Source organism: Phodopus roborovskii, unplaced genomic scaffold (genome assembly GCF_943737965.1).
Source record: "Phodopus roborovskii unplaced genomic scaffold, PHOROB, whole genome shotgun sequence".
In the NCBI taxonomy this organism is placed as follows: Eukaryota; Metazoa; Chordata; class Mammalia; order Rodentia; family Cricetidae; genus Phodopus; species Phodopus roborovskii.
Window position 1 is genome coordinate 5,497,105 of NW_026126563.1, and position 143,804 is coordinate 5,640,908.

At 49.6% G+C, this 143,804-nt stretch overlaps 3 protein-coding genes across 6 annotated transcripts in view; 1 reads left to right on the plus strand and 2 right to left on the minus strand.

Moving 5' to 3' along the window:
• Positions 1 to 8,369: 8,369 nt before the first annotated feature.
• Positions 8,370 to 82,486, minus strand: Mbp (myelin basic protein). 4 transcript variants are annotated; one of them, XM_051202014.1, is made up of 9 exons: positions 82,421 to 82,486; positions 66,027 to 66,114; positions 40,381 to 40,811; positions 33,419 to 33,487; positions 19,567 to 19,671; positions 17,537 to 17,572; positions 17,127 to 17,159; positions 13,812 to 13,934; positions 8,370 to 9,889 (listed from the first exon to the last, which is right to left on the minus strand). In XM_051202014.1, the coding sequence occupies exons 1-9, from the start codon at positions 82,469 to 82,471 to the stop codon at positions 9,845 to 9,847; spliced, it is 981 nt and encodes a 326-aa protein (XP_051057971.1). In that variant the 5' UTR covers positions 82,472 to 82,486; the 3' UTR covers positions 8,370 to 9,844. The 4 variants fall into 4 exon arrangements, with proteins under 4 accessions (XP_051057971.1, XP_051057972.1, XP_051057973.1 ...); XM_051202015.1 differs by lacking the exon at positions 33,419 to 33,487; XM_051202016.1 differs by lacking the exon at positions 13,812 to 13,934.
• A 23,514-nt stretch (positions 82,487 to 106,000) lies between these two features.
• Positions 106,001 to 106,516, minus strand: LOC127234952 (sterile alpha motif domain-containing protein 1-like). Its single transcript, XM_051202044.1, has one exon. It carries the CDS (start codon positions 106,514 to 106,516, stop codon positions 106,001 to 106,003), a length of 516 nt encoding a protein of 171 aa, XP_051058001.1.
• Positions 106,517 to 140,405: 33,889 nt separating this feature from the next.
• Positions 140,406 to 143,804, plus strand: part of Galr1 (galanin receptor 1) — a 12,336-nt gene continuing 8,937 nt past the window's right edge. The window contains exon 1 of the mRNA XM_051202034.1: positions 140,406 to 141,249. Coding sequence (XP_051057991.1) covers positions 140,578 to 141,249 — 672 coding nt within the window. The 5' untranslated portion in view covers positions 140,406 to 140,577. The remainder of the gene's footprint in view (positions 141,250 to 143,804) is intronic.

Consider the following 143,804-nt stretch of genomic DNA (forward strand, 5'->3'; position numbering starts at 1 on the left):
TAAGAAGAAATGAGGGAGAGAAGCAGCATGCTTTAGGAGGACAGAGAGGCTCCCCAGAAATTGCTTCCATAGTGAGGTGCCAATACGGCGGGCAGCCTGCACTTGTTTGTAAGCCCTCCATACATACCATTTTTAAAAGGATTCTCATCAGCACCAGCACCGGATAGGCTCACACCTGTGCAGCCCAGATGCTGGAGAGTAGACTTCGTACTTGCTGTGCGCTCTTGTCTTGAGAGGTGTGATTTACTGTCTGAGACTCACGTTCCAACCTAAAGGGCACCACACAGATGCCTGGCTGTGAGTAGTGACGCATATGGAAGTGTGTATCTGTAGGGTTACTCTTGGGTTCTGTGTCAAGGGGTATCTATCTCATGCCTCCTTGCATAAGGGTTTTCTCCATAGCCTGCATTGCCCTTCCCCCAGTCCCTACCAACAGTGGCCCCAGGGCCTGGTGCTGCTGAGTAGTGAACCATAGCCAATCTGCACTTGGTTATATTCATGTAATATGGGTAAAACTCGTGTAATGTAGAGGAAAGTCTCAAATGATCTCAACACTTGAGAAATGGTGGCAGGAAGATCAGAGCCTCAAAATTAGTCACTATTACATAGCAAGTCCCAGGCCAGCCTGGGCTACTTGAGACCGTGTCTCGATAAAACAAAACCAAAAGCCAAGTAAAGTAAAATTTCAAAACAGCTACCCACAATAGCCCAATGTAGTTTCAAGTAATTTGTTGGGTTTTGTTTTTCGCCCTATTCTAGTGAAACAACTTGAAATCTGTTGTTTGCTGTCTAAACAGGGATTGTCTGCCCTCTTTGCTGTCTAAAAATTAGAGTGAGCTGTGTAATTTGTGGGAAGGCGGGTGCCTGCACTGCACCCCGACAGTGATGGTCAGCCGCCTCTGGCTGTCCTCTTCCCAGGAACCCTCACGGTTAGGCGAGCATGTGTTCCATTTCACACCCTACCTGCACAGGCGCTGTGGTGTCTTTTGTAGGGACTAAACGGTATAGATTTGTTAGTGTGTCAGGGGCAATAGGCAGTGATCAAAACAAACAAAAAAAAAATCGTGCTATTTAATCTTTTTTATGTGTGACGCCTACAGCATGATTTTTGTATTGAATCAAGATTTGTATATTTGACAAGTTCTAAAATGCCACAGTGATTGTTCTTCAGCCGCCACTAAGAAATTCAAAGTTAAATTTTTTAATTTACAGAAAAGTTCTCTTTTTATCTCCAGAATTGTCTCATGGTCTATTTATACATTGGATGATATTTATTTAATCCAGTTTTGTATTAGAAATGGATAGTTATGCCGAAAGCCACTGTGCTGGCTTTTAAAAACAATAAAAATAGTTTTTGTATTATTTTAAAACTCCTGTGTGTTTTCTTTAGCCTGTGGTGAGTGCTGAACACATGCCCAGTGTGTTCTAGGGGCACATTCTGCTCCCCTGTCCTGTAAGCCCTGTTTAAACGTGTCGTGGCTGTGATGAAAGTGACGAAGACCTGCGTGTTCACGTGACTTTGTGGGACTGGCCCGCAGTGTCGATGACTAGCCCTTTAGTGCGCATGCTGTATTTTATTGGTGCTTTTCCAGGCTGCGTAGAGCCTAGAGTCCTTACTCCTGCTTAAGTAAGGGAAGAGTGGCTGTTTGAGGCCACCGTTGCTCTGGGTTAGGTCAGCTCTGGGATGAGGGATGATGAGAAGCAGCTGTTTATCTTCGTGCTAGTTCTTGGCAGAAGGTTTAGCTCTGGGTGCTGTAGGCCTCTGACAGCTCCTATTGCAAGGGAGTGCAGCTGTTTCAAGTGCCTTTCCACATATAAGGTGAGTCCGAGGCTGCTTGTCTTGACGCCTGCCATGGAGTGGCACAAAAACCTCACCTATGGGCTTAACTGCTCACATACATTCTGCCCAGCCCTGCCTGTGTCTCTGTCCTTGGGTGAAAAAGGACTTGAGGTTTCCCCAGGCTTCCATGGCTACCAGTCTGGGAGGGAAAGCATTGTTCCTGGCTCTGGGCCACCTTCTCCAGGTTGGGTGGGTTGGACCTAGGAAGGCAGACGCAGTGAAAGGCTGGTTTCCTGACCGTGAGGATAGAACTAGGGATCGCCTAGGGCTTCACAGCCAGGTTTCTCTGTGAGCAGCCTCTCTGGCTCACACTTGCCCTGTGGGAATTACAGTGCTGAAGCTCAAACTAAACATCCCCTGTCCCAATCCTGGGGAGTCTCTTGGCTATCTTGGGCTGGGAGGTAGAGCTGTAGCTGCTGGAAGGGTATTGTCTGAATGTAGGCAATGTCTGAGGCTTGGAGACACCTCTGGCTCAACCCACAATGAATTTTTCCACAAATGTCCCCTAGGAAAGGCTCCAGCAAGGTCCTTCCTGCTACTTCCTGCCTGCCCTATGCCACTCTGGATTGATAAAGAGAGGGCTAACCCATGTAGTCTTTGGATCCTTGGCAACAAAGCTCAATAGAGGGCTGAGAGATCTCACACTCTAGTCCCAGGTACACAATGGCCAGCGTTTCTATACCGCCTTTGTTTCTGAAGCAGCTTCGGAAACAATCGGACAGAGGTTCTCCGCACAAAGATCTCGGCGGCGAGAGGCTGCAGTCCTCGGATTCCATCAACCGTAGAAGAACATGGGCTTTGAAAGGCGGCTCTGCACTGAACATCTAGAGGCGTTTCTCACCTGTTGCCTAAACGCTGCCGCACTGTGGCAGCCATGTATGCAGTGCTCCTGTGCTGTGTGTGCTGCAACAGATAACCCGGAGGCGAGTCTGGATGCGCCAGAGGGCGTGCGTGTGTTATGTGCAAGGGAGCTGCTCTCTGTAGCTGCAGTGTTCTCAGATTTGGGCATCTAGGTGGGCATCCGGGGCTACAGACAGCAGCTCCCAGTGTCCTCCTGCCCTGACAGGTAGGTCTACCGTAGGAAAGTGTTCCTTCCCAGCCTTGCTTATTCCTGTCCATGTGGCTTGAGCTCCTTCCTGCTTTGTTTCATTTAGCTGGCTATAGCTGGCTGCCTTTAGTGAGATGTTCAAATAACCCCAGATTTCGCCACCAGGACCTCTCTCTAGGAGCTTCTCTTCCTTGGGCTCTTTTCCCCTAGCCCTGGGCTCAGGCATTTCTCCTAGAAGGCAGGCATTTAGAAATAAGGACTGACTAGTAGGTATGCTCACTTTTGTCTACAAGGCCAGCAGAGATGGGGGAGATTGGTGTGTGTGTGTGTGTGTGTGTGTGTGTGTGTGTGTGTGTGTGTGTGTACACTCACACATCCACCTTCCTCTCTGTTTACATTTCTCATTTCCCATGTAAATGCAACTACGCCCCATCTAGGCATCCCTAATTGTAGTCAGCACCACATAGCTCCCTTAGTATCCCATCTCTCCATATCCGCCTCCCCTCTGTCACACAGAAGTATCTGGCCAACCTATCACCTGCAGTCCCTCTAGCTGTCCCCAGTCACCAGCCTGGGTCACCACCCTGGTCCAAGCCGTCCTCCTCCAGGCATATCTGGCCATCATAGCTCTCTAGGAAAGGGTTACCCTTTTAATAACCATGTTCACCAGTGTCTCTTCAGGGTCCTACATCTTCTTAAGTGGCATGCAGCCTTTATTGCTTGTCACTCACACCTTTGTTTGGTGAGTTATAGTTGAAAGTGCCTCCAAGGAGACTGGAAAGCTCATGCCCACCAGCTCATGCTGGTGTCAGGAGCATTGTCCGAAGGGCAGCAAGTGTCTGTTAGAAAGCAACAGTGTCCCCTGTGTTCCTAACCCCACTCGCATTTGACACCAGAAGGTAGAAGGGCCCAGCACTGAGCAAGTCTGATGGGAGCAAATGGAGCTATGAACAAATTCTGCACAGACTTTAGGTCTGAACTGAATTCCGGGAGTTTGTAAGACACTGTAGGTGGGGTGTTAAGGCTCAGTGTGGTCATTTGGGAGCCGCAGCCTGGACACAGGAACTTACCTACAGTTGGCAATGCTGGAGAGTCCAGTGGATAAAAGCTAGGAGAGGAGAGGAGTGTGCCTCCCTGGTTCCCAGAGACCTGACAGCATGCAAAGCCCTCTGACTTGGCAACTGACCTCTCTTAGGTTGTAAAAGCTGCAGTGTTTGCCTTGGAGCAAACTGTACAGCTAACAAGCCGTGTGTCCTTGACTGCGCATACTGTTTGGTCAGTCCTATCTTAATATCACTTCATTTAGAATTTCAGTGACGCTCCATGTCTCCAGCAGAGAAATCCCAGTTAACAAGACGAGACATTGCCACTGCAGAGCCTTGGACTTTAATTATTGTGTCTGGCCAAGTGTGGGGTTGAGAAGAGTAGGAAATAATCGTGTTAAAAAAAAAAAAACAAAATCAATAACAAACCATGCGCGCATTATGGCTGTACTGTGTCCCTTCCTGAAAACAGTAACTCCGCCTGCTGCTGTATCCACGAGACAGGTAAGAGGGCCTGGACTGAGCAGGTGTCAACCATGCAAACAGTTATTAGTTGGACATTCCCTCCCTGCCCTGGCAGCTTTGGATAATGGGACTGTCAGTTAAATGGCCAGCAGGACTACCTTTATGCTAGCACCTGTCTGTCATACAGGACATTCCATGCCCACCTTGACGGGACTACATGATGACTACAGCTAATATCCTCAACTCCTAGAGCTGTGGCCTCAGCCGCACCGCACGAAACAGTTCATACCAGACAAGCCCAGTCTAGAGGTCACAGCACTCAGGGCCACCTTGGCCAGAGGAGGGACTCTGCCCTCGGGGTCCTGCAGAGGGATAGCTTGATTGACACTGTTCTTGGTCAAAGCAAAAACCCCAATGGCAGTGACTGGTGCTAAGCAGGACAGCGATGCTGGCTGCTGTTAAGGGCAAAGGAACCCTGACCCTCACACAAGAGCTGTAACCTTTGCAGGGGTCCGGGTTCAGATACCCGAGACCGGAGAGAATGCCAGCTGCTTGCGCCTGCCCTCCCTTCCTGTGGCTACCCAGGACCAATGTTTGCAGAGCTTCTCCTGGCTCACAACTCTGTTTTCTTTCATTCGTGCGTGTGTGTGTGTGTGTGTGTGTGTGTGTGTGTGTGTGTGTGTGTGTGCTTTCACAAACGTGTGCCTCCTTGTGTGGAGGTCAGAGGACGACTTGCAGGAGTCAGTTCTGTGCTCCCATGCGGGTCCCAGGGTTTGAACTCAGATCCTCTGGCTAGGCAGCAAGCACTTCACACATTGAGCTGTCTTGCTAGCCCATAATCTCCACATAGAAAGAACAAAGGAACCCATCCACCCAACTGACTGGTAAGGCTTAGACAGAGAACTAAAAAGGACGTACACAAGATCAGATGAGCGGAGAGACCCTGTCCAGCAGGTCTGGGCATCTTTACCTGAGGATATTTCGAGACATTGCTCTCCTCTACAGAGAAGAGCCTGGCCAGAGTTCAATTCCTTGGCCTTGGGCTTCCAGCTCCCAGGACTGTGAGGAGGTAACCTCCTTCGGTCTCAGCCCCTCAGTCTACATTGCATTTGGCATTTCCACAAGACTGACTCGTACCTAAGACGAATGTGCTACTTAGCTCTTTTTTTTTTTTTTTTTTTTTTTTTTTGTAAGTTGCTAAGCGACAACTTTCCATTCACTGTGTTAGTGCGGCTCAGTTAACCTCCAGCCCTGTCTCCTGGCTCTTCCAGTGTGTTGTACTTGCTCTACTGTCCGTACAGTGCAGGGGTCAATCACAGGGTCCCCTCTGCTCGCCTCCAGCCCTGCCAACCTGACCTCCAAGCTCAGGGCTCTGCAGCCCACACCCTTGGAGTGTGTGTGGTGTGTCGCCCCCGAGGCACAGGGAGAGCCACCCTCTCGGTCCGCACACAGAACTGCGTGCAGGTGCATTGGGTTCTCCGAGTTCTCCTCCACGGCCCCTAACCACTGCCTTCAGAGCCAGCAGCGTCAGGCACAGGAGCTTGAGTGTCTGTGACATGGCTTCCATCAGCCCCTCGTGTGAGCTCAACCTGGAGATGACTTACCCTGTAACAGGGGACGTGTGAGAACACGGAGCTGAATGCTGCACTGTTGTGGGAAATGTGCTTTTGGGTCAGCACTCAATGGACTGCCTACATAGGTGACATTAAAATGGTCTTGCCAGCCTAAGCAGTGCAGTTTTTTTTTTTTTAAATTTGGGTCTTTGAGAATTTCAAACGATGTGTTTTAATCATACACATCCCTCTCTCCCATGTGCGCATGCATCTCCACATCCCGTTCAGGAGATCTACCCATGCGAATCTGTGTGCGAATTTCACATATTCTTGGGTATGTGGCCTCTCACTGGAGCATGGTCAACTTAGCAGGAGCCACTCCTGAAGGAAACAGACTCTCCCTGCCCTAGCAGCTGTCAGTGGCCAAAGCTTCCTAGACTAGGGATGAACTTCTCCATGTTGGGAAATTGTCAGGCTTGAGTTTGCACAGGTCTTCAGTTTATACCCAATATTAATGCATATGTTAACGCATATGTTAATGCATATGTTAAGCTTCCATTTGCAGTAGGCGGTACCCTCATCGAGGTTTCTCTTGCTATGATAAAACACTATGACAAAACCCACACAAATGAAGACTTGGGGAGGAAAGGGTTTATTTCACCATGTAACTTGTAAGCCCCTCAGTGAGGGAAGTCAGAGCAGGAACCTGGAGGCAGGAACGGAAGCCACAGAGGCTTGCTCGCCATGACTTGTTCAGCCTGTTTGCTTACATCATCAAGGATCACCTGTCCACACTAAGATGAATTCTCCCACATCAAACATTAATCAAGAAAGTATCCTACAGACTTGCCTACAGGTCCGTCTTAGGGAGATTATTTGCTCAAGATTCTCTTTTCCCAGAAGTGTCTAGGTCTGTGTCAAGTTGACAAAACCCGGCCAGCACTGGGTGGTTAATACAGAGACCCACAACTGGCCGAGGTACAGACGAAGAGACTGGAGAACGCCCAGCCGTAAATGTACAGATGAAGAGACAGACTGGAGAACGCCCAGCCATAAATGTAGGCAGATCTCACATCCCTTGCTCCCACATTTCAAGGGTCATTGCAGAAACGGTGTGGTGCTGGTGAGATCTGAAGAGCCAGAGGTGGTGAGTGAGTACAGCAGGGTCGCTGCACCTACCAATTCCCAGCGATTGTGGCAGCGACACAATTTTAAACAGTGTAGTCACCTTCACTTTCCGAATCCCTTATTTGGGAGGGTTTTGTTGGGAAAATGGACAGGGGGAGAGTGAATGTCAGCCTTTCATTTTCTTCTGCTTTTTAACATTTGAAATTTTATGTGTATGAGCAATTGCCTGCATGTATGTATGTGCACCTTGTACGTGCCCATTGCCTGTGGAGGGCATAAGAGGTATCAGAGTCTGTGAAACTGAAGATGAACACTGTGGTGACCTTCTGTGTGGTTGCTAGGAAACCACAGCCAGATCTTCTGCAAGAGCACCAGTGACCAACTCTCCAGCCCTCGGTGTTTGGGTTTTTGAAACAGCATCTCACTCTAGCTTAGAACTCACTATGTAACCCTTGATGGCCTCAAACTCATTGTAATCTTCCTGCCTCTACCTTCCAAGTTCCAGGATTATAGACATGAGCCTCTATACCCAACCTGGATGTAAGGTTTTGAGTCAGTGGACTCCTGCTTGCCCAACCCCAGGACCTGGTACATCCATCATCTCCAAGTTCCCTATACTTGGGTCCTTATGCTGGACAACATGCCCCAAGAAACACTGCAGTACCGTGGTGCTTGGCCCAGAGCAAATGTTCCTTCCTATAGCTCACAAATGTGATGGTATTCCATAGCCTGTCATGGAAAACTCAGAAATGAGCTCTCTCAAAAGCAACATAAGTAGGATTTGGGGTAATCCTTCCGAAAAAGAATTCTCGTAACCCAAAGCATCTGCAAGGGAAAGCACACACACACACACACACACACACACACACACACACACACACACACACACCAAAAAGGAGAAGGAAAGAGAGAGAGAGAACAGAGGAGGATGGGCAGGGTCAATCACTTCGTGTTGTATCTGTCAGGGGTAATGTACGTGATCTACCCTTCTGCAGGGTATTTCCTAGCACAGAGGCGTTGGAGATGGTCCTCACAGTGAGTGAAAATCCTTTCCCTCGTGTGCCATGGATCACTGTCCCTCCCGGGTTGCCTCTACTCATCCACTTGGCTTATCAAAGCACGGCCTCCTCAACATGGCCCTTGAGCTCCCCTGAGGTCAGTTCGAGGAAACCCTGTGCCCCTCCTGACCAAAGGGAGATACTCCATCCTGTGATGAGGTCGCCCTCTACCTGGGCTCGTTTCTACGAGCCAGGATGCCAGGATGCGAAATGAGACATCTATGCAAAGATCACTGCAAGTTTATTATTTTATTTCAATATTCAGGAACAGTGGGTGCTCCTGTCCAGCCATTCTGCAGCGTGTGCAGTCTGGATGAAGCCATGAGCAAGGACGTTCGGTCACATTGGAGGCTAAGTGCTCCCGTGGAACAATCTGGAGGGTTTGCTTCTAGAATTTTCTTCCCTGCTTTTCACTTACCCTCACGCTATTGAGGCTATGTATTAATGGATGTTATCTTAAACCCACACGTACTCAGAATTAGAACAGATTAAACAAGATACATGTTGGCCTACATCAAAGGTCACCTTCCTTCCAGGGGTGACAGGCCAGGGTGGGGCTCTTTGGAAGGTCTATAAAAGACACGCTAAATCAAAAGGCATAGTCAGTAGGTTAGAGGGATCGGAAGGTGCCCATGACATTAGAGTGGGAGTCTGAGCTCCTCATCCCCAAAGGGTCTCCCAGGCCGCCCTGCATCCAGGGTGAGGGCTCAGTGACAGGCACACTCCTAAGTCAGCTATGAATGAGTCGTTTCTAGGAGGCAGGGGAAGGTTATTTTTTTTCCACTGAGGTTAGTGTGTACCAATGGGCACTGCCATGGTGAGCTACTGCTGGCCATCCCGATGGGGGTGGTGGCCAGAGGGACACCGCGAGGCCACCAGAGAATTCCTGCATTCCCACTTCGAGATGCTCCATGTCCTTGGACTCTCCCTGGGCTCTGAGAGGAAATGGGATTTTTTTAAAAGCACCTGCCCCGAGGAGCCGCTGAGGAGAGGCGGTGACATTCGGCGGCCACACGCGACATCTCCAGCATGTTTCACTAAATCCCCATTTCCTTTTGGGGCCATTGCCCAGCCCGCTCGCCTCTTTCCTTCCCTCTGCCACGCTCGAAATCAGCTGGTGGGGTACAGGGAACAGCTGACCTGGAAGTGTCCCCAGGGTCGCCCCACTCTGGATTCTCACAGCTGCCCAGCCTACGCTCACATACCACAAGCCCCCGGTGCATAAGCCACTCCAAGACTGTCTGATCCTGTTAGGAAAAACAAAGCTCTTTAGGGGAAAGAAAACAAAGGAAGCCTGGACCACACAGTCCCCTGCGCCACGCTCTCTGGCTCCTCGGCAGCGATGTGCATGTCTATCCGCAGTGCCCACGGAAGCTGGAAGGGTGCGCCTCACCGTGAAAAGAAAGTCTGAGGATGGAGTAGGGGTGGACTTGGAAGGGTTTCCGTGCACTTGGACCTCCGGAGTCGACCAAGGTACACGGGGAAAAAGGCGGGGCAGAGGACTCTCAATCTTCAAATGAAAAGGGACAGTTTTAACCAGCCGCGGTGCTGTGGGCCTGGCGCGCGTGTGCGCGCGCACACGGCTCCGCGGGATTAGCAGCGGGTCTGCTCTATCTAGCTCATTGGTGCAGGTAGAATTAAAAGTTTAAGGCAGTTATATTAGGAAGCCGAGGGCAGGATTCGGGAAGGTTGAGCAGGCTGAGGAGCTTTCAGCGTCTGGCCATGGGAGATCCGGAGCGGCTGTCTCTTCCTCCCTGGGAAAAGGAAAAGACAGGAGTTAGGCAAGAGTCTATGTGGCCTTCAGGTGTCGCATCCCCTCCACAGCGCTGGTTCTGTGGTCGTCCAATCACAAGCCGTCCAGCCAGGTCTCAGGTGACTTGTGTGAAACTCGGTCTGCAGAGCAGAGGTCCTTCCGGCTGATCTCCTTCGTGGATTTGGAGCCGACCCTGAGCACACACTCTTTTATATGTGAGTCAAAAGATCAGGGAAGTAGGGTCATTTGCCCAAGGCCAGCCAGCTAGCAGAGCGGAGTGAGGGCCAGAGCCAGCAAGGGGGTACCTTTGCCTCCACGCTCTCTGTTATGTTGTTTGTTCTGCATCACTGGATCTGGCTTTGGTGGGCTCTAGGCCCATAATTGACACATCTGTGCTCACCAGCTAACGGCTGACTTGTCCCTGAAGACAAGTGGGCGTCATCTGCTGAGACCATGGCTACTTTTGTCCCCACGAGCCCCTCAATGTCACCGGAGCACCGCAGAGGCAAAGGCGCAGGCGCCCTTTGTGCACCTGGGAATAAGGCATGGGTCCCAAAGGCACGAACGGAAACGCACTGATTCAACCCAGCCTGGCACTGACTGCCACACCGAAAGGCAAATCTGAGCCCCTCCCTCAGAGTCAGCTGTAAGAGTGGGGGTGGGGAAGACAAGCAGGAAGCCGTGATGTTAAGAGCTGGGGACCCCTTCGAGCCTGCTTCCAGCCTGGTCACACAGCCTGTCAGCCCACCGTGAGCTGTCTCTGCAATACATTTTGATTATATCCCCATGCACTGGAAATCGTCAGTCTTCCCTGATCTACACCGATATTGAGTCTCACACACTCATGCTGCCAGCACAGGCACACGAGTGAGCTATGGGGACAGAGACCCACTTCATCTTTTAGGAATCGGCCATGGCCATGGATCTCGCCTCAGAGCAGGGCCAGGTCTCCTGGATGGAGCCGCTGGTCAGGCCAGCCCTCCCACAGCAAGTCCATTCTGCCACATTCCACGTGTGTGCCTCACACTCTCGGAACCCAGGTTGACAGGACTAACTGTGCAGAGGGTGAGTCTGTGCTTCCCAGGTGAATGCCATCATCAGGGCGGATGCATCTGGAGCACGAAGTCTAGGGAACCTAACTCCAGGCTTTAGAGTGGGTTTTCATCTATTGATACGGATTTAAGGTCAATTTTGTGATACGTATATTTCTCCTCTTGTTTTGGTATTGTGGTGTTTACATAGCTCATTTAAAAATCTAAGTACAGATTGTAGATAGTTACCTATGGTAGTCAAAACTTATAGTTAGGTGAGTAAGGTTTTCTAGATATACAGAGATGTATCTGAGATGGATAGACATTCTTCAAACCTTTCAAAGACCTACAGAATATGGCATTTCAAATGGTTTAGGGTTTTTCTTAACAGTGAGGCCCAACTGCTCCTGGCAACACCACCTGCGCCAGAAGGGAAGATGGGTGGTCATCTGATTGCTCTCTGCTCACATCACAGGTGTGGAACTTTCTTGCTGACTAACTTTCCTTAGGCACGTGGGCCCCACTGCACATTGCAATGCATAGTCCATACGCCTTGGAGTCTGGGCTCAGATACTCACGCACCTGCTTAATGAAGACTCAGAAGCCTGTGCCTGCCCTGTGTGTGCTGACCGACTGTAGATGCACCCTACTAGTAAATACGTGCAATGGATGATTTGGAAATTAAGTCAACGAGCTGGTGTCACAGGACCCAAGCGGTCACAAACTGCGCAGCCTTGCAATGGTGCTTCTCTTCGGAAACACAAACCTCAGATCAGCGCCTTTGCACACCACACTGTCAGCCATGGGTTGACAGATGGCCTGAGGATGGAGGGCTGGTCCCTGTTTTTATCAGAAGAAGGACACCGGGGCCTGAAGTATGAGACTCTTTCTCCCATATATGCAGCCTCCTCAGTCACAAAACATGAGAGGCAGAATGAAATACAGGAGGACATCTCCAGCCCACCATCGAAAAGCCAGCCTGTGGGACGGCACAGCTGGTGTGGACGCTGCGGTCCAGCTGGCTCACGCTGCAGTGTAGGAGTCAGCACAGCTACACTTTTTCCTTGGACCATCAGCCGCCCCTGCCTGAGGACTGTCCTACAGGAGCATTAGTCTTTCACCCAAGAAAGAAGCTGGTATGGTGGCACCATGGGGGACACCTGAGGTTTACACCGGCAGTGGGGCTCTGGTTCACAGGCCTCTGTGTCCCCACTGTGATCAGAGAATAACTGTGACGGAGCGTGTTTGCTATCTGCCCCCGTGCATCAGAGCACAGGGACAAGCAAGAGAATGGTAGCTTCGCACTGAGAACCCAGGGGACTTCTTAGACAGTGGCTCTTAGTGCCAGGACTGCCAGGGGCCACAGAGAACGAATCCTCTGAGCCTAAGTTAGCACGGGAAGACACCTCTAACAGCTGCTAGGAAAGACATCTATGTGTCCCACCCTGCCCCCCCCCCCCCAGCCTAGAGGCCCCGAGATCCGGACTTGCTGCTGGAGACTCAGCTGTGCCACCAGATCCCTGGACCTTTATTAAGACCGCTTTCTCCTCTGTCGCCCAGGCCACTTATGCTCTGCTGCGGTGTGCCACCATCACCTTGACGCCTGAATGCAGGCCTCATCTGCCATCAGGTCCCTTCTAAAGGTTCCCGCTGTGCTCTGGCCCCGCTTGTCAAAGGCGGCTTTGTTGTCCCAGAGCCCCTTGAGGCCTCTCCACAAGGTCGTCTACCTTTGGGCTTCTCCTATGTGTGTGTTGACTCTTCTGTAACGTAGCCAAGTGCCGCTCCACACCCCAGAGCCATAACACCCCTACGCATACTTCCCCTGGCACCTCCGCCTCTGTCTTGTACAGAATGTCTTCCCTTGAACCACGGAGCTCCAGGGCACCTGGGTTGGCTTCTCAGCTCTGAGAGGTCTTGACCCTGCTTGCTAGCTCTCCAGGCCTCCTCCTCCCAGGAAGGCAGCCCTGACCCACACTATCCAGGCTATCCTGATGGTGGTCGCCTTGACCACTGGGGATGCAGAGTGGCAGAGAATTGTTGAAGGGTAGCTTTCATTAGGGGAGACTTGGGACTTACTTCAGAGTCAGGGCCTTAGTTCAGGGCCTGGGCACCCATGTCCCTCCAGGATAGACCTCACCAGGAGGACACCCATGAGCTCTAGTCTCCACCCTGAGGTTTTCTGTACCGGGCCAGCACCGCTTTGTACTGTGGCTACTGCTTGGCTTGTGGCGGAACCACACTCCACGCTTGCTAGGACCTTCACCACCAGCTCAGCAGACATAAGTTGGCACATCGCCCCCTACACTATGGATGAGGAGACTGTGTCTCAGAGAAGTCATGAGCCGAAGCCACAGACTAAGGAGCAGCGGTCCTGGCGCCTATCTCCCGGTCTGTACGATTCTGGAACCTATGCAGCTCATAGCAGGCCCCTTCCTGGCCCCTCCCCTTGAGTGGTTCTAGAGAACCTCCCTTAGGGGGCTGCTGTCAGCCACTCCCACATACAGGGGCTACAATTCACACCTAGGCCCTCGGTGGGGCACCCAGGTCAGCGGCCCAGGTGACTTCTACCTTTAGGGGGAGAAGAGGCACAGTATGAATTGCACAGTGGCCTCCTTTGAAAGGCTAACCCTAACCCTCCTCCTAGGAAACAGAGGAGGAAGGCAGAGCTATGTCGGCCAAGAGCAAGGGAGGGCAAGACTGAACCTTTGGCTAGGATTAGCTGGGGATTCTGGAATTTGCCTTTCATTAACCCTCTTCCTGACCCCTGGCATCACTCTGGGGTCAGGGTTCTGCCTGGAGGAGTGGGGCACAGAGCCCACAGCATGGCTCCAGGCCCCCACACTTCCCACAGAGGTGCCCAGGTGTGTCCCCATGGTAGAAAGGTTACATTACCAGCTTAAAGATTTTGGAAAGCGTGCCCTGGGCGTCGTGGACCCCCTTGAGTCCCTTGTGAGCCGATTTATAGTCGGAAGCTCTGCCTCCATAGCCAAATCCTGGCTTCTGCCCCTCGGCCCCCTGCAAGAAAAGACCAGAGCTCAGTGTCCAGCTCACAGCTGCCACCAGGGGGACATGAGCCACCAGGTGGCATCGGTGAGTCATTCAGGAGTCAGAGCAGCACAGAGCTCTGATGGGGAGGGGCTGGAGAAGTTCCTGTCCCCAAGTCCATCAGGGGCTGTTGCTGGAGAACAAAGGGCTCTGGCCTGGGCCAGGTGGTGCTGTGTGTTCTGAGGCACAGGCACCCAATTTTACAGGCAGTTGCAGAGCTCCGTCCAGGGCATCTTTGTGAGGAAAAGACAAGCATCTCTCAAATTTCCATCAAGGGCCTCCCATCCTCATCAGTGGAAGGAGTATACCTCCAGGAGGCCCAAGGGTGCTGGAGCCCAGGGGCCAGCAGGCTCACCCTGTGCCCGGCCCTCAAGTTCTTGTCTGCTGGTCTTACATAGTTCAGATTCTGCTTACCCACACTCTGCTGCCTCTGTGGCCCGGGAGAAGTCTCTGGACTCTGTGAGACTTACCTTTCCTAAAGTAAAAGACTGATTTCAGTCTCTGGTCCAGGGCAGCCTTTCTATGGTGGCCATGGTGACACCTAGACTCAGGTTCCTACTTGGTGCCATGGGCAGCTGAAACTGTGCAGGAAGCAAGCTGCACCTATTAGCAGCTGCTCCCGCATTCGAGGTGGGTAACTCGGGGCAGGTGTGGGCTCTGTGAACCTCAGTTTCAGGCCACAGCCCCCTCACGCTGCTGAGAGGGTCACTCCATATGTGTTGCAGCGATGGTCAGTGAGAACTGGGCCCCAACACTGGCTCATTCACAAAGAAGAGCGCCTGAGGCAAGCTCCAGTGAAGATACCAGCTTTCTGGGTAAGGGCTTCACCAAGCCCCAGTGTGCAGTCCCAGAGGTTGATCAGAAAGACTCTCTACCTCACAGAATTCTGCCCCAAGGTTTTGCCTTGGGTTTTGACAAGAGGAAGCTAGAAATCGATGGTTGCTAACTGCTAACCGCTCCAGCATGAGAAGCAGCCCCCAGCCTCAGCAGACTAGCCTTGCCGAGTCACAGAAGTACTTTAGGTAAGAAGGATCTCGAGATGCAATCCAGCTACCCGCCATCTTGGATCCCAGGCACTTCCAGGTAGGCTAACTCGGGGCAGGGTGGAAGCCAGGACCCAGGCCACGTGACCTAACATTGTCCCTTCCTCCAGCTACTTGTAAATTCCCTGCTCTTTAGCCTGTGTTTGGGACAGATGGGGGCCTCTGGCTGCCAGGGGTCTGTTCTGGTTCCAGGTGGTTGGATGAAGTCAGGGATGGAGACAAGCAGAAGGGGAGGTCTAAGCTTGGGGCCAGCCAGAGCCACTCATGCATCCTGGAATCGTCTTGGACATATGGACACCTGCAGGCCACATAGAGAGGTTGTGGCAGTTGGGGAGCTAAGTGGCAGAAGCATGGGCTTCTTTGGGTGAATGCTGGGTCCCTTTGTCCTAGGGCTGCTCTCCCAAACCAAGAGCTTCTGAGACCTGAATTCAGCTGAACTTCCAGCCCAACACTGTGGGACTTCCCCAGTGGCTTTCATCTTGCAAAGCCTAGCCATCATCCGGATACACACAGAAGAGACCTCAGAAAGGAAGAGGGGAGTTTCCAAAACACCAGACAAGAAGGCCATCCTGAGAACAGACCACAAAAACCTGGAGGAACTTAGAGAGACCCAGGGGCCCTTGGGAGACCAAAACTAGGGAACACAGAGGTGGTTGCTGGTGGGTCAAAGTCACCCAGGACCAGGGGGGAGGGCTTTCCTCCTGCCCCTCACATCCAGTCTTTGCAGGATGCCCTGACAACCCACACCTAGGAAATTAAGACATTAACAGCGGGAGCTAAAGAACTCTGGCTAAAAACAGGTGTCATTCTTCATCATCATCATTCTTGTCCCCAGAGGGCACACAAAGTCAAAACTAAAGGAGGCTTCCAGTGGGGTCTAGGTAGACGCCTCCTTACTGTCATTAGTTCTGAAGATTTGCCACGTGAGGAAAAGAATCAGGTCCAATGTGAGTTTACATAAAACGTTCCAGCAAACGGTCCACGGTTCAGTGTGAGGAGGAGCCGGGATGATGCAGGGGTCCCACGGGATCCCATATCTTTCGATTAATCCTTCCTCTTGTGCCTCCCCTTTATCTTATTTTTATTTTTTTGAGGCAGGGCAGCTCTGTGACCTCCACTCTGTAGGCTCACTGTGATCTTTCATCAATCCCCCTGCCTCTGCGTTCTGGCACTACAGGTGTGTGCCCCGCACTCCACTGCCCATTCTCTTCCTACTGCCCTGTCTTCTGGTCCCTCCCTCTTCTTCCCTCTCCCGTCTCTCCCCTCGCCATTCTCCTGTGTGTTGCTTGGCGGGCACAGGTGGCCTCTGCACCGACTGTTCACAGACACACAGCCCCCTCACCCCGCCCCCATCTCTGGCTAACAGGCTGGTGTTTGTGCATCTATGTAGCCCTGAGAATTACAGCTATTTACAAAGAAAAGAGCCATGGCTAGTATCGGCTAGCAGCTGGGGTCAATATATTTGGTTAGGATTTATCAGTGAGCATTTTAAATTGGCATAGACATCAAAAGTAGCTAATGCTTAGAAGCCAAGCCATTCAATCCAATTAAAATCTTCACCAGAACTTTGCTTTTGTGTCTAAAAATCTAAAACCCTTAAGGGATCTTTCTTGGTGGTTTATTTCCACAGTGTTTGGCACTATTAACACACAAACAAAACCCCAAATCTCCTGACCTAACAGGGAGAAGGGGTATTAGAAACAAAACAACAGCGTTTCGCATCTCTTCCTTCAGATCTGCAGTACTGTTTTAAGGGGTGGCCAGCATCGTACTGTGTTTGGTCTGTTGGGACCAGCTTTCCCCATCACAGCAACTGGAGAGGAATTAGGGATTCTCTCCAGTGTGATACGGTCCTTCCCCGGGAAGGTGCTCAGAACCCTTATGGGGAAGAGGCGCAGGACTTGGCAGTGCCTGGGTCTCATCTCAGCCTGGCAGCAATCCACGCTGAGAGGCTTCGTCCCTGCCCTGCAACAAAGACAGCCTGTCAGCTTTGTGGCTGGTGAGCTGAGCTGGGCAGGAAAGAAAAGGCAAGTGTTAGGCAGCTGAAAGAACTTAGAAGTCAGTGGGCTGTGCAGGCTGCAGGGGAAGAGGAAGCAGAGGGGATGTAGTTGTCACCTACCCAGCTAAATCTGCTGAGGGACAGGCCTCTCCCCTGTGAGGAAGAGAAAGAAACAGTGACGACGTGGTGATGATCACCCAGGGCAAAGTTCTGAAACCAACAGGAGCAACCAACATGGCATGCCTCACCCCAGTAGGAGCAGGCCCCCTCAGGTGTCCCAGATGCAGAGGTTAGCGGGGCCACCTGAGGCTCCAAAGCCGGGATATGGATCCTGGCTCAGGGGAGCAGGGCAGAGATGCTCTGTCTGTCTGGCCTTGCATGCACAGCTGGAGACCTGCTTGCTGCTGCATTTCGCTCAGGGAGCAAGACTGGGAGGGCTCAGGGAGCCCTGGGCCCACTTCCATTCCGAAGCAAGTTGGGCTTTGAGGGTTATCATATGTATTGATCAACAATTGACCAAAATATCTTACCTTTCCTTGGGATGGAGGTGGCGTGCGAGGTGTTACCTGGAAGACAGAGGGGTGGGCTGCAATTACTCAGCCTTCTGTAGGCAGGTCCCACTCTCCGAGGGTCCCACTGGTTTATGTCTGCAGATGTGGCTGGCATCGGAAGCTAACACATGCCTCTATATCATGCCCTTCCTGGGCAGGAAGTGGTGTATTCAACAGGATGCCTCATTCCAATGTGTCTGTGCTATGGGTCCCGCTGTGGGTTTGTCTATGTGGGTGCAGGTGCCCATGGAGGCCAGAGAGCGTATTGGGGCTGGAGATAGTTATAGGCAGTCATCAGCCATCCAGCATGAATGACAGGAATTGAACTTAGATCCTTCACAAGAGCAGTGTGCTGGCTAGTTTTGTGTCAACTTGACACAAGATAGAGTCATTCGGGAAGAGGGAGTCTTAGCTGAGAAAATTCCTCCATGAGACTTGCCTCTAGGCAAATGTAAAGTGTACTTTCTTAATTAATGATTGATGTGGGAAGGCCCAGGCAATTGTGATTGATGCCATCCCCGAGGAGGCGGTCCTGGGGTGCGTAAGAAAGCAGGCTGAGCAGGCTAGTGAGCAGCAGCACCCTTTCATGGCTTCTGCTTCAGTCCCTGCCTCCAGGGTCCTGCTCTGACCGCCTTCCTGATGGACTGTGATGTAGAACTGTGAGTGAAATGAACCCTTTCCTCCCCAAGTTTCCATTGGTCATGGCATTTTATCACAGCAATGGAAAATACAACTAAGACAGGTAATATGTATGGTCTATTAATTTCTAATCCAGCTCCTTGTCATTTCATAACTTTACTGTGGTGGTTTGAATGTGAATGACCCCCACAGGTTCATATATGTGAGTGCTTGGTCTCCAGTTGGTGGAACGGTTTAGGAAGGGTTAGGAATGTGGCCTTGTTGGAAGAGGTGTGTCACTGGATTGGGTCATTCCCACTTATTGCTCCATGTATCTATCTACCTACCTATCTATCATCTACCTACCTACCTATCTATCATCCATCCATCATCCACCCATCCACCCATCCATCCATCATCCATCCATCCATCATCCACCCATCCATCCATCCATCCACCCACCCATCCATCCATCATCCATCCAGCCATCATCCACCTACCCATCCATCCATCATCCATTCAGCCATCATTCATCCGCTGTCTATCCTATCCATCCATCCATCCATCCATCAGCTATCATCTATTTCTGTCTCCCCATCCACACCTCTCTGTCTCATGGTTATGTCTTAAGATGTGACCCCTCAGCTATTCTGCACTATGCCTGCCTGCCTGACACCATGTTCCCCACCATGAAGGTTACCCTCTAACCTGTAAGCCCAAAATAAACTCTTTCTTCTACAAGTTACCTTGATCATAGTGTCTTCTCAAATGGAAAGGTAACTAAGACGTTTGTTTCGTGGGAGACTTTATATTCACACACAAACTGTAATGAAATCACACATTTCTCCCTTACACCCATAGGGCATCCCCACCTGTCTGCTTAGTTTTTGCTACTTAACATCAGTAGTCATATGATTTGTTACAGCTGACAAATCTGCAGTGTAGTAATACTGCAGTTGGATCAGTTGGATCCATCAGGGTTCACCCTATATGGTGTGCATCCCATGTGTACAGATAAATGTCCTGTGTCCTATATTACAATGCCACGCAGAACAGTTTTGCTAGCCTACAACACCCTGCATTTCTCTGCTCACCCTTCAGTCCTCCTGGGCAATGCTTACTCCCATCATTATCCCTTCTCAGGGTTACAAAGCCTATATTTTTTACTTAAGCATCAACTAACTGTCTGGTTTCAGGAAAATTGAATTCTTACATGGCAGATGGAGCTAAGAGTGCCCTGTGGGACTCGGAACCCTTGTGACTATTGAAAGTGGTGTCCCTCAGGTCAGCTGCACCCTGAGAAGGATCCCAGGATGCCACAGGTGAGCTAAGGACTCTCTTGGACCCCGCAACCCTCCCTGTGATGATTTCTTGGCCCCCTGGTCACTTACAATGTTCTTGAAGAAGTGAACTACTGGGTTTTCATCCTGGGTCCGGCCGTGCTGCGACTTCTGGGGCAGGGAGCCATAGTGGGTAGTTCTTGATGTGTGTGAGTCCTGAAAGAGAGACACATGCAGCTTAGGATGAAGAGGACATGGCTGAGCCACGTCTGTCTTCCTGAGGAAGGTGGGTCTCTACTCTGTGCGTCCTGGTGATTGGGAAGTTGCTGCTATGTCACCAGACACCTGAGATAGGCATGGGGCTCAGAGGGCCGTGCTTGGTGGTGCAGCCACAGCTTGACAGGCGGCTGCTCGCTATTTCTGAAGCCATCACTGGCAGAGGTAGTCTTTTCATTAGCTGTGGAGTGGTGGCAGCATGAGCTAGCCTCTGCCTCATGTCACCAGGGTTCTGACTCTGCCGATGTGTGGCTATCACTTTCCCATTCTGAGTAAGATGGAAGTGAGGAGTGAGATACCGGGGGGGGGGGGGGGGGTGAGTGTCAGTCTGGTCTGAGCATTCATAGTCCACACAACCAGAAGGTTCTAGGTCAGTGGATACAGCCAAGACACTCTAGCAAGCACAGAGGCAGTGATTTATCCCAAGTGAGCATATGCTTGGAGGGGAGGCTGAACAGGCTCTGCTTTCGCCTGATGCTGCCCTCCTGGATGCCGCTCAGAATCTGTGCTCAACTCGGTGAACACACACATACAGTGACATAGAAAGAGTCTACACCCAACCTTGGGAAGAAGCCTGCAAAGACTCTTCACAACACCACAGTGCTCAGAAAATAACTGGAGTTCAGGAGGAGGCTGCACAATTCCCTCCTCAGCTCTCCCTCGGCTGCTCCCGGCACACATGCAGAGTCACCAGTGTGCCTGGAGCAGCCCCATCCAGCAGCGTGCATGACAGCAGGATGGAGTGCATACCCTGTCTGCAGGGTCACAGCTACAGCATCTGACAGTAGTCCGGTCCCCTGCAGCATCCTGTCTGTCTGTCTGTGGGCTGGGAGAGCCTCCTTGAAAAGCTTGTCACTAGAAAGCCAGGAGCCGCTTCTCTGGAGCTTATGAGAGTGTATGTAATAGGTACGACTCCTATTACATACTCCTAGTGGGTTATAACTAGAGTCGCATCGGAAGCCATTTGCCAAACACTCGGCTTTTCTCTGGGTCTGTTACGTCACGGTCCTCTTTGTGATGACCTGAATGGTTAGCATAGTTTCTCCTTCTGTGCTGAACACCCGAGGGCATGGACAAACGTCTGTTCCACACCCTTCATTATAGATAGCAGCAGACAGAGCACTTGTTAGTAGTTATGTGATCCTAGCTATGGGTTTCCGCACATCAAGGTTTGATCCCAGTCACCCATTCCTGGCATCCACAGACCTTTGACATAGTTCGTGCCCTTCCTCTCCATTCCCATTCTTCCCACCCTGACAGTCAGCTCACACCCTGCAACAATCGAGGGTCCGTCCCTCTTCACGTCATCTGTGAGCGAATCCCATTCGCTCTAACTTTGCTGCTGTGAGGAGTGTGAGCTTCCCAGACTACCACACATGTCCTCTACCTTCCCCTTATCAGCTGGCTCTCGGCGATGTCACAGCAGTAAATCATCAGCTTGGAGAAGCCTCTGCCTAATGTCGGTACCAGGTGACATTAATTCTAGGCACATCTTGTCAGCTTGCGGCAATTAAGCACCACCCCTAACCCAGCCTTTATCCAGGTACTTGCTTTATGCTGGTTTTCAAGCCACAGAAAAGATTCTGTCTTAAATGGGAAGAAATGCTTAAATGTGTGTTCAGGTTTTGAAGGTGCCGCTGCATACTCTCGCCCCAGACCTCATGCTGGGGAAGCATGGTTGCACTGAGAGATTTGGAAAAAAGCTGGTGGAAATAAGATGCTTCTGCTCTGGATGTTAGAGAAAGGTTGCAGTTTGTTACTTGTTTCTATAGTGAGTACATTGTTTCCTAGTGTGGTGGTTTGAATGTAATTGGCCCCCATAAACTCACAGGGAGTGGTACCATTTGGAGGCGTGGCTCTGTTTGAGCAGGCTGGTCTTAGTGGTGGAAGTGTGTCACTGTGGAGGTGGGCTCTGAGGTCTCGTATATGCGCAAGCCACGCCCAGTGTTTCAGTTCACTTCCTGTCTCCTGGACATCATAATGTAGCTCTTCCTCCACTCTCTGCTCCTTCTCCAGCACCATGTCTGCCGGCATGCAACCATGTCCCGCCATGATGACAATGGACTGAACCTCTGAAACTGTAAGCCACCCCCAATGAAATGTTCTCTTTATGAGTGTTGCTGTGGTCATGGTGTTTCTTCACAGCAATAGAAACCCTTTGGTTTCTGGGGCCATACTAATAATCTTCTTTGTATCATTCCAATTTTAGTGCTGCCAAAGCAAACACACAGGCATCAAACTTTTTGGGGAAAAGTAATTGAAATATTTTAAGGAGCTCAAAGTTTTGTAGGTGGTGTTAGAACTCTCAGAACTGTGGAATCTCGGGTCAGGATTGTCCATGAGTCAGGGAGTGGCCTGTGCAACAAGCATCTGCTATGGGCGACTATTGTGTGGCCTGCACAGATCTCTTAATATAGGACCTAAGCAAGAAGCAGTCTACATGTAAGGGTCACGCTAAGGATCATGCACATGGCTGGCAGATACACAGAGGAGGGACATTGACTAGGATACTGACTTGGGCTTTTGGGTCTACACTGTTTCTCAGATAATTTGAGGTAGCAATGTAATTCTATCTGCTTTGCAATATTATATCTGAATACTTTTTGAATCAAAAGGTATTTAGGCAATCATATTTCTATATAATAGCAACAAACAGCTAAACACAAACACAAAATTTAAATGCCACTAGACCCAGGGGCAGAAAGAACCTGGCAAAGCACTAATAACATTTGGCCTGAGTTGTATCACAGCTGTAGACCACTTGCCTATCATGTGGAAGGCCCTGGGATCAGCCTCTGGTACCCCAGAATAAAACACAATAATGCCATATAGGGACTGTTTAGCCTGGAAACTAGAAAAGAGACCAATGAAGAGTTAAGTGGACAGACATTCTATATTCATGGATCGGAAGACCCAAATAGTAGAGATTTCAAAAGTATCTACCCATTTAATGCAGTTGCCAGTAGGATTTTGATTAGGTACTGACAAACTAATCTTGACCTAACTGGGAATGCAAAAGAATCAAAATAGCTAAACCACTGTAACAATAGAGATGTTACCCAAATCACATGGATTTGTTTTCACATTTTTATTAATACCTATAGTAACCAAGCATGTCCTAGACAGACATGACACTAAGAGCTGGCTCATCAAGAAAATAGTTAAACCAGACCCCATCAAAGCTCAACGCTGTTTACACGAAACACTCTTAGGAACGTGAACAGACAAATGACAGGCTGTGAGAAAAATATTCACAGATAACATAGGAGAATAAAAAGAATTAAACACAAAATTGTTCTCTCTTTCTCTTCCCCCCCCACCCCCAAAACATAAAACATTCAAAACTCAGCATTAAGAAAATAAAGTGGTTAAAAACTGGACCAAACGCTTCAACAAACATTTCACCAAAGATGTGTGAGAAACAAATCCACAGAGGAGCAACAGCTGCTCAACACCAGCAGCCACCCAGAGCATGCAAACGGGAGCCGTGGGATGCTGAGACCCACCTGCTCAAAGGGCTAGCTGGCTAAGAAGGGATGCCGGCAGCACCAAGTGTTGGCTAGCACAGGGAGCAAGTGGAGCTCCTGATCATTGCCCTGGGAATACAAAACAGCTCAGGCACTGGAAAACGCTCACCAGTTTCTCACAGCGTTCATTGCTGTTGACTGGATGGCCCTGCAATCCTATTTCATCGAAGGATGAAAGGGAACGCTGTATTGATCACTAATCATTTGAAGGAACATAAATTAGATCTTAGATAAGGAATTTATATCAACTCAAAGCCTGCACATGAAGGTTTGTAGAACTTTTCAATCCCTATAGACTATCTTCTTCATCAAGAGAATCAACACACTGTGGTATGCTTACTCAGTGGGATGCTAGCTAGCAATAGAACAATGTTCTGGAACACAGAGTAACAGCAAGACATCTCTAAGCCATGCTGAATGGCAGAAGCCATTTGGAAAGATTCTGCAGGTATCATCTTTTTATGTGACATTCTTGAGAAGCCTGTCCTGTAGAAGAGGGACTAGAGCAGGCTTGGCTGCAGTTAGGGGATGAGAGAAAGGGGAGTTTTGAGGGCACAAGGAAGTGTCTTAGGTTGATATGTCTTTATGGTAGTAGCAACACAAGCTTATATATCTGTTAAAACATGTAGAACTCTATACAAGGCAAATCCAATTTACTATGTTAGTTTAGAAAATACAATAAGGCCATTTAACGTGGGCTATGATCACACAGCGTGCATGGGACCATCACACTTTCCTGTGAGTTTTCCCACCAGACCCTTCATAGGAAGGCAGCCTGGGCCTCGGCTTCCAACTGGAGCATTTCTAACACATCATTCTTGCTTAGTTAGAATGGCTCACCCTCCCACACATACCACCGCCTCCTGACCCAGGCAGCACCTTTCAGCTGCAGCCTACTGCCATGATGGATTGCCCTTCCTAGTTTCCCAGAGCACCTCATGCCTCACCCAGGGTTTACTATTCCACAGGAAAAGAAGACGGGCCTGTGTGGGCCACCGAGTGCTAACTGTTGGACTCGCGTGGTGGCAGCTAGAGAGAGGATGAAGGACTGCAAAAGCAAAACCCTCCTTCTACCACAGCAACAGGAGGACACTCACCAGGACCCTAGCCGCCCCTGGCAAGCTGCTGGGTGGACCAGGCCTTAGCTTCCTCAAGTGCAGCATGGGCCTACTGGGTGCCGCATGGGCCTGAAGTGCAGTTGGGAGCAAACACGTAGAGTGGCAATTCTCTGGTGACAGTCACGCCTTGGGACACACCCCAATTCTAGACCTAGCTTTGTGGTGACTATAGCAAAAGCCAAGATGCCATCCCAGTTGCCATAGTAGCAACATCCTGGGCTAGGGCAAGAGGCTACGTGAGCCAGACCAGGTCTGCATTTGAGCTCTTAAAATGCACAGGCCACAGGGTCACATTGTAATCAATTCTGAGGGTACAGTTGAGTAGCAACTGTGTATCCACCAGCACCTGGTCCCAACCCTTCCTTCTTTAGCAGAGTCCGTCCTACTTAAGCCCTGACCCCACCCCTTTCTCTCTCCAGCCTCCAGGACCACCACTGTACTTTCAGACTCCAGGAAAATGCAAATATTTTCTCTCCCGGCCTGTGGCTCGTCTGTTCACACCCCTAAGGGTGTTTCATGCAACGTTGAGTTTGGATGGGGTCCAGTTTACCTACTTTCTTCATGAATCAGCTTTTAATGTCAGGTCTGGGAAAGCCTTGTCTCCCACCTGGTCGAGAAGATTGTCTCCAATATTTTAGTCTAACATTTTAGAAGTTTTCAGTGTCGGTAGAGACTTATTGATATAAGAGACTTTGGTATTAAGGTGAGGGTTGAGTTTAGGAACATTTTGTTGTTGGTGGTGTTTGGCAGGTGGGTGCCTAGTCGTCCCAAGGCCACTTGTTACAAAGGCCATCTTTTTTTTTTTTTTTTTCTGTTGAGATGTCTCTATCTCTTTGTCAAAATGTAATTCATCATTGATACAACTGCTATGGGACTCACTCCACATTCCATTTAGGAATATTCCAGATTTTCTGAGCATCTGCCCAAAGGCACGGCGATGGCCAAAGTCAATTTGGTAAGCTGGCATCTTTGGGAGAAGGGACTTTGGTCTCTTAGTTCATCGTGAGCTATTGTAGGTTACTAATGGCCATTGTAACAAGGTTGGTTCACCATCAGCAAGAAAGACCATGGGGCCAAGGCCAGTGCTGGCTGCCAGCGACTCCTGGGACTGAGTGGGTTGGGGGTCTTGCCACCTGGTACACCCAAACCCCATGTTTGTGTTTGGAGTTGAACATTTGGAACAAGTGAGGGCAGGCAAAACTAGTTTTGTTCTTAAAAAAAAAAAATTAAAATAAATTCCATTGTTTGGACAACGGTGCACACTTACAGGAAGGTGGTAAGTAAGGGACATGTCTACTGTATGACAGCTCAGGCTCTGGCTGCAAATGGCTTTAAATGGGACCCTGCTACACACCATCTTCTTAGTCTTTTTTTTTTTTTTTTTTTTTTTTTTTTTGATATTACACCAGGAACCTCATTTTGTGTCTGTTTAGCTTTGCATTATATTAACAATCAAAGATGACAACAAACTTTTTGAGGTTACATAAAGAAAAACCATAAGAAATGTTCTGGAACCGTGGAAGGGATTCGCCAACCAACCAGGCCATTTACCTTTGAGCTGTTGTTGGTACTGAAAAGTTACAATTTCCCTCTACTGGAAATAGTGCCCATCACCAGCAGGGGGCGCTCAGACGCGCTCTCTGCAGAGGTCGGGAAAGGCTTTTTCAAGTTTTTCCAGTTTCCTGTAGAGTTTGGATGCTCTGTCAGGGGTCAGTGGCCATCAGACCAGCGCCTGCTTGTTTCCCTGAGGAGACGTGGCTCATTACAGGTCATGAGTGACTGACTCCCTGTCGTGCAGCCAATTCACAACGAAGTGGGTTTTATTGTCGGGAAAGTAAAGATTCCAATTTCTGGCCTGAGAAATGCGCTTCTCCACGCCCCTTGCCTGGGGCCAGCATCAGCCAGGGCCTGGGGTCCCACTATCTTCCTTCTCCTGTGTGCACACGGATTCATGTAACCACTGAAGAACATCCACACTTACACAGGACATGCTATGTCCCTCACTGACCCGAGTCCAAACTGTCACCCGCACCACGGCCCTGCCCTGTTTCATCTGTAGGGTGAAACTGAGATGCAAAGGGTCCAAGGATCTTCCGGCTGAGGTCCCTCAGTGGTCCAGGCCCAGTGCTGGAGACGACTGCAGTCAACCGGGCAGAGTAAGTCTAGGGAGCGCCCGAGGATCACGCTACAGGCTGCAGGTACCAGAGGCCGATGGCTTGTCATGAGGCAAAACGGTTAGATGCGGGAAGAGAACGGAGTTTGGAATCACGAGTTTTACTTGTCTTTCAAACTTTGCATATTGATGTCCAGTTCTGTGAGCCAGAAAGAAATTGTTTCTATCTGAGGAGGAAAAAGACTGAGCCTTACGGACGGATGGAGTCCACTGCGTCCCGGAAATCAGTTCCTGATTAAGTTGGATTTGCAAATGTGCTCTCAGTTAAGGTTAATGACGGAGCATTTCCCATGTCATTATCATCAAGATGGTTTCATTTCCACGTAATTAAAATGTAAGACCCTGTTAGTTTCTGTCAAAGGAAAAACTAGGCTCAACATCAGCACTTAGGAACATTCTATTCTGCCCATGGGAGACAAAAATCAAACCAAGTTATCCTCTGATACATGTTCCTTTCTTTCCTTTAAATTTAATTTTAAGCCACGGACACACACACACACACACACGCACGCACACACGCACGCACGCACGCACACGCGCGCGCGCGCACACACACACACACACACACACACACATGCTCTGCTACCCAACTTCATAGGCTGCTGCAAACAACTTGGCCACATGGTGGCACCAGGGCACCACAGTCCACAGAGCTCTCATTAGTGCATCCCGGAGGAGGCAATGAGGAAATTAATTTGCATTGAACTGTCTTTAATTGAGCCCAGAGGTCAGGGCATCAGAGGCTGCTTTGTGGGGCCTGGTGGGCAGCTCAGGCTTTGAGAAAATGTTTTCTCCCCTATGCAGGTGAAAGTGAGTCAAACTGTTTCCTCCCATCTGCGTCTGACGCCCACAGAGCCTTCTCCAGCCTCTGCAGCCTCTCCTGCCTTAAAGCTGTCATGCTGGCTCACACTCTTCCTGGGGCGTCTTCAAGGCTCTCCTCTTTAACGCTGTCTCCAGAGGAAGAAGGCCATGGCTGGCTTCCTTCTTTCATGGTCGGATTGTCACACTTGTTTTTCACTTGGGAGACAGTGGCAGGGTCAACAGCTAACCTATCTGCGAACCATTTAAAGGTTCGGGTCATGTACGAAGTGAGTGCCGTAGGCAACCAACGTTTTTGACGATGTCTCGGGCTGGAGATCTGTGTGGAGGGTGCTGTCTACAGTGGAAGACAGTCTCTCACTGTTTCCCACACCCCACTACCCCAGCTGCCCAGGTGCTATGGTTGTTTAGGACATTCCAGCATGTGTGTCCCTGTCACTGCTGGCTGGCCCCAGTTCTAGCCTTGTTTACATTCACAGAAGAAGCTAGGACACCATTCGTGATCAAACTGCCTCTAATGTATCTCAGGAGAGAGTGTTCTTTCTGTCTCTTTTTTCCCCTAGCAAAACCATGCACTTTAAATTCTGGTGCCTGGGGTGGGGGGGTGATGGGCAGTCTTCCCATCTGGGTCTTTTCGAGGTGTCAGAACGTGTGTTTCGTGTCACCGATGCCGTGAGCCGTGACTGTGATGAAAGAGAGCCCTTTTCTTCTCGGAAAGCCAGGCAGCATACACGTGGCTTTTCTCACTTTGTGGACAGGTATGAACAGACTTCCTGTTTGGCTAGAAACTTCAGGATGTCTCCTGACATCATTGTATTGCATTTCCCTCCAAGTCACTGCAAGACAGGCATGCCATCTGCTTTGGAGATAACTGGGGACACGTGTGTCCAGCCTTATGTCCCCGGTGAAGGACGACGCTTTGCCACACATCCCAGAGTCTGGGTCCTAAGCGGAACCAGGGTTTGACTTTTAGATATTTTGATGCTGATGCAAACTTGTGGGGCACCGGTTCCCTCCTGTTGCTCCAGGACATGGAGGACAAAGATACCTTGGCTTTTCTGGCAGCTTCTCCCCTTTCTTTTTGGTAGCGGAAGGGTTAGCTTCAGAGCCCTGCAGGGTTCTCACCTCCTGGGATGTGCACTTGAGATTCAGCCTTGACCAGAAGGACAGACAGAAAGCCCAGGCGATCCCTAGCACTCCTGGGGTAAAGTGGGTGCTCTCCAGGCCAGGGTTTTCCAGGCTCCAGAGGGTCCAGCTCTGATGTCTGTTTTCTGACCTCTCCCTGCCTGTGGCTCCCCAGAAGAGGAGTGACAGAGGTGGACAAAGGGCCCTGTGGGAGCTTCAGGTTGTTAGACTCAGGCAGAAGTCACAGGCCTGACCTCGCTGCCTCTCCCCTTTGAGTAGGTCAGCAGCGTGGTGGTACCCTGTCCCAGCATCATTTATCCTTTAGTTCCGGAGGCTTCATACCTGCTTCCTTGTAAACACAGTGGGGAGCAGAATGGACATTGGTCTTAATACTCCCATCTTTCCACTGCTTCCAAGAATCCATTGTTTTTAAGAGACCAATGTGGTAAGATTGTACCATTTAATATACACATCAAACAGAAATCACACAGACATATAAACCAAGCGCTGATGACAAGAGGCCTTTTCCTTTGGAGACAAGGGCATGCTGTGTGACCCTTCACTTCCCTAGTGCTGGTTTTGCAGCTTTGGAACTTTGGATCCATTTGTACAACATGCGGGCAGCGCACAGGATCGGGGTCTGGGAGGTTTCTTTGGAAGGATAAAGGAAACCACGACAGCAAGCCAAGGCCTTGAGCTCAAAGCAGGTACCGGGCGCTGCACTAACTCCCCTGTGCTAGAAGAGGCTATGGCTACTTCAGAGGGTGGTTGACCCCGTGTCCTGGCCAGCACTTGATCCAAAGACAAAAAGTAAGAACTCATGCCCACGTGCAGCCACAAAAAAACCATCCACATCTACCCAGAGCCATGTGTGTAGCAACTGAGAGACCGTCACATCCATCAAACAGCAAGGTGGGCTCTCGGTGCGTATGGGTCTGAGGGCTACGCTTCCTGGGCGGGGAAAGACCTAAGGAGCCTGGCACCTGCTCAGGCTTTGCCTCCTCCTCACCTGATGTGAACCTCTCCTGAAGACAGGTGACCAGTGGCCAAGAGTCTTCACACAGTGTCTATGGTACGTTCCTTCCACTTAACTCACACTCTTCATCTATCAACTGAGGAAATAGACTCAAGAGCAGAAACAAACCGCCCGAACACTGTGTCAGCATAGGGTGGGCGGGGCCTCTGGAGCCTTCGGGTCCAATATGTCCTCTCAGGGTGACCTTGGTTCTTTCTAGAACAGGTTGGGAATGGAGTTTACAAAGGTGACATTGTCCACATCGCACCAGGAAGTCTGCTCTGAGCACGCACAACTTTCTCACTTGATTAGCACCGAGTGCTTTCTTCACAGATAAGAGGCCTCTCTCCACAACCACTTCCCAAGAGGGCAAGCCAAGCTCTGAGAAGTCCACAGCCCAGGGACATTCCTCTGCAGACTGGTAGACGGAGACCTAACCCTCAGCTCTGATTACTACTTTATGACAGAATCCCAGAGCTGGTGGTTACGTTGCAGTGCGGGCCTTTTGGGAATGGCTGGCGAGGAGAGGCTGAAAGACTTCCAGATGAAGCAGAGACAAACCCCCCGGTGATGAGGATAGTGGAGATGGCCCTTCCTCTCCACTGCCCCCCGGGGCTCTTGTCAAGCCACACACAGAGGCAGTGAGAAACCATCCTCATGGATAGGGACTCCTTAGCTCCTGCCTAATTTTGTTCACGCCTGGTACCAGTGCATGCCAAGCATAAGCCCTGCAATCCACAATGCAGGAAAGGAGACGGCTACCCAGATGGGACACACAAGTCTGGTTTGAGAATTTCTGGGGAGCAGCTCATCACCCTGAGCTCCACACATTTCCCCCCTCTCTGGAATTTTTGCTTTTCGTCCTCAAATGCTCTTCTGTCTGTCTCTTTCTTCCTACTTGCCCCCCCCCCCCAGGTGCCAAAGAATGAGCATGGCCAGCCCCAAGAAAATGACTGAGTGTCTTGGAACCGAAAAATGCCTAGTGGGGAGTCTGGTGCTTGAGGAGGCCACCAGCAGTCCTGGAACCAACTCTGTGGCCTCCTTCACAGAAGGCTGGTTTTGGTAGGGGGCCTGCAGGTGTGTTAGCAGACAGAGATGGAGGTGGGAAATAGAACATACAAAATAGTGGCATGTACTCGTGTACCTGTCTCTCCATGGACGACATCGATAGAGAGGTGCCTTGCTAGCATGGTAAGCAGGATGTCCCACACTACAAAGCAAGGAAGAAGCATTTGCAACTTCTCAGAGTGCAGGCTACCAGCTCAGCAGCACTCACCAGTGTCCTCTGAGCTTTTGACTTTTGGCGAGAGAGTTTGCAGCTCCTACTTACTGCCTTACCTTGCTGTCCAGCCTGCGTTTTCCACCTAGTGCCTTTATCTCCTTGGCAAGCTCATTTCAAGTCACTGAATCCTGAAGGGCATGAGTCTTTCTGAAACTATTAGTGGGACCAGCCCTGGCTGGGCTTTGCCTGTGGCTGATGCTGAGTGATCCATGCCCTATGACTCATCACCACTTTCTTAATGAAGATAGCCACAGTGCTGGAGGAAGACATCGCCCACGTCAAGAGAGGAGACTTGGGACAGTCATCAGGAAAGTCCCTTGGGCTGGCAACCGTGAGAGGGAAACTCCCAGGCTGTCAGGACAGACACTTGTCTCTGTGGTTACCTGCAATGGGGACAGCCCCAGAATCATGACCACACCTTCCCTGATGGATCTGGAAGGCCTGGGTAGCTTCAGCATATGGGCCCTGGAAGAGTTCTCTGCCACCTGGTAGGACACACCAGTCTCTTGCCTTTAGATTTGCCTTACACCTTTTCCCCCTCACAGCAGATGCAGAAATATACACAGCACCTCATAAACCCCTGTCTGTTTTACTTTGATCTTAATGTATGTTCAAGCCAGTAGGTTCAAACCTTGTTTGAATGAAAAATGGGAACTCACAGATAACAGATGCAAAGAACCTCACACTAGGAACCTACGCTATGTTTTAGCATCCTAAACACATGTCCACAAGAGTCTGGCCATGTGAGGATGTCATTTGTAGCTGGCCTGAGGTTTGGTCACCCTTTAAAATATATGCACAGAAGGTTTAAAACCTATACAATTGGGATGAAGAGAATAGGAGGAGAGGAAGGCTTATCTCTACTAAGTAATTGTTAAAGAAGAAAAAGCAAATATTCTCTTGATAGTTCCTTGCTGTGGGCCACGGTGGAGAACCCTGGGGTTCCAGTCAGGATCTCCACTCCACTCAGGGTCTGCCTTCAGGAGCAGAGTGTCTCAAGTCTCAAGAGGACAGCATCATTCAAGATGAGCCAAGTGCCCTAAGGTTTGTTCAGTCTTCTAGCCCTGGGCACCAGGTGCCTCTTGTGGCCCTTAGGTGAATGCACCCAAGGCACTGGCTGCATGCTAAACCTTGAGTAGGTAGGCCGGGCAGGGGCTGTCACCCCACACCTTTGCCAAGTGGGTGAAGGCCCCAGCAGGCTCCAGAAAGATGAATTGTGGAGAAACAGTGGTCCCTCACAGACCACTCTAGGAAATAGTTAAGAGTTGAAACAGCCCCTGAAGCTAGGCACAGCTTAAACTGGGCAGGAGTCTGCTCACCAGACCCTGCACAAGGGCCTCCTTCCAGCCACCCAAGAGGCACCATAGCGCCCCCCAGGAATCCCAGCACTGCCCATGTCTAGAATCCCATCCAAGACCCTGGGGTAGCCTGACCTTGTATTCCCTGCCGCCTTCTCAGCCCTGGCCCCTGACTGGCCATCTTAGATGCCATCGGGAATGTTCTTCATTCTTCACATCTCTGTGGCAAGGCACGGGGCAGTGCCCGTCCCCAGCACTTGCTGCTTGCTCCCCCCGGGCGTCTACCCCGGGGGGGATTTACAATCAAGCTTCTATAGTCTCATTGAGAAGCATCTGTCCCAGGGAGTCCAAGGCCCACGCGTTGTGGACACCCTTCCCGCTGCCCGTCTCTATCATGGTGAGCCCTCTCTCTGGCTTATGTTTAATACGTGGCAGAATTGTATGGTCACCAAATCCCTTCCTCGGTGGAGCAGAGAGAGGGAGAATCTTCTAGTTGTTAGGTCTCTGAGCGGCAGTTCTCAACCTTTCACCCTCTCTGTGTGTGACAGGTGACAAGGTTCAGATGGCGTGTGCTTCTATGTGAAATGGTCACCGAGAGACACGCGGTTTGTGTGGGTGGTGACCCTCAGCTTGCATGAGGAGCAGTCCCAACCGTGGTTGACTAAAGGATCCCCTCTTGTCTCTGCCTGCCCCCAGCTTTATCCACAGTACGTTAGCGTGGCAGTTCTGACACTGGGTGGTGAGGGCAGGTCTCAGCCACACTGACTGGGATACACTCAGAGAGACGGATACCAAGGGACAGGGCCTAAGGAGGACATTTGAGTTTAACTCTGCCGATATGCGGGGGATGCTTGATATCTGACTGGAGCTTGCTTTCAGAGAGGTTAGGGAATATAGGCAGGTAATGATCTGGTCCAGGCTGGTCCTTCTAGAACAGTCCACTTGATGGCTTTTCAACCCGTGTGGTATTACAGAAGGCCACAACACAGGTCTACAGTTTGTTCCCATGGCCTTCTCCATTTTGACGACCTGACAGCTGTACCATGTCTTGGTTGGTCCTTTGAGATTTTCGCACCACAGACTCAAAGACAGACTCTACCTCCTGCATGTGTTCTGTTTTGTTTGGTTTTGGTTTTCTAATTTCTTCCTTGCTGTGACCCTCCAGGGCCTCACGGATGCCCTGAAGACTTGTTGGACCCCTGGGACACAGTGAAACCCTGAAGGAGCTGGCTGTCCTAACCTATGTGACTCTCTCACAGGCTTGCCCATTGATCGGAGACTATTTACATACCGGTGCCCCTTGGCTGGAGGGACAGTGAGCGCAGCTTACCTTGTACAGGTTGCACAGCCCAGGACGGCTGTGGGCCAGAGGGCTCCGGCTCGGCTTTAGCCAGGGTACCTGCCGAGGAGGACAGAGTGGGCCGGGTGAGTCCAGTCTGGACACTCTCTGCAGAGCCCCACAGTCCTCCGCAAATCTCTAGGATGGGCGGAGCCAACCTCCAGCAGGCAAAGGAATGCTTTCTCATCTGGAGTTGTGAAGGATTTTGGAAACCTACTGTGGAATTGCACTGGAATGACCTCATAATATGTTCAATTTTATTTCCAGGCCTTTATTCTCTACCGGCAAATACGGTAGGCTTTCTGCTGGATTTCCAAGTAGGAATCAGCCATGGGTGGTGCTCTCTCACATTTTCAAGGCTTCTAGATGACTTCAGGACCTGCAGTGCTCAGGGTCAATTTGAGGTTACAGGGCGTGACATTTTCTGCCCACATTCTCTGTTGGTGAAGCTCAGGGGCTCGGCACACATACACCCTCTTCCCCTGGCACGCGCCACACCACACTCCCAGCTCTATTGCCGTGTGAGGTGGGGTTTATCCCTGATTCGGAGTATTCTAACTTAGAGTGTCCATTATGAAACAGTAGGTTGGCATCGAGGAAGTTCAGTCGGGCTTCAAAGAACAGAGTCAGAGTGGCCGAGTGAACAGCCTGAAGGAGGCATCTCGGCCTTTGTGACTGTTCACAGTAAAATAACTGGGGTGGGGGGGTGGGGGGGTAAGGGTGGGAGAGGGATGATGGGAAGTGGGGGAAATGGAGGGGGAGAGAAAGGGGAAGAGGAAGGGAAGGAGGGAGGAATGGGGAGGGCTCTTCATAGTGCTCAGCCAAGAGAGAACACCGATCCAGTGGGTTCCAGGCTCTTGCTCTGCTGAAGATGGTCTGGTGGGCAATAGTGTCGTGCAAGAACACGACTATTAGTGTGAGCTGCTAGTCCCTCCAGAAGTGCCACTGAAATGTCAACCACCAGGGTTCGAAGAGGAGACTCTGAGGTGACCTGTGCTCGGTGACATAGCTCATGAACGAGAGGCACCTTCTATCCTAGCAAGAGATCCTGGTGACTTAAATTCCCTACATGGGGAGCTGAAGGGCGAGAAACTCCAGTTTTCATGCCGGGAGTGAGCCTCCTTGGGGAAGACTTGGCTGTCCCCGGAGTGATTCCTCAACTGCGCAAGGGTGGGTGGCTGAGCAAACCCAGGCTGCACATGTGGACAAAGGGTGAGGGAGGAGCCTGATGGTGTCTCCTTTGTAGAGCTCGACAACTTTCTCCATGAAAGTCACCATGAGCTCCCTGCACCCCTAAAGGTCTGACCTCCACACACAGGGTGTGCAGATGGCTCCGAGTGAAACCCTGGCCCTGAGAGAGGATGGCCTGCTGATGCTTACATCACGGCTCCCAGTCAGGGCTAGACAAGCCTCCTTGCTCTGCAGGGTTTGCGTTTCATCCCAGGTGGCCACAGTCTGACAAGAAGCAAAATGTCTTCAATTGACTAAGTGGGAAGCCAAGTGCTTCCGAGTCTCAGGTGTACCTGGCAGGTTGAGGTAGGAAGGGGTGTGTGTGGTGTGTGTGTGTGGTGTGTGTGTGATGTGTATGCGTGTGTATATATGTATGCATGTGTGTGTGGTATGTGTGCGTGTATGGTGTATGGTGTGTGTATGTGTGTTTTGTGTGTGTGTGATGTGTGTGCGTGTGTATATGTGTGTGTGTGTGATGTGTGTGGTGTGTGTGTATGGTGTATGGTGTGCGTGTATGTGTGTTTTGTGTGTGTGTGTGTATGTGTGTGTGTGGTGTGTGTGTGTATGGTGTATGGTGTGCGTGTATGTGTGTTTTGTGTGTGTGTGTATGTGTGTGTGGTGTGTGTGCATGGTGTATGGTGTGTGTGTATGTGTGTGGTGTGTGTGCATGGTGTATGGTGTGTGTGTATGTGTGTGTGTGGTGTGTGTGTGGTGTGTGTGTGTATGGTGTATGGTGTGTGTGTATGTGTGTGGTGTGTGTGTGTATGGTGTATGGTGTGCGTGTATGTGTGTTTTGTGTGTGTGTGTGTATGTGATGTGTGTGGTGTGTGTGTGTATGGTGTATGGTGTGTGTGTATGTGTGTGGTGTGTGTGTGTATGGTGTATGGTGTGTGTATATGTGTGTGATGTATGTATGTGTGTGTGTATGGTGTATGGTGTATGCGTGTGTATATGTGTGTGTGTGTGATGTGTGTGGTGTGTGTGTGTATGGTGTATGGTGTGCATGTATGTGTGTTTTGTGTGTGTGTGTGTATGTGTGTGTGTGGTGTGTGTGCATGGTGTATGGTGTGTGTGTATGTGTGTGGTGTGTGTGTGTATGGTGTATGGTGTGTGTATGTGTATGTGTGTGTGATGTGTATGCGTGTGTATATGTGTGTGATGTATGTATGTGTGTGTATGGTGTATGGTGTATGGTGTATGCGTGTGTATATGTTGTGTGTGGGGGGTCTCCTCCCCCACGACACTTCATTTTCCCTGAGCTACTGCTCTCTGCTTTTTCTACTCATAAAGAAACAAGCAGAACAGAATGGTTTTAGCCCATTTGAGACTGTGACAATGGTCAACAGAGAAACAACAACACAACATAACGTCAGGCTCCGCCGCCGTGGTGTGTCAAAGCACGGGCTGAAACAGGCCCTTCCGTTAGTAAGTTGCTTTGTCAGGGGACTTTTCCCCAGTGACAGAAAAGTTAGATACTTTCCTGGGTCAGTCCCTTTGTTCCCACGCATCTCTTAACATCCACAGGACACTGTTACGTTCTGCAAGTGGGAGCAGTAGCCACGGGAAGGTGAAGAGTTAGACACCACATTGCCATGGCGAGGCCACGCTGTGTCTGTCGTAGAGACAAGGGTACAGGGGGCTGTGCCATTGTCACAGGTGGCGAGAGCTCACCTGTGGGTGTTTCCCAAGACCACCACGGAAATGCCAGTCACATGGTGCCATTAGTAACATAAAAATAAAACTTAAAAAGTCCACATGCAATCAGTACACCGTCTTTGGTCTGTTAAAATGTTTAATGAGCGCATACAGAGGCGGAGATATACATTACTGGGACGTTTACAGCAAAATCAAATTGTAATACGATAACCTAAGGGTATCACCATTAAATACAAACACGTTTTGCAAACATCCCACTTTTACAGAGGGTGAAATGCCCATCAAATTCCAGTATGACTGCCACCCATCTAAGTAGCAGCAGATGGCTGTGGAGACCAAGTTAGCAGAAAGGCAGAGTTAGACACCAGGGACCAGTAATTGACCAAGGTGAGGCTACTCCGAAAAGCAACTCATACAAGAAATGTCCAGAGTATGAACTTGGGTGTAGATGCTACAATGTCCATCACAGGCAGACTTTTCCCAGATAGCCTCTGAGAAACTATTGGCAAGTGGACGGGAGGCAGTGTATGGTGCGGCGGTCCCTCGTGGCTTACGGGGAAGTTCTCTCTGCTTCTGCCTGGACCTCTGAGTGCTCTATTAGCCGATGGCAATGACGAACACTCCCTCTCTGTCAGTGACTCTACTGGAACCTTGGGAGTGAGTACCACACGGGCACATCTACTCTGTCCTTCATGTCACCACCCCACAGCCTGGCAAGTGTATCTGCAAACTCCGGATGCTAACAGTGAAGACTGGAGAATGGAGATATGCTTAATAAAAATTTACAAAGGTGACCATGGCCAGCAGTACTTGGCAGTGGGAGTGGTCTTAATCCCATCATGTCAAAATTAGAGGCAGAGAAGCCATCTGAAGACGAAATGATGAAATGCCTGTCCTAGCCGGTTAGATATGGAGATCTCATGTTGAGTGGAGAACGCAAATACATAGGCAAAGCCACCAGCAGGGTGGCTTAAGCTTAGCCCATCCCTCCCTGTGCTGGAAGAATGGAAGATGGGTGCTCCCTTCTTGTGGCATCTGTGTGTGTGTGTGTGTGTGTGCACGCGCGCGCGCGCACTTGCGCTATCTGGATGTGACATTGCACAGTCAGCTTAGGTCCCCTGTGAGACGCTTGCTTTGAATGGGAAGGAATCTCTCTATGATTTGTGTTCTGAAATGATGGCAGGTGGGCCACCGGGGTACTGCCCTGGGACTGGGGGCTGGCTGGTGGGCGTGGCAGTATGTGAGAAGTAAGGCATCAGAGCAGGTGCCTAGGTTCTTTTCCTCAAAGCCACCTAACTCCTCACCCTCTCATAAGGCCTGGGCATCCTATGGGCTGGGAAACCTGTTTCTGAGAGGTCACAGCACAGCCTCCCTTTCTTCCCAGGACAAAAGAGAATGTTCTCTGTGAATGGACTTTTGACCACAGACCTCAGAAGAATATGCCTTCTCAGGGCATTCTTCACGTGCCCTGTTTGAATGTCAGCCCAGCAAACACACAAAGGCTGGGTGTTGTCCCTGCACTCTGTGAGCCGGGGGTGGTGGCTCTGCATGGCACGGAGGCACCACATGCCTGGGGAGGGAGGATGCAGGAGGCCATAGGACCAGAAGCCCTTTGGCAGGGTCAAGGAGGGTGCCCGGAGTCTCCCTGGCTCTATATAGACAGGCCACATAGCTGCATCCCCAGGGGCAGGTAGCCCTCCCTGAGCACCCTGCATGTGTGTTCGATGCCTATCTTAGAATGACAGCGAGGATGCTGGCTTTTGTCACAGTGACAGCTAGCCAGCCTTTGGGCTCTCTTCTTTGCAACTTCCTTAGGGAACTTTGCAGCATAGGAAAACAAGCCCCTGACCCCTATCTGGAAGCATTGAAATACAAATAGATACAAACCCTGTACTAGCTGTCCCTGGCTTCTAGGGTGACTGTGGATTTACAGCCAGGTGTAGAGTGAGCTGAGTTTGCATCTCCAATGCTATAAACAACCATGAATCACAACCAAATAGGCTCTGGACACCATGACCAGACCCCTGCTGTGTGTGCCTGGGCAGGAGCTTTCTGCAGAGGCAGGTGCCTCTGGCTATGCTTGGGACTAGTTGCAGGAGGTAGAGGGGAAGGCCAACACAAAGAAACTCTGTGTGGAAGTGCCATAACCCTAATTTTGTATGTAAGTTAAAAAAAAACACACCTAATTAATGATCACACACACAAGCACAAGAGACTTTTTTTTTTGTATGAAGGTAATTTGTTTAAAAAAATCTTTCATATTCAAAATGCACAGCAATGGTGCAATGAATTAACACCTCAAGTTCAGAAATATATATATTAATCCTGTGAAAATATTCCTCACCCCCAGGATCCCTGATGATCTAAGACACAGTGTCTGCGAATGTTAGGATTGCCTCTGAGCTTTGAATTTATTATTTGAAAAGAGGCTGAAGAGTATGCGATTTTAAGACAGTGTGTGGAGAGACACGTCTGAGCATTCTGGGAGAGCCTTGGCACTATTCATGAACGTGCTATGGTGTTTCAACTTGAACCATGACCACAAAGCTGGTTCTAGAATCTGTGCCTTCCAGCTGCTTCCCTTTCCTGCACAAAGCAAAGGCATGTTCTCTGTCCTTCAGCAGCTCAGACTGGGTTAAGGATTCTAGGCTAGTGAGACTGCGCACGTGGGAGCCTCAGCCGGCAGTCGGGAGCCTCCAAATACCTGATGTGCCTTGAGAAGAGTGATTGAAAAGCCACAATCGTGTAGTTAGCTTTACAGGAGTGTGCAGAGACTGGCGCTTCAGGCGAGTGAGGAAGATCAATGCCTAGCACAGGCCCTGTAGGAGCCAGGTGCACCCGGATTCAGTTAGCGGCTGAGACACAGCCAGTGTTAGCGACAAGCAAGTTATGGTGGCATCCTAAGGGAGACCTAACTGCCCTTGAGACACCAAGGGCTCTGGTGGCCACAGAGCAGGAGACTTGCTATTGAGTTCACTTTCAGCCGCTCTCAGACATTCTCACTCTCAAAAGTGTGGCTGGAGCCCACAGCATTCCAGAAGATCTGCACTGCCAATGGCCGGCCCTCCCCTCCCTAGATCCATGAAGAGACCTCTGTCCCACACTAAGCCGCTTGAGTTCTGCAAGGCTTTGAGAACAGTCACAGCTCACGGGCCATAGGGGGCGCTCCAAAACCAGGTCCTCATAGGACTCAAGGACATTAAAAAACCAAGGCTCCATTTGAATATTCCCACTCTCTCCTCTCCAAAGTGGCCCAACGATCCAACAGATCATGGACAATGCCATACTCTTGCAGGGTGACAGCCGCCTGTCAGTAGCCACTAGACAAACCTGAACCACAGCCTAATGCTTAACCCACGCCATATGTTGCTTTTGGAAACTGGACTACCTGCTTTTATCTTCTGATACATTTCCTTCCTTCCTTCCTTCCTTCCTTCCTTCCTTCCTTCCTTCCTTTCTTATCCACAGAGCATTTGCTTTTAAAACATCATCAAACACAATTTATATTTAAATTGATGGAATCACAAAATAATAAAGTTCTGACTCATGAACATTCATTAACCTCATCCACCCTCCCCCAACAAATTACTTAAGTCAAAGGGGAAAGTTGCCTGCAGACGGAGGGTTCTGCAGACCTCCTTCATCTCAATTGGAACATTGTTTCACGGCGCGGCAAGAAGTTAGCAGCCTGAACCCAGCAGAGAATGAGCACAAATCAGGGTTAAAACCAGAAGCACTGGGCAGAGGCACTGGCAGCTGGAGCCCCAGGCAGAGGGCACATACACCTAAGGACGGGTGCGCTCAATACCATGTCCAGGGTGCCCCAAAATCCAGGATGCGAAGGCCCTCTCATTCCTGAGGGGCACCCCAACCACTGTCCCTTGTGAGGAGGACAAAGGGTTTAGCAAAACAAGTAGAAACAGGCTACCAAGTTCACTCCCGGGGCCATCGCCATCATCGGACCAGGGCCAGTGTCTCAGACACAGGGACATGTGCCCAGTTCACTTGCCCACCTCACCTTCCTTTCTGCAGTTAGCCCCATAGCGCCTCTACTCCTCGGAGCTCACCTTGCCAGAGCCCCGCTTGGGCGCACCCCGGTCGCCGCTAAAGAAGCGCCCAATGGAGTCAAGGATGCCCGTGTCTCTGTGCCTTGGGAGGAAGCCATGCCTGGCATGGTCCATGGTACTTGCTGTGGCCAGGTACTTGGATCGCTGTGACGGTCTCTTCTGTGATGCCATCACATCCAGGCCTTCGGAAGCTGCTGTGGGGTCTTCTTGGATGGTCTGGAGCTCGTCGGACTCTGAGGACCTGTCTTTGAAGGTGTTGTCCTCCCGTCCCGGGGCATCTCGGGAAAAGAGGCGGACCAAGTGGGGGCGGCTCCCTGGGTCAGCTGGGTGGGCGCCCTGCCAGTTATTCTTTGGGTCTGCTGTGTGCTTGGAGTCTGTCACCGCCGTGTCCTCAGCCGAGGTCCCATTGTTCTGGATCGCATCTGCCTCCCCTACGACAACAATGGGTTATGAATGTGGGCCCTGTGCACGGACTAGCGGGGGGACAAAGCTGCTTTCTTCCTGGGGTCTTGAGCTAGCTGTCTCCTATAAAACCCAAGATAAGCGCAGGACCCAAGGAGCCTCGCAGCACCTTGGATTGCCTTGACAGGAGGGAGCTAACCTGCATTGAGCTTGCTCGGTGTAGGAGGCTCAGGGGAGCCATCTTCATGACCACATTGAAAGAAATCCCTCTGTGGGGAGAGGGATGGCCTGAGTACCCAAAACATTTCCTGAGTTATTCACTGCACCACAGAGCTCCCTGTGTAGGTATCTTGTGGCTACTGTCTAAGAGGCCATGTATGAGCCCCAATTATTGAAGCCATTGTTTGACAAAAGGTGGTCTTAGTGTTCTCAGTGGAGAATAGAACTCCACACATTCTTCACGTTCTTCTGTAGCTCACACCCTAGGGAAGCAGGGTACTGGAACATTCCTCCCTCCCAGATTCCACAGGAGGCCTCTGGCTCCGGGAACTGCTTACTCAGGGCAAGAAGTCCATTCTTTTTCCCAGGTTACAGTGTCAGGCTTAAATGACTGTCACTTCCTCCCCCAAGTCCGTTACTTACCTGTAGAAATTTGGCTTAGTCACACATTCCTACAGTAACACCCATCCATGTACTTATAGCCATCCTTTATCAACCCTCCCTCTAGTCTATCCATCATCTACGCATACCCATCCTTTATCAACCCTCCCTCTAGTCTATCCATCATCTACTCATACCCATCCCTTATCAATCCTCCCTCTATCCATCATCTACTCATACCCATTCTTTATCAACCCTCCCTCTATCCATCATCTACTCATACCCATCCTTTATCAATCCTCCCTCTATCCATCATCTACTCATACCCATCCTTTATCAACCCTCCATCTAACCATCATCTACTCATACCCATCCTTTATCAACCTTCCCTCTATCCATCATCTACACATACCCATCCTTTATCAACCCTCTGTCTAGTCTATCAACCATCCATCTACTTTATCAAGAGTTCAGAATCTAGAGACCCTCAGCACAGTGATGGTACCTAGGCCATGCTGATGGGTTAGGCAGTGCCAAGGACTGTCCAGGTTTATACTCCAGAGAGACAGAGAGAAGGAAGAGGCTGGGATGGATGAAACAAGGTGGCGTGGGTGGGGGCAGTTCTGTCATAGGTGTTTTCTGGTGACTGAGTCAGGGGTATCATGACCACCAGGCTTCCCTGACTCATCAGATCCACCCTGGTATATCATATGGATGATGGAGCCCAGCCCACTAAGAAACAGGTGTGACTCCAGGGGGTCACAGCCCATCCTACAGTGGTTTGTCCTTGGGGTACTGGGAAGGTAGTCCCTGAGAGCCCCTGGTGAGGACAGAGAATCCTGGCTCCCAGGAAGAAGTGTGTTCACCCCAGCCACACTGTGTATTCATAGTTAGCTTTGGAGAACCAACTACCATTCTCAAGGAGGGGATGCTGTACATGAGCACCCCAGATGGGCCATCTCCCAGTCAGTCCACCTCCCAGGGCCCAGCTGGCCAGCAGGACTTCCAGAGATAGATGGCTTCAGGCCAGCTGAAGGACCAACAGCCTTGACGCACAACTTCTGTAGTGTGAACAATGATACACATACCAGTGAGACAAAGATCAATAAGGCTTCACACTGATAAGTCCCTTGTGAGGGTCTTTGCTGGCATTGAGATGTGATGGCTAATAAGCAATATCAACTTGACAGAATCACCAGAGATAACGACACTCACCCAGGAGACCACTGCACTCACCCAGGAGTCAACTACACTCACCCAGGAGTCAACTACACTCACCCAGGACACAACTACACTCACCCAGGACACAACTACACTCACCCAGGACACAACTACACTCACCCAGGAGTCAACTACACTCACCCAGGAGTCAACTACACTCACCCAGGAGACCACTACACTCACCCAAGTAACAACCTCACTCACCCAGGACACAACTACACTCACCCAGGACACAACTACACTCACCCAGGACACAACTACACTCACCCAGGACACAACTACACTCACCCAGGAGTCAACTACACTCACCCAGGAGTCAACTACACTCACCCAGGAGTCAACTACACTCACCCAGGACACAACTACACTCACCCAAGTAACAACTACACTCACCCAACTAACAACTACACTCACCCAGGACACAACTACACTCACCCAGGAGTCAACCAGAGTTACTTAGGAGACAACTAGAGCCACCCTGGAGACCACTACACTCACCTAGGAGACACTAGAGTCACCTAGGAGATGGGCCCCTCTAGGCACATGTACACAAGTTTCTAAAGTAGTTTCATTGCAGCAGGAAGACCCACTCTAGATGTGGGTGGCATCATTCTACCAGCAAGGGGCCTGGAATGAGTTATACAGGAGAAAGTAAGTCATGCAGCTGAATGTGTCTCTCTCCCTCCTGATTGTGTACAGAAGGCGACCAGTTGACTCACACACTCTTACTGCCTCCCATGATGGACTATACCTTCAAAGTGTGGGCCAGAATAAACCTTCCCTTCCTTCAGTTGTCTTGGCCTGGAGTTTTGTCCCTACAACAAGAAAATTAACCAGCGCAGAAGGTAATCCTGAACACAGCGGAGTTTTAAATGAATTGTGGGAGAGTTGCGCTTCCTAAGAAAATACTCTGCATTCGCTCTCATTAAAATCTGGGTGCTGGTACCCGAGGCAAGCCTGCAGCAGTCTCTCCTGGGTGGGCTAGCCCATTGCCTCTGAGCAGCTGCTCTTTGGGGCCAGCATAGCTTATGTGTGATTCACACCAGTCACGTATAGACCTGGGAGGGTGAAGCTCATGTGCACACACCTACACATACTTCCTCACAGAGGTGGAGAGAACACCATCAGAAGCACCCAGGCCTTCTGCGCTCACAGAAGGAACTGCCCAGAACTGCTAGAGCTGCTCCAAAGGGCCAGGATGACATGATGCTCCTGGTTCCAATGTCCCAGATGATGGAGGAAGAAAATGGAACATACATAAATGTCTCCTGGTTGGAAACATCACAAGACTTCTGACCTCAGTGTGGCTCTCTTTTCTTCCTTCATTCCTTCCTTCATTCCTTCCTTCCTTCCTTTTTTGAGACAGGGTTTCTCTGAGGCTTTAGAGGCTGTCCTGGAACTAGCTCTTGTAGACCAGGCTGGTCTAGAACTCACAGAGATCTGCCTGACTCAGCTTCTCGAGTGCTGGGATCAAAGGCATGTGCCACCAAAATCGGGCCGGCTCTTTTATTTCTTCGTGTATTCTAGGGTGAACTAAAACGACCAAGCATTCTGCAGCTCATGAAGGCTCCTCTGATCAGATGTGGGTTGTGGCCACATGGATAACAGGTCGGTGGGTTCTTGGACAGTTGATAGGAGGTCTGGCGCAGGTGATGCCCTTGGCTGCATATAGTACCATGAGTTTGCATATACCCATACCCCAAAGTCTTCCAAACTCATAAAATCACATGGGTCTAGAAACTGGCCCTCAAACAACATTGATCCCCATCATAAAGCTGCTAACTGGGGCCTTATTCCAAAGTTGGGCCACAGTCCCATCTTGCGGTCTAAATATTTGCTGGTGACAAAGGGTGAGACGAACTCTGGCCACCAGGATGGCTACACTCTCATTCAGGCGTCTTGGTTGATGCAGTGCCATCACGGTGGGCGCTGTGGAAATAGGCCACTCAGTTTAGGGTGACTGGGAAAAGGGCAAGACCCAGTGGGTGGAGATGCTCGACGGCACAGATGGTACCTTTCTTTCATGACCACTGGCTCGCCACGAGTGACAAGGAACATGGCTATTTCTAACAGTACTTAAACTCCGTCACTGAACAGTGTCTGATAGGTACACACAGCACCCGGTGTGTGTGTGTGTGTGTGTGTGTGTGTGTGTGTGTGTGTGTGTGTGTGAGTGTGTGTGCTTTCAAGGGGTGGAGTTTGCAGGGGTGCAGCAGTTGACTTCCAGGTGGAGCCAGGCTCTGGAGCTGTGCTATAAATTCTGTAGCTGACAGGAACAACAGCTATACTGTGAGGAATTAAACGCATTAACAAAACACAAGAGCATCTGAATGCTAATATTTTACAACAGTTGGGCTTTGTGTCCTTGAATACAGTTATTTGTGAGATGCAGAAAGGCCTCTGTGTCCCCAGAGTGGCCCCTCCCTTCCTGAAAGGAGTGTGGTGGATTCTAAACCTGTGGCACACAGCTCCGCGGGTGGGCCGAGTACAGTTCAGTGCGCTCAGGAACACTGCCTTGGCCAAACCGAAGCCAGAGAGGCTTTTTGGATTCCACTTACAGAACGGATGTGGGTCACACTTAGTGACGCGCCCGGATCTGATCTTAACAAAATGGGCATGGAGAGTATTTTTTAAAACTCTCCAGTCTTATGGCTTAGGTGGGAAGACAGCCTTCAGAGAGGTGCACACGTCTGAGCAGTCCAGGGGTGCCAGAAACTTACAGGCCCTGACTTTTGGGGTGACATTTACTATTTAAAGATCCCTGAAGTCACGATTCTAGCAGGCTCACCTTCTGCTGTTAGGGCCAGCCAAAGGTCACAGTGGCCCATGCTCTGCGTGTCCCTAGCTTTCCGTCCAGTTATCTCCTCCCCCATAGCTTTCCTGTGCCCGTTCATTCTTCCTTGAGAATCCTTTCCAGGTGACCACAGCCACCGGTCCCCTCCTCTCTCCCTCCCCCTCCCCTTCCTCCCCCCCCACCCCGCCTCTTCTGCCCCCATGCCCCTGTGTTGGGGCCTTTGCTCTATTGCTGTTAGATATGTATCCTTTAGTTTCCTGCCACAGGCGTCCGTCACACACTTGATTGTTGAGTGACCCACAGCAGGAGTGTGGCAACACTAGGCTGCTAGCTCACGCATCCTTTCGTCTCCTCTGCACCCTTCACACACCTGCTTTTCCTCTTGTCCTCCAACAGGGCCAGGCTGTTGTAGTGCTGTCTCAGAATCCCCGCACCGAGGCCCACTGTGGAAGGCCTCTCCGGGACACGTTCAAACTGGCCATGCCATCTGGATGCAACTCCTCCTTGTGGTCACGGAGCACCTCAGCACCCACCTTTTCCTTTGCTTGGCTTCTCACTGGTTCTCTATTTTATTGTTATTATTCCTATGTCCTTCATTATAATTAAAAAACTTTGGGTAGGTGTTCATGTGTGCGGGCAGGGGTGTTTGCCTGCCACACCATGTGTGTGGGCATGGTGCGTTTGTGCCACAGCATGTGTGTGTGTGTGTGTGTGTGAACACGTGTGCTGCAGCACGCGTCTGGAGATCAGGAGATAATCTTGGATGTTGGTTCTCACGCTCCACCTCCAGACAGGGCCTTTTGTTCACCGCTGTCTATGCCAGGCTAGCTTGCTTGTGGGAATTCTCCTGTCTTCACCCCCTCCCCTCCCCCTTCCCGCCCCAGGGCTCTCACATGCTGCTACAGGGTATGATGATTCTGCTAGATGGTTCCATGTATGAGCACACCTGGAGGAAATCTGGGACAGAGGCAATACTGGCGTGGCATACCACACCGAAGGCCGTGGACGGGATCAGATGCCTTCAGAGCTCAAAGCCTGCGGAGCTCAGTTGGTTATGTTCACCACAGCATCTCATTCAATAGCTGGATTCCACTGGATGGGTGTTCTTGACAGTTTCTCCCTCGAAGTGCTTTTGGCATCTAGCCAATGGTGGCTTCTGGAAATATTGCTCCAAATAGACCCATCTATCTATTGAAACATGACAGAGCAGGCCACTTTCGTAACTGTTGAGACAACCCCGAGTTAGCAACTCGGGGTTGGACAGACTGCTATCGTGGAATCTGTGACAAGGATAAAGTGTCATTGCTGATAGAGATTTGGTGCTACAGACTCATGCTTTAAAGCATGTGGCCTCCTCTCATATTTTTGGTCAGGGGACAGGCTAAAGATTCCTACGGTATCCTGCACATTAGCATACAGGCCTGTTTCTCGCTTTCTCTTACCCAGTGTGCAGGGTACGGGACACCATGTGGAGGGCACGGGACACTGATGTTGTGAAAGAATTCAGGACATCTTCCTCCAGGACCCTTCTAAAGCTCAATTGTTTGCTCCATCCAATCTGTGGGAATTTTAGCTACAGCAGCTGCACAGATAAGCGGATATGTTTGGAGCCTGCCAGTCTGGACGGCTTGGGGAAGGCTGCGCAGAGCCCTGTAGCCAAGAAGATATGGCTAAGAGACTCCCTATTCAGTGACCATGGGTAGGTGAGTGAGTATTGCTTACAAAGGGGCCTGGAGGTGATTCCCTGGAGTGCTGACCTGCAGGTTCCGGCCTGTCTGGATATGGGTCCAGCTGGCCTGGGCAGCAGGGCTTACTGTTCCGCTCTCGAATACTGTCAGTAGTTGAAGAAGGGCGGTTTGAGGCCAGGGCAAAGTTAAGCCCCCAATCATTGTCACATAAATATGAGATTTGGGGCAAGCTGCAAGAACACAGCTGTGTGTAGCCCTGCTCCTACCTGGGGAAGAGGGCAGTAGAGGTACAGGCAGGGCTCTAACCACTTGGCCTTCTTGAGAGGCAGCCTAGGCCTGCAGAGGAGCTGTGGAATCTGGAAGTGTGGGCCAGGCTGGAGAGGACCTCCCTTGTTTATGGAATAATTCTGCCACTGGCAGGCCGTGCTCAGGGTCACCTGGGAGGTCATAGGAAACAAAAAGGCCCATGGTGTGGCCTGTGGATGTGCTATGACAGAAATTTTGCGTGTATGAAAGGCATGTGGCTGCCCGCCAGGCTGCCTGAGGGGATGGCTTAAACACTTCCACAAACGAATCTTGTCAACCCACCCATTACACGCCAATGCCTCTTTTGTGTGCCCAGAACATATAGTTTTTATGTACTCTAAATAGCTCACTCAGGGACCCTCCCACATCAAGAAAGGGGCCACAGTAACTGGAGAGCCTCAGGCAAGGGCTGGACTATGCTCCTTGGGGCCTACCCACGTACTTGGCCAGGCTAAGTCTTGCTGAGTGAGAGTTTCCTGTCCACAATGAGGGCAGTAGCCCACCATCCAGCTGCCCCAAGACAGCCTGTGTAGACATGAGAGATAAAAAGGAGTCCCATGTTCAGTTTCCTGTCCCAATACCAGCCCCGTGGATGCAATAGCTCGATAATAACAAGAGAACCAGAGTAGTGCCCACCCCAGACACAGCATCCCAGGTAGCCTGCAGCTGAAAGTGATTCCTGGATTCCCACCCCAGACACAGCATCCCAGGTAGCCCGCAGCTGAAAGTGATTCCTGGATCCCCACCCCAGAAACAGCATCCCAGGTAGCCCGCAGCTCAAGGTGAGTCCTGGATCTTGTCAGCATTACAGAGCCAGCCCCAGCTGAGTTCAACTGAACGAGCACATGGGCCAGAAGTCTGGAATAAGACAGACTGCTCTTGGTCCTGCTGCCTGCCTTCATCCTGTGATTTCATGGCTTTGAGGCTTGCCTACCTTGTCGGCAAAATCATCTGAGCACCCAGGGCTCCCTCACAGTGTGGTCTTGATCAGTCATTACAGCATTCGGGTCTTAAGACATTCTTAGTCCTGGAGAAGATAAATGCTCAACCCACCTAATATTCTAATATGTATCTACCCCATCTACATTTGTCCATTCTACCTATATGTTCATTTATCTGCCCATCCATTCATTCACTTCACATCTATCTATCTATCTATCTATCTATCTATCTATCTATCTATCTATCTATCATCTGTCATCTATCTATCATCACCTATCACACATTCACTATCTGCCCCTCACCCACCCACCCACCCATCCATCCATCCATCCATCCACTATCTATCCATCCATCCATCAACCCACCCATCCATCCACTATCTATCCCATCCATCCATCCATCCATCCATCCAGTCTATCTATCCATTTATCCACTATCTATCCTCCCCGTTCATCCGTTTACTTGCTCACCACCTATCTACACGCCTTCCACCTTTGCCCACTGACTTTAAGCCTCCATTCCCTTTGCCTCTTCACGTGTCATTAATCTTCATCCCCAGATCTACCCAAGATGCTGGTTTCTAGTCCCACAGAAAAACTGAGCCCTGGGTTGTGTGACCCCAGGATAGCATTCAGTCTTAGATGGTACAACCCCCACCCCCAGCGTCCCTAGGCTCCAAAGACCCCTTTGTCTTCAGTGTCCTACTCAAGATCCATCACCGCTATTCCTGACGCTGCTGTCACCATTAATAAAAGTACAATCCAAGTCCACATGCTTCCTTTACTGCCTTCCATGCTGAACTGGAGACTTCTTTTGTCAGGCTTCATGGACCCGCCCTGTGACTGTGCATCGTTTGGTTTCCTTAGGGCAACAGATCAATGCAAACCTCTGCACCCACTTTGCTTGAGGCATAAAGTGCTTTCCCGATGACAGTACCCCCCCCCAGACGCCATGTTTATCCACTGGTCAATGTGACTTTGGAAATAGGGTCTGTGAAGATGTGTAATCAAGTCAAGAGGAACCTTCGCTGCATTAGGGTGGACCCCAACCTAACAGAGGTGTCCTTGTGAGAAGAAAGAGGCTCGTACCACCGTGAACCTTAGGTGACATCAACTGTAGCCATTTGCCTCAGGTTCAGGGATGCATGTGTTGTTGGCAACACCAGAAGCTGCAGGTAGTGCGGATGCAGAGCACTCCACCTCCAGACTCCCGGGGAGTTACGGCCTTTGGTCATGTCTACTTTGGGACCGCACATGCTCTTTATTCTTAGCTGCTCCAGGTGAGCTCCAGGCTAGGTGCCTTTGCTCACTGGATGCAGAAGGCAGAGCACCAGCCAGTTCCCATCACTGTTCTCCTCCTCCTCTTTTTTCTCAGATTCCTGGGAATTGATAATAGGAATCCAGATCTGTGCCTATGTCTGTTGTTCTTCTAGAGCCTGCCTGGGGCGAGGCACAAAGCACTTGCTATTTATGTCGGAGCGTGTGCACAGCTTTGCGTTTGTCTGTTAACGTGTGGATGAACACACGCACACAGATACCTGTGTGCGCGAGCTCATGCATCACATGCTTAGCAAAGAACCTGCCCTATCAGCTGATTACACGGTGCCGCCGCCAGACTTCTGTGCCGCATTTCTGGAGCATAAGAAGCTGCATGACTTAAGTCCTCTCTTTTGCATGTCACCCCGAGCAGACCAGCAGAGATTCCCAGGGACAGGTGCACACACAGCTCTGCACAACACCTGGCCCTCACTTGAGTTTGCTCGGAAGCCAAGAGCAAGTGACAACTTCTTACATGACTGAGAGAAAGGGTATTTTGTGACGCATGAAAAGCATGTGGCATACAGTTTTTAGCTCTTATAGACAAAAGAGTATAGGGCCAGTCACAACTGTTTGGTGACAGAATTGTCTGCTGTCCTTGCGCCCCAGTGGCAGAGCGGAGGGAGAGTGATGATTGGGTGCCCTCACTGTTCCCTGTCTCCAGGCAGGGGGTGGTGGCCTTTCTGTCTATAGATAATGTGAAACTCAGGGGCAGCAGAAGCTGCAGGACAGCTCAGCCCCAGGGTATGTGTGATGTGTAGGGATGGGAAGCCAAGAGGAGAAGCCATTCACACTTTGTAGCTTTGGGGTGTAGCTTAGCTGGTGTAGTTTGCGTAGCCTGCGTGATCTCCCATACCACACTGTCCAGACCTGGTGGCACACTCCTACAGTCCCAATCCTAGCACTTGGAGCTGGAGGCAAGAGGTTTGGAAGTTCAGAGATACCCCTGACTACATAAGGAGTCCTAGGTCAGACCGAGCAATATGAGATAGTCTCAAAAAATAAAATAAAATAAAATAAAATAAAATAAAAAAGGAAGGAAGACACTTGGTGTCTTGGAAAGTAAGGGAGTTTTAAAGATATATTTGACTTTAATTTTATGAGTTAAATTAATGACAATTATTTGCAAATCAGAAGATGAATGTGTGATCACACTTGATTCCTACCCCCAGGGAGGGCCACTGGAGAACCTTAGAAGGACCCAGGGGTGCTGGGTGGTGGACGCTATCCCTCGCCTGGGGGGGGGGTGAGGTGAGAGGGTGGGTGTGAGAAGGGAGGCGGCAGTCAGAGCCTGACCAAGCTGTGAGACACACAGAGCCATCGGGGTCCTTCTCAGAAAGTCTGTGATGATTTTACGGCACCTTTTCTCTAACGTTTCCTCCAAGTGAAGTACGAATAGCCATCAGGGAAATGCAAATCAAAAGTGCTTCGCCAGACTAGCCAGCATCAAGACTACAAACGACAGAAAACCCTGATGCTGATGAGGGAGAGAGGACTCTGTGCATTGTTGAGTTGAGGGAATCGAAAACCAGCGGGCCGCTATGGAAGTTTGGGTGGAGGGTCCTTACAAACCCAAGACATGTGATCCAGGTATGCCGCTCCTGGGTGTACACGCTTGGAGGCAGTGAACCACACACGAACTTGTCTGTTCATACTTACTGCCTCACTATTCCCAGCAGCCAGACAAGGAAGACAGATCCTGAATGACTTTCCCATTAGTAGACCCTCCATCATAGTACATGTTTATGAACGTGCATATGTAATATGAATTCCATGAAAGCACAAAGGAGACCAGTGGGAGGGAGGGAGGGAGGCAAGGGGGGGAGGAAGGGGAGGGCACGGGGGGGGGGGATACAGCTAAAGTGGACAGCACTCTTGAAAAGGAAGTGTCTTTATGAAACCCAGAGTCATTTACACGGAATACACACACACACACACACACACACACACAGAGAGAGAGAGAGAGAGAGAGAGAGAGAGATGAGGAGAGAGGGGAAAGGAGTCAGACAGGAGTAATCCAATGTAGAGAGAGGGAGCACCAGAGAGAGAGGGGGAGGGAGGGAGAGAGAGAGGGAGGGAGGGAGAGAGAGAGAGAGCCAGAGAGAGCATGAGAGAGAGGGGGAAGGAATCCAATGTAAAGAGAAAGAGACGCCTAGAGAGAGAGAGGAAAGAGAGGAGAGGGAGGAGAGAGAGGAGAGAGAGAGAAACAGAGAGAGAGAGAGAGAGAGAGAGAGGAAGGAAGGCAGGAGAGGAGTAATCCAACGTAAAGAGAAAGAGACGCCTATCGTCCACCAGAGAGCCCAGAGAGCGGACATGCTGGCCACTTTGTAGGCTTCTCTGAAGCTTTCTGATTATGTGCTTCTCTAGTATTTCCCATCATAGTCAGGCAGGAGCAGGATGCTGACGATCTTTCCCGCCTTCCAGCCAAGGGTCCGCTTCCAAAGGCTTGGGTACTGACGGCTGGGTACCTCGCCTTCGCTGAACTTCCCTACTTGCTACTAGAACAGAAGAGAGCTCCGCCATCTGCCTTCTTAAGGCAGCCATGCTATTTTGTACATGGCCAGCGAGTATTTTGTTTTAACCATCTAAATATGACAACAAACAGAAAGGATCTGCACCCTACACGGAGTGTGGGCTCATAACAAAAAAAGAACAGAGGCCTCCAGGGTTACTGGGTATTTCTGAGTTATTTTTAGGTCGTTCTGGGGACAGTAGCAGATCTGTGTGCAGCACTTACTGTGCCTGGGTACCACAGGGACAATGGTGTCAAATGTCTGGCACAGCACAGCGACCGGGCCCTGTACAATGCCTTCCTTTCAGGGTTCACCATCCACCATCCAGGGAGTGCCCTGGTATCATCTCTGTGCCAGCTGGTGTCAGCCCCTGCTGGACTTTAAGGATAAAAATAGCTCCTTCAAGTGAGAGGATAGGATGGGGGTGAAAGTTTTGAAAAACCTTTGGGCGATGGAACAGGCCCTTTCCAGGTTAGGGAGCCAGACAATTAGTGGGACAGAGAGCAGTCAGCAAAATGGCCCCAGGCAAAGGCCGGTCCAGTTCTAGCCTATTGAAATCCCAGGAATAGACTGTATTCATACAAAAAGGTGTGTGTGTGTGTGTGTGTGTGTGTGTGTGTGTGTGTGTGTGATATGTATGGTTTATGTGTGTGTGGAATGTATGTATATGTGTGTGATAAATGTGTGTATGGTGTGTGTGTTTTGTATGTGGAGATGTGAGGATATGTGTGTATGTTTGTTGTATGTGTGTATGGTATACATGTGTACGTGGTGTGTGTATAGTGTATGTGTGTATGTGGTGTGTGTGTGGTGTGTGTGTGGTGGATGTTTGTGGGGGATCCATGTGTGTGTGCATGCTGTATGTGTGTATGTGTAATATATGTGTGTATGGTGTGTGTGTGTGGGGGGGATGTATGTGTATGGTGTATGCGTGTGTGTGTGGTATATGTGTGTATGGTGTGTGTCTGTGGTATATGTGTGTATGATGAATGTGTGTGTGGAATGCATGCGTGCATGTGTGTGTATGCTGTATGTGTGTATGTGTGATATATGTGTGTATGGTGTGTGTGTGTGTGATAAATGTGTGTATGGTGTATGTGTGTGTGGAATGCTTGCATGTGTGTGTATGGTGTATGTGTGTGTGTGCACCTATGTGTGAAGGTGCTTTTCCTGTGCATGCCTCTACATCACCCTACAAGCACTTGTTATTTTTTAAGCTAGGGTCTGCCAGTGGACCTGGTGCTTGTGAACCCTGCTAGGTTGTCTGGGCAGCAGGGATCAGCCAGTTTCCACTCTTCAGTGCTAGAGGTATGGGCGTGAGCCTCCATGCCTGGCTTTTTATGTGGTGCTGGGAATCTACAATCTGGCCACCTATCAGTCCTGGGACGCATCCTAACAGAAGGCTTTTGTTTGCTCTTTTGTTAGACACTCTTAGGCAACTTCCCCATCATTCCCATTTGGCTACCATGGATACCAACATGGACACTATCGTCCGTCTCTAGCAAATACAGGCAAAGGCACTTTAAATTACTTGTGGGCATTCTGATCACATGGCAGTGATGCCTGTAAGGGGCCATTGTCAACACGAGTGAGCCTCTAATAAGTTGACAGTCACAGGAAGTGAGCACAGGTAGAAATCCAATGTCTCTAGGTTGTGAGAATGAATTTCCAAGAGCTCTCCGCCATGGAGGTCGAAACAGCTGCCGCCACTCTTCCTGTGTCGCTTTCTGGGCTCGCCAGAGACATCTAATGCCAGCTTCTGCATGCCTATGTCTCTTCCCAGGGGTCTGCTCACTGTGGCAGCCGATGATGTGACTGGGAGTGTTCATGTCTTCTGCTTGCTTTGGCAACACCTAGGCTGTGTTTCTCGCTGGGCCCAGGCTGGGGCTGTGTTGTGTGCCACCACCTGGGTGTTACTATTTCAATGCAGAGCTTCGAATGGCCAGAAAATCCTTCTTGAGTCTGCACATGCCCAAATGTGACAAGGAGCCGCTAGGAGGTTGCTTCCTGGGGATAAGGCTCTCATCTGGTGGATGGATGCTCTATGAACTGGAATGGATCACGTTACTGCCCTGTGCTTTGTAGCATTGCTCATGTTCATCAGCCTGGCACGGATCTCTGTAGTATCCAACTTCTCAGGAGGGTCCAGAACAGACTGAGAACAGTGTGTAGAACAGCCGGGAGCCTGTGCACACCCACGGATTTGATCACAGTCTAACGCAGGCACGCTGCTTACCACCTACACTCAGGCAGGGACGTCACACTCGGGCTCTGCTTGGCCCCATTAGATCTTGTCCGGGCACCTCTCCCTGATTAGTTTCCCGACCGGCTCCATCAGCGGGGGCCTCTGCCCACCTGTGAGCCTGCGTGGCACGTGCTCGGTTCTGCCGCTCGTCTTTCCTGCCTCTAGAATTGCAATGCTGTTTTCTCCATGATGTGAGTTCCTTCTGCTGCCACCCGCCACACCGTCTGCACGCCATGCCCTGGGCAGCCACCCAATTCCGAGACAGTGTCTGATCGCTTGCTGAGAGCCCCCGGAGGAAGTCTGTTTCACAAGTCCCTGAGAAGTGGCAGTGCCCACCTTTGAACACATGGAGAACAGGGCAGGCAGCAAGGGGTACGGTGGGCCAGGGGCAGCCCAGGGTCCCAGCTTAATCTATGTCTTGGAAATGGACTTACTTGACTACAGCCACAGGGACCTGGCAACTGAAGCAGGGTTGCATGCCTACAGCTGTGGCCCCACCCAGGCTTCCTACTCAGTCTTTGCCTGGCTCTTGGAACCTCTTCTTGGCTGGCAGCTGCCTTGATTCCTCACGCAGGGGTCGTTGGTCTGAGTTTCTGCCAGGACAGTGGCTGATCTGGCTTATGGGGTCATTCTGCACATCAGGTTCCTAAAACGGTGTTCCAGAGACTTGAACCATCAGCCTGGTCCCCCCTGGCAGCCTGGAGCTCACCTAAGTAAGCCGACACGGTCTGCGTGCAGAAACCACTCATCTTCTGTGGACCAGGCTGCTGTGTCTGAAGCTGTCATTTTTTTCCCCCTCTCCTCAGCATCCATATGGGCGGAAGCCTGTGCAGACTTTCAGAGCTAGAGTACAACTGTGGAAGGAGCTCTCGGGACCTGTCACGTGGTTCCCCGTCATCTCCCATCTCCCGCTGCACACCCCCTTAGGACTGTTTCAGCTGGCAGCTGTGGGGTCAGGGCAGGTCAGAACCTTCCCGCTGTGCTGGGATGCGGGGACTCAGCCCCTGAAATTTTAAGTGTTGTTTCATAGTCTCTGAAACCCAGGCCCACCCTTACTGTGGACCCCTCTTCCTTCCCCACGAGGAGAGTGATGCAGAATTGCTTGATCTAGCACAGGCTACTGGCCGTGAAGTCCATACATAGACAGATAAGTGGAATCCCCTGACCACTGGGAGACAGGAGACCCCTGACCTTAGGAGGCACCATGGGGCTCTCAGCTGTCTGCCACAGCCTCACTCCGTTTTGAGGACCTTTGGAGAATGGGGTTTAACAGCCTCCTCCTGGTTGCAAAGGACAGACATGCAAAGAAAAAGTAGGGATGAATCATCCCTGTCCCTCGAACATAGCATGACAGGGTAGCCTCGCTGTCAGAGTTCAGAAACCGAAGCCCTAAAACCATGACTTACTGCAGCCAAGCCGGAAGTACTGCCAATGTCCCTGCACTCATGGGTGTCTAGCTGCACAGCAGGACACTATTCAGCCCAGAAAAGGAACAGTATGGATGGCCCCCAGGTCATCGTGCCGTCTGAAGGCCATAGTCACTTAAGACCACACATGCACACACCATTTGCACAAGTGTGCAGAACTCACAAATTCTCCAAAGCAGACGGCAGCTCTGTGGTTTAGTGGCTGAAGCTGGGTTGGGGAGATGGACAGGGACTCTAAATGGTCCAAGTACTCATGCTGGGGAGACACAGTACTCCAAAAATAAGAGCAACTAAGTTTCCATTTCATTGCTTTGTTGCTTCAGTTACCATTACAATAAACAGGAAATAAATCAGAGCATAAAAGAGGATGTGTGTAAACAGGGTCTGTGGCGACTGGAGGAACACGCAGGCATACTTAATGCTCTAAACACGCCAGAGACTGCACCCTTTGGACATCCAGTGACCCATGCACATGCCACACGTAAAGAGATCAGACCTCCGCGTTTTCAAAGGAGAGGTCTGTCCCCAAATTACACCTCATCAACAGCCATTAACCAAAAAGTTAGAGATCAATGTTCTGGATCACACCCCCCCACCCCCCCCCACCAACCAATCCTGGGAAGAGCAGGGTAGCTGGGCAGCTTCCGGGGGAAGCAAAGGCCCTTTGACTCTGGTCCCTGATGCACCTCTACCTTCTAGTTTCTGCTGGTACCCGGGAGGGGGGGTTGCTCAGAGACTTAAAAACAGGAACGCTGTTACAGGAAGTGGTTAGATTCATGATCGAGGAGGCAGAGGTTGGGGAAACCGTCTCCTGGAAGGAGAGGGGGAGAGGAAGAGTTCTGAGATCCGGCTAACAGATGGTTCCTGTCCTGTGGACACCATCGACTCCATTTTCCTGCTATGAAGCCGGAGGCTCCTGGGGTCAGTAGTAAAACACACAGTTTGCGTTTATTTGGTGGAGCCAGAATCTGAACCCAGGAGAACCTCTGTGTTGTTGGGGAGAGTAATGGCTGGTGCAAACAAGCCATTCTAGAAGTATGTGTAGGAGGAGGAAAACACCTTATTTCAAAACAGTAGAAGGAAATATTTTCTCAACGTGTAATGAAGATGGAGGCTGAGTGAGCATCTCAGTGGCTGCAATCTTTTTTTTTTTTCCTGCAGCCCACATACTTCAGGAGAAAAGCCATTTGTGCTGTGTGTTCACCTGTGTGTGTGTGTGTGTGTGTGTGTGTGTGTGTGTGTGCATTCATATGGAAAGCAGTGGAAGAATAAGGACCCCCCTAGAGGACGCTGGAGCCCCCAAGTCCAGTGACAAATTCAGACAAAGGCAAAACAGAATGTGAAGCAGTCGCTTTACTGGGGAAGACCAAATGGAGGAGCTTTGGAGTTGTGGTCTGACCCAGTATGCTGAAAATACTCAAAGGGATCGTGGTGGGTGCAAGATGGCTCCGATGGGCCCTTGGCCGTGGAAGAGCCTCAGCATTCCTGGGCCTCAGGCAACCACACTGCCCCAACTGGCCCAAGCCCATCACATCTGCTGCTTGTGCCTTGGGAGACCATGCTTCCTCTGTTCCCACTATCGGCTTGCTGTCCGACTGTGGCTCTGCCGACCCTAAGTAACTCTGAGACATTCCCAAGGTGGGGCTTTCCATGGGCAGGCCATTTGAGCCTTGTGGGCACAGGTAGCCACGGCTGTTCTGTGGGAGTCAGCCTGCACAACCGTGGCACCCAGAAATTGTTACTCACTGCTCTCCTCCTGGTCCTCCTGCCTGGAAGAGCATTGCTAGGCTAAAGCCACAGCGCTGTCCTGGGGAAAGGTTTCAGCTCCCTGTGAGAAGGGCCTTACCAATGGGAAAGGGCAGTGTGTTCTTGTCCTACATGTGACCTTCCAATACAGAGGCAGTTCAGCCTTGGTGGAAGGGCTCCTACACACACACACACACACACACACACACACACACACACACACAAGCGCACACATGCACGTACATCACACCTACGTACACATCCACACGTGTGTGTGTGTGCAGACACACACACACACACCTGTATGCACATACCCTTATGCACATGTACATGCCAAACACACATACACACTGGTATGCACTCATCATATCTGTACACACCACACTTGTACACACAATAGCCCAGGCCCTAAGAAGTAGAGAATGAGGAATTTGGTGGACTTCACACAAACCCAAAGCAGAAAACAAACAAACAAAAACAAAACCCAAACAAACCAAAACAACAGCAAAAACCAACCAAATAACAACAGAAAGAAAAAGCTGCCTCTAAGATCCATACCCTTTTGAGAGTTAGTAGTGGACAGACTGACAAATGTTCCCGATCTCCCATGGACTCACCGCCTATCAGGCAGGGACCAAGCAACAACTAAGTAAATCAGAGGCAGTGAGCACTGGCGGGGGGGGGGGGGGGAGTGCCTGCTCCTTGGTGCCTTGTGTGGAGGAGGGGCTGTCTGTCGCTTGGTCAGAGGACACTAGAGTCCAGCTGGAATGCCATCCTTCCTCTCTCTCCCTGGGCACGCTCTTCTGCCCTCTGAGCTGAAACACAAAAGCAGCTGGGGGTTTGGACCTCTAAGATTTAGGAGTTCATATGACAGGTTGGTGTGGCTCAGCTGTCTCTGTCCAAGCCAGGTCACTGAGGAGAGGACACTGAGCAGAGGGGCCCCTCATGGGTGCCAGAGAGTTAGCCTGCTAGCACAGTGCCCTCTAGGGGTGCGCTTACACACCTTCAGGCACACTCATGCCTCGGTCAAAGGTAAGCCTGGCTACTGCTTGAACTGGAGACAGACATTGGCAGCATCCGCATTGTGCGGTTTTGCAGCCACGCAGAATGTAAGAACTATAGGGCTATGGGGGCTTTTCAAAGGAAGGCCTAGGAGGTGTGGCAGGGTCGGGCTCTCCACAGGAAAGTGTGAGGGTGAGCTGAAAGATAAAACGGAGACCCAACAAGTTAGAGTTGCCAAGAATGATGGTGCAGTCTCCTGAGAAAGGGCACAGGCAATAAGCCCAGGAGAGCGTCCAGGTCGGCTGCCAATGGCAAGGATGTGGGGTGTGTGTGCCCTCGCCAACTGGCCAAGTGGCTGTTGGGCATAGCGCACTTGTTTTTGTTGTGATTGCACTTGAGGGACACACGCCATGGATACCGGTAGGGGAATGCTGGCCCTTGCCCCACGGATATCCGAAGCCATTTTCAGGAGGAGCCATGTTCATTCACCACTGCTGGGTTCCCATGTGGCTTCAGCCTGACCCTTCCTTGCCATTTCCTAGTGCCTCCTTTTGTAATGGAGGGTGTGGAGGGATTTGGCCAAGCTTTTCAAGGACAGAAGAAATGTTATCATCGAAGGGATTAAGTTGTAGAAGAGCCTTACATCAGCTGAAGTCAATGGATGGTAAAGGCCAAGGGAATCTCTTAAAAGATTGAAGTCCGGGTCAGAAACTCAAAGACCTACAGAGCTGATCAGGCCGCTCGGATGAGACCCTGGAGACCATGGTACTGGACCCCAGGCCAGTGCAGCGACGTCAGAAACAGGCTATTTCCCGTCTTTAACGTTCCCAGAGAGGCTGGAATTGTAAGATCTCAAACCTGACCACATAGGAGAGCAAGTGGTTTTCAAAGGGTTACTAATCAGGTCCACTGGAGCAACATAAAGACTCAGATAAAACAGATCAGAACACAAAACTGAACAAGGGATAGTTCTGTCAGATAGCTGGGGTATCCTCTAACCCATCAATTAATTTATATTCCTTAATTTTAACTTATGAATTAAGTATATATGTAAAAGGATAAAAAAAATACAGTAGTATTTTATTTCAGCATGCGCGGGGGAAACAGAGAATGAAATCCTAGACACAGAGTGCACACTGGGACCCTGGGAAATTCTGGGAAAGTCCACACAGACACCAAGGCTCCACATATCAGTCATTTAAAACAGCACAGCTAAGAGCTCAGTGTAGGGCAGGGGGCCAAGGTCGATCAGTTGGTCCTCACTAAGCAAGCAAATCAAGTAGCTGAGTGAGGGAAGCTGGCGTGGGGGTGGGGCTGTTCTGGGGGAACACGTAGGGACTCCATCTCAGAAATGGAGGTTATGTGTGAAAGAATGGCCGGGCTAGAGAGAGGAGACATCTCCTCCTCATCACCTGTCCCGTCCTTTCTACTAGAGCTCTGGATGAGGCATGGTCCCTTTCTTCCCAGCTGGCTTTGCAAGGCCTCCCCGGCTTCTTTGCATCCTCTCGCTGAGGTGGCCTCTCTACAACAGAACGCCGCCGATCTGGTACTTGGAAAGCAACAATAATAGCAAAACCGACCTTTGCTTTTCATGTGTCAGCCTGGTTAAGATGTCCCCTTCCACCCCTCCATTGTTTCCATTCACCCCTGACCCCTTCGGCCTCAAGCTAGAATATTGCAGGCACGGTGGGTGGGAATCCTCAAGCTGGACTTAATGGCCGGTGTGGAGAGAGCCGATGGATCTGGACTCACGTCACACTGAGACAAGCCTACAACATTGCCACAGTCACAGCATTCTTCATAGGTGACATTTTTTTTTACCAGGATATCCTGGGTATGGGTGACTAATGACGTACTAGCACGAATTGTTGTTTAGTTCGTCTCTGGCTCGCGAACCGCTCACCAAGGGCACTTATTCCTAGGCATGGGTGATGGGGATCAGCTAACAGACCTGCAAGGGGCCCAGATGTGGCTGACCTACCCCTAGGTTTATTTGTTTGTAAGCAGGGTTTTACCGCCTCAACCTCTTGAGTGCTGGGATTCCAGGAGGGCTCCAAGGCACCCAGATTGCCTACCTGTTCCCTCACGGTTTCCTTCTCAGTGCTGGCATGGGAATGGGCACTTCTTTATCAGAAGGAAAACACAAACACCTGAGTAGAGAGTAAGATGACGGTGAACCAGATCAAGCTCCTGTGTCCCTAGGCAACACTGTTTATCCTTTGCCTGAGACTCATCATCCATTCCTAGTGGAACAGGGGGTGAGGGGACTTCAGCTTCTGGGAGCACTGACTACCAACCTCTGAGTTTTTCCCAGCTTGGGGACTTGCATCCCTGTGAGATATCCATCCACACCCTAGCTCGGCAAGACCCAGTTCTGTCTGTGGGTCAGATCAGGTCTGCTGACAGAAGGTAAAGGCTTCGGCTGATGGTTACCCCAATAAAGAAGTCACTTGACATGACATTTCATGGACCAGGACCACCATGAAACTGTCATCTCTGATAAAAACGTAAGCTGGAGAATTCTTAGAATTCATCCAACACAATGTGGATCATTTAAAATGTGTGAAACTCTTCGTAGTTATCAGAACGGATGTCTATGTGGCACACACCATAAACACAGCACTCAGGAGGATGAAGCTGCAGTATTGAAGTGAGTTTCTGGACAGCAGGACAAGATCTTGTCTCAAAAACCAAAAACAGAGGCTGGAAAGATGGCTCGACAATCAGGAGCATTTGTCGCTGTTGTAGAGGACCCGAGTTTGCTTCCCAGCACTCACATAGTGGCTCACAACCATCCATAACTCCAGATCCAGGGGATCCCAGGAATTCCTCTGCCCTCTCAGGCACCAGGCATGCACACGGTACAAAGACGCACATGCAAGTAAACACCCATATGCATACAATAAATAAAACCCAAAGCTTCAAAAACCCAAATAAACAAACATATACAATTAGGAGCTGATGGCCACCCACTCCTGCCTGGACACATGAGGACACTGCCATTCACAGGGTGTCCTGACCCTACCTCACATCTGAGCAGTCTAAGAAGCAAACGTACAAAAATCATACAGCTCTGCTGTTGTGGAACATTGTTTTAAGGTGTGTTACATTGTACGTGCTGTGGAGCATTTGTTTAATGATGTACAGATGTGTTGCTTTTGTTTGTGTTGCATTTAACTCTGTGAAGCTGTGATTTTCTTCTGCCTGTCTAAAACACCTGATGGTCTAATAAAGAGCTGAACGGCCAATAGCCGCTCCCAAAGAAGCGATAGAGAACGAGGAGAGTAGGACGTCAGGGGCCAGCCACAGAGAAGAGTGAAAGTAAGGTATACAGAAGTAAGAAAAGGAAAAGGCCCAGGGGCAGACGGCAGATGGGATATTTTAGAAAAGCTGGCAAGAAATGAGCCAAGCTAAGGCTGGGCATTTGTAAGTAGTAATAAGCCTCCGTGTGTGTATTTATGTGGGAGCTGTGTGTCAGGCTCTCAAAATGAGCAAAAGAGTAAGCAAAGAATAAAAAACCAACAACAACATTCTGCCATATCTCATGTGACATAAGGCATCTGATCGCCCATACAGGTGGCCAGATCTCACTTAAAGGGGACACTCCACCACAGCAGTCACTGTTGCCATCGCTTTAGAGTCTTTGGTAGCTATATGCTCCCTTCCTGTAGACTGACTCAAGCTGTAGGAAAAGGAGCGGCAAGTGCGCGTAAGCATCTCTGATGAATGTGTTTTCCTTCGACACTGAACACAGCCTGGTCCATCTCCATTGCCTGTACATCCTTGTAACTTTCAGTAGGATTTGACCAAATCCGTGCATGTTTCTGACAGACAGCAGTAGAAGGAAGGTGTGAGCTATCCTTGCCCACTCCGCCTGCTAAGCTTGGCCAGCTTTTGCTCATGTCAAGCAGTACGGTAGCCCTGGACAGTCTGAAAGGAACATACCAGTCCTGCAGAGTAGTGGCACCCTCTTCTGGTGACTGTTATACAGCTAGAGTAAATCATGGAGGTTGAACTTGCTCATCCCAGGGAGGGCGTGCCGAGTAGCAGCTCTGTTTTAAGAGCGTTGTAGGAAGCAGGTGGGGCATGCTGCCTTCCTTCTCCATGGCCTTCAAATGACAGGATGGTTTGTGAAGTTTGTTTGGGTGTGTGGCTCAACAAAGTTTAAAACTGGCCAGCTGAAAAACAGCCTGGTTCCTCAAACCGGGGCAACATAGTTCCCTAGGCCACCGTACCCTGTAATATTTCCTTCCTCCTGTGTAGCCAGGCAACCAAGCCTGAGGTGTAACCACAATGTAGTCAGAGGAAGGGAACAGAGAGATTTAGCATTGTGCCTGCTGCGACACTCCCTTGAGACTAAAGTAACCTTTCAGTGGCATTTCACCAATTAACATAAATTCTCAAGGCCTGTATACTACTGCTTAACCAAGGCTTGCCTCACAGAGGAAGAGTGTGGATCCAGCTGACTGACTTAGTTTGTGGTTTAGAACCATCAGCTGTAACAGGCATGCTTAGTCAACCCTGCCTGTGAACTTCTGTAGGTCCCAGCTCACTCCATCCAGGAGCTCTTTCTTAGTACCCCACTATGATGCCCAATATCCTAGGTGTGTGTCCTGCACTAAAGTGTTGCCAGGGGAGACAGGTTTCACTCCATTCTGCATCCTTTGCCTGTTCTTCCGGTGCAAAAATGGGATGATCTCTGAGAGCGTGAAGATGCCCATGCTCGGGCTACAGCCGACTCGATGTCGACAAAGTGTAAGATATGTCAAGGGGCTTGCTTTCCTGAGCCTACGGGACAGTTGACAGACAGAGAAGTGCTTATGAAGTGGAGGGGGCTGACTTCATTGGGAACCACATCTGTGCCACCGTGAGTTCATAAAGAATTCTTCTATAAGGGCGGCTCAATTGGTCACAGTCAATGTTAAGCCTGACAGCCTGAGTTAGATCCCTGGGACCCACATGTCAGGAAAGAGAATCAGCTTCCAAAGGTTGCAGTCTTCTGACCTCTACCAGGACACATATACACACCTGACCTATACCACACACACACACACTCCTGACCTACACCACATACATACATACATGCATGCATACATACATACACACACACACCACGACAAAAACAAAAGCCCTGAATGAACAAACAACCTAGCCAAGGTCATTTGAGCTTTCTTTTTCCATTTGTCATTTTTTATCTTTAGCCTGGAACTTCTGTAGATGCTAGAGAAGGGCCAGGAGGCAAGGTTTTCAAGTTCAAGGGCAGGGCTCAGCAGCTCACGCAGGACTCCCGGGTACCCAGGGTATACAAGCCCTCCCAGCTGGCCTGACTCACTGTTGTGTGAGCCTGGGCCATCTGTAGGTATCGGGTTCCTCACCTGCCCCTGGTGACTGACTCAGCCAGGACCAGAATGAGCTGTGTGTGTGTGAGGGTGACTCGGATCCTACCGCAGGCTGCAGTGCAGGAGCTGGGGACAGCCTTCATGCCATAGGCGTGAGTACGTTCCTGTTCCGCGTCCGGGAGCAACTGCATTTATTGTGGATAGACCTGTAACTTCTGCGTTGCAATTGGCTTCCACCTTCCAGTCAGGAAGCTTGTCTCCGGGGCCACCCCACAGCTTCAGGAGTAAGGGCATGTATACAATTCACACAGGGGACTCAGAGCCCTAAAAAGCAATTAAGTAGGGCTAGCCGCAGCTCAGTGGTAAGGCCCTCGCCTAGCATGCATTCAACTCCTGAACTCCATCCCAAGAACAACAAAACAACCCAAACTAATACTAAAGATGACACTGGCTTAAAGACCATGTAAACCCAGGCATACATATATTGCCTTGTGTTTGGTACCGCCGACATGGCTGTGTGTGTGTGTGTGTGTGTGTGTGTGTAGATGTGCATCAGTTCCGTGTCCATACTTGGGAATCACAAGTCCAGAAACCATGGCCGAAGGCTCGCTTTCCCCCCTAAACATCACCCAGGCAGACACTGAGCTCTGTACCATGCCTCTCTGAATATTTGCAATTGTGGACCTTGCTGTTACACGGCTATCTTCTACTCTTCTCCCAGCCCAGGAGCCCTGGGCCCAGGAGCAACTAAAAACCGAATACCCCACTTCCTAAAGACAGAAATGCGTCAAGAAGATTCCCGTGAAAATGGGCACAGTTAAAGACACCAAAGAGCCCCTCCCCGGCTGGCCCACACCCACCATACTTCTAGCTCATAGTCAAGCTTTTCGGCCATAGGGTCACACTGTCCCCAGAGACTTTTCAACCATAGGTGCTTGCTCCAGAAGGACAAAGGACAGAAGGAAGGAATTTTGAAGAAACCAAGTTAATCAAAAGGAACAATAACAAAACACCAGGGTAGCTGGCACTGCCTTGTGGAGAAAGGCCTTTGCGTAAGCAACAGAGGCCAGGTTAGGGAGTGGCCAAGGGTGGCTGGCGTGGCTTCCTGACTGAGGCTATGATCCTGCAGGGGCAGGGCCTGGCCCCTGTTTCCTGTCAGGACAGTGGGCTCTAACCACTCCGGGTTGTTCTCTGCGTGGGAGAGAGAAGACGGCAGTGTCCCTAAGATCCCGGTCAGTTGTGGGAGCCCATATCAGAGCGAAGTCATGGAAAAGATAACTCCACCACAACCCACAAAAATCAGATGAGGATGTTTGTCCCCTCGGATAGGTAGGAAGAAACAGAAAACTCATGTGCGGGGCAGTGTGTATTTGTGAGGCAACAGGAAGGTAGCATTTCGTAGACCACAGTTATTCCCAACAAGGGCTGAGTCACTGTCTGTAGCCAGCCCAAGGAAGGCAGTACGCAGGCAGGCTTACTTCCTGGTCAGCATTGTTATGACAGCATGGGGCTTGTTGATGTCCCCACGACTGGCAGAGAGGGAGGCTGCAAGGAACCTTAGGGCTACGGAGAGCAAACACGAACACAAAGTGAACAGAACCCCGGGTCACGTGGGAGAGGGTCTGCAGAAGGGCAGTAAGGGGACCTGTTTGCCACACGACGGCGCAGATATTTTAAAATGAAGACAGGTTGGGGAGATAGTCAGGTGGGTGCGTTAAGTGTGAGGCCCTGAGTGTGGGTCCCTAGAATCCGTGTAAAACCACACGCAACAGTGCACATCTGTAATTCCATCATCAAGAGAAGGGAATGGGTGGAGTCGGCCATCGGAATCTCATAGACCATTATCCTAGGGTATGCAGTGGTGAACAAGATGTCCCTTTTCAATAAGGTGGGGGTGAGGATGTCTTCCACACATGCACCGTGTCACGTGCAAGCTTGTATTCACATATGGGGACACTCATACTCCCACGAAGACAAAACAAAACAAAACCACAACAGCAACAATAACAAAAACCCAAAGAGAAGAAGAAGAATTCCCCAGTGAGAAGGCGTGTGCTCGCAGTCCAGGCACGAGAGGGGGCCAGCCCCTCCACACTGCTACATACCAAACACATCGCTGTCTTCCGAGGCTGTCTGAGAAAGCTTGCCCATGTTTCTCTCCTTTTCAGCCTCCCCTCGGTGAATCTCACCACCCTGTAAGAAAATAGCACACCGATGAATACAGTTGTACACATATAGATACATTTTTTTGGCAACAAAATGATCTTAATGCATCGTCTGCAATTGGGAGATGAGGCTCAGTTCCGGGTTAGCCTCGGGTGAGATAATTCAGGGTTACAGCTCTGCCTAACCAAGCACATCCAGGTGGATGGTTTCACTGAGAGACTGCCAGTGTCTGATTGAATAGGATACTGTAGCCGGGCAATTTCTATCTGCAGATGGGTTGCCTGTGTGGGCAATCTTAGGTTTCAGAGCGCTTACCCAGCTTTGAATTCTAGGTAAGACTAAACAGGAGTTTGTCGGGACTCTGGGGACAGCACATATGCTAACATTCAGCAATGCCTTGTGTTCCTGAGAGGTAGGGGACAGCCTGATGTGGGAGGGTTGGGTTGCCTCTGACTAGGTACCCTGGTACTCCTGGGGATGATGGGATGAAGGAGAGGGGGCGTTGGGGCAGTTTTTCTGCCTTCTCTTTGGGATCCTGTTGAAGCTGTTGATGCAAGCATGGATATAAGGCTTATTATATTATTTAATATTTATTATATTATATTATCTGTGTGTGTATGTGTGCATGTGCATCTGTGGGGGAGTACGTGTGTGTGCAAAAGTCCAGATGTTACCTTTGGGTGTCCTTTTTCTACCTCAGTTTTTGAGACAGTGTCTCTCACTGGCAGGACCCTGCCGATGAGGTTGCCGGGCTGGTCAGCAAGCCCCAGGGCCCAGTTCCCATCTCTCTAGCACTGAGTTTACAACAGGTGCACCAGTACTTGCCTTTTTTAAAAAATTATTTTGAGACTGAGTGTCATTATATGGCCCTGGCTGGACAGGAACTTGTAGGCAGGTCTTGAACTCACGGCCACCCTCCCACCTCTGCCTCCAAAAGCATCAGTTAATAGACGTCCACCCCTCATGCTTGGCTTTTGAACTTGTGCCTTTGAGTTTAAATGTTTAGTGTGCATTTTACTCGCAAGTGTGGGGAGCAGATAGGGTTCTGTTTTTTTTACGTGTGTGTAATCATCTCACTGGTTAATTGTAATGCATCATATTCACACAGCATATCAATTTCAGACCTAGGCTGGCAGCGTGTAACACTGAATCCTGTTTCCCTTCTATCTCCCTGCAGTCCTCAGAAAGTGACTCCCTGGGATGGTTTCCCTAGCCTAGAGCCATCTCTGGCCCTTGTCTGTCACGATGATGGCCCTGCTGGGTTGCCCTGGAGACCCTTCTGTTCATTCCCATATGGCGTCTTGAATCTTAACTGATGCTGGGCCAACTCTAGGTGGCATCTCAGAGCCACAGCGCCTATGGGCAGGGACGATCCTGCAGCTGGGAGAAGGCCGCCACCCTTCCCAGACCCAGCATCACCAGGCCCCTGTGCGGCTGTCATCTGACACCAAGACACAGCTACTGTACTCCACATTCTTTCAGACCCCTTCTCAGGCCAGCCCCTCCTTTCCTAAGAGCCCATGTCAGCTACACAGTATTATTATTATTATTATTATTATTATTATTATTATTATTAGGTTCTTTCCACAGAAGGTTGGGGTCAGGACGGGGTAGACAGCAATGGTGATAACAAGCCCTATGGTCAGAAGCTAGGTATAGTCTGACTTGTGTATTATCCATGCTACCTTGAGTATAAACTTAACCTCTCCATGCCTCGGGGTCCTTTTCTATAAAAGAAAGGAAATGCCAACGTTGCTTAGCATGGTGTTCACACATAAGAATTAGCAGAATCCATTTACACAAAGTGCTTAGAAACGGTTGCTCTATTCAATGAGATGGACTAGAGGTGGGCGTCTCCCCGGTGCCCTGCCCCAGGTGCCTGCCGCGTGCAGCAGCTCAGCGCCATGTTTTTCTTTTGTCTTTGAGGGGGGCTCTGGGGTGGGGTGGGGATGTTGTTGCCTGGCTGTGCTCTCTTGCTCTTCTCTTGCTCCATCAGTGTTTAGTGAGGGGGAGCTGATTCCATGACGCCAGAGAGCATGTCCAGGAACTGCTCCCACCTCCAAAGGTCACCCAGCTTCCCAAATGCACAGACTGCAGTCTGGAGAAGCAAACTAGACCGCAGAAGCAGAGGTGGGGCTCCAGGGTCCTTGGCTGCAACTGAGTGACTGCTGGTAAATCACCTGCTATTTCCCGCCCCTGGAGCTTCCCCTGCCCCACCCACACAAGATCTCTTGGGAGCGGGAACTGAATTGGATGATTACAATGAAGACAATGAAGATGGGCTTGACTAAGTGCGACCCTGAAGTCAGATTCAGACCCGCAGGGCTCCATTGGTTGTGATAGGGATGGGCTCTGGGTGGGCGGTGATATGGGGTAGGGTGGCAGGGTGCTAACATCCCACAGCAGCCACAAGGTTCATTTACGGAGGACCCAGCTGTAGCATCTGACTGGACATGGATGAGATGGATGACAGCCATGGCCAAGGCTCTGGGTGCCCACAGTAGGCATTACAAAGAGGGTAAAACACACCTGCAAGCCTCCCCACAGCAACCATCCCACAGGCTGACATTGTGCGGTTAACCTACATTCTAGACTCTAACGTTCCCACGTGACTGTTGAGGCTGGAGCTAACAGACACAAAGTTACCTACTGATAGTCACATCCATTATACTTCCTGCTTCCCTTGGCAACAAGTCTTACCTACCTCTCTTTTGTTTTTGGACAGACTTTATTCTTAGGGTCTTTGGTACCTGTTACCTTCCCCAGATTCTCTCCAACCCCGTTCATTAACTGCTAAAGTTCACTCCCTTCTGTGAGTTTCATGTCCCTTAAATTATATGTCTGCGTTCTAAGCTCTGTTGCCTGGGACCCTGACGTTGCATGGAAACTGGGCCTTTCACAGAGGTAAGAAAGTTGTGAGGGGGAATCACGATGGAGTAGCATGGGCCTAATCTGGAGATCAGCATCCTTGTCATTGGGAAAGCGCATTGGACCACGCAGGAGAAATGGTTGTGACAGACGCAAGCCAGGACACTTGAGAGATAAAGCCGGCCTTTCAGAGCAGCAGCTAATGCCCTAAGCTGGGTGAGGTCAAAGTCTGCTATGTGACTGTTGTGGAAGCCCCAGGAAGCTAACCTGTCCTCACAGCCAAAGGAGGTGGGGGAAGGAGACGTGAGCTTGGGTACTAAGGAATTTCTACACTCCCAGTAAACAGTCTTCAGATGTCAGGCAGCAGCTCACCGCGGCCTCCTAGGCTCCCATGGCATGAGGCCTGGTGTGACTCCAGGCTGGTCACCTGGTCACACGCTCCTCGGTAATCAGTGTCCAGACACCTGGGTGATACAGGAGGAGTGCCGCCTGCCATTCAAAGACATGCAGTTGGCATGGTGACTAGCATACCACGGAGGTGCACACGTAGGCGCACACACCCGTGCACGGACACGCATGCGTACACTCACACACTACGGGCATTCATTCACCAGCAGCAGGTTGTTTCCCTTGCGTGTTTGGGGGATTAATGGCCTGGTGGTGACAAGTTCTCGGGGAATGGTGAGATGACATGTTTCTACATACTGTATAAATATCTGGAAGGTAGCTCAAGAGGCCCTGGGAGGGGAGGATGCTACAGTGCCCTGACTCAGACGGGAGAGAACACTCAGGAGAGCAATGACGTCAAGACTTGTCACAGCCTGGCACACCGAAGAACCGGTTGTGCGTTGAACTCTGAGCCACGGCCGGCACAGCCCTCTCTAACTTACAAAGCAACATGCATGGATGGATTTTAATTCCTTGAAACCCAATGGGTCAATTAGGAGCAGGCTCTGCACAGAAGTGAAGCCCTCACCTGCTGTCTAGGAAGCCCAAGACTTTGGCTACCCTGAGCCGTCTGTGTCTAATGCCTAAGCTCCAGAGCAGCAGCCAGCATTTGGGGCGGGGGGGGGGGAGGGGGAGGGGGAAGGGCAGTGTTCACTCAGAGGTCCTGGAGACAGGAGAGAGAGCCACACACCTTCATCCAGCAGGGCAGACAAGCACAGTGCTTGTGCATTTGTCCTGAAGACGCCGCTTCACGTAGAAGCAGATGTTAGGAAGCTGGAGAATGTTTGCCGCGGACACGGACAGAATGTCAACCTGGCACGCATGAAGCCCTGAGTTTGATCCCCAGTATCACACAAACAGGGTGTGGTGGTGCACACGTGTGATCTCAGACTGCGGAGGTACAGGCAGGAGGTCAAAGATTCAAGGCTGTCCTTGGCCACACACACATGAGTTCAGGGTCACATGAGAGCCTGTCTGTAAATAAACAACGTCTAAACAAACATGAGTGTCTAATTTTATTTTATTTTTTAATCAGGGGGTGTTGGGGGAAGAAACATTAAAATATGTGAATATTATTCCTCAGAGCTTATGAGATTTGCACCCTTCCTGGCCATGCCTGGGATAAGGAGGGTGGGGGGGGTCCTCTCACAAGTATGCATAAGCAGGGACCCATCTACTGGCCCTGGTTAGGTGAGGACGGTGTGGGTTTTCTTTGAAGAACAGTAGCAAAGCTCCCCACTGTTACTCTTTCTGTCCAGTAGGTTTTGCCACAGCCCCCAAGCACACGCTCATCTGGGCTCTTGACTTCTTGTCTTGCCTGTGACTGAGAGCTGGGGACCCTGACATGTGCTCAGCCATAGAGCTCTAGGACCTAGGCTGTGCCCCGGCACCCTGCCATGGCCTTCCAGGGTGAATCGAAAGGTGAGTCAGAGGCCCGGGGCCGTTGCTGAAACCTGCAGAGCTACAGATTTGGAACCGAGTGCCTGAGGAGGGCGCACACTCTGCAGCTCTGGAGGAAACCTGCCACTCCTGACTTCCAGGCCCAGCTTCAGAGAGCAGAAGAGAGATTCCATAGTGACCGGGCAAGGCAAGGCGGGGTCTCACAGACAAAGGGCAGACACCTGGGGCTGCTTAGCTGAGAACAGATGCCACCCAAGAGCTGCCACCCTGGGGCCCTGAGGTTGAATAGCTGTGAGCCGCCATGGGCAATGCTGGGAGGTGATTCGTCAGTGGTTATGGCACAGTGGGGGCAGGGCGGCCGAAGGCCACGTTCATACCCATGTGGTAGACAGAACTTAGTGTCCACTCTGATGGGCAGCACAGCTCAGAGCCTGCTGTGAGCACCTGGGATGAGACACCAGGAAGCTGAGCCGTCCCTCCCAGGACACACTGAGGTCCAGGGAAGGTGTCTCTTTCTTGCCCGTCTTTCTCGTCACATGGCACAGTCTAAATTCCCACTCAGGCCTCCCCAAGGGGGGGGGCACCTCCTGGTCTCAGCTGCTCTCGACTCCATGAGGAAGTAACTCTGTGAGCCTCATATGACCCAGGCTGGGTGCAGCACCTCCCACAGCCCATGTGTGTAGCACATGCATGCCTGCTGGGGTACTGTGTGATGGAAAGACTTAAAAACTTAAATCTGGTGACAAACTGGCAGAAATCATTAAAGTATAGAGCAAGAAACGTCCTGTGTGTGCCAGTCAAAAGCTCAAAAAAAAAAAAAAAAAAAAAAAAAAAGGTTGAATTTTTCAATACAGGGTCCCGTGTGTTCCAGGCTGGGCTCAGATGCTGTATGTAGCTGGGGATGACCTCCAATGCTTGCTGCTCCTACATCCACAAAACACTAAGATTACCAGCTTCTGCCACCACACCAGACTTCAGTTTCTTTAAAGCAGACTCTGTCTCTACAATGAGTTAGGATAAATAAATAGCAAAGGTGCCAGCTAAGGGCTGGCAAGTCAGCTAAGACAATAGGAGTTTGAGACCTCAATCCCAGGATCAAAGGGTCCTGCATCCTGAAAATTAACCTCTGGCTTCTGCTTCTGTGCACACACTCATACACACACACACACACACACACACACACACACGATAGTGAAAGACAATGTATATAATGGGAGAGAATATTTGGAAATCTTTTATCTAATATGGATCAAGCATCTAGATTGTACAAAACTCCCACAAGTCAACAACACAAAGAAGTCTAATTTACAGATGGTGGAGGCCGCTTTCTCAAAGAAGATAATGTAATGAATCTTTCCAGTAGACTATGAAAAGACGCTCAATACTGTTATCCCTGCAGATTAATATCAAAGCCACAGCGAGATTCTGTCTCACACAGCAGGATGGCTGTGGTTGTGTGGTAAAACTGGGCCCCCATCCCTAGCTGGTAGACATGTCAGATGGGCCCTTAGACTCATCTGTGGATGGGTATGGTGGTCCTCAGACCCAGCTGTGGGGGGATATGATCTGACCCTCAGATCCAGCTGTGAGCAGGTATGATGGACCTTAGACCCAGCTGTGGGTGGGTATGATGGACCCTCCCCTCAGACCCATATGGTGTGAACATCAGAAGGTGCCGAGGCTGTGGAAAGGTTTTCACAGTTTCTCAAAAAGTTAAACACAGGTGAACAATGAATTAGCAACTGTATTCCTAGGTGTATTCTTGACAGAAATGAAACATGAATCTATCTAAACATGGGCAAATATCTACAGAAGAATTATCTGCAATAAATTGAAGAAGGAAACATTGCATATACCCAGTAACCCATGAGCAGGAAATTAAAACATAAGAATAAGATTTCTCAACAATAGAACTGCAGTCATGGTAGAGAGAGAGAAAGAAACAGAGAGAGAGAGAGAGAGGGAGGGAGGGAGAGAGAGAGAGGATAGATAGCATGGACAAACCTTCAAAATGCAATTCTTTGGGTTAGAAGCCACACACAAAGGCCACCCAGATAATCCCATCCATGTGATTTACTACAATAGGGAAACAGAGAGACAGGGGACCAGTGGCCTCTGAGGGATGGGGTGGGGTGACAGTTGAGGGGCAAATGTGATTTATGTGAGTCAGTGTTCTAAGATGGGGTGCTGTGAACATACACAGCCGTGAATATATTAACTGCACTGAACATTTTCAGTCTGTACGTGTGCGAACTACATCTTAGCAAAGGCGTTAAACACACATGCACACCCCCACACACATACATGCACCCCCACAACACACCCCTAAAGGGCTGGGCTACAACTCAGTGGTGAGCATTTGTCCAGCATAAGAGGACCCAGATCCCACATCCTGCACTGAAAAGGAAGAGAAAAGAATAGAGGGGAAATGGCCCAGGCTTGTAAAGGGTCAGTTTGCAGGTTGGTGTGCAGCGAGTGCTGTCACCTGCCATGCACTGTGCAAAGCAGCCTGGCTTCATGCGGCTGGCTCTGAAGCCGCTGTCCTGCAGAGACACCGCACGTGAGACCTGAGGCATCTCAGCTTAAAGCACAGCGGTTGGTCGGGAGATCACTTTGGGGCACGGTTAAGAGTGTGCAGATATTTAAATAATGAATGAGAAGAAACGTGCTGGGGATTTTGTCTAAGCTTGGCTTTGAGGAGTCACAGCAGGGTAAGCATTACTCAGTGCGGCACTGAGACTGCTTATTGAGGTCTGTTACGCAACTGGTCAAACTGGCTTCTATTTTAGGAGCACAGATACCTGGTTGTTTATTCCTGGACGCTCGCTCGCTACTGCTGCCTCAGCTGGCCAAGTGCATGGGAGGGAAGGGTGTTCCCATGAGGAGGGAAGGAGAGAGAGGGATGTATATCGGCTCAGTCTGGTGCTGGCAACTGCAGTTTGGTGCCCGGTGAATTTCACGACAGATGTGAGCGTGAAAGGGGCTCATCACTAAGTGATTTAAGTCAGTCTAGAAAGACAAACACCAGATGCTTTCTCCCTTTTGTGGGCCCTAGATTTTAAACAGATGCCATGAAACAGAAGCAAGACTGTCTAGGGTTCAGGGGATGGAAGGAAATGGGGGCGAGAGACACCCACCGGAGGACAGGGGCGTGGCAGGGACTTACTCAAAGTGCTTTATATTCTTGCATGAAAATGGCCGTGTATAAGGCAGTCTTAAAAATAACTCAGGGAAGGACATTCATTTAGTTTAAAAGTTCCCTAAGGCGATTGAAACCTCTGATCTCTTTCCGAAGGCAAATGCTTTAGTGTTGTGCAATATGAAAATACAAACCTGCCTTGGCTCACTTCCTTTACAATAGCTCTCTATGCTCCTGAGTGATGCCTTATTGAACGGTTTTAAGTCAAGGCCTGACGTGGAGGTAAGGCCCATCTCTGCTTAAACAATAACACCAATGTATCGAGTGCAGATGTCAAATATATGGTATCTCCCAGGCAGTGTGCCCTCCCCCTCGCAGGCTCCTGTAGGCAAACCTTGTTCCGTCAACGTGGGCATCATTGCCATGTATCCATGGTTGTTGCCTCCTCACTGACTTTGAACAGCCAGATCTTTGGAAAGGTGGAAATACAAGCTGCTTAGGAAAATGTGGGTTTGAATGCATCCGTGCAGCAGAATTAAGAACGGAGAGACACAGAGACCTGGAGAGACAAACTCCTTGGACTTTGTCACTGTAGCTGCAATTTGCTTCAAAGAACCACACCCAGGTTGTGAAATGGACTTTCCATTTTATCTCAGCAGCAGAGCATCCTTCAAAGCTGTCTCCGTGGTCCTGTGGCCTCAGGGTGAATTGTGGGAATAGCAAGCCAACTTTAGCTTGCGGGGAGGGCTGAGGAAACACACCAGGCTGGCACCGCGTCCACACAACCCTCGGTACAGCAAATCACTTGAGCTTTGGGAAGGAATGGAGAATTTTCTGCACACAGCAAGGAGCTGCTGCTGATCACCAAGATCAACTGAGGCCAGCATCTCACTCGCAGCCACCTGAGCAGGGCGTTCTTTGCAAAAATCCCTCAGAGGAAGCCCGGTGCCTCAGATGTGTCTTGGTAAACCGCAAATGTGCTTACCAGAAGATCCGAGTTGTAAAGGCCTTATGAAAAAAAAAATCTTCTAGAGCTTTCTTCTCATCCACACAGGTCACATGACAACCCAGGAAACATGCACTCGGGGCCTCCGGAGCTAGTCCTGAAGTGAGACTTTCAAGTACTAAGAAAGTCGTGATTTTAAAAACATCATTCTGCCTCCATCATTGGTTTAACCCCAGGCCCTGCGTGCTCAGGATCGAAACGCAGAAGGCTGGCTTTCTTGTAAACGCTGAAGTGTCTAGCAAGGCGTAGGCTGGGCTGTCCCTGCTCAGGGTGGTGAGGTTTGATGGATCCCAGCAGTGAATCAGAAAGAGCCCACTTGAAGAAGGGCTTGTCAAAATCGTCTCTAAACTCTGTCATATCTCCTTTTGAAATATCCCAAACGATCTATTTTAAAAAGTCAAAATCTACCTCCAATTGTTTTAATTTGTTTTATTTGTAAAGATTAAATATAAATGCTACCTCAACCAGTATGGCCGTTTGTTAAATTAAAAATAAAAAAATAAAAATATGGAGTCAGGGCTGCTGCAAGTAAGTGGGAAAGGCGTATAAGACTCGGTGCTAAAAGTGCAAAGTAAAACCTTGACCCTGGCCCTTCTCCAAGGACTGGAGGAAGGGATGAGGGAATCCACACCTTTCTGTACCACTGAGTGTGTGGAAGGGGCTACTCCATCCTGGAATGAACCTAGAGCGAAGTCACTGAATTCCATATGCTGGGGTGCCCTTACTCAGTGAGGTAAGAGGGCCCACAGCACAGGCTGAAAGGCCAGGTCACAGCAATAAGCGTTTTGGACTGAGCCTACCTGGGGAGGATGAGGGAGAGGGAGCTCAGAGTTGAGACAGCACTGTCCTTCCTGCCTCATAGGGATATCCAAGGGAGAGCCCTCTCAACCCTTGCTAACCCTGCTCAGCATACCACCCCCATTCACCTTATGGTGTTCCTGTCATGTGCCCAATACAGCTATGAACTGGTGAAGGGTGAATAATCTGTGTGGCAAGGATCCTAAATCACCATGGGTGGTTTGCATGGCTGGAGCTCGCCTTCTTTTATTTACTAAGGCGTGTTTGGTTGCTTAGGACTTATGGAGTATAATTAGGAGACATCAAAAAATGAGGACTCCTCTGTTCCAAGCCTCAGAGGCAGAAGCGTAAAGTCGAACTTTCTCCATAACTGCCTGGTGATTACATTTTGCAAGTATGATTCTTAGATTAATGCAGGCATCAAATTGCAATAGGGAAGTATGTTTGAACCATGCAGATCCAGACCTGGGAACTGAGATTAAGAAGCTGTTCCTGCTGGTGTCTGTGAGGGAGTCCTGCCAGGCCACATCTATACAAGCATACCCTCAATGTACGCACACGCACACACAGAACACACACGCGCACACACACACAGACATATAGCACACACACACACACAATGACACAATACACACGTATGCACATAGCATACATGCACACACACTCATGCTTGCACACACACATGTATATATAGCACACAATGTGTGGTGATATATTATTTATGGTTTATTAAAGCTTGACTGAGGATTAAGAAAGCAAAGTCAGCCATGAGCTATAGAAGCCAGGCAGTGGTGGCACGCACCTTTAATCTCAGATCTCTGTTCATTCAAGCCACCATGGCTTACTCAAGAGTGAAGACTACCAGAGCTCACGCCTTTGATCTCAGCACTTGGGATCACACGCCTCTAATCCCAGCACTCATGAGAGGTACATAAGACAGGAACAGGGTCTCAGAGCTGGCATTAATTCTCCAGCCACATTGAGGACAGGAAGACATTGAAGTCTCAGGATTCTCCAGCCATGCTGAGGAAGAGGTTACAGTTTGAGGTTTGGTGGAGCCAGGATCCCCTTTCAGTCTGAGGTAGAGTAAGAGCTAGTAACCAGCTGCTTTGCTTTTCTGATCTTCAGCTTGAAGTTTGAACCCCGGTATCAGTCTCTGGGTCTTTTTCTTGCTATATACACATGCACATATAATATACATACATACATACATACAAACATTCACAAATATACACATATACATACAGTACTGAGCACACACAGGCAGACATGTTCCACATGCATACACAGACATACACCGTCACATATGCACATAATGCAGGCCACCTCTCACTCCCTCCCCTCCCCCCTCCATGGCATACATAGTAACAAACAAGGGACACTTTTCCACAAGTGTCCTCTGTCATATTAACTCTCTTGCTCCTGAGACTGGAGAGATAATGGCTCAGGGGCTGAGACAGAACACTGACCTTGTAGAAGACCAAAGTTCAGTCCCAGGCACCCACATCAGGTGGCTCATAACTGCCTGTAATTCCAGCTCCGAGGGGACCCAAGACCTTTGCCCTCTGTGTCACCGTACTCACGTGCACACACATTCATACACACTCAGGAAGTATCACCTTTAACAGTCCCTCCTGTTTCCAAATGTAAAGCGTCACCAACAAGGTTGCCGAGGGAGAAGGTGTCTTCTGAAGGACACGCTCTGCGCTTCCAGAGTCTGAAGTAAACATGCCCTCAAAGGCATAGTTACCAGTGACACTTCTTACTTCCCCGGCACGGGATAATAAGCGGTGGCCCAGTAGGGGTCACATGCAAGGGGATGGGTGAGCAGGGCAGCTGGCATGGAAGCAGCTTGCACGCAAGCACATCCCTCTCATCCTGTGACAATGAATATGCTCCCATGGTCAGCAGGCCAAGCCCTACCCTCCTGAACTGGCATGGTGGCACTTTTGGGGACATCACCAAGGGCGCTGAATGAACGCCTGCTCTACCTTGTTGCCTTCCTGCTGCTGTCAGTCAAGTGTGAACCGAGGTTTGAACGGGAAACCGTTTTACATGAGTCCCTCACAAACGCCATCACCCTGGTTCAGAAGGCACCAGACATCCTGCTCTGGGTGGGGCAGCCTATCTCTAATGATAGTTGTGTCTTTGACATATGTTCCTGCCTTTTTATCAGGGCTCCTGTGGGTGAGCGTGGGGAGGGCCTCAGAGCTTTGGGCTCTGGATTATTGGATGTGACCCCTTTCATTTTCCCCCCCCACCCAGTGTCCAAGTCTGTTTATGCTCTATGCTGCTTTCAAGTTTATGACATTGACATTTAACAGTCAGAGCTAAACTGAATATTTATATTTAACAACTCTTATGTCCTGAAAGTTCTGTCACAGATACATACAGTGACATAGTTTCTAGTAAAAACAAATGTGAAGTCAACTAGCCAATCAACTGACACAAACCAACCAACCAACAACTAACCCACTAACTAATAAGTCAACCAACCAAAACCAGTCAGCTAATTAACCAAGTAACCAACCAACAATCAAAACCAATCAATTAACTAACCAAAACCAGCCAGTTTATCAAACATGTAACCAACCAACTGAGCAGCCAGCCAGCCAACAAACCAACTAACTAAGCAATCTATCAAACAAAACCAACCAACTTATCAACTAAACCAAATAGCCAGCCAGCCAAGTTCCTACAATGTGGGTGAAAGAAGATATGTTATCTCCCCTGGGCTCTGAGTGGCCTAAGGTCCTCTCAGCCTTCAACCCTCTAACATCCCTGGCTCATGGTGGAGTTGAGAGCTCTTGTGGATGTTGACATCACCTCAGGACTCACAGACCTGGCTCTGCTGAGCATTGAGTGCACAGGGTGAACTCAGAGGGAAATTGTGAAGAGGCTCAGAGCTCCGTAACAGCCAGCTGGAGTCCATGGAGGTCCCTAATGGTCAGCTGGAGCTGTGGCTGGAGGTGGGTCCAGAATCTGAGAGAAGCAAAGCCTGGGGCCGTTGCCAGGCCACGTGATTGGGTTGAGGCTTCAACCCCACTGGGCTGGAGACCAATTCATAACCAGCGGCATCATTCTCACTAGGGGTGTGGAGGCCTTGGCTGTGCTTGCTAATTACACAGCAGGTTGTTAATAATTACATTCCCGTTGGTGAGCCCTGTGGCCAACCTTGGTTTACAAAGCTGTCTGTGTTCTCCAGTTCTCAGATAAGTGGAACACCTGTCATGGGCCTGCATGCCAGAGTCAACCCTGTGGTCATACTTTGAGCATGTGAGAAAAGACTTCTGCTCCGAATTTGACACAGAGGGAAAACACTTGTGACTCCATACACCCAGGAACTTTTCCACCGAGAATCTTCTGGGCACTGGCTTGGTTCTTCTGCATGTGTGTCATCCTAGTCCATGCCCTCCAGTCCCTTAAGCTCCCAGTCAGACCAAAACACGGTGTTTATGTGGCTGGCTCAAAAGATGGAAATTACACACGGATGGATTTATCCTGCCCACGCAGTGGGTCAGTCCCCACCCACACACCACAGTCAAGTCAGAAAGGTAAAATTCACCGGCAGAGTTGGTGTCCACCAGCTGTCACCTTCTCACCATACTGCGGGTGAGTCTGGAAGGGGCAGGGCTTGTGGTAGGATATGGAAAAGTGAAGGTTGAGCAGAAAACAAAACATTGCTCTGGAGTGTCAGGCTTCTGACCCTTGGGCACTGAGGATGGAGAGTCCCTGCCCTTGTCACACTGTCTTGAACGTCACTTGTTGCCACCTGCCTGTGTGTGGCATGGCACAGCATCTCCTGGAGCACTCCAGACAGCTTGGTGAGTTGGTGTTTGCGCAGCCAGCTACTCAGCGAGCTGTGCCTGGACACCAGCAGGACTGACATGGCTGCTCCGCCTGGACTGAGTGTCTGTGTGGAGGAGAAGACTCCAGAGCAGTGGTGAGCCAAGCTGGCTACTTCTCATTCCTGAGGCAGGCATGAGGGAAGGAGAAGAACTTTCCGGAAAGCTATACATCTGACAACACACTGCCACAGAACCCGCCAGGGCCCAGCCTCACAGGCAAGGGCAGCCACAGAACCCGCCAGGGCCCAGCCTCACAGGCAAGGGCAGCCACAGAACCCACCAGGGCCCAGCTTCACAGGCAAGGGCAGCCACAGAACCCACCAGGGCCCAGCTTCACAGGCAAGGGCAGCCACAGAACCCGCCAGGGCCCAGCTTCACAGGCAAGGGCAGCCACAGAACCCACCAGGGCCCAGCTTCACAGGCAAGGGCAGCCACAGAACCGCCAGGATCCATCTTCACAGGCAAGGGCAGCCACAGAACCCGCCAGGGCCCAGCTTCACAGGCAAGGGCAGCCACAGAACCCGCCAGGGCCCAGCTTCACAGGCAAGGGCAGCCACAGAACCGCCAGGATCCATCTTCACAGGCAAGGGCAGCCACAGAACCACCATGAGCATGTTAACTGTGTTATAGTAAGGCGTCACCTTGACTCAATATTGACTAGTCATGTACATTTTCATAAGCCAGTGGTGGAGAAGCTCCAGAACCCTGTCTGGAAGTCTCGGGTGGCATGCTAGCAGGGAAAGCATAGAACTTCTCACCCCCTTTCTGGGGGCAAGCTCAGAAGGTCGTTTATGACTGTCCCCTTGGCTGATGTGGAAATGCCATTTGCTTAGGAGGCAGAAAGAGATGGCTTACTGTTATTAAATAAGTGCTGCTCGGGCTTGCAGGAAAGGGGCGGTGGGCACTTGAAAGAGTTTCTGTGTGGCAGCCATACCACATTTTGTCCCAAGTGGCAGGTCACTTTTTTTATGCTGGACACAGGGTTGATGGCAACGAATTTGTTTTTTCTCTCCCTGTGAATTAGGTGGTGGGGGGCAGGGGAGGGAGGGGGTTCAGAAAGCCATGGCGAGTGGACATTTGGGGTAGTTTTGGTGAGAATGTCCCCCAAAGCACAGGGCCGTGTTCTCCATTGGTGCTGCCAGTTTGGGGAGGTTTAGGAGGTGGGGCCCTGTAGGAGGAGGCGGGCTTTGAGAGCTTAAGGGACCCACACCATTTCGGCTCATTTTCTGCTGGGTGCTTGTCAGTGTGAGCTTCCAGCATCCAGTTCCTGCTCACATCCACCCCCCCCCAACACACACATACACTTCCCCACTATGGTGGAATCTTAACCCTCCCAAACGGTAAGCGAAATAAACCCTTCCTTCTGCAAGTACATTTCCCCGGACTCAGAAATATTCTTCAAGGATGAAGAATGAAGGGAAATTTAGGCAATTGTACTCTGTGACCACTTGGGATCTGTGTGAGGATCTGGAGTTGGGAGGGACTCAGACTCTACCAGGAAGGAGCATGCCGGGGACCCCACCAGGGAGAGGAGGCTGGTGTGCCCAGCTAGCTCTGCCTGGCTGGAGGAAGGGCGTGGTTCCTGGTTTGTTTGTTTGTTTGTTTGTTTTTGTTGTTGTTTTATTTTTTCCCTCAGTCTTGCTTATCCGTGCTTTCCAAACGTTCTGTGACAGGCTGTAAAAGGCGTGGGGAAGGAACAGAACTGAAAACCAGTCCCCACAGCCTGTGGCTGGGCCGCCAGCTGCGGGTGTGTCATAGACGGTGTGAACTTCTGAAGGCAGAGGGTCAACCCCAATTCCGGGGAAAACCTGGGTCATACAAGTGTGGTGTGTGGAGCCTTGCACGTCACAGCTGAGCGTTTTTGTGTGGACTGCTGGGAGATCAGTCAGGCACAGCCAGGGCACAGCCAGACCTTGGGAGGGGACTGGGAGAGGCGGGGCTGATCCCACAGGGAAAGGCCCTGGGTCCACCCACATTTCTGACAGCTGAACTCAGAAGGCAGGCATCTGAGTTAGCACCAGGCTGAGGCAACAGCCCAACTGCTTCCCCTTTGACCTCCCCAGAGACTCAGGTGGAGCTTCCCAACCCAATGTGGGGGCCTTGCTCTACAGAACAGGCAGGCACCGTGTGTACACTAACTCAGAGAGGGAATGAGGGTCCGTTACTGATTGAGTTCACGATTTCAACTTAGAGGTTAAGGAGAATGTGGGAATACGACGGACAAATAAGGAATGTTGAAAGACAAGAGCACTTTTCCCAGAAAGTAAAGACCCTGCTGTTAGCGCTCAGGCATTTACACGGGCCTGCTCTCAGGGACCCAACAGGACGCGGTCATCAGCTGCAGCCACTAAGAGCACACCCTGTGTGCATGCACTAAATCCGTCTCATCCCTGTTTTCTCCTTTTCCTTCAGCTCTCCCTCAGAGGCCACCTCTGCACCTCCCCCAATAAACCTCCATGTGAGTTGTTGTATGACATGACTTTGGGGAGCCCCTTGGCTCCAACCCGCCGGCAGCCCGCTATACCATTGCATCCACAACCTCTGTCCTGCGAACATCTGAGCCTAGGGTGAGCCCAGTGGCTCCCAGCTGCAGCCTTCTCCTCTCGCAAATCTTCCTCTCTCTTTTCCCCTCACACCTTCTGTGAGACTGCATCCCTTTCCTGCTTCGTCGTCTTTCCAGGCCACGGTGTACCCGCGGAGAGGCAATCCTCCGGAATAGATGAGTAACAACAGCAAAGGCCCAGCCTTCGCCCAGCCCTTCTTGTTAAGACTGCACTTTGTCTTTCTCTGCCACAGGGCAGGAGGGCTGGCCCCAGCTGGTCTTACCTTACTGGCCTTTTCAGCAGTTAGCTCTCGCTTGCCAGCGTGGTTTCCCATAGCGACCCAGTGGTATCGTCAAGAACTAAAGGAAGAGAGACGGTGTTAGTCAGCTGGAGAGTTAACACTTCTGGATTTTCCACATCGTTCTTTAACCAGAGAAAAACCCCATGATCCACAACAGTCGCCGAGAATTCAAGAGACACATCAAAGTTGTCAACAAATGCTGTTCTTGGGACCTCATTGAAAGGTCTAGAAAACAAAATGGCGCCGACCGGTCAACTCTGCCCTGTGACCAACACTTGAGTGTGTGGTCATCTATAAAGATGTCTGCCCACTCAAGAAACCCCGCTGACTATTCAAACACAAATGCACATACCCTGAGCTCAAACTCACATTTGGGTATAACTTGGAGTGGGTGAGTGGAAGGGGCGGGCGTGGGGGGGGATCTGAGATGTCAGAAAACGCTCTGCACAATGTTCCCAAATGGCAGGTGATGGACAGGCGTTCACGCTTCCTCCTGGACAGCCAGGATGAGCGTGCATGGCAAGGCCAGAGGGAGGCTGTTTCTTGTACCGGTATCCAAAGGATGTGCAGAGTTTGCAGGGAGATAAAGTTGGAGAAGGACAAGTGCGCCCCCCTGGCTCTGACTTCCTAACCCTGGCTTCAGAGCAGCGTAGTCTTTTTCAAAGGCTGCACAGAGCTGAAGAATTTGGTCAAACCCATTCCCAACAAAACAGTTTCTGCCCATGGGTCCCCCCCCCACCGGCTAGTGCCACTCATCTGGTCTGTGGCCCGATGTGTCCAGGAAACCAGTTAAGGGTCATTTAAAGATATGAGCGCTCAAGTGCTTGCTCTGTTGTTAAACCCAGGACAGGTGACGAAAAGAGTCAGAGCAGGAGGGAAGCCACATGCAGCATGGCCTGAGTGGAAGGCAGCCTCATTTGTTCTTTGCTCTCTTCATGACGGTGAGGGGCCCAGCACCAGACTCCCCATGTCCCCCACACCTGGAGCGCTTTGTCACCGTGAGTGACAGCACACAGACATCATCTCAGCACTTGGGGTGTGGAGGCGGTCCTCAGCTAAAGCTAGTTCACAGCCAGCTATGTCGTTCACATGGGCCATGTGAATCCCTTCCTCAATTGTACAAACCCCCCCAAAAAGAAGTGCAGAGCCCCCCCAAACAAAAAAGGGCGGGGGGGAGGAAGAGGGAAGGGAGAGGAAGGGTAGAGGAAGAAGGAAGGAAGGAGGAAAAGAGGAAAGGAGCTGATGGGGACGCCATCACACACTGGAGGCAGGCGTCTTCTCAGTGGTACCAGCCTGCATCCGTGCTAGGCTGGACTTGCAGCCTCCCAGCCTAAAGGGAGCTGTGATAACGGGCAGATTCCCAAGCTTAGCAGCATCACTTGGTTAACATTGGGTGCAGCATCTTTGTTGTGAAGACACAACACAGGCAGCCTGGGGTTGTCCGGCCCCTGACTGTCTTACAGGACCGTAACTAAAACATGGCTGCCCCGTCTCTGCCCTTCAGCCTCTATCACCGATCTCTGTGGGTCCCTCGGGACACTTACTCTACTTTATGGAATAAAGCACTGCTCAACCCCACACCTGAACAGAACACTAAGAACTTGTGCTAGAATTCTGTCTACAGGGCAGCAGTCACCTTGGGGCACAGGACTCACAGGTGTGGTGGGAACACAGCCAAGTACGAAAGAGAAGCCACTCAGGAAAGGGTGTGGGTCAGTGGTCCTCAACCTGTGGGTCATGGGCCCTTTCACAAGGGTCACACCAGACACCCTGCATAACAGACACTTACATTACAACTCACAACTAGCAAAATTACAGGTACAAAGTAGCAACAAAAATAATTTTATGAGGAACTGTATTAAAGGGTCGCAGCGTTGGGAAGGTTGGGAGCCACCGGTGTAGCTAGCAGCTCCAGATGGCCCTGAGTAAGCTTTTAAAGGGTTCGTTCCGTGGAGGTGGCCACTGTGCTGGAGAAATGAAAGGCGTGGTCTTGGGAATGATTACCAATTAGGAGGAATCAGGTGACTTCCGCATTTGGCGTGTGTGGTCTCTAAATGCAAGGTAGCAGGTGATTTCAGCAGTTCAGTCTAGCAACCCTCTCATTGGGAAATGGAGCTCTGAGACTTGGGACTTTGGGGCACTTAAAGTGGATGGAGGGGAGAAATATGAAAGAATTTTCCTAGGGTTTGATCCAGGCAAATTTGTGCACTGTCAATACTGTCATTCTGAACTTTGACATCTAATCCCATGCATTTTTTAAAAAAGTAATACAAGACATATAATAAATAGAATAACAGTGCAACAGACATGTCTGCATCTTCTTTCCTACCTAGCGACTAGGATGGGTCTATTCAGAACTAAACAGAGCAACCTTCCCTAGCATTGCCCGGCTCTGCACTGCCCAGGTACAGAGAAGCTTATGTCTGTCCACCAAACCCACGTGACCATCACAGCCAGCCTCATCTTAAACCACTCTGGGACCCTCCACATCTGGTCTCTGTCCCTCAGCTGTCCCCATTTTCTCATCCCATCAACCTCCCTCCCCCGTATACACTGGGGTCAGCTAAACCTAACTGTGATGCTTCCTTCTTCCAAACGCAAGCCAGCAAGACTTATCTCAGATTGGACTGGTGTAGCCGCCTACATGTTCTAGACAAAGGAGAACAGCGTTGGCACACGTCCTGCTATCTTAGCTCGGTCGTAGAGAGACGCCAATTGACACCTGGGATGACTGATGATGGGATCAATATTTCAAGATCCCAAAGCTGCCAGACACAGACACTACTGGAAAAACAAAATCACAAACCAGACTTTTAAGTAAACTTAATTATAGCTAGGAGTAGTGGCGTTCTTGGGAGGCTGAGGGAGACTTCTGAGAGCCTGAGGCCAGCCTAGGCTACATGGTAAATTCCAGGATAGCCAGGGTTACATTGTAAGAGCCTGTCTTTAAAACAACAACAGTGATAAATAACCCTGGTTAGATTACACGAGCCTTCCATGCATGATACAGTGAACACAGGTGCCTGACGGCCCCATGAGGCTGGGCCTGAGGGCTTGCATCCTTGCTGAGAGTGTGGTAACAATGAAGCCTGCAGGCCCTTTGTCCTCTTCTGGTCTGGATGACTGACAGCCTGGTTAAATCCCATGACTGCCTTTAGGCCCTGCTTAGCTACTAAAGGCTTCTGTGGGCTCCTCACTGGGACTGCGGATTTGAACCAACAGCTGCTGCCACACTGTGCCGCTGGGAAGAGCCAACTGTGTCTGCCGTCAGCCTTATTCTAGGGTTAGTTTTGCAATGAAAGTAATTATTGGAGCAAGAGAGAAAAATGGTGAGAGCGTAGACGCTGCAGCAAGCCTGGTGATGCTCTCACTGCCCTTGGATAACTAAGGACGCTCTGCATAGACGACAAGGATGAGCAGGACATCCAGGTGCCATGGAGACTGTGACATTCTTCTACCCTCGTCATCCTTTTGTCCTCAGGACTTTGGGAAGTCCTGGATAGTGTCTATACTAAGTTTGTCTCCTGTGTCAAGTAGAGGCTGAAACAAACCCTTGTGGACAGCCAGTCACCCTAGTATGGCAGGAGACAGCCCAGCCTCAACTGTGGTTTCTCTTTCTAATTATGTGCTCCCCAAACAGCTCCATATCTGAACTTACCCTGGAGGAGCAGTAGGAAGGAATCACTGGCTGGTCCACAGGAGGCATTAATGACCCGGGTACCCGGCTCCTCAGTATTTTCCCAACTATGTTTTGCAAGGGGCTTGAACTTTCTGAAGGACAAGTAGGACAAGCGAGACCTGGTCTTGATTGAGCCTCCAAGTGGGGTCTTTGGGTGAGGCTCCACCCCTTTGAGCCTCAGTTTCCTGTTCAGATGAAGTGACCCATGTTCCCTCCCTGCCCTGGAAAGCTGAGGAGCTGTGGGATGCTCAGGCTGGAGTTAGGGTAAGGGTATGAGAGGGGTTAGTGTTCCTGTCTGTCTCCGGTGGCCAGGCCGAGCCTCCTGGGTAGAATGGCGACCAGCTGAAGGGGCTCTATCTCCATTCTATTTTAGCGTATTGCTGAGGCTGAGACATGGCTTTCCAGCCGCCATGGCCAAGGGAGGGTGAAGGACAGAAAGGCTGGTACCCTGAGAAACCCTGGCATCACATAATGCCATTAGGCAACCCCACCGCTACGGTGAAGGGAAGAGCAGCTCTGAGTGATGCGATGGGAGGCGAGGAAAGAGAATGGAGAACGACTGTGTAACTTCCAAGGACCTTTGGGTCGTGCACAAATGTGTGTAGGGCTCTTTCTGAAATAACTGAGTGCAGTGGATCAACCAGCCTGCCTCCGTTTGGGGCTTGAAAGCCATCTAAAGACAAACTAGGCCCGTTCCTATTTATGATTAAATCTGTTTCTCAAGGATTGGGCTATCTGTAACCTTAGCTACAAATGGTTCTTTCTGTGCTGCCTGTCCAGGAAATGGAAACAATGACTCTGTTTCAAAAGATGTTAGCCCCATCTTGCTTTGACCATCTTGTCATAGCCATCTTGTAACCCAATCTCTGTTTCAGGGGTTTGTTACAATTGGTTTGTTACAATCAACCTGTTCAGCTGTAATCCCGCCTGTCTGCCTGCCGAATCCCCTACTTGGGAACTCTTGAGTAAAAAAAAAAAACCCTTATCTTACCCACGTCCAGTGCTCATCTCTTGGACCCCACCTTTAGGGAGAGACAGCCTGTATGCATGAATAAAGAGGGTTGCTTCAATCAATTACTTGCTTTAGTTAGTTTGGCCATGATTTGGGTGGGTGGTCTTTCTCCTCACACCCGTGGGATTAGCATGATCACACCGGCAAAGAAACATTTATTATAAGAGATGACCTCACTGGGATCAGTTCTAGACAGGTGGCCATCAGAATGACCATCCACACCATCTTGTCCGTCCTCCCAAAAGCTGCTCCGGTGTGAGGAAGGGGCGGGCATCACTGTGTCCAGATATCAAATGTACAATGGCGAGGGGCTACTCATGTGTATGGTACAGTGTCCATTGAGAGCCAGGGTGTGTTAAGATTCTATAGAGCATACTTGTACCATGCTGCAGGACATATGTGTCCTATGCACTGCTGGACATCAGCAGCTGTATTATTTCACAGGTTTCAAGTGTTTTTAGCTCTTTTTTTAAAAAAAGACGGCATGCTATTGATTGCACAATGTGTTTTTCTTTCTGAGTTCATGTTCAAGAAAGCAGTCCTAAAATAGGCGTTTCCATGGAGCTATTGGGATTATTTGTGCCACGGTATGCTTTATCCTTCACATTTCTGTAAACCTTTGGAATTGGGAAACCTTGCACCCCTAGTCCTGCTGGCTCTGTCCCCAGGGCTGGGGAAGTCACACTTAGGAGGGCAAGCGTGCAGGCTATCTTTCCAGTCACATCAGGCTCAAAACCCGGAGTGACTTTTGAGAGTTTTGCGTATCACCGCAGGTGGATGGCCAGTCTGAGGGTTAGCAGGTCTAACTCACCATTTCAGCTAATTTAAGCTAAATTCCTGAGTAATCCTGTCTTTCTTCCAGTAGATAATCCCAGGAGATAAAGGGTTAACAAGCCATGACTCAGGCATCTGACATCCCCAATCTTCCTGGATGGAGTCTTTGCTTTGCCTGCCTTCCACACTCTCTACTGCCTGGCCGAGCAGAGGTTGGAATGGAGACCTCTGGCCTAAAACACTTCCAGTCCATCTCCACAGAAAGGATTTTCCCCATCTGTGATGCAAAAGAGAGCACTCTTAGGTGTTGCAAGAAAGCTGCTCCTGTTTTCACAGACCAGATCTTGGGACTGCCAAGATAGCTCAGTGGGTAAAAGGCACTGGCCACCATGCTTGGGAATCTGAATTCCTTCCCTGGGATCCACACTGTAGAAGAAGAGAACCGGTTCCTGTAGCTGCTCCTGGAGTCCCACATGTGCACATGCATGCACACACAACATACACATGCGCGCGTGTGTATGCACACACCACAATAAATAGATAGTATTAGCTTTTGCTGTGCACGCATGGAAGGGACCTTCCCCCAGTCCCTTACCCCTTTCTTACTGTTTGAGACAAAGAACCTGTGGGTATTATCTGCCAACACAGCAACCCAAGTGGAGACCATTTCCCAGCATCCTTTGCAGTTGCATGTGGTCATGTCCAGGCACGGGGCTTTCTGTTTTCATCAAGTACCGTTTTGGGTCCTAACTAGTCACCAAGCAAACACGTCTCTCTGCATCTGTAGACTATGACATATACAAGGCACACCCAGGTGAGATGGATTTTATTAAACCATCCCACATTTCTCTGTGACTGAGAAACCTGGGGAGTCCATCTTAGCAAAAGCTTAAAAATCCCCCTACAGGGGTACCTTTCCCTGCCTGTTCAAGTCCCCGAAGTTGTGTTTTCAATATCCCAGCACTTAATCACTACCCACTGCTGGTTGCCAGGCTCGTAGGGTTAGGTACTCTCCAGTAACTCTGCTTTGTTTCCCTGGACCTCCTGCTCCTAGAGACTGTTCTGCTGGGCATGGAAGGACTAACTAACGTGTGCATCCTCTGGATTAAAAGTGCCCAGCGCCAACTGCGGAACCGTAGCACGCTCCTGTGATGCTGTGGTATTTGGGAGGTGACGGACCCCTGATCTGGAAGAAGTCCACAGAAGGAAAGGCTACGGTAGACTGCATGGGTCAGAAGGCTTCTTTGGAGGAAATCCTGGGTAGAGTCTGCTTGGGAAGAGAGGCCCAGAAACAGGAAGGAAATACACAGCAGAGAGGAAACATTTCAGAAGAAAGGCATCAAGTCCCTCTGCAGGAAGGATGGATGCAGGACAAGAGGTTTCCTCCCAGCAGCAAGAAGTCTCCCTCCCCTGTGTGATCAGGCTAAGCAGGCTCACACCCTGAAGATTCCTATTTCCCTTCCCCAGGGCAATGGACTGACATTGCGCCTTAAACTAATGAGGGCAGTTTAGGAACTTCTCAGCTGATACCTCCCTGGGCACGCCTGTCTTACTGCAGATAAGATAAGCCCCACCCAGAATGTGGATACAGATGCTGCACATGGAGGATGGAAGAGGCTTCCTTGACTTGTAAAGAAAAGCTGGGGGGGGGGGAGAACCCTAATAGGGCAGGGGGCGCACATAAAATGAAAGCTCTCAGAGCGGACACGGGCGAGTGACTGCTTATTCCTTGGTGTCCCTGTCCTCTCTGAGTCTGTCTTCCTCTGTCTTCGTCCCTCTTTCTTCCTCTGTGTTCTGTCCCTTCCTTGTCTTCACATTCTTTATCAGCTCTTATGAAATCATTCTCTATCATCCACATTCTCGTAACACCCTGTGCTTCGAACATAGAAAGTAACTAACAGTATCACCCAGATGACAGCTACGCAGAGGTTACACAAACACAGATGCGTAGTCATACACTCAGACACACATATACACAGATGTACATTCATACATACACTCAATGCACAGATACACACACAGAAACACGCTCACACATACACATACAAACAGACATACACACCGAGAGAAACATATAGTCACACATAAACTATACCCACACATACACAGATACACAGACACTCAAACACAGACACACACACACACACAGTCAAAAGATGCATTAATTCACAGTTGCAGGAGGGGAAACTTCAAAAGGTAAACTTACATTAAACAGGGAGTGACAGCTGATTTTGGCCCATGAGCCTCCCCATCCACTCCTGCACACACACACACACACACACACACACACACACACACACACACACCTCAAGCTGTGTGAGGGTCAGAAACCAGCATCCATTAAGGGCTAAGTGGCTCTGTGTTCCTGTCCCAGCACTTCCCTTTATTTAGGCCCCTAGAGAGTTCTACTGGTTGGGAACAGTTGGTTCTTCTCTCCCTGAATCTTCCTCTTTACCCACCCTGTCTCCATCTCTTTGGACTGGAGCCTGCTGCCCACTGGGTAGCAGCAGCCAGGGCAGGTCATATCCCTGCTTCTCTGGCTGGTTCTAGCTCTGTTCCACTATCCTGTGGTACAGGGGCAGTCTCTCTCTCTCTCTCTCTCTCTCTCTCTCTCTCTCTCTCTCTCTTCCCCCCTCCTCTGTCTCTCTGTATGCATATAGATCCAAGGTGGCTTAGTTTTTCTTTCCCTATCCCCTCCCTCCCCTCTCCCCCTCTCTTCCCCCTTTCTGTCTCTCCCTCTCTCTCTGCATGGATCCAAGGCACTTCCTATGTGACTCCCTGCCATCCTTGGCCTGCACCCTCCCATCTGAGAGTCATGTCTCAGGGATGGCTTCTCTTCCAGGTTATAGATGCAGGGATGTCTGTTAACACCCACATCCGCTCATCCCTAGCTTGTCTTTGAGACCTGTTAGGTTTAAGTACATCTCCAGCACAGAATGCTGTCTGAAGGTCATCGAGGTTCATTTCAGAGGAAAGCTCCACTTAGAAAAGTACAAGCTGTTGAACATCTGCCTTCACATCTTTTCTGAGTCTACTGCTTAAGAGCATCAGCTGATTCTGGAGACCCATCACCATGGTGAAGTGGTCCTGAGGCTGCAGGCTTGCTCTGAAGACATCCTCCACAACTCATTAGAGACCGTCCAGCAGCCCCCTCCTGCTCAGGCTGGGTCATCCCGAGGGCTGTGTGTGTAAGTGTGCAAGTGTGTGTGCATACTCATGCATATCTGTGTGTGTAGGCCAGAGGTGGACTTCAGACACACTTCTCAGGCACTATCCACCTTATTTTCAGAGACTGGGTCTCCCTAGGATCTGCAGCTCACTGATTAGGCTGGTCTGACTCTTCAGTGAGCCCTAGGGATCCAGCACAAGGATTATACGCGCACACTGTCATTCCAGTGATGGAATTCAGGACTTCAGGACTGTCAGGCACTTCATTCCCTGAGCCACCTCCACAGACTGCAGCTTGAGATTTCTGTACCTGTCTACCCACCAGTCTGTGGTTAGAGCGGATGCAGCTTCACTTCGGCAGCTTGTATGGGAAGATCTGGAGCTCTCCAGGAGAAAATAACAGGGTCACCAGGAAGCTGCTAGGTCTGTGAGACCAGACAAGCTGGGACAGCACCCTGGGGGCCTGCTTATCTGAACTGGAAAAGGGCTCCTCATTCAGGCGTCTGATCCATGCTCCCTTCCTCTGGCCCCATGCCAACTCTGGTGGCTCTTAAGCTGCTCATGAGGAAGAGCTGTCCCACCCTGCCAGCTTCCGTGAAGCCAGGTGACAGGTATGCTGTGCATCTCAGGCATGTGCAGCACAGCTGCCCTACCCCGGGGGGGGGGGGGGAGGGGCTGGAGAGGACGCACCCGAGGCTCTAGGAACAGACATGCCAGGGCAGTGCCCTCTGTTCCCACCTTCCTGACTTGCTCCGGGGACTCAGAACCCGTTTCTCCTTATCTGTAAAAGCGCAGAGGGCACACCCCGGCTTCCTGGTGGTGCCTTGCAGCGCTGGTAATCTTTGCAGGCACAGAGACACAGGGCACTGGCTTGGGCTCTCCCTTCCATGCCAGCCCTAACTTTATCTTCAGGCATCTCTCTCTCCAAATGGTGAGCAGTCACACCATTGCTATGACTATGGGCATTTGTCCAGCATGACTGAGGCATAGCAGGGTAATTACAGGGGCTGCACACACCCTGGGCACGGTGAACCAGTGACAGCCAAGACAACTGTGTTTGTCTGTGTCCTCAGCCCCCCTCCATCTAGCCTACCCTCCTCAACATCAGCACTTGTGGTCATCAATATGCTGGCCCATGCATGCACTGGTCACAGCTTACAGATGACCTCAGGGCGGCTACAGTCTGAGCCTCGATGAACTTAAATGTGTCTTTTCTGAAACAAGACAGCTGCATCCCAGAGTTGTTTATCTACATCTCCTGATTCTAATCAGAGGAAGGAATGCCACATCCTGACGTCACCAGAGTCTCATGGGAGACCTGGCCTGGAGCCCATCTCCTGATGGGTGCCATGTCTTTACAAGTGCACATGGCATTTTACTGAGTGACTTCTCTCCAGAACCCTCTGTAAGTTTCCAGAGAGGCTTTCAGATCACAATCAGGGGAAAGAATGCAATAAGAGTCATCAAACCCCATGGTGACCTTGGAGAAGAAACGGCTTAGCCTGTCTCCCGAGAGTCAGTGACAAAGGCGTGCAGCTTACTTGTGAGCCATTCTTCCTAACATGCAGCAAACCGCTGCAAGTGAACTGTGAGCACAGGCTGACTGAACAAGCTTGAGGCGCTGGGTTTGGGGCCCCAGCACTCACTCAGAGAGCTGGGTGTGGCGCTGAGCACCCACAGACCCAGTGCTGAGATTCAGAGCTCACTGTCTAGCTGACCCAGTGAGTTCTGTGCTCCATGAGGGACCACCGTGTCTCCAAACACCAGGCGGACAGAGATTGGAGAAGGCACTCCACGATGGACTCCGGGCTTCTGCACATGTACACACACAAACACCTGCGTACATAAACACACACACACACACACACACACACACACACACACACAGGTGTAGCAAATGACAGCGGCATTTAAAGGAAAGTAGGGGGCAGTAAAATACGAAGCAGAGAACTCTGGGTGGACCTCACCTTGATCTCACTTACCGTGTGCTGGGCTGGCTGAACTCCCTGAAAGGCACTTTCTTATGCAACCTACTTTTTCGGCATGGAGTGTGTGATGTTTAGTGACACTGAGCTGGGCAGAAAGGTTGTGCAGCCCAGCTGGGCCCCTTACCTGACTCCGGTGCAGTGTGCTGCCTTCAGAGATTGTGTGCAAATTCGCAGACAGACCAGATGACTTGGTGTTACAAAGAGAGTGGTCTGGATGGCTTCGAACCTTGGACTGACTAAGGAAAGGAGCCCTGACAAATTGAGGGGCCTCCTTCTGCATTTCACAGCACACTTTCCTTCGCAGGAAAAGTCACCACAAGGTGTCAACAAAGAAGGAAGCATTTTGTTTTAAAAATGGTTTTATGTGCATGAGCATTTGTATACATGTATGTTTGCGTGCCCTATGTGTGTCTGGTGCCGTGAGTCTAAGCTTCTTGAATGTTTTCTGTATGCCATGTGAGATTTAAATAATATCTTTGGGCCTAAAATGGTGGAGACATTTTAGAAGGCTGAGCTGAATGTCAGGAGATTGAAGTTTTATGATATTATTGCTCTAATGAAACCAAGATGATGAAGAAATGCCTTTCATAGCAACAGAAATAGTTTGAGAAATGCATCTTGGCAGGGTGAACCGTTAGTCCTGTGGCTTTCATAAACTGTGATCACGTGTTTCTCCAAATTACAAAATCTGTACATGCCCTTTGATCCCAGTGGTAGGATCCAAGTGAGGTTCGCGTGTGCATGTGGGTCTGTGCATGTGTGCACATGTGTGTGTAAGTGTTCTAAAGACAACAGAACCCTCTTAGAGGGAATGTGACAGCAGCAGGAAGTGGTCTGGAGAGAGAGGCCTGGTCCCGCCTGTCCTTGTCCCTGGTGGCCCCAGCCTCTGTCCAATTTTCTTCCTAGCGCACCGGGACTGGGTTTGGGAGGCTCAGCGCCCGGCGCCTACACCGTGCTCTGATTTCTGCAGGGATAGGTGTGAATGCCCAGGGACAGGGGTATCTTTAGAAACATAGCATTTCCTGAGGAGGTGTCAGCAAAGCTGTCTGCATGGTGTCAATGCTGACACCATGATTCATGAGGCTGGAGGCCAAGTACAAGGTGAGAGACAACAACACTCGTGTCAGAGTGTCCACCAAGTGACCAGAGACAGAGACATCGGTGGAAGTAGATAGGTGAGGGGGTTCTAACACACTCACACTCACACGCTCACACACTCACTCACACGCATACACACTCACACGCATACATACACAGTCACACACGTACCCCCATATACACACACATAGACACAGTCACAATACACACACATATACACATCACACACTCACACTCACACAATCACACACTCACACGCACACACACTCACACGCATACATACACAGTCACACAGTACCATCATATACACACACACACACTCATACACACATATACACACTCACACACATATACACGTCACACACTCACAATCACACACTCACACGCTCACACACTCACACGCATACATACACAGTCACACAGTACCCCCATATACACACATACACACACTCATACACACATATACACACTCACACACATATACACGTCACACACTCACACTCACACAATCACACACTCACACAATCACACACTCACACGCATGCACACTCACAGCATACATACAGTCACACACGTACCATCATATACACACACATAGACACAGTCACAAAACACACTCACACACATATACACGTCACACACTCACACTCACACAATCACACACTCACACGCATGCACACTCACACGCATACATACACAGTCACACACGTACCCCCATATACACACATACACACTCATACACACATATACACACTCACACACATATACACGTCACACACTCACACTCACACAATCACACACTCACACGCTCACACACTCACACGCTCACACACTCACACGCATACATACACACATATACACGTCACACACTCACACTCACACAATCACACGCATACACACTCACACGCATACATACACAGTCACACAGTACCCCCATATACACACACATAGACACAGTCACAATACACACTCACACACATATACACGTCATACACTCTCACACACACGATCACACACTCACACGAATACACACTCTGTGTATGAGTGCATTTGCTACTGTGACAACTAAGGCCTGGGTACTTCGAGGACCAGGGGCAAGTACCATAAGGCTACAGGGACAGCCGTGATCCCTGCAACCTTACACAATGCGGGAGAGCAGGAGCTGAGGGTTGGAGACTGTCTGTTGCAGGGACCTCTGTTTAAGGGGGTGCACCTCAGCTCACACCTCCCCCTCCCCTCAGGAAGCAAGATTTGTCGCAGAGGTGTCTGTACAAAGGAGACATGCTTCAGGTGTCTCCAAGGCAGAGGAACCTGCCTTCCCTCACGTTGGGCTGTCAACCTTAAATGACTGGTGGCCACTGTCGGGATTAGACAGACTCCAACACGCAGGACTGCAAGGAGACTCCCCCTTCTCCACAGGTGGCGGGTGCCTTCTGAACAGGATCCTTTGGGACTTAAAATGTCTGTACTCAGCAATGTCATTGTCCCAGTGTCTCAGCCAACACAGGTTAATTCACTCAGCGGAGGGGGAAGGGTGCTTCTGTGAATGAATCACTTTCCCCTCCCAGTGTAGGGAGCACACTCCCCTGAGACTCCAGCCAGGCTTCGCTAAAGCAGAAGCATCCAAAACTGGGTCAGTCCACGGAGCATCTGGCGCAGCTGTGACCAGTGCCACGGACATGTGACCTCTTTCACAAGGAGGCAGGCTGTGATGTGGGGCAAGGTGCAGCCTGCAGCTGCCACCTCAGCTGGGAGCTGGGTGTTTGTACTTTTGTTTCTTTTCTACCATGAAGCTCACCCACACTGCTGGTGGAAGGCTCATTCTCCCCTGATTCTGTCTCTGGGGCTGCCGTGTACAGGCAGCCGCCCCTCCCGATGAGTCCCGTGTACAGTTTGGCTGCGGAATGGGGGAAACCCATGCCTGCATGGCCGGTCTGTTTTTCACTCAGCAGAATTTAGGAATCTCTGCGAGCTGTCTGTCACCTTGTTGTAGAATAAGTGCAGTGCAGACCTGGCTGCTCTGGGGGAGGGACACTGTATGAGCTTTAGGGATTTCCAGTTTTCAGCGGGTTTATCTGGTGGAGGTAACCCCACTCGAGTACAGGAGTTCCGTGTTAGGAAAACAGTATAGTTAATCCCTGAATGTCCCCCAGCTACAGCGTGCACACAACTCCAGAGGCAGCACCTGGAAAGAAACTCCCCAGAGGAGGCTGGGTAGACGCTGGGGCTGGGAGGGCAGACCTTCACACTTCAGGGCACCCTCATCCCACCTGGACACCCAATACTCCAGTCAGAGCAATAGAAAGAGGTCAGATGTCAGCCTCTGAATGTGGAGTGCAGGTTAAGCCTTGAAGACTCTACCTGTGTGGGGAGGACCATTCCATGAAGGCCTGGAGACTGCGGCTCAGGAAGATATCAGTGTGAGTGTGTGTGTGTGTGTGTGTGTGTGTGTGTGTGTGTGTGTGTGTGTGTCATCCTATCTATCTATCTATCTATCTAACATCTATCTATCTATCTAACATCTATCTATCTAACATCTATTTATCATCTATCAGTCATCTATCATTCTCTTTATATTACCCAACAGTCATCTGTTTCTAGTTACTTATCCATCTCCCGTTCCACTATGAATGCATGTATCTGTCTCTTATCCATCTCCCTGTCATCAATCTATTTTATCTTTTTTCTCATCCTTCCTTTTTTCTTTCTACCTTACCTTCCTGTGATTTTTTTCTAATATCTATCCATCCTTCCCTCTTTCTATGTATCTATCATCTATCTATTCATCTAATCCAATTATTTGCTATCGGGTCTTATACTGATCTCTGCATTTTTGTGTTCTACCTCCCCTTCTATAGCGATTCCCAACCACCAGCCTGGAAGCAAACAGGGCTGGCTTTTAGCATCTGCTTTAAATCTTTCTCTCAGCAGCAATAGGTCTGGACACATGACGATGATAATGTGATTAAGACCATCATCTCCCTTATCAGTGTACAGTGACATATGGTACATCGTATGCACCATGCCTGTTTCTGAATACGGTGTATGTTCATGCTGTTTCTAGGACAACAACTTTGGTTAGTGTTCACACCACACTTCAGGATACTCCAAGACTGTATGTCATCAGACAACTGAAGAACAGGGATAAGGAATGAAGACAGCTAACACATGATGTCTGCCCTTGAAAATACGCACCCTCACCCATCCCCCCACAAACACATGCATGAATGCACACCCTCCACATCCTTCCCCTCCCACACAAATGCACAACCCCTTCATGCTGTCCCCACCCATCACACCCATGTACACAAACAGACACACACACACAAATGCAAATGTGTACACAGAGAACCCTAGTGGTAATTCAAGCCTATAATTCCAGCATTTGAGAGCTGAAGGTAGAAGAATCAGGAAGTCAAGGCTGTTCTGGCTTCCATAATGGTTATGAGGCCAGCCTGGGCTACATGAGAGCCAATCTCAAACATTCAAACACACATACACACACACACACACACACACACACTCACAAACACGCACAACCACTATTACCACCACAAAAACTCCAAGAGGACAACAACCACAAAAAGGGAAATCTAATTCCTAAAATATGTGAGAATCATTTTTGTTTCCTACTCTACTGGCGTTCTTTATTATTGATTTAATTTGCCTGGTCTTTTAAGGCAACACTTTAGACTGAACAAACTATCCCCTAACGCTTTGTCTGGCTCTGGAGTCAGGAAGCAGGTTAGATGGCTGGTTTCTGAGTACAGGGTTTGCTGGCCATCCCCTGCAGGGTGAGGTCAGTTGGTAGAAAAGCCCACTTGCCTATGCACTTGCTTATGCACCAGGCACTAGGACTCTGTTGTGGTAGCCGTTGCAGTGAATGAATAAAACATATTATTGACTATTCCAGAATGTAAGCTTGTGTCCTTTACAAGGAAAAGGCGCGTACGTGGTAGACAGCCACAGTTCTGGCTTCCTCTTGGGGGACAGTGTCTCATGAACCCCAGGTTGGCCTTGAAGCTGCCATGTAGCAGAGCATGACCTTGAACTCCTGGTCCTCCTGCATCCTTCTGCTGAGTGATGGGATACAAACCTGTAGCACAGTACAGTGCATGTGGCGCTGGGGAGAGACTCTCATGTATGTAAGGAAAGCTCTCTCCCAACTGAGCTGAATTCTCAGCCTCGACAGCCTCCATTTTAGTGCAGCCTAGCAACAGGGCAAGGGGCCCACCACTCTGCCAGGGATGAATGAGGAGTCCCAGCAGGAGTTGTGAGGGACTCTGGGAGAGCAGTGGCTGACAGAGCTGCAGAGTGAATGGAGCAGAGCAAAGGACCCCTATGGTTTATCATCAATTAAGGTCAGCTGACAGCTGGGACTGGGACTTCAGCCTGCCCTGGGTTTCCAGGCACCTGAGAGGCCAGGCAGTCCGGTCTCTTCTGCTGCCATGTGCAAGTCCCTCTGCTTCACAAACTCTGTGACGAAGCATATTGCAGGGCACTTAGCAAATACTTTGCCTTAGGACGCGTATTCATGAGCTTCTGAAATTCCTAAGGAAACCATAGCCCCTTGATGTAGCCTGAGATACACCACACTGTATCTGGTGCCAACAAGGACGCTGAACGTTCACGAGGGACCTGTGCCTTTGCTGTACAGGAGAAACCCACAGCAGAGCTCTATAATTTCTAGCTAGCGAGTTTATTCAGACCTCAGGTGCACGAAGAACCAAAGCATTTGAATACCCACATGGGTCCATGAGACCCAGCAGGGCACGGGGAGAGGGAACTATGAGTAGGTATGGGTAGAGAATTAGACACAAGTAGCCAACATGCAAATACGTTGTGAACACAAAACCTTATCAGCAGCTCCTGGAGTTCTTTCTACAAAAGTTCAGTTGAGTTGAGTAGAGCTGGATGTGTGGGTGGCCACCGTGCTTTTCTTTCTTTTAGTTATACCGCAAGTCCAAAGACTGCATTCCTGGCCCAGTCTCCAGGGCTGTGCGAGGGCGTGCCAGGGACAAGGTCAAGGGTGGTGCATTCAGTAAGAACTTTTAGCAAAAGGTGTGCAGGTGCTCACAGACAAGCCAAGGAGAAAAATGCAAGCCAGCAGGTCCGCCCCTTCCTCTTGAGATGACAGGGCTGGATGACTAGAACAGGGCTTTGCTGGAGTTGAGAATGATAATAACACTCCTGCTAGGAAGGTGTGTGTGTGAGTGTGAGTGTGTGTGAGTGTGTGACAGAGAGTGTGTATGTGTGTGTGAGTGTGAGCGTGTGTGAGCGTGTGTGAACGTGTGTGAGTGTGTGAATGTGTGTGAGAGTGTGAGCGTGTGTGAGCATGTGTGAGCGTGTGTGAATGTGTGTGTGAGTGTGTGACTGAGTGTGTGAATGTGTGTGAGAGTGTGAGTGTGGGTGTGTATGTGTGTGAGTGTGAGCGTGTGTGAGTGTGTGAGTATGTGACTGAGAGTGTGTGAATGTGTGTGTGAGCGTGTGTGAGTGTGAGTATGTGACTGAGAGTGTGTGAATGTGTGTGTGAGTGTGAGTATGTATGTGTGTGAGTGTGTGAATGTGTGTGTGAGTGTGTGTGATGGAGGTACAGCCGCAGAGCAGGGAGTCCAGACTGAACCGTCAAAAACAAACAAAACCCAAACAAACGAACAAACACAACCAAAACAACAACAACAAAACAGGTGGAAATGACTTTTTGACAGTGGCCAAAGCAATTCCATGAACTATTTTCAATAGTCATTCATCAAACCCCAAAAGCATTATAACAAAAAGCTGCAGTCTAAACGTCATGCTTTACACAAGAGTTACTAAAAATGCACCACAGGCTGAAGTGCGAAATGAAAAATTAAAAGTGGTCAGAAAACAGAAAAGAAAAGCAGGACAGCAGGACTCTTCAGGACGCCTCAGGTGAAGAATTCTTGGATTTTCTTCCTTTTTCCTTTTTTTTTTTTTTTTTTGAGATAAGGTCTTGCTATGTAGCTCTGACTGTGCTGGAATTCACTTTGTAGATGAGGCTGTCCTTGAACACACAGAGATCAGCCTGTCTATGCATCCCACATGCTGGTATTAAAGGCATACAATACCATGCCCTGCTAGATGAATACTTTTTAAGACTTTACACCAAAACAACAAAAACCAAACAAACAAATACAAGAAAACAACCAAACAAACCAAAACAAACAAACAAGCAATACACCCAAACCTACAACCCATTAAAGGAAGAATGGAAACCCTGAAATGCAGCAAAATAATTCATGAAAACCAACCTTTTCTCTGAACAGTTCCACAGAGAAGATGAAAACACAGGCTAGGCTGTCAGAAGGAGCCAGAAGACAGGGTCTAGAGAGTACAAGAATGAACAAAAGTAAATGCTAATAAGAAAAAAACAACTGATCCAATTCAAAAGTGAAAGAAACAAGTAGCCTTTTTTTCTGGGGAAGACTTGCGGAAGGCAAATGAGTACATGCAATCTTTCACACCATCAAAACCACCATGAACTGTCCCAATGCGTATGTCACAGCAAGCAAACCAAAACCCAAACCAGTGACAGTCCCGAAAGCCATGTGCCACCCAGGTCTCTCAGGCAGTGCTGGGTGGAAGGCGGAGGGAGCGTCACAGCACCCTGGGAAGCAGATGCCAATTCCTTATAAAATTAGACAGGTGCTTGCCGTGAGCTTCAGCATCTGCACCCTTGGGTGTCTGTCTGTCCCAGAGCTACGAAAACTACGCTCACACACGTGATGGTGGTCGCTGGTATAGCAGCTTTGTGTGCGAAAGCTCCGTTCTGGAAGGGCCGGAGCACTCTTTCCAGGAGATTCTATGCCGTGCAAGGCCACAGCAACAGCACAGAACAAGCTGCAGCGTGTGCACTCAGCCACCTGTGGGATGGCAGAACTTGAACCTGAACCGAGGGAAAACGCCGTGCACAGGAGGTGCCACATCTGATGCGTTTACCTGGAGAAGAGAACACCAGAGAGACTGAGGAACAGAATGCGGGTGGCCTGCACCCAGGGAGGGAAATGGAGGAAGTTGGCTACAGCTTTGAAGCATAGCATGAGGCATGCTGAGATGGCAATGTGGCTCATCCTTGATTGTGTTAGCAGTCAGGTGATTCTACAAGGTGGCATCACATAACTCTAGACACACACACACAGATAAGCTTAAGGACACACCTAGATGCACAGAGACAGGCATAGGGATGTCGTCGTGGATACTGGTGAAGTGTGTAATCTGGTCAAGGTTAATGGTTGGTATTACGGTTAAATTCCTGGTTACAATGCTGTGTTGTAGTTTGGAAGGTGTTATTGGGGAGACTAGGTGAAGGACATGTGTGTGTGAGTGAGCTCTGTGTTATTGTTTCTCTTTGCCCTTCCTTCGCTCCCTCCCTCCCCCCTCCCCCTTCCCTCCTTGCTTCCTTCCTCTCCCCTTTCCCCTTCTCCTGACAGAGTCTCACTATATAGCCCAGGCTGGCCACTCACTGTCTTCCTGAGTGCTGCAGTCACACCCAGGTACCCCCCGCCTCCCCCCCCACACTCTGTACATGATATCTTGTAGTTGCAATAAGGCTGCTATCATCCCCAAACAGAAACTTAGCAGACTGTTTCTGTGAACATATGCGTCATATGCGTCATCCCAGAAGTTCCCTTGAAGGTTGGATTGGGGTTAGGCGGTAGGTTGGGTTTGTGGATAGGGGAGGGATGTTATGGATATCTATCCTTCAGGTAGAATGTTTATTTCTTGTTAGCACCTCCACTCAATAGAGTGAGTTCTTCCCCCACCTCTTCGTCCTTGGCACAGCCAGGATTCGAGAATTCTCGCTGGCATAAGGAATGTGAAACAATATCTTATCATTGCTTTAATTTTTTTTCACTGATTAGCTGTGGTCTGAAATTCTTTTCATATCTTATTTATTAATCTATTTCTGGTTCACTTTTTAAAGTTTCAGTCACACCATTTAACTCCTTATGTCCCAGAGACTGACATAACTCCATTCTTCCTACTTCCTACTTTTTTTTTTGAGACAGTGTTTCATGTCTCATGTTGTTCAGCTGGCCTGAAACTCTCTATATGGCAGAGGCTGACCTTGAATTTTTTATCTTCCTGCCTTCCTCTCCCAAGTAGAGAGCGACATATTTCATGTGATGCTGGGGATGGAACTCAGGGCCTTGGGCATGCTAAGCAAGTGTCCTACATCCCAACCACCCACTCCCCTGCCCTTTCTTCCCACCCCTAGAGCTCACAAAGGCCGGAAGAAAAGAACTTTCAGAGTCATAGTGCCATGTCTTTCATCATTACACCTTCTGAGTGGAGGCTCCTGGTAGCTTCAGAATCGCCAATGAGCATCTCCTACTGATCGCTAACAAGTGTCTCCTAGAGACTTTGTTTCTTGGCTAAAGTCAGCCCACCACAGATTTCAACTGAGTTAAAGCCTTCCTGGAAGAATGTTCTAGCACTTCTTGGTTCTGCTTAGGAGGTACAGGGACATCTGATGTGTTACCTCTTCCTTGCAGCATAGGGCCTCCCAGACTGTTTAGTGAGGTCTGGAGACCGACCGGTAAGAACCTGTCTTTGCAAGCCCTGGCTTATTGTGATGCTGGGTCACAGGGACACTTGCTTTTTTTTTTTCATTATCAACAGCAAAGGAAGTTAAGGAAAGGATACCAACTAAGATGGGTGTCTCTACATAGAGAAAAGGATCACTAGCCTATAATTCACATGGCCAGAGAAACTAGGATACAAGAAGGAATCTAAGAGATTCATCACAGAGCCCTCATCTAGTAGCTGATGGAAACAGAAGCAAACACCCATAGCTAAACACTGAGCCGAACTATAATCCAGATGCAGAGAGAGAGGACAAGACCAGGTGTCAGAAACCCACAGAGATAGCTGACCTGAACAAGGAGGAGCTAATGGGCCCCCCAGACTGATAGCTGGGAATCCATCATGGAACTGACTCAGACCCCCTGAATTTGGGCCTCTGCTAGAAGGACTGAGCAGTCTAAGGGACCTCAGATAGTGGAACCAGGAGGTATTCCTGGTGCTCAAAAGGACTTTGGTAGCACATTCCCCATGGAGGGATACTCCCTTAGCATAGAGACATGAGGGAGGGCCTAGGCCCTACTCCAAATGACTTGAGGATTTTTTGACCCTCCTGGAAGGCATCACCTTCCCTGTGGAGTGGAGGGGGGATGGGATGGGAGGGTGGTGGTGGGGGCATGGGAAGGAGGGAGAGAGGGAGGGATGAAGAGGGAACTGGGATCGACATGTAAAATAATAAAAAAAAGTGACTGCCTTCTTATGGGATAATTAATGTCTAACCATTATGCTATAGCACCAGGGTAGCATTGGGTCTATAGTGTCCAATGGTAAATATGTTAGACATTGTGAATCAAGAAGTATATTATGTTTGCAATGTATTTCTAAAAAAAGATGGGTGTCTCTATGGCCAGGCCACCTGGGGGATGGAAACCGGATGTTTTAATAGGAATGATTACTCGCTAGTAGTGGCCTTAAAAGTTTACTTTTGGCCATCCATATATCTGGGCAGGGGTATGTGCATACTGTAAATAAAAGCTGGTATGCTCAGAGTTCTGAAGACTGTGCTGGACCTGGAGTTACAAGCAGCAGTGAGCCAACTAAGTGGGTGCCGGGAACTGAACCAGGGGCCTCTACAAGGGCAGGGGAGAGTCTTTAATCTCCGACCCCGGCTAGTCTCGCCAGCCACTAGTGGTGGAAATCTAAGCAAAAGGAAGGGGGCAACTTCAAGAGGAGCCAAATGGGGCCAGGTGGCAATCTTGCAGAGGCACCTGCTTCCTCTCTCTGTGCCCTGAGAGGCAACGAATGGGGTATGGTGGGGAGTGAAGCTCTCCCACCACAGTTCAAACTTAAATGTTAACACTTATAAAGTAGTTAGCAGTTTCCGGCAGCAAGCCTGGTGTTGGTCAGTACTCAGCCAATGCCACCTGCTATTGGGAAGGCAAGGGAAGCTGCTGGCATTGGAAAGAACCTAGGGAGGGTCTGGGGAGATGACTCGGTGTTAGAAAGCACTTATCACCAGGGCTGATGACCCAAGTTTGATCCCTGGAACCCAGGTGATTGGAAGGCGAGAGCTGACCCCTTGCAAGTTAACCTCACCACCACACATAAATAAATAAACAAACAAACAAATAAAATCTAAACACTGAAGCATAAAGAGCCTGAAGAAGAAACCAAGAGTCAAACAAAATAAGCTCTGGCACTCCAAAATCCAGGCTAAATTGGAACATCCTTGAAAGATGGGGCTGTGTTCTTTTTCCGTATTCACACATCTTTTTTTTTTTTTTTTTTTAAATCACACATACCATTTTTACCAAGAACCAACACTCCATATCTAGACAGGCATTAAAAGTGAATTTGAACACATTATTTTTTTTTAATCTCAAGTTTATAAAAGTAGGCGTTCCAGGACAGTTCTTAGGAGTTGCATCTCACAGTCAAGATTATTTTAAATTGTATTTTTCTCTCCCAGGTTTCCCAATGAGAATTTAAGAATTGTCTACCCAATCTGGGAAACGGTGCTCCTGCTCCGTGGTTATCCCACACTCTGGCCCAGGATAGCCTCTTCCCAGAATCCCATCCTCTAACACAGGTGCCCACACCTATCCCAGAGGTGCCAGCCAGGGGGAGAGCCATGGGTAGCGGGTGAGTGGTCCTTTGGGCTTATCTAGGCATACTCTCCAAAGCCACGGGTCTTCAATGAGACCGCACCGCTCCCCCCCCCCCCACAAGGTTTCCTTCTTCTAAAGAAGTTCTTCTAGTTGTGCCCCCCCCCCGCCCAGGCAGAGGCGATGCCTGCCTGATGTCTGGCATCTCTCACCCCTACAGGCTCTCACACTCTGCTCCAAGACTGTCCCCAACTGCACAGATCCATGCTGGTGCTGGTGCATTGTGTGGCTTAGCAGCTGTCCTGCTGGCAAGCCTTAAGGAGTCAGAACTGATTCCTCAGACAGCGCAAATCCTTGTCCAAGCCTCGCCCCACCTCCCAAATCGGGGAACTAGAGGAACACCTCAAAATCCCAAGCAGGGTACGCACATCCCCTAAAAACCAGAAGAGTTTACAGCACCTAAAGCTGAACATGACCACGAAGACTGTCCCCCGGGGGCTACTGGGTACCCGGCGCTTCAGCAGGGCCAAGAGATCAAGTCACAGCGGGAAGACGGGGCCAGGCTGGTCACAGCGCCAGGGCCAGCAGGTGGGCAGGGTGCGTGGGGGTCTGCGTGAGTCCGAAAGGGCCTAGGAGCCCGAGAGAGGCCCCAGAAGGCGGAAGCCTGGACAAGTGCCTGTCGCCGCCCTCCGCTCAAAGAGGAACTGCTTCTCCTTGTGGGGAAGGGCAGGGCCGGGATCGCACTAGGGGCAGCAGGTGTGTGGGTAGCAGACGCGGCAGGCTGAGATGGACCCCTGGTGTGGCCTCCGAGCCCACCAGGACCCCTCCCCGCACGCTGAAGGCCGCCTCTCCAGACCGAGGTCCCCTCCCGCCCCTAAACTCCTGCCCTCACCATGTTTAGGCCGCTCAAGTTTCAGCGACCCCGGGGTCCCCAGGCCTGGCTGCAGACCACTCCGGGATATCCCTCAGGCTTCCAGTCCCTCCGCTGTGGACCTGAGTCTACACCCGCGTCCGCCACTTCCCAAGAAAGATCCCGGCTGCCAACGTGGTTTCGGTCCAGGAGGTCGCTCGGCTGCTACCTGCGGGGCCACCTGCCCCGCTCTCTGATCAGGTGTGACCCCGGCGCTCCTGGCCTGGGGAGGAACCACAGTTCTGGTGCCGGCACCGAGCTCCCTTCCCTCGCCTCTCTGGGAGTCAGGCTCGCTGCTGGGGTCTCCCGCTCTTAGGGGCGCGGAGACAAAGGCTCCGGGGCCGCCCTGCGCGTCCCTGATAACGATCACTCACCCGTGCTGCCTGCGGCTTGGAGGCCAATGGGCGCCCGGGACCCGCAGGAGGGGCCTGACGTCGGGCTCGGCGTTGCTGGGCCGTGGGCTCTGCGTTTCGGGTTCGCGAGACCCGGCCGCCTGGGCCACAGGCTCGTCCTCGCTGGCGCTCAGCGGCGGTGACTGACAGCGGCTGCTCCGGGGACGGGCGTGCACCCCGCTCCCGCCCCGCCTCCCTCTGCCTGCCAGCAGGTAAACGCGCGCCTCTGGGAGGGCGGGGGACACGCGGGGACCGAGAGGCAGGGCCGCCCTGCGAGCGGCGGGGCGGGGCTTTGCTCGTCGCCGCCCTACGCTCCCCACCGCTGCTCTCTGAACTTTCCTGCTTCAGAAACCTGGACAGTGGGAGCTCGCCAGAGAGGTCTAGATGGCCTCGCCCGCCCTGCACCATGAGTTAGTTACCTCGATCCCGGCACCTGTCCCAGATGAGGAGGTCAGCAGGACCCGAGCTGGATTTTTGTGTTCTGGGCCTGAAGCTGGAACTGAGACCCTGCAGGTGCTGGTCAGAGGGCCAGTTTGTCTGTTGTCATGAAGGAGGCTGGTGACTCCAGCAAGGAAGTTCCCCTTTCTGCCACTCGGGATCCCGCTGTGCCACATGTATGTTTTGACTCCATCAGCCTGACTCTGGGTAGGTGGGAGGAACTAGTAGACCCGGACCACACTGAGTAAGTCTCTAGGTCTTCGTGAGATAAACCTTATCAAGGAACCAATCAGACAACCTAGGGACACACACCATGCATGCAAAGAACAGAGGACAGGAAGACTCAGAGTTGGCAGGGAGTTTCCAGGAGTTTCACCTCCTCCTGGAAGGTGGGGGATCTAGTGACTATCTCCAAATGCCAGTCTTCCTAAGATAAATATTTTCACAGTAGTGTAGAGACACCTAACTGGTCAGTGTACCTAGGAGCCTGTGGCACACTCGAGGGAGTGGGGGAGGATGTGGGTCCTGGGATTTGGAGGTAAGGATAGAAAAGCAAGGGGAAAGTCCTGGTCCAACCATCCAATGACCTTAAGCCTGTTTGAAGCAAGAGGGCCAGCCACCTAGGACAGCGATGCCTAGTGCTCACAGCTGGCCAGGTCAAGCTCAGGGTGTCAAAGAATGTTGGAACTTTGGATCCCATTCCAAGAATCAAAACTCAGTGTCAGCAGCCAGAAGACAGATAGATAGATGTGTCCCAGAGTCTCTGCCCTGCAGATGCCAGTGAATCTGAATCTGGGAGCTGCCTGGCACCAGTGGTATTAACAGCCCCATGCCCTCCAAGGCTTCCGTGATTCCCAGGGACAACACTCTTCCTTCCCAGTGGTAGGCAGGCAGGACCCTTTGAAAAGAGTTTGTGATATGCTGCTTGCATTGTTTGTAGGGATACGATGCTTGTGTAATAGATGCTGTGGGATATAACTTTAAAAGATGTGTTACATTTGTTTATGCTGCACTTGTTGAACTATGTAACAATGTGTTTATTTACGCTGTTATTTTTTTAACTATGTAAAGATTTCTTACATTTTCTTAAGTTGCATTTGTTGCAAAGATGTGTTGCTTTGCCTACCAAGGCATCTGATTGCTCTAATAAAAAGTTGAATGGCCAATAGCTAGTAAGGGGATAGAGGGGGACTGGTAGGCAGAAAGAATAAGTAGGAGAAGGAATCTAGGCCCAAGAGAGGAGAGAATGAGGGAGAAAAAAGGGAAACACCTGGGGCCGGCCAGCCAGACCTGGAGTAGGACATGCAGAATGAAAGAAAGGTAAAAAACCCCGAGGCAAAATATAGATGAAGAGAAACAGGTTAGGTTACAAGAGCTAGTGGGTCAAGCATAAGCTAAGGCTGAGCATCCATAACTAATAATAAGTCTCTGTGTCATGATTTGAGAGCTTGGTGGCCCCAAGAAAGCCTGTGGCAGATAGGCAGTCAGACCATCAAACTCCATGAAGACTTCTCAAGAAGGACAAGAGTGTGGAGTAGGCTGTTGAATAAGGCCATTGGTCAGTAGTTGAGGGTCATGCTTAGCAGCTTCCTGCTTTGCTGGCTAGGGAAAAGACGAAAGACCCAAGGGCCAGGGGGATGAAGCAGGTCTCACTGTAGAGCCAACTCTAACCCAGGGACTGTAGCCCTTAGCAATATGGCTGAGGCCCAGCCCGTTGGGCGAGATGGAAACTAGCATTTCCACAAGTGGCGACAATGCCTCCTTCTCTCACTAACCCTCAGGCCACCAGAGGGTAGAGTGCACAGCCTTGTCAGCCTCTCTCCTACCCTTAGCGTATGCTTGCTGAGTCAGACTCCAAATGCACCAAAGTAAAGTAAACTGCAAATTAGGTCCGGGGTGAGTTTGTTGGGTTAGAATGCTTGCTGTGCAAGCTGAGGGCCTGAGTTTGAGGCCTCCCTACTCATGTAAAATTGAGGTGTGGCCACAGATGACAGGAGCCTCAGCAGTCGGGGAGCAGGTGGGTCTTCAGAGTTCTCCAGCCAGCCAGCTTAGGTAAAACGTGGAGTTTTCAGTTCAATGAATGAGTGCCCCAGTCTCAGGGAATAAGTGGACAGCAATAGAGGACAACATCTAATGTCCTCCTCTGGCCTACATATGCAATATCAATATGTTCACAGAAATGTAGACACCACACATGTACACAGAAGCCTGGTCTAAATATTTCTCAGGATGCTCATAGTTTGAATTTTGCATTTTTTTTCTTTTCAGAATTGCATTTATGTTTCTGTTGCGATTATGAAAGGACTAGATTTCATTCTCACCTCTGGTCTGTGATTTGCAGTTTGCTTGAGGTCTTCATGAAGCAAAGAATGGACTTGAGTCTGGGCTAAGTGAGACCCGCCTAGTTCACAGACTGCGGGGCCTAATTGTACAGTTTCTGCCATCAATTTGTTATTATTCATTTTAGAAACTTTTACAAAGTGTAAATCATGTAATATTTTCATTCAGCTATAGCTTCACAATTTTGTTGATAAAGTAAAAAGCATCTAGTTGTCTGTGGGGCTTGAAGGCTCTTGATGACCTATAGAAAGTCAGGGACTAGTCTATGTGCTTATTCTTTCCACGGGTGCTGTGCTGTGGTTGTTTAAGTACTAGTCCTTTTTTTCCCCTGGATTTTCCAGAGTGATACCTAACTGTGTTTGATGGTTTTCAGGACACCCGTAATCCCCTGGGCCTCTTTGTACTCACAAGTGGTCAATTTAAGTTGGAGTTGCTATGGGAATTTGTTTCCCCAACACCATCTCCAGCCTCTGTCTTCTTCCCGAGTGACTTTGGCTCTCACGCTGTGGGGGTGCAGTGTCTATCTCCTCCTCTTGAACCTTGGAGAAGCTTTGTAATTTCTTCCCCCAACAGGCAGTTCTCTGAACTTGAGGCAAACGCCCTACCGCTGAACCACATCCTCAGTGTACAGGTTCTGCACTTGGGAGGCTGGATCATGGCGATGCAGCCAAGGCTGCCCTTTCTCAGTTGAGCTCTCATGTTTGGAACCCCGCCACCAGGCTTTGAGGTAGCCCAGACAGAATCATGGGTCAGCCATGTGCATACCTCTGCCTGACAGCTGTGTGAAACCCTACCTTCCAGGAAGACTGCCTTGGGGTCACCCCCTTGCGATTCCTCCAAGCTGAGCTTTGACAGCACAGAGCAGAGAGAAGCCATCTGACAATCATACTCCTAACTCCTGGCCTGCAGAAGCCGTGAGGGCAGCACAATTCAATGGCTGTTGCTTTAGTCCACCAAGCTTGGGTGTGCTGTGCATTGACATGGCTGGAATTGGTGGTGAAAGGGTTAAACCAAATGTGGTGTGTGTGTGTGTGTGTGTGTGTGTGTGTGTGTGTGTGTGTGTGTGACATAATGCTGAGGTGTGGCCACTGCTCCTCACTGCCATCTGTGCTTTGTGTACTTAACCACAAGTTTCACCTGCTTGTACCAGGGCCCCCTGCCCTCTGGCCTGATGGTCCGGTCCGTGTATTCTCTCTCATCAGGGGACAGCTGTACCTTTGTGAGCCGTGCCAGGGTAGCTGAAGTCTGTGTGACTGTGAGGGAGGGTCTGTGCTTCTCTGAGCCACAGGCTCACCGTGTGCAGTGTAGTGACAGCTGCTTCCTTACCACGTGGCTGGGCTCTTTCCACAGCCCAGGCTGACTGACTCTGAGGTTGTGTTGGGGCTTGCTCATTTTCCTGGCAGTTACCCATGCCACTTACAAACAGATCAAACATCAGAAGAAGTCTGGGCTGGCAGTGGGAACATTACCTAAGTTCAGCTTGTTATACAGACACGGAGCCCAGTCTGTGGGGCTCATGCGCCCTCTGGAGGGCAGGCGTGTCAATTCAGGCTACTCAAGGACTTAACAGGTTGCTTTAGCAGTTTTTGGAGGACAGGAACATGGATAAAGAGATGCCCAGAAGTAGAAGGGAGGGACATTGAGTTTAAGGGGTTTTGATTGAGATGACGTAGGAGCAGGCTGTCTTTCTGTGATGTCTTCTGAAGAGGAAATGGCTTCTCTGAGCTAGAAGGTTTCCACCCCAGCATCTGGCTCCCACGTCTTCTTGTGTAAAATTGAATGACTGAGATTTTTGTTGAAAACAACAGTTTTTCCCCCTGCTTGCTATATGAGTCACTTTTTAATTTCTTATAAACTGATGTTTGGAAAGCATATCTGTTTTATTTGCTTATAAGTCTGGGATTGTGCCAGACTTTCTCAGGAGAAAGGAGGTCATGGATGGAAAGAGTTTCAGAAGGTGCAATGGTTCATTAACCTCCTTCTGTAGTACATATCCAGCTTATCACTTCTCCATCTCTGGAGTACCCCCAAACAGACACATCTCTGGAGTACCCCCAAACAGACAGCTGTGTAGTTATCTACCTATGTATCTATGTATGTATGAAAAAGTCTGTTTTAAGGGTTGAGATCATGTGACTTGGGACCCCCTGAGCACAGAACCTACAGGCCATGTGTCAGGCTGGAACTCTGGGTGCTAATATAAGTTGGTCTGAAGGGGAATCCCTTCCAAGAACCTCTATTGGCAGTTAACGACTCAGTCAGGGGGATAACACCTCACTCATGGTTGTCCCTTCCCCCAAAGTCACCTGACTGTAGGTGTCAATCTCAATCAGGTCTACAGACACCTTCACAAATGGATGGGTGCTAGGTGAGCTCCTTGGATGGAGGCCATGCACACTGGCTGGTAAAACTCATCTGTTACACTGAACGAATTGATGATGACACTACCTAACATCATCTAGCCATTTGCACAGACTTCCCTGACTAACAGGTGTTTAATACAAACTGCTGAAGTGAAGTACAGAACCACCTTCTCCCAGCCTTCAAGCCATAGTGCAATTTGACTTGTAACATTTTTGCCGGGGGTGGGGGGGGTGGGGGGGGAGTGGTGCATTTGCAAATGTTAAGATGTACTTTTCATTTGTCCCTAACACTTTATGAACGTTAAGGAAATAATTGCCCTCTGGGTAGAAACTTGGATGCTCTTTTAAAAAAAAAAAACTATTTGCTGGATCCCAGAGACGAAGCCCTAGCCGGGACCTCCGAGGCTCAGCCACCTGACTCTCGGGGCCTAATGAGCTCCCTGTGCCAGCATGTGCACTGGGCTTCTTCAAATGCCACGCTATCCTTTCCTGGCAGAGTTGTAATTCATTTTCTGCCAACTATTATGAAAAAATATGGACAAGAGCTAAATTTCAGATGCCGTTTTACAAAAGTTATTTAATCATCTCTGGCCTGCGGTGGGAACGCATATGCAATGGCCCGTTGATATTCGTCTCTACAGAACCACCCTGGCATTTGTAGTCTTAGTCAGTCTCGTGTAAACCTCATCCTGTTCCTCTGAGTGATGGATGGTTTCGTGCCAAGGAGGTGCAGCTGAAGTCAGCCTTAGAAGATGGCCGAAGAGGGTTTGAGCTTGGAGGGGTTTGTGTCTGCCTCCTACACCTTCGGACTAGTAACAGTTTATTCCCAGCTGCAGGTGGACACTCTAACACTCTGAGGTTATTACTTTATTTGAAACCCTAGATTCATGAGAAATATTCTTGCCACCTGGGCAGGGTAGAGGAGGCAGGCTCTTTGGCCATTTCCAAGGTGGAGAAAGCACTTTAGGTTGCCCTTGAACCCCATTCACGGGATGGCGGGAGGAAGATGAGGGCAGCAAGCTCTGGTGGGGTCTTCCCAGAGGCTGCACGTGGGACCAGGACCTCTGCATACCTCTTTCCAACCTCTGTGCTTTTGAATGGCCTGTCCTCCAGTGTCTCCCACAATGTAAAAGCTGAAGGTTTAGTATCACTGACAGATACTTAAGTCTGGTCAGTCCGTTAACAATGAATAGAGGCCTGGAGCAAGATGAGCTGGGGGAGGGTTGTAGGAAAAGTTGATGGACTCAGAGAAAGGGACACTGGAGTTCAGGCCACTGAGGTCTCTACTGAGAGATGGTGAAGATCAAGCTCCTCTGAGCCAAGCACCCATTCTTATCCTGTAGGAGGCCGTCTTGATTGGGCCTGGGGACTGTTGGTATTGGAAGGGATGGGATGAGGTCTGGATCCTCAGGTGAAATTGCAGCCACTCCTGCAATCCCTTTGTGCGCAGGTCTGCCCTAAACCAGGCTTCATAGCCTTAGGGTCTCAGTGCTAGAGTGCATAAAGCTGGTTAATTGAGAGAGGGGGGCTCTAGCTACAAGGCTATTGGGAAGACATCATCCTTGTTGGGTGACAGGCACTTTCTGCTCTTGAAAAGGACCCACATTCCATTCCCAGCACCCACATCTGGCTACTCAGGGTGTACTACCCGCAGCTCCAGCTCTGGGGACCGGAAGCTCTTTTTGGTCTCTACAAGTAGTTGTACATATGTGGAATATCCTCACTCCCTCCTTCCCTCCCTCCCTCTGTCCCTCCTTCCTTCCCTCCCTCCTTCTCTCTCTGCCTGTTCCCCCCCCTCTCTCTCTGTCTGTCTCTCTCTCTCACACACACACAGACATTTAATCACGCGTGCAAGGTGAATGCCGTCATGTTCCCCCCATTTGTCCTCTTGGGAGATAGTCTAACTTGTGGCCCTCCAGTTGGCTGCCAGACAGTTGAGACAATAGTCTCCAAGGAATGGGAAATTCCCTCGAAGTCTCCTGCTGGAGGAAGGAAAGGCCTGAAGCAAGCTTGGAGTCAGCAGCAGGAGAAATTTGGCTTCAGCTTGGACTTCATGAAGTTCTGACTCCTTTTCAACTAGCTTGCAGGAGAGACAGGAGCCAAGACAATGAAGGGCCACTCCTTGGTCTGGACTACTTGGCTACACAGCCTCTTGTCTCTGTTTAAACCCAAACCTCTTGTTAGGACCCTGAAGATGGACTTGGGGAATGGGCGTGGGGAGGAGATCCTGTGTCTCCCTTTTCTAATGTGGCCATGCCGAGTACAGCTGTCTTTGCTTTTCATGATTACAGACAGATTCTGTACTGTACTGTCACAAGTCTATGAGTCCCTTGGTGTTGCACATCTTGCATGCCCTGCATCTGCTGGTTTAAAACTGTCTGAACGGCCTTTGACTGAAACTGTTCTCGTCTGTGTTTTGTTCTGGGGTTTCTCTGCCTGTGCCTTTTGTTGCCAGCAGCCAGGTGTGGGTGCCCTGGTGGACTTCTCTGTTTCCAAGAGCACAGCTCTCCCTTTAATGAGGGGGTTGGATGGTGTGTGCAACTGCTGTGTGCAGCTGTGTGCAAAATGTGAAACTGTGCAGCTGTGTGAGCTGTGTGCATCTGGGTGAACCTGTGTGCAGTTGTGTGCAGCTGTGTGCAAAATGTGAAACTGTGCAGCTGTGTGAGCTGTGTGCATCTGGGTGAACCTGTGTGCAGTTGTGTGCAGCTGTGTGCATCTGTGTGCAGCCGTGTGCAGCCATGTACAGCTGTGTGCATCTGTGTGAAGCTGTGTGCATCTGTGTGAAGCTGTGTGCAGCTGTGTAAAGCCATGTGCAGCCATGTACAGCTGTGTGCATCTGTGTGAGCTGTGTGCAGCTGTTTGCAATGATGTTGCTTTCTTTTGCGTTTTTCTTACTGCTCCTGTAGGGCCCTTTCTAGTTTGTTCTCCTCCAGGGCCTGTCAGAGGTCCTGTGTTTCAGGGAGGCTCTGTGAGGAGGACCCTCCTCTTCCAGACGGGCCTCTTTCAGACACAGATTTAAAAGTCGCAGACTGTGCCTTCTCTTCAAAGACTCCTTATGAAATACCATTAACTGAAGTTCCCCAAAAGATAAAAGCTGTTCCTGCATTAAACTTTTCATCGAGCTGATTGGCTGATTAGAGCACTAATTGTCGAGAGTTGGGATGTTGCAAGTCTAGAGGCAAATTATCTTGGGCTATCCTTATTCTCCTAAGTAGCCATCCACTGCCCACTCTGTGTCACTTCCCACTTCTGTGACTGGTGAATCTTCTGGAATGTACACACAAATGTCTAGCTTCCATCAACCCAAAAGCTGAAAGTCCATCAGATAGCGCCGGAGGCCTACAGTGAAACTTTTCATCTTTGCTTCATCCTACCCATATAATGTCCTTCCCCAGTTGAAGGGACTAGACAGCAATATTCCATGGCTGTAGGGACCTGTGGATTAAACTGAACACAGGGAGCGGGTACCCCTCGAGTAACAGTAGTGTGAGCTGTCTCTCAGCCCCTCCCCCACACTGTCCCTCAGAGAACACAACTTGCTCCTGTATGGCTCCTTTTGTGCCTTGGGCTGCTTGGGACTGGGCTGATACTATGGGGTTCTGCTGCCTCAACCCTGGGGGCGGGGCGGGGCGGGGAATCCTCTCTGACTCCAGTGTGTGTTCCAGAGTATGTGGGGCACAGGCCCAGTGCTAGAAGTCTCCACTGGTGGTCATAGAAAGCATCTGTGAGTGTAAACGGAAGAGTTCCTGTAGAAAAGTCCTGAATGTCCTAGGAGCCATGCCAGGTTCTCCAAGCATAGAGAAACTGCTTCAAGAAGAGTCTGCTTGGCAAGGGTGACCCACAGGGCCAGAGCAGGACTCGACTTCGCACGCAATCTCCTTTACAGGATCCCTGGCGACATTGCAGCAGAACTTGTCCCTGTCAGCTTCATCAACTTGGAAGTCTGCTTCTCTTTTACAGATGAGGAGCCCCAGGCTTTGTGATACCTTTATTCTTTAGGAAGCCTAACTATGGCCACGATGGTGAGACAGACACTTGTGAGGGTCTTCCGGTGCCAGCCAGCATGCTTGGTGACATACAAATGCCACATATTCCTCCGTACAAACAGCTCTGTAGGAAGCACAGGGAAGCTGCTTGGGGGTGGGGGTGGGGGTGGGGGTGTAGAGAAAACCAGATGTGGCTTCAGAGCCACCTGGTTTCTGAAAGCCGATGAGTTGAAAACGCCCGGACATGTCTTGTGTTCTGCAAACGGCTGGCCTTGTCTTCTGATTTCTGTTTCACTTACCACCACGCTCGTGACCTTGGAAATGATAAAATCGGGTAGATAACAAGCACTGTGGGATCCTGCACCTTTCCCAGGCGGTCAGGGAGTCATTTAGTTCTGATGGGAGGAAGTGCAAAGTCAAGTGGCCAGCAGGTGGCAGCAGACTGGACCTGCCAGGGATGTAGAAAGCCCGGAGATGTCTCTCCCTTGTTATTTAAGAACACAGAAGAGAGTCCTGTCTCGCCCTTCATCTCAAACTGAGCACGTATTTGTCAGTAGTGTCAAGCAGGATAGGGCTCTGGTCCCCAGCACTGCAAGGGCACAGAGGTGAGGAGTGTTTCTACATCTAGCTCACAGGCCATTCTCTGACCACGCCTTACCCTTCCATCCACTCCTATCCCACAGCTTCACACTGCCTGGGAGGAGTCCCCGTGACTGCCCTGGCTGTGATGACCGAACATTCAAACAGACCTCTACCCTGGGCACTTCTCACTGGTGATGCTACTGTCTTCTTCCTGGTTTCAGCTGACACATGTTTTGCTTTGACACCCCCACCCTTCGCCAATGGAAAACAAATATTCTCCAAGAGCAGGGACTATTTCAAATGTTTATCCCCAGTTGCCAGCACCTTCCGGGGGTTGGAAGAGGAGCCGAACAGTGTGATGATGATTCATGGGAAGAATAACTCTTCAGACACAGAGTGGCCAGAAAGGACCAGAGCCACACGGCCTGACGGTCTGCTGTGCCCATCTTACACTTGGCCAGTGAGGTCTTTGATGTTGTGTAACTCTTAGTGTGTCAGGGACAGATGACTGTCTAGGTTTCTGTCTTAGGGTTTTCTATGGCTGTGAAGAGACACCATGGCCGCAGCAACTCTTACAAAGGAAACATTTAATTGGAGCTGGCAGCTTACAGTTCAGAGGTTTAGTTTATTATCATCATGATGCGACTCATGCAGGCATGATGCTGGAGAGGTAGCTGAGAACTCTACAGGAATCAGGCAGAGAGAGAGAGAGAGAGAGAGAGAGAGAGAGAGAGAGAGAGAGAGAGAGAGCGCCACTGGACCTGGCTTGAGCTTTCGAAACCCCAAAGCCCATCCCTGATGACATCACAATCCTCCTTTCAAATAATGCCATCCCCATGAGCCTATGCGGGCCATTTTCATCCAAATGACCATAGACGTTTTGAGTTCTTTTTAATTAATACAAACCATGTTACTAGTCCAAGCTCCTCCTTTTTGGGTAGAAATGCTGGCAGCTTTACTTTGGCATGACTTCTGATTTTATCCCTGGAACGTGCATGCCACTTTACCATTGGACCATGACCTTACAATGTCGTCAGCAGACGCACACGTGCTGCCGAGCTGCTTTTCCAGGCGCTGTATAAACGTGTGCTTGGAAATATCGTGTGGGGTCTATTCTACTCTCGCCTCTTTTTATTGGTATGTATTTCATAATGGCATTTTATTGCTGTGCATCGTGGCCTCCCTCTGCCTCTATTTGTCCCCTTCCTTTTCCTGCACAGTCCCTTTCCACTTTCATGTTATATGATTACTTATAGGCACATGTCATATATATGATTTCAGATACGACTATGTAAAACATATGTCTACATATATATACACGCATACACACACATATATACATATACATATACATATACATATACATATATATGTGTATATATATATATAAAATATAGGATCCATATATGAGAGGAAATGTGATATTTGTCTTCCTGGGTGTAGCTTGATTTACTTAATATGATACCCCCCTGTTTCATCCATATAATGATCAAATATCTCTGCTGCAAAGGGAATTGTGTTATGGGGTACATTACTACAGACTAACAGAATATCCTGAAGATGTGTTCTGAAAGCCACCCCCCCCCCCGGCCGGAAGTCAGTGAGTGGATGTCTTAGATCATCGGTTCTCAACCTCCCTAGTGCTGTGACCCTTCGCTACAGTTTCTCATGGTATGGCGACAACCCCCACACCCATAAAATTATTTCCATTGCTACTTCATAACTGTAGTTTTCCTGCTGCTATGAATCATAATGTAAATATCTTTGTTTTCCAACGGTCTTAGGCAACCCCCGTGAAAGGACCATTTGATCTCCAAGGCGGTTGAGACCCAGAGGTTGATGAATGCTTGCTTACATGGTGCTTCAGGGACAGGAGCTCCAGAGGGCAGGCAGGCCTCCTGGGTTTTCCTCTGTGGAGGGGGTTGTCTAGACATCATCTATAAGATGCCAGTGCCTCATCTATCCATTACGGAAGTCATGGGTCTGCTGACTTTACACCCTCAGGCGATGCCGATGCCCCACGTGAAGTCCCTCTTGGGCATGTGATGGCTGTCCTGTCCCTCCCTGAAGAGCCGCCAGGCTTTGTTCTCAACCGTGATGTCCTGAGGGGGATTATGGCGTGGGACAAGGGATGACCAGATCCTGGAGGACGACAGTTCAGCAGGAAATGGTCTGTGATCCAGCAAGTCAATTAACCACTTCACCGAGCAGCATCAGGCCCCGGGACTTGTGGGCACAAAGGCCTTATCTGTAGTACTGGGGTGGGAAGTCTCCAATCCTGGTTCTCCAAGGGTGATACTAGTTGTTGCCGTAGCGAACTCCACTTGCACATAGAATGTTTAACCGGCGATGAAGTGAGCAGAGGCTACATAGGGGCTCTATCCGCACATGGCTGTCATGGAAATCAACATATCCTACCCCAGTGACATATTTATTCCAATTAAATTAAAAATAGGCCCAGTTGGATAGGTGGCTCAGTGGTTAAGAACACTGGTTGCTCTTCCAAAGGACACAGGCTTGGTTCCCAGCATCCCCAGGGTAACACATCTGGGGAATTCAGTCCTAGGGAGTCTAACACCCTCTTTTGGTCTTTGTGGGTACTGCATGCACATGGTGCACAGACACACATGTAGGCAAAAAAAAAAAAAAAAGTCCACTTAACATCTTTTAACTTAACAAAAGTGTTCAGATCATAGGGTTTTGTGGTAATTTAATGAGACAATGAAAATATTAAGTTCTTAGTGTGTATTAACTGTACTGTAATTCATATCCACAATGGAAAATGAGTATAATTAATGACCATATTGATAATATTAGTGACAGCGATGATACGTCTCTGTAATTAGACAGGCATGCAATGGTGTTTGTTTACAGTGGGAAAGCCCCGGTTCAGAGAGCCAACTGTTATGATGGAATCCATCTGACCAGTTCTAGTCGGAACTCAAATGCCTTTTGGATTTCAGTTAATGCTCCCCCTGCAGCAGCATCCTGAACACAGAGACCCACGGGCATTTATATGAGCAAATGAGGCCAACATCCCTCCATGGGAGCTGGGGGTACTTGTAAAGAATGGAACTCTCTTGGTCTTGTTGCCCAGGGATGATCACAGACCTTGGAGCTCCTCTGTACCTTGGTTTGAGGTCGGTGGGGAGTGCAACCTGGGTACGCCAGCGAGCATAGCCCCTGTTGCCAACTCTTCACTCTGTGGCTCTTCATGGTGATTCTGACTAGTGGCTTGCCTTTCCCAGAGCCCATCTGGAGCACAACCCAAAAGTTATATTCCCTTTACATCTCCCCTGTCACTATAAAATGTCAGACATTCAATGGGTTTGCAGAGCAAAGCACTTCAGACCTGAGGCGAATAATGGAGCCCTGTCTGTGCTGGAAACCCCAGAGACGTAGACTATAGGGTAGCTCCTGCAGGAATGGTACCATTGGTCCAATCCTTTGTCTCTTGGACGGGTGGTGCTGGGACATGCCAGCCACTGTGATATGAAGGCTGCAGAGACAGTATGCCACCAAATAGGTGTGACTGTGACACAACCCTGTGTTCAGATATGGAAAAACCTCAATTTTATGTGCCTTAAAATGTCATTCAGCTTTTAACTTTTCCCCAATATAATATTTTTTATTAATTATTTGGTAATTTCACACAATACACCTAGATCAAACTTGCTTTCCATTTCTCTCAGGTCTACCCACCCACTTTTGCCCCCTCCAAAACAAAATAAAGCAAAAGCTCAACATGTAGCATCCACACTGCGATCTGTTTCACTAATGGGCGAAGGCCTAGAGATTGGAATAAGATACAAGACAGCGGGTCATTAGTTCAACAGGAATGCTGGAATGCCGAATGCTGTTTACTGAGGGGACTGAGCGGGCTTATATACTGACTCACAGCACAGTGGAAAACAACAGGGTTTTCAGGCTTAGCTCCTCCCCAGCAGATGTGTGTTAGAAAACAGGAAGAGAACCAATGACAACTGGGGGGGGGTGGCAAGATGTTCCAGCTTCATGCTTGCTCAAGGTGCCTCGGGGGTCCATGCAGGGCCCTACACCAACAAATCCAATTTGTGTTGACCATGTACTCATTGGAGCATGGTCAAACTCCCGTGGCCAGCCCTCAAAGAAAACTGAGTCCTTCCCTACCCTCCTGCCAGAAGCCATCAAGTAAAGCGCTACACTTTTCATCCTTATCACAACTTTAAGGACTCTCTTTGATACATTCCTGCCTGGATTGTTTCTTTTCTTTTTTTTATTTGTTTATTGGATTTTTTTTTCTTGCAGGGGGAGGTTGTCACAGAGCCTTCAAAGTCTCCCATTCTCAGTTATGAGTCTGCAGTCATCAACACCATTGCAAAAGAACCTTCCTTGCCCATAGCAGCCGGCGGCGGCGTGGATCATGGACTTCCATGTGCTTTCCAGTGCTAGCTTGGACCGTGAACATTAACATGATCTCTGCTGGCAGCATGGACCCCAGGCATCAACCTGGTCTCCGGCAGCAACGGGGACTATGGTCATTAACTCGGCCCCCAGTTGCAGCGAGGACCACAGAAGTCTTTCGAGGACACTTAAGCCAGAAAAAGAACCATTCTCCATCTGGGATATCTTGCTGTTGTTCAGAGTGTCGGGGGCAGGACCTGTGAAAGCTCCAGGCTTCTGTACACCACCTTGCGCCGGGCTCCAGCAGCCCTGCTGGTACCCTAGGCACAGCCATCATGTTTGCAGCCAGTGGGCAGTCCTGAGGCTCCATGCTTTCCTCCTCCCAGTAGGAAAAGTAGCATGAGCAGCAGCAGAAGCACCTCTGTGCCACTGGTCGGGCCAGGGGGCCAAGCAGAAACACCCTGGCGGTCTGAGAACTGGCCCTACTCAGCAACAACCTGCCCCCTTTCTGCCTTTCTCCCAGCCATTCAAAATGCAACCAGGTGTGGGCTGCATAAATCAGGCAGTAGCCAGATGTGACCCATGGGTCACAGTTTGCTAGTGCCTGCATCAGTGATAGCTGAACAGTGTGCTGGTATGTTTCTGTGTGCATGTGTCTCTGTTCATGTTTGTTTATACCCTCATTTGTGTATGTGTATATATACACAAATACATACATATACATATACATACACACACATACACACATATATATATGTACACACATATACATAATATGAGCGTATAAGGGTATGAGGGCAGTGATGGAACAGACAGATGGTTCTGGATGTTTGGGAGTGTGTGGGACTTGTGGATGGCTGTGGTTTGGGGAGAGATACATGTACTAATACCCATGTTGTGTCTACATAGGAAAGCATGTTACCAGAATGCTCCCCACGGATTGTCCATGCTTCTAATGAGAACTGCCGAGCCCCTTTCTTTCTGGAACATGCCTGCTCAGCTGTGGATGCTCCCTGTAAGCCCACCCTAAGGAGCCTGAAGATTTCGATGACGTTTTCTCATCATCTTCCATTTAAGCTGTCTGTGAAGCTCCTTGTTTCTGGATGCTTGAACACCAACTCTTCATCTCTTCCACTGACGGTTGCTTTCTGTGAAACCATGACAACAGCCTGGGTCCTGGTACTTTTTACAAGGCCACAGCCAAGTGCTTATGCTCTTGATTGCTGAAGTGCTTCCTCTCACTGAAGTCTCTACAGCTCTTGTTTACAGCGAGGGTTGGCAACAAAATTGATACCAACTCTATGGAGCCTGCCATTTATTAGCCTATTCATTTTAATCGATGCGTTGTGATTTTTAAAAGTCCTTACATGCTATGGGTTATGAAAGGAAGCACAAGACTGTGTATCTCAGCTTGTATCACCCTGCAGCCATGCCCAGGTGCTTCTCCATTCTCAGCCTTGGCCTGCTTCTTGTTTGTGTGGGGACAGAGTCTCTCACTCGCTAGGAAGTTACCAAGTACCTTAGGCTGGCTGGCTGGAGAGCTGCAGGGATCTGCCTGCCTCTGCTTCCCTGGCACTGGATTATGACGCACACCATCATGTCTGACTCTTTATCCGTATTCTGGGAGTTGAACCCAGGTCCCCATGCTGTTTTTTCCAACTGAGCCTTCTCCTGAGCCTTCAAACAGCAGTTTAAAAAAAAATCAAACATTCCAACCAAATACAATTCAAAAATACTGATTTGATGTGTGCTGAGATGTGACGGTAGGGACATAGTAAGAGTCTTCCTCTGTATTTAAAACTTCGTTTTTGTAAGAGCAGAAAGCCAAGTGTGATGCTAAGAACCATTGTGATTCATAATAAACAATAGTCTTGAATCTGAGGGGAAAGGGTTCCAGGCAGGGTTCTGGCTTTTATTGTGAGAGTGTGCACCAAGCAAAGGGCTCATGCTGCATGTTCCGAGAACACGGAAAAGTCACAGGATGCAACATGGATGAGACCTCAGAAACACCGTGGACTCTGACTTTTAATTAGCTTTGCTTGTTGTGCAAACAGAAACTTTTCACTACTCTGCGGCTCCCAGCCTTCAGGTAGGACTCCCTTTGCGCTTGTGAGCTTGTGACCCACACTGTGAGAATCTGAGCCCTAGGACCTCCCCCTAAGACCAGAGGGCGTGGCCCCTGACAGCACCTGAAGGTGCTCTACCTCTGAGCTACGCCACCAGCCTGCAGTGTAAATTTGATAATTGCATTTATTGCACCTCCCTTCCCAATCTTAAAATGTACACATCTGCGTGATCTTGAACAATGTGCAATATTCCTCTAGCCATACTTCGTATCACAACATAAAAAGGAAAACGCTAAGAAGAAGAAGAGCAAGCAGTATGTGTTTGATTATGGGCCTCACCTCCTGCAGACTGGCTAGGGTTCATACCCGCTCTGTCATCGTTCGACTCTCCAGCTTCCCTGGAGCCTTCGCATGAATCCAAGGTGCAGAGCCATGTGTCATGGACCACAGCTCCAAGTGAGCATTGAAGGGGAGGAGAAGAGTTAATAACTAGATGACCCCAAATCTCATTACTGTCAGACCAGGGGAATATTACAAATTACAAATGAACTCCACAAATGACATTTCAAAGAAACCTCCTTAACCCAATTCGTGCATGCCATTGTGATTAGGTACATACGCCCATGAATAAAGATCTGATTATTGTAGCCAGACAAATTAAAATGTTTCTGGAGGCAGCAATGTTTTCTTCCTTCCTTCCTTCCTGGGACAGAGGAGAAGGCTGGTCCTGTAGGAAGCAGGGGCTGACACGGAAACCTTCCTGTCCTTGTCTTTTCTGATGAAGTCTGTCTCGATTCCCTGAGTGGTCCTCTTGGGGGCCGGGATGGTTCCCTTTCAGGAAGGGTTGAAGTCACATTGTCATTCCTGTGTCCACACGGCAGGAAAAGACTTAGGAGATCTGAATGGTTCTGCTGAGGTGTATACTAGGAATCATCGCACATTTCCAAGGCCTTTGGTGGGCAATTAATATGTTTATTTAAAAATTTAAACAGTAACTGTGTTGGCTGCATCTCTGAAGCGTCAGAACTCAAATAGCAGTGGGTTGCAAAGTTTCAAAGCTGCAATTCTAGCCATCGGGGGTGGGGGGTTGGGACAGGAGGGTCATGAGTGTGAAGCTAGTCTGAGGACGGTGGAAGATAAGTTGGAGCTGGTGGGATAGCTCTGTGGGAAACGTGCTTGCACTAGGCCTGATGACCTGAGCTTAGTTCCTGGGTGCACATGACTGAAGGAAGGGACAGAGTCTCTCATTCTCTCAAGTGGTCTCCTGAGCACACTTGTGCCAAGGCATGAGAATTGCCCCTTTCCCGTCCCCCTTCCCCCAAACACATGCACACAAAATACAAATAAATAAATAGAAGCAGGCAGATCTCTGCTGGTTTTAGGCCGGCGGGGTTACATAATGAAATGCCGTGCAAAATAAATGAGTAAGTTAGCAGATACATCAAATGTCATAACACTTTAAGAGCTGTGTAGAAACATGTCGGGAGCCCTCCCCTCATTCACTTAGAACTCAGTTCTGTGGTCTGTGTGTCTTTCCTCTTGGGCGTTCTTTAGCCAAGCGTGTTGCCTTTTGTACTGGCTGATTTTGTGTGTGAACTTGACACAAGCTAGGGAGTCATTAGAGATGAAGGAGCCTCGGGTGAGGAAATGTGTCCATGAGATCCAGCTGTAAGGCATTGTCTCATTTATTATAAGGGAGGCCCATCCCGTGGTGGGTGGTGCCATTCCTGGGCTGGTGGTCCTGGGTTCTATAAGAAGTGAGCTGAACAAACCATGGGAAGCGAACCAGTAAGCAGCTCCCCACTATGGCCTCTGCATCATCTCCTGCCTCTGGGATTCTGCCCTGATTTGAGTTCCTAGTCTGACTTTTTCCAGTGATGGACAATGATCTGGAAGTGTGAGCTAATAAACCCTTTTCTCCCTAACGTGCTTTTTGGTCATGGTGTTTCATCAAAGCAATTGAAACCCTGACTAAGACAAGAGGGGTATTGCAGTGGGGTCTTGCTGTGGCAAGCCTCTCCATAGTTTGGAGAGGACTGTTGAAGGTCTTTGGAAGTTTGGTCTAGAAGAGCCACTGAGTGTTGTGAGCTCTGTGGGATGTTCTGTGGGAGCTTGGAAGATAAGAATGTCAAGAATAGTGCAGAGGATGGAGGCTTGCCTTGTGAAGTTTCAGAGGGAAGATTAAAGAGTCTACCAAGGCCATTTGTTATTTTTGAATTAAGATCCAGCGGTTCTGGTTGGCTGAAAAATCAGCTGAGATTAACAAGTTATCATAACTACTAAAGTGAAACTGCTTTGTGGGATATTTGGTGCTGCTCAGTGGGAGCTAAGAAGTTAGCTACAAGTAAGAAGAGGCCAGCATCACTGGTGAAATCTTCTGGGAATGGTTTCCCAAGAGCACAGAGAAGCTGTGTTCCCGAGGTGGTCAAGGTTGTACCTGGTGCTGGCAGCAGGACTTGGTAACGTGTGAGAGTCGCGCAGGTGGTACTGGTTTTGAAGGAATGAAGGGGTCATGGAGAGCAGCTGAGCTTGTCACTGTGAGGCAGGAGAGGCCACTGGTGAAGGTGCAGCTGAGTGGCAGCTGAAGGCCCAGGACTGAAGGGGTCATACAAAGAAGTTGAGACTTGGCATGGTGAAGAGAGACTATGAGAGGCTATTGGTGGAAGCGCAGCCCAGTTGCAGCAGAAGACCCCAGTGTTTGGAGAAGCCAGGGCCACGGGATGACCACCAAGAGCAGCTGCAGTGGAGTGGAGCCAGCCGGAGCCGAGAAGACGAGCTGTGTGTGCTGCAGAGGGCAGAGCTGGAGAAGCGACCCCAGCCTTTGCAGGAGTCCAGATCGAGAGTGGAGCCCAGCCATTTGACAGCTGGAATTTGGTTTAGCTTTGACTTGATTGTGACTGTCCTGATTTTTATCTCTTGAAGTAAGAATGTATTTTTAAAGGAGCCCACAGATTGAAGTACTTGAACTTTGAAAAGAGATTGGATGTTTCGAAGAGACTGAAAATTTTAATGTGTTTGAATTTGTAAAGACTACTGGACTTTTAAAATTACTATTTTATTGCGAGATCTCAAGGGTGAGTAAAAAAAGAAAAAGAAAGGAAGAGGTGTCGCTTAATAGTGATGTGTTTGTGTGTCAGTTGACAAGGGTCAGTTGTACTGGCTGGTTTCATGTGTGAACTTGACACAAGCTAGAATCATCAAGAGAGGAAGGAGCCTCAGGTGAGGAAATGCCTCATTGAGAGCCAGCTGTAAGGCATTTTCTCATTTAGTGATCAATGGGGGAGGGCCCAGCCCATGTTGAGTTAGATCATCCCTGGACTGCTGGTCCTGGGTTCTATAAGAAAGCAGACTGAGCAAGCCAGGGGAAGCAAGCAAGTAAGCAGCTCCCCTCCATGGCCTCTATGAAGCTTTTAGAGATGGCTGCTGAGTAGTTCTTGTTTACCCCATCTGTAAACATTACTACTCCTTTATTCACACTGGGAAGAAATTCTACATGGAACATTCCCTCCTTTCCCTTGTCAGGCCCTGGCAGTCACTAAGCCCCTTTCTGCATCCATGGAGCATACCATTTATGGTTGTCTTGTGCCTGGCTTCACCCAGGGCATAGAGCTTGCCCATAGTCAGATTCAGTCTTCCCTGCTTGATCTGCCAAACTATACTCCATTTTGTGGGTGTGTCATATTTTATCTTTTCAACAGTTCATAGACACTGTTTTCCATTACAGGTATTCTAAATAATACTTCTAAATATTAATGTGTAAGATTTGTGTGGGCCTAAGCTTTCAATTCTCAATATGTATAGGAGTAGAGTTGGTGGATCATGTGGAAATTATACGTTTAACTTGTAAATTAGCCTCCCAAAATGGTGGCACCAAATTGACGGCATCATGTGACTGTTCCGACTCCTTGAGTCCTAATCCTCACTGAGGGTTGTTAATAACAGCCATCCATGGGTGAGATGTTGGAGTCTCAGGGAGTTTTGATTGCCCATCCCTGCTGGACCAAGGTGCTGAGCTTAACTTTCTATCATTATTAGCTATTTGAAAATTGTCTTTAGGGAATTCTCTACTTGAGGCATTTGCTCTCTTCAGAGCCTGGCTGTCTTTTTGCTAGGGAGCTGGAAGAGTTCTTTATAAACTGTTGGTCTCTGGCTGGAGAGTTCTTTATAAACTGGTGGTCTCTGGCTTCTGGGGTATGAGTTGTGAATAGTTTCTCACATCTCCTAAGTCGTCTCTTAGGTGTAAAGGGAACTTTAGGGGTGATGGAATTTGATGGAATTTGCCTTGTTGGTTGTATTGGTCTCACAACTGCATTCTCTATTGCAGCTCATAGAGTTCCAGGATTTAAGACGGTGACTTGTTATGCATGTAAATTATCATGCAATGAACCCAACATTGAAACGATGAAACGAAAAAGGGAAGAACATAAATTTCTTGATTTCTATTTTCTTTTTTTATACAAACTCGATCACCCTTCACCCAGAAACAAGCTACGCCTTGTCAGTCACAATGGAAGGGTTAACATCAACTGTTATGTTTCTTTCCCATTGTCAATTAATTGACTCATTCCATTCAAGTCAGAGGGACTACTGCAAACCTTCCCAGAGCCTGAGTCCCATGCAGTGATGGGGATCCACAGTTCACTCTGGCCAACGGCGGTCTTTCCAACCCGATCGCAGCTTCACCGGTGTAAAGGGAGGGAATTTGTAAGAAGAGTGTTTGTGGGCATTGAAAACAAAACCAAATAGGGAATAGGGGTGTGTGTGGGGGTGTGTGTGTGCGTATGTGTGCGTGTGTGTGCGTGCGTGTGCGTGCGTGCGTGCGCGTGCGTGCGTGCGCGTGCGTGCGTGCGTGCGCGTGCGTGCGTGCGCGTGCGTGCGTGCGTGTGTGTGTGTGTGTGTGTGTGTGTGTGTAGTGTAGTGTATTTGGGGTTGAGGTTGATGAGAAGCTGCTAACAGTCCAGAAGGAAGATATGCAGGGGATTCATGCTCTCTTTAGGGACTTTGGATAAGAGGGTGAGAGGTTCAATGTGAAAGAATGTTTGATTTTCTTTTTCTTTTTTTTTTTTTTAGGATGATTTTGTTGCCTGTGGAGCAGCTGGCATACAAAGGAAAAGAAACCAGAAACAAGAAATGAACTTTAGGGTATATTTAGAAATAATGAACTCGCTTAAAATGGTTTTCACAGCATATATTTTTTTCCTACCAATTAAAACCTTATCCATCAATTGTGGGCCATTTGTTGCAAGGGTTGAGATGTAATTCAGTGTATGTGGCTGAGGGCTGCATCCTCACTCAGTGTCTGTGAAATGGTGGGTGCTGAGGTCTGCCTGGGGCTGGGCACCGCATGTCAGTCACCATGTGATTCCTTGCGGACAGGACATGGCCAGTGGCAGAGTGTCTTGATTTAAATCATGGGCAAACACTGGAGAGACATGTCTTAACTGGCCAGAGGGAGAAACAGCTTCAGATCATGTTGGAGCTCACCCTAGAACAGGCTGAAGATATCCTCCAGGCGGATTTTTTCTTAGTGCCTGTGAAGAATCCACTACTCTAATTAGAAGGCATGCTGCAAGTATCTCGGCCTAACCTGACAGTTAGCTCAGTGCACTCTTCTATTTCAGTCTAACCTGACTGCTTGGGTGTGGTCGTGGACCCAGCAGCATCTATCATTGCAAGAAGCAGGAACATGAGGGCTCAGTCTACTACTAACTGGGTGCCCACAGCTTGGTGCTAGTCCTGGGCAAGTCATGATCCTGTTAACTCATCACTGAGGTCCAGATCTGTGTTGCTCTTGTGGATGCCCTCTGTCTGGCAGGTGTTGACTTGCTAGATGTTGCTCCAGACCTGATACCTTACACTGAGTGTGCTTCCTCCTCAGCTAAGAGCAGGGCTGGGGAGGGGGTGGGAGAGTGGGGCGGGGCGGGGCGGGTGGGGCGGAGCATTGCAAGCCCATCAAGGAGAGTAACAGGCCAGGAATTGCTCTGATGGAAGCCGGTGATTGCCAATGGCCTGGGAAGAGCTGCTAGCAGACCGGATGGTTATGAATGTGACTAGACTAGATGACACCCCATGGTCAGGCGGTGGCTATTGGCTTTTCTGTCTTTGCTGTAGGGGTGTCCAATCTTTTGACATTTCAAAATGACGTTATCTGCAAATGTTGGGCTACATTCGTAGCTGTTCTGAGATTCCGTGTGCCCCGTGACCTGCAGGTTTGAGATGTCTGAAAGTGAGCCCGGTAGGAATAAAAAACGAGAAATTAAAAGCTACCAATGCACAACCGGAAATGTGGGGGAAACGGTCCCAACCGAGATCAGAGCATCCTGGTGCAGCTCAGGCCTCTACTGCTTTAAACCACCATGCAAAATAAATCCCTCTCTCTTCCCATCGTTTTCTCATGTCCAGCCACAGGCATTCCATTAACACAGCTGCCTTCCTGGTTCCCTCTCGTCCAGATGCTGTTGCCGCCCCTTACCAAGCAGAAGTGTTGGGAGAAGTGTCTAAAAAAATTTATATTGGAGAGGAAGTGGTGAGCTCCTCAAATGACTGACACAGCTCCTCCCCTTCCTCTTCTCTCTTCTTACTGTGGCTTGCTTATCTCAAGGGAGCACATAACGGGGGTGGGGGTGGGGTTGGAGGGTGATTTCCAACGGCATTAAAATTTTTAGCACGGTGGCTAGAAATTAGTCGATTGTGTTCCCTCACCCTTTTCAAACGCATACGTTTAGTTTTTCACCTGAAAATTCCATGGCTTTTTATTTGGTCATTAGCCATTGCAATGATCTATGGTGATTAATTTTGATGGACTGGACTGGATTGAGAAACACCTGGGCTACCAAGGCAGTTCAGCTGTGCATATGTGTATGAAGGTGTGTCCAGAGAGATTTAACTGAGAAGGGACGTCCCACTTCGAAAGTTGTGGCTTCATGGATTGTTTGTACAGACTGAGTAAAAAGGGAAAAAGAAAAAGATCCACTGATTCCTAGAGTTCCCTATTTTTTGTTTTCTGGTCAGTGCATGGACCAGCTTGCAGTGCCTTCCCCTCCACCATGGACTGTGTTATTCTGAGCCCAAGGAGCCTCTCCTCCTTTACGTTTGCTTGTTTATTCATTTACTTGTTATTTGTTTATTTGTTTTTAACTTAAACTAATAGTCACAGCAATAAAAAGTAAGCAATAAACTTTTGTTTCTCATTTTTTTTAAAAGCACAATATTAAGAATTTCAGTTTCTATGGGGCCTCTGACAGTTATCCCTAGTGCACGAATGGGCTTTGGGAGCCCATTCCCTATGGAGGGATACTCTCTCAGCCTAGATACAGGGGACCCGTGTGTGGGTGGGGACCTAGGTCCTGCTCCAAATGATGTGATAGACTTTGATTCCCCCATGGGAGGTCTCACCCTCCCTTAGGAGTGGATTGGGGTGGGATGGGGGGGTTGATGGGGGAATGGGAGGACAGGATGGAGAGGGAACTGGGATTGGTATGTAAAATAATATTGTTTTGAATTTAAATAAAATTTAATAGTAAAAAAAATGAATTTCAGATTCTAAAAGGGCAATGCCACCCTCTATCTTACAAAGCTATGGTTGAAAAACTCTCCGCCGAAGTACACTAATTTGCAAACCTCTTATAACAAGCAGACTTTTGATAGACAGCCTTAATGCTGCATCTTTACTCACGCTGTTCACTCTCCCCCTAAGATTGGCTGCTGCAATTGCAGTGACATCCAATAGGACCAGGCTTTGGGGCATTTTGAATTTGACTTGCAGGAATTCTATTTCATCTTTCTCTCCCACTGGCTTATGAGTTTCTACACCCTTATTTTCTAGACAAATGCAGCTCCCCCCCCCCCCCCCCCCCACGGCTGCTCTGTTAAAGGATGATGTGGTATGCTATTTTTCTTCGTGAACAATGTTCTGTGGTAATGGCTGTGGGAAGTGCCTTTGTTTCCTTCCCAATTTCTACAGGAATGTCTTCAGTGAGGTCTGCGCTCTTACAGTATGGTGTTGTTTCTTGGTCTTAGATATGAGCTTAAGAAAAAACAAAAACATTAAGGAAAATAATTTTGGATTACATCAGAAACCACAAATGGGAACTTCTCAGATTATTTTGCTGCAACCATTAAGTGGGGACTTATTTTTCATATATATTTTAATATTGCCCATTATATCATCTTTATTGACATAACAAATTAGATTCAGCAATTTCTTTTTCTTAAACTGTTATTGGATTATTGTGATCAACCAGTATGCATTTGCCAAAATTGCTGAGTGAATCATTACTTTTATGCAAGGCTGGGTTTAGTTCCCAGTTATATGTCTTCTGCTTCAGCCCCTGTAGGGGGGAGAATCTGTGGTTTCAACGCTGTTTCTTTTGGGTTGTGGTAGCAGGGTCAGTGCTATAATGGAGATGCAGCTCTTGTTAGCCCTTTCCGAAGAGAAGAGGTAGTAGGAAACAAGCCTGTGGGACTTTATCTAGGTTGGGGGATGGAGACAGCACAGGCATATCACGCTCACCTGCTGACTGCCAGAGGGCTGTAGGAAGCCAATGGGCTCCTCACTGCTGGGGTCAGGGCAGTGTATAGACACCAAATGAGTTTCTTCCCTTAAGGATGTTTCCCACCTCAGGCTTGAATTTCTCTCAAATTAATGCATTCCTGTGAGTCCCCGCGTGTCTTTTTCTTGCAAGAGAACTGAGTCTCCAACGTCTTGTGGGATGTACCAGTACCCTGTGCCCACTGCTGGCCTGCACAGTGTCTTTTATAGGAGGGATGCCCTTCTGTTACTCCCTCAGCGAGCTTTGGAGGAAAGGAAAACAAATTGCAAATTCCCAGGTCTGGAGTCTTGACTGCAGCTTTCCCTCGGACTGGTAACCCCCAAGGTGCTAACTAGTCCTGGTGTTGCTGACCTTGGGGCAGTCCTGGTGTTTTCTTGATGGAAAACCTTAGGAACTTTATTCTAGGCATGGAGTGGTTTCCTTCAATTGGAGTATGTATGCTTTTCTCCGCAGCCACTTGTGAGCCCTTCCTGTTTATGTGGAAATGTTCCCAGTCTCCCCTTTTTGAGGGCTGCTTTCAGTCAGATACACAATGACTTGGGTCTGTTTGGTCATGACCCAGATTTTATCTCGATTGCTCTCACATGTTACCTATGTATCTCATGACTTTAGATGACTTTTACACTGAGCTGATTATTCTGTACTGACCCTGTGGGGGGGTGTTGGTTTCTTATACTCACTGGATACATTGTTGCTTTCTCTTTACTTATTGGAGGATCCGCAGTGTCTACGGCTGCTTTGATGCTGATCTCTGGCCGCATAGGCGTCAAGGTCTGCCTTTGAGAAGATCTCATGACCATCTGCCGTGGGCTCACTCTGTCCCACTTAGTCAGTTTTGTTGGATTTATTTTCCAGATGTTTGAAGTCATCTGTGAGTGGTGGTAGGAGATGGAGTTCCATGGGTTCAAGGGATGAGCAGGGCTGGCGCCTTTTGCAAGGTGCTGCTCAGCTCTTAGGCAATGGGGAGACATCTAGATCTCTAGTTTGTTCTACCTGCTTTCCACGAGGACTTGCTGGGACTTGTGAAGACAGCAGACTCCTTTTCCTTGTCCCTTCCCCTAGTTTGCTTCCATGTTTTGAGGTGATTTAGTGAGGTATTTGTGGTCACCTTTGTCCATTTTTCCTTCCTTTGCGGTTCAGATGTTATTTGGACTGCCAATCTTTCTTCTTGCTTTGATATTTTGGAGAGAAATGTGTCTTACCACTGAGAGTACTAGTCCTTTACTAAAAGCAGCAGGACTTGATGTCAAAATTAATCACATTTATTCATCTCAGCTATTACAGAAGGCGTTCGTCTGTAATAATGGTGTTCCCGTGGCCCATGCTGTCTACAGCTTGTTAAAACCCAGGAAAAAGAGACAAAGGAGGAGTTGAAGACAAATAGAGTAGAGAGAAGATGAACGTCACTGGGCCAAGGCTTTGGTGAGACAAATGTTTCAGAATCACTAACAGAAGCCACATCTGTGTAGCCTGAAAGCATCCCACCAACATTCTGGTCTAACCTGGGCTAACATGTATCTTAACCTAGATCTCTTTCTTTTTGTGTGCCCAGGCTACTTCTTGTATCAGGATGATGTGTATCTAGGGAAAAGAAATCTACTTTGACATAAATGTAAGGAAATACATTTGCAGTGACATTATGGTGAACTGGTGTAAAACTTAAGATCCTAAGATGCTCTGAGTTGCAGGGACTAGGGATGTAGCTTAGTCAGCAGAGTGCTTGCTTGGTATGTAGAAGGCCCTGGGTTTGATCCCAGGCACCACATAGACCAGGTGTATAATCGTAGCACTGTGGTGGTGACAAGCAGAAGGAGAAGGAGTTCAGGGCCATCCTTGGCTACGTATCAGCCCCAAGACCATACAAGATACTTAGAGTCTGTTTCTAAAAGTAAACGAAAAGATGTTTTGAATTACCCTTACTTAGGTGATGTTTGTACCAACTGGCCATTATATCAGCAGATACCCAGTAGGTCATGGATAGGGAGAAACATGGAAGAATACTATCAGGAGGGATGTAAGGATTCTAGGAGAGCATAAGGGATTCCAATATAAATACAGAAAATGCTAGCACAATTAATGAAAGCACTTTTAGCAGCAAACAATTAAAATCAATGCAAAACTTCAAAATAGTACTTCTCCTGTCCTTGTTCTATGCGAGCACTGACCATTCTTGGCGTTTTATAGAATAAGCTCGTATCTTCAGAAAGACCCGCCCAAGTCTGGCTGCCTGATGTTACTTCGGCTTAATCAAGAAAGCACTTGCTGCAAGATGAAAACAGCAATTCCCAGGCTGAGGGAGCAAAGTCAGGACAGCCTCTGAGGAATGCTCTTCCCTGGCCCTTGTGGAGAAAGGGGTGGGGTGGGGTAGGGTGGAGGAGTGGCAGCCTACTATGTGGGGAGGAGGAGGAGCTGGAAACCCTCAGCTTTAACTGGGGTTTAGATTGCACCTCCTGACTCCTATAGTCAATAGCTTCAAACCTGACCTGAACTCACAGGAATAATATCCCCAACACAGACTTTTTGAGAGGGAGGACGGAGGATTGAAGAATAAAAAAGACAAGCACAATTATCTGGGACCAGGAGGTCTTGCAAAAGCTGATGACTATGTCAAGAGAGTATGTTAAGAAGTACAGCATTAGCAGGGGCTGGTAGTGCTCACCTTTAATCTCAGCACTTGGGAGGCAGAGGCAGGCGGATCTCTGAGTCATAGTCAGCCTGTTCTACAGAGTGAGTTCTAGGACAGCCAGGGCGACACAGGGAAATGTTCCCTTCAACTTTGCACGAGGGCCTCTGAGAACGCCCTGGGTTGTTCTGGCTCTCAACATTCGCCCTGTGCCTCACTGCTGCAAGAGAAAAAAGAAGTTCCATTTTCAGGACGAAAGTGCCTTGAGTGAACTTAGGTCCAGATGGACGGGGAACACTGGACTCCTGCTATCTTCTACTAAGCCAGCTGCCTCACGCAGGCCACAAGTGTGGGTTAACAGCCAAGCTTGCCGAGTACCCTGGGGGAGGACCTGACAAACTTCAGGTGTCTGAAAAAGCTTTAAAATAACAGGATACAAAGCACAGAGATCAAGTCTCACATGGTCTTTGTTGAGAAATAAGACGATGGAAGCGGCAAGTGACCCTTAGGGCTCTACAATCCTGCTCCAGCGCTCAGTCACCGAGGAAGAAGAGGGGACACCAGCGTTCAGGGCCATCGACTTCTCTTCATTGCACTTGTGGTTTTGTTTGGGTTGGTGCCTGTGGCCTTGCATGATCATAAAATAAACTGCCTTGTGCTCTGTGCCCCAAGTATCCATACCTATTGTTGCGAAATGGGTTTCCTCAGCCCTCAGCTTCACTTCAGGAAGCATCACGGGCCCCAAATACTTCTCATAACTATGGTCAAACGACTCAAAGACGAAAAGACAAACAGAACAAAATGAAGTCAACCCTAGATATGAATGTACAGTTTGGGTTTCTAAAGCAAATCTTTATGTGCCTTATGAAATAAAAGTCCTGATGTACAGCATGGCATATTTACTCAAAATTGTCCTGTGAAGAATTTCCATACTTTCTATCTAGACAAGATTTTGGCTTTTAATCAAAGAGTTTCAATTATAAAGCTCTACATATCAAGAAGCTTTGAGTTTGATCAGACGGTCATCTCTGAAAAAGCGACATTTAATTTTAGCTGTATCTTACAGTTTTAAAAAGGGTATTCATGTGTTCTTTATACAGAGTACTGAGCAGACTGAGCTCTTCATCCATCCAGGTCCACATGGTCACATCTGAGAGTTTGTACTGCATACCAGAGACTTAGGAGATGCAGTACTCCCAACCATCAACACCGACTTCTGGCTCTGACAACCCAATTTCTTGCCCAGTTCACTGCCACCGAAAACACGCCACCATGTCCTCCCATGTTCATCTGGTGTTAGAGCAATGGGTCTGTGCCATGGTGGGTGTCGCCATAGTATCCACATAACCAAAGTCCTGTTAAAAATGCCTAGTTGAGATTAAAATCAGGGTACAAGTCCATGGCTGCAATCTTGAGGCTATTGTGAAGGGAAAAGTTTCCCTGATTTCTTTCTCAGTCCCTTTGACGTTTGGACATAGGAAGGATGCTGATTTTTGCGAGCTAATTTTGTATCTAGCAGTGCAGACACTCGTGGATGGTCAACACATGTTGTCACCCATAATTTAGGATGTTTTTTAAAAAGAGTTATTTATTATTTACTATGCATACAGTGTTCTGTCTGCATGTCTGCTTACAGACCTGAGGTGGACACCGGATCTCATTACAGATGGTTGGGAGCCATCCTGTGGTTGGTGGGGATCTGCTCTTAACCACTGAGCCATCTCTCCAGCTCTTAATCACTGACTGAGCCATCTCTCCAGCTCTCCAGCTCTAAGGTCAGGGTTTTGACTGTCAATTCTGACCTCTTTGGATGGAGGGGTTTGTATTTCAGTTCTGCTTTCAAATTTTCCTCGCTGGCTCGTGCATTAGTCTATCTCATTTTGAACTCCATCACTACGTTCTTGCCATTCTTTCCTCTCTTCAGTAGCTACGGATGGCTGACTTTTTTTAAACAGGCTTGGGGAGGCTGAGACTAGGCACAGGCTGATGTTCCTGGACCATGCAGGGAGGGGGGTATCCAGAAACCAGAGCTCAGGTATTCACAGCAAGAGGAAACCCAGACTGAAAAAAAAAAAAAAGCACCATCAATAGAATGGATCATTTTACAAACCGAATCAGGGTTGGAAGACAACATAGAGGAATTGGATCACTCAGTAAAGGTCAATGGGAAATTAAAAAAACAAATGAACAGAACTTGGGAGCGCTTTGGGACCCCATAAAAGATCAAATTGCCAAATTACAGGCAGAGAAGGAGAATACCATGGTGATAGCATAGAGAATATCATCAGTAAAAATTCTCAAACCTAGAGAAAGAGATGCCCATATAGGCACAAAACACTTATAGAACACCATGTAAACAAGAAAAGAAAATAAATTCTGTAATGTCTTAAAAATTCAGAGGTATTTTAGGTAATTTTAGGATCTCATATACTGTGTTACTTTGTATAAATAACTCCTTTAGATTTTTTTATTACATTCTTCCTCTCTCTTTCTCTCTCTCTGTGTGTGTGTACATGCATGCACAGCCTGTGTTAGCGCACGAGCTCGTGCATGCCACAGTGTGAGTAGGAAGATCAAAGGACAACTTTAAAAGCTGGTTCTCTCCTTTTACCATGTGGATCCTGGGGATTGAACTCAGGTTGTCAGACGTGGCAGCATTAAGCCCTTTCCTTACTAAGCCATCTAGCCAGCTCCTGTACACGATTCTACTCATTCCAAACAAACTTGGTAACACAGACTCTTGCCATGGAACACAGACATCGATGTAGTGAGAGGCAGCTTCAACCCCAAGATTCGGCTCAGCAAGATGGCACAGTAGAGATAAACATGAGCCTTGCGTGAAGCTGTGGCTTCTCCCTACCTTGTTCCGGTACTCGGCATCAGCCAAAGCCTCGCTGCTAAGAGATGTCCCCATGGCTGCCATAACTGCAAACAAACTGCAAACATGACCTTCACCCTTGTCCCTCCCGATGGCTCAGGGACCTGAGTGTGGGGAGCGGGGAGGCTGGGCCAGGCCAGCCAGGCAGGTCTGGAAGCTCGGGACTCCCCAGACAGAAATGTACCAAGCTGTCAGGAATAACAAGAGGAGGGTTTTTTTTTTCTCCCTGGTACTTTTTCCGGGGTCAAAGTTGACATCCCACTCACCAATTACCGTAATGCAAGGTTGGGAATGTAACAGAGGAGACAGGGAGTAAATTCATGAAGATAATTGGACAGAGGAGAGCTGTGGTCCCCTTTAAACCCTGGAACTCACATTGGCTTTGAAGGGAGAAAATGCAAAAGTCAAAGGGGGGTGGGGTGGGTGGGAAAGCTGTTTCAAAAGAACACTGAAGATAAAAATACCACGAAGGGAAAGATAGCGGTGTCTTCGTCTTTGTTAGCTGGAAGTCAGTGCTGTGCTACAGGGGGCATCACACCAGGTGGGTGAATCCACACCGTGCAGGGAAGAGCTACAGCAACACCTGCCAGTCCCCTGTACTCACCTCATGGAGGAGAAGGCCTGGCTCGCCAGTGTTGCAGACCACGCTTGTTAAGATGATGTCAGGCAGATGCCTGGTCACTTGCAAGGACGACTAAGGCACTGGTGTGCCTGCTTCTCCTAAGGCAGAAAACAGTTTCTCTCTTTTCATTTGATACTAGTCATAGCCAGGGCATGCTTTCCCTCAGGCCCTGGGCCTTTTCATTTGTCCTCGAGCTGAAGCTTTGCCCTCTATCCCTTCCTGCCCAGCAGCTGCTTGCCCAGCTCCATCACTAAGCCCAGCCGACTTTCCGGGACCCCAAACTTAAAAGGCGCAGTTTTCTTTCTGTCTTTCAGGCAGCTGCCATGTTTTACAGCCTGGCTGTCTTGGTTTTGTTCTCTCAAATTTTAATAAAATTGTCCTCCACCTTTTGCTTGACGAGAGTGTGAAGGGAGCTGCCGAGGAGGCCGCACTGTTCGGAGAGGCCTTGCTTCCTGCCTCTTAGATGTTTGTGTCACTGTGCATGATTTGAATTCCAAGTCTCCCCTGTGAAGCACCTGGTGATGCGTACGTACTGCTTTCATAGACCGTTATGACTGTTACGGACACTTTGTAGAAGAGCGATTTGTGTACTGTGTGTGTGTGTGTGTGTGTGTGTGTGTGTGTGTGTGTGTGTGTTCCCCACACACTTGAGCTAAGACACACTATTTCAGAAAAGCTATGCAGTGTGTCCCCCCTCCCTCCTAGGTTCTCTGCACTTGTAATGACTAACTAACTAATTAATGTATTAGAGGCATATGAAAAGGTGGCCCTGAGGTCACCTGAGCTAATGCATGGTGTGAGGCGCTATGACAGTCTAGACTTATGTGTCCAGCTCTGAGTGTCGCAGTACTTCAAGACTAACCCATAGAGCTTCATGCTTATCAATCCCACCTGTTTGTGGATGAGGCTTCTCAAAGACACTATGTAATATGACGTGTGACAAAGACCAAGAAAGGGGACAAACAAGGCAGGGAAACATAGCAGCTTGGGAGCAAAATGGCGAAAGGGTGGCCAGGAGAACCCTGTGGGAAGCTGGCCTTGGAGGAGAGTCTTGCAGAAGTCAGGAGAAAGCTCTCTGCAGGGGCTATAGGACTTTCCAGGAAAAGAACAGCAGAGGGAGCAGCTTGTAGGAAACAGAACAGAGATGCCAAGTGTCCAGGCAATGTCAACAAACCCATTCACTTGGATCCCTGACAGCAACACAGAGAAATGGACCAAACTCACCAGTTAGGAAACAGATGGGCACACTGGATTTGAGTCTCTCGTTCATGTACAGCTCTGGGGATATCACAGGATGGGGGAAGAGTAGAAATAACAAGGACAGATGAATTACCTGCCAAAGGCAAACCAAGACGAATTGTAAATCAAAGTACAAACCATAGCTCATGCCGCTAAAGCAAAAGTGAAACCCTAAATCCCCACCAGAGAATGCCATCAATATGCATATATCACATATGCATTGGAAATGAGCAATGGGCCACACAGGTGGCTGTGGTGGATGGAGGCTGTCATCAGTACATGACATGACTTCAAGGATACTGATAAGTTTTTAAGTATTGAAAGCTGGGTGGTACACTTGGGGGTATGATATAATCTCATTATAAGCCTGCCATGTCAAAAAATAATTCACAGAGGGATGAGCAGATGTCTCAGTGGGTAAAGGAAGGTCCCAAGAAACCCTGATCACTAAGTTGTATCCCCAGAGCCCAGGTGGAAGGAAGAAAGCAACTCTGGAAAGGTTTGCTCTGACTGCCACACATGCCAGCACACACACACACACACACACACACACACACACCATAACAAATCAAAATAGAAACCCCAAGGCTAAGCCACTCCCCCAAGTCATATTACATGTGACCTTTACAGAGCTAGGGACACAATGGAACTCCGTGAAGCTGAAGGCCACAGTGTTTTGCTGGGGAGAAAGGCCAGACAACTGATAGCACAGCTCCATCTTCCCAGGGCAAGCAAGGATTTCTTAGGATGCTTAGATGCATGCTAGTAACAGCTGACAATTCTGCTCTCCATAAAATGAATACAACATCATTTGTAAGAGAGCTCTCTGCGTTAAGAGAAGAGAAAAGAACTAACAGGTATGCAAAAAGTGTCCCAAGAGAGCTGGTGAGGGGGAGAAATGGAGTCATAGTGTCCCCGAACTCCCCATGGTACAGCTGCTCTACCTCACCATTGTGCACATTTCCCTGACATTCTGGACTGTGCTATGAGCCAATGTCCTGGGCACAGAACTTCTCTAGACCTGCCACTGTGTTTGCTCTTCCTTGGACCTTGTGTCCAACAGCTGTGGTCACTCGCACTGGAGGACGCTGGCGGATTTGAAAGCGATGTAGTTACCCTGTCTACACTGAGCACAGAGCAGGTTTTAATTTCGGTGTGAACTGCCAGATAGGCAGCTGTGTCTAGTTGGTTTACCCTGGTTTCAGCAGTGGTGGACGTCCAGCACTTCTTTACAAACACACACCACTCGTCAAGGCTTACGTTGCCGCTCAGATGAGTAATGCCTGCTGGAAATGATTGATCTACTGTGTGCACAGGACAAGCTCCTATTGAAAACTCACGCGGCGATGCTCCCTTCATCCCTGCCTCTTCCCTCCCCAGCTTGGGGCTGATGAGGGAGGGAATGAGGCAGCGAATGAGCGAATGTCACAGAACCTCCGATAGCAGGACCAACCTTTGATTTTTGTGGGGTTTATTTCTGCTCTTGCTGGGAGCGGGAAAGACCAAAGGAACCACTTGGCTGGGCAGCCTGTCTTCTCAGCCAGTGGTGCACAGATCCTTCAGCTTGGCGGCCAGTGCGAAGTCGCCTTTGAGGGACCCGGAGGACTGTACTGAGAGCAGCGCCCCGGAAAGGAGGTGGGCTGTCCCCCTCATCTGGGTGAGGGCACTCAGGCTCAGAGAACAAGCTGCGATTTTTCAGGAGGGACCCGGGAGACACAGCTGAGCCATTCCTGTCCCTCCTGTGTGGCAGACACTCGGCCTGTCACTGAGAACCCCAGAGAGAGGTTCGCCCCTGCAGAGGACCCGGGAAAAGGCAGGAGGGAGCCTCAGCCCCAGCGCGGCAGGGAGGTGGCTCTTAGTGTGGGAAGCTCCTCGACTCTCTCCACTATCCAAGGTGTGTACCCCAGAGCTCCGGGAGCTCAGCTGGAAGAAGAGGCTCAGAGCAACAGGTGCGACCCCAAGGCACTGAGGGAGCGAGGGATCGCGGCCAGAAAGGGATTAGAACCGGTAAAGCGCAAAAAGATTCTCCACCTGCGGTTCTCGTGGAGGAACCCTGCCCGGCCAGCTCGCAAGCAGAGTCGTCTGGAGGATTTGTGCCTCTTGTGTAGCGCAGCCTGCCGCCCCCGCCTGGGAAGGTTCAACTCGGTACTTGCAGCAGCGCCCCGCCCCCTCTTTAACCAGGCTGGGCACAGAGGACAGACAGTCGGACCAGGCACAGCCTGCCCCCTGCTCTCTTGCCGGTTGCTGGAGGTTCTGGCTGGAGACACCCACTCTCGCTTTGCTGCGCTGGGACACCCAGCGATCCTCCGCTACCCGCCAGAGCCAGCCTTCTCCGCCTGGCACTCCTTCCCAGCGCACTCCCTTGCACAGACACTCAAGGGGGTGTGCCAGTAAGTGATGGAGCTGGCTGCCTTGAACCTCAGCGAGGGGAACGGGAGTGATCCAGAGCCTCCCGCCGCCGCCGCCGTGGAGTCCAGGCTGCTGTTTGGCATCGGCGTGGAGAACTTCATCACGTTGGTGGTGTTCGGCCTGATCTTCGCGATGGGCGTGCTGGGGAACAGCCTGGTGATCACTGTGCTGGCGCGCAGCAAGCCCGGCAAGCCGCGCAGCACCACCAACTTGTTCATCCTCAACCTGAGCATCGCAGACCTGGCCTACCTGCTATTTTGCATCCCCTTCCAGGCCACCGTGTACGCACTGCCCACCTGGGTGCTGGGCGCCTTCATCTGCAAGTTCATACACTACTTCTTCACCGTGTCCATGCTCGTAAGCATTTTCACCTTGGCCGCGATGTCTGTGGACCGTTACGTGGCCATTGTGCACTCACGGCGCTCCTCCTCCCTCAGGGTGTCCCGCAACGCGCTGCTGGGCGTGGGCTTCATCTGGGCGCTGTCCATCGCCATGGCCTCGCCAGTGGCCTACCACCAGCGCCTCTACCATCGGGACAGCAACCAAACCTTCTGCTGGGAGCTTTGGCCCAACCAGCTCCACAAGAAGGCTTACGTGGTGTGCACTTTTGTCTTTGGGTACCTCCTGCCCTTACTGCTCATCTGCTTTTGCTATGCCAAGGTGAGTGGGGAGCCCTGTCTGTCCCCTGACCGAGCCTCTAGCGTCCTAGCTCCTCTTGCCCTCTTTCTCGCTCCATTTCACTTTGTCTCAGCTTGCTCCGTCATGATTTGTGACACAAGAAAGTTAGAGTTTGAGAGGTGCTGGAGAGAGTTTGCCTTCCCTTCTAGAGAGTCTTCGGTCCCTGCCTTTCTTCAAGGGCGCTGCAGCTCTGCCTCAGGTAGCCCCGCAGAGCACAGAGGCAGTTATGTGTCCCGGATAAGCTGCTCAAAAGGTTAGAGCCTCCTCGGTTTCAGCAGCCTTTAAACAAGATCCGTGGACCCCAAGAAGCTAATACAACAAGGGGGGCAAATAGAGAACCCGTGTTCCCTCTAAGAGCCCCTCCCTCCCCAGCTTTTTGCTGGGCTCTGCTGGTGTGGCCCCTGGAGAAATTCCCTCTGCAACTCAGCGGGGTTTCCGAGCCCAGGCTCTGCAAGCCTCTGCTCAGCAGGACAGGGCTTTGGATTTAGTTTGGCTTTCTAAAATCCAAGTGGGAGGCCCTACTTCTGCACAGATACTTGACTGAAGTCCCCAGGGAACCATGGGTGGAAGGTCAGGTGCCCTCTCCCAGCTCCTGACAGTATGGACAGTGTTAGGGATTCAGGTGGTGAGCTCGGCCCAGAGAGGGACAGCAAGAATACAAGGCTAGGGGAACTATGTGATTATCTTGTCTTCATGAATTCAGAAGGCCCTGTGGCTCACAACTCCTAAGGACTTGCAGAGTAATGGGCTCTTATGTCAATCAAAAGCCTTAGGCTTCTTAGTCACCGATCATTCAGAGTGTGTTTTTAGTGGCCACTTGATGAGGTTCTTGGGATAACCTCACTGCCATATCTCCCTTTAGGGTATTATGAGAACCAGCAGCAGGGGGAATCCCTGCAGGGAAAATTCTAAAGTTTCCATGCACCTTTATCATTCATTGACTCCCCATCTTTTGGACAGTGATAGTAGGACCATAAACAACCTCCTTTCCAGGAAAGTGGTGGTTTCTTACATCCCACTGTAAGTACATATCCCCCAGAAAAATACATCTAAAAGAAGCCATCTTCCCCACGTCTACGTGATCAGTGTGTCTTCTGAATGGATGCACGGGCTCCAAAGCTGCTACTACAACCTAGCTATCTGGAAGTAGCCGGTTTATTCATCTGGTCTTTTCAAATGCAAGGCAAATGCTATGCACATTGAGTTGTGTGTCATGGACACACACCCATGAGCTTGTTCTGTGAGCCTCTGGGTGGGAAGTCACTATTTTATTAATAAGAAAGAGGACTTGAGGATTGTCAGAGGGATGTGTGAATGCCCAGACGCAGAGACTGGTAAAGGAAGGGTTTTCAGGAGGCGACAATGAGGCCCTGGAGGACAGGTGCTGGGAACTAGATCATACTTAAAATATTGGTCTTTTAAATTCCTAGCTGCTGCTTTGAAAAGGAAACATAGGTTGTCTTCAAAGTCCCTAGGTGGAAAATAATTTCCATCTTTGTGGAAATGAAAAAGTAAACTTTCAGGACTATCCAGGCTGTCAATAAAGGGTCTACCAAAGTTCCACAGAAGACAAAGTCTAAGAATTAATGAATGGATGGACACTTGCCTATTTTTCATCCAGAAATAGTTGGCTTCTCAGCAAGTAGTCTGTCTAGTTGCAAACATCCTTGGAGACAATGTTAATACTTGTACATCTATCCCAGGCCCTAGGGGGCTGGAGGTAAGTGATCTGGCGCTGCTGTTTTCTGTCAGGCACTAAATATGTGCCATCTAGTTAATGGTTCTAGAACCTGAGTGTCAGGTTCTGAACTAGCTGTGTATGTCCAAGGACTGTGACTGATGGCCAATGTGAGGAACCACAGATGGCCAAAATAGCACTTGAGATTACTGTGTACTTAAATTTCTCTTTTTAAAAACCAACCAATGAGTTGCATTCCAGAGATGAGCTTCTCAGCCCTGTTTAGTGAGACAGCTAGCTCTTTGCAGCTAAAAGACCCTGGAGAATACAGTGAGTTGGGGCCGCCTGTGTCCCTGAATATGGCTCTTCTCTGCCTTCAGCATGCATTCTGCTTAGAGCCCTCCTAGGTCTCAAGTGAGGGCACGCCCACTATGCTCATTGTCTCCAGAGATGAAATCATAAGTGGTCCCCATTGTCTACAATCTCTTCCTCAATGGCAGGACCTTAAGATCTGTCACAATGTGTCAGGATGAGCTGTGGGAGGGAAGCAGGACTAAGAAGAACATTTAGAAGCATCTCTGTGGACTGCTCAGCGAAGTCAATATTCTTAGGTGATGCAGGATTCCTGAACTGGGACCCAACTTAGTTGGCCTGACCGTGTAAACCCAGTTAACATCAAGAAGCAGGCCACCCATACTCATGCCCTTTAGTGAACTCTTTTGGCATGCCCTGTATCCTTTCCCTTTGGGACCCACACACAGTATCGTGATCTGTGCTCTTTGGACATCTTCTGCTAGGAATTCAGCATCACTGGTGATGTAGGGCCATCTCGCAGGTTTTGCATTTAGCGTATCTGTCC

Coding starts and splice junctions, on each gene's coding strand:
- Mbp (XM_051202014.1), bottom strand. CDS start 82,471: ATGGGAAACCACGCTGGCAAGCGAGAGCTAACTGCTGAAAAGGCCAGT. Junction 19,672..33,418: donor GGCTGTGCAACCTGTACAAG/GTAAGCTGCGCT, acceptor TCTCTCTTTCAG/GACTCACACACATCAAGAAC. Junction 17,573..19,566: donor TTCACTTCTTCAAGAACATT/GTAAGTGACCAG, acceptor TCTGTCTTCCAG/GTAACACCTCGCACGCCACC.
- LOC127234952 (XM_051202044.1), bottom strand. CDS start 106,516: ATGGTGCAGGGCGGGCGAGGCCATCTAGACCTCTCTGGCGAGCTCCCA.